At 40.6% G+C, this 144,179-nt stretch overlaps 1 protein-coding gene across 4 annotated transcripts; it reads left to right on the top strand.

The window, feature by feature from the left end:
- Positions 1-34,970: 34,970 nt before the first annotated feature.
- Positions 34,971-120,731, top strand: runx1t1 (RUNX1 partner transcriptional co-repressor 1). 4 transcript variants are annotated; one of them, XM_042506299.1, is made up of 12 exons: positions 34,971-35,068; positions 39,173-39,816; positions 86,847-86,984; positions 89,765-90,006; positions 94,543-94,632; positions 100,834-101,015; positions 106,503-106,765; positions 107,646-107,734; positions 109,076-109,271; positions 110,553-110,621; positions 114,362-114,552; positions 116,394-120,731. In XM_042506299.1, the coding sequence occupies exons 2-12, from the start codon at positions 39,789-39,791 to the stop codon at positions 116,718-116,720; spliced, it is 1,815 nt and encodes a 604-aa protein (XP_042362233.1). In that variant the 5' UTR covers positions 34,971-35,068; positions 39,173-39,788; the 3' UTR covers positions 116,721-120,731. The 4 variants fall into 4 exon arrangements, with proteins under 4 accessions (XP_042362233.1, XP_042362231.1, XP_042362232.1 ...); XM_042506297.1 differs by having other exon boundaries at positions 114,320-114,552; XM_042506298.1 differs by having other exon boundaries at positions 107,646-107,743.
- The last annotated feature ends 23,448 nt before the right edge of the window (positions 120,732-144,179 follow it).

Genomic DNA, 144,179 nt, shown 5'->3' with positions numbered 1-144,179 from the left:
TCCAGCACAGACATTATGTGATATTAGAGAAATATTGTGTTTTTTAACCATCAAAGCATGTAAACTTTTTCTAGTATAAACCTAAAACACAATTATGAACCTGAAAATTAGCGTGGAATTTTTCAGCATTGTCTGTTATGTTTCTGCAAAGGAATGGCAGAAAGTTGCCCTCGTGCTCTGTAACACAGAAAAAGCAAAATACAGCAGAAATTGTTGAGCGTGTGGCTTGTGTGTTCACTGTGCCTGTATGTTTGTAAGATTATGCCAAAAATATAAAACAATATACAGAACCATATTGAAAAAGGATGAACATTTCACTCTTTCCTTTCAGGCTAATACGAACCATACACTCCTCCGCGACAGCTTGCCAAGAACAAAATGGTAATGGTGGAACGTTGAGGGGGTGCGCTTGATTATTTATTTGTGTTTCAACGGGGGAAACCGGAGCTCCGTCACCACTGTGAGGCTATGAGTCATAAAAGCCTGTTTATTTAGAAACCAGAACTTGCTGCTCGACAGGCCGTTACATCTGGTGGCAATTATATCATTCAGCTCTCCATCCCACATGCTGAATTCAACTCATATGTGGGAGTTGCATCACATCAGAGTGTGTGTGTTTGTGTTGTACTGTATGTGTGTGGGGTTGTGTGTGTTCTACATGCCTCACTACATGGTTTTGCTTGTGATCCGCAAAACAAAACACATTGTCAGTTCAAAGGAGTCACATTTTTGGACTTTATGAGAGATTTCAAATCCAAAACATCATATTTTACGTGCGTCTGCCCCTGAAAGATGAGTCCTTGACCGCTGACATTCATTTGACTGACTTTGTGTTCTCGTCTGGGTCAGTTCTTTTTACATCAGCGTTTATCAGGATGGCGATGGTTTCTGTTGTGGCTTCTTTTCTTGTGGGGCTCCGGTTCAACAGCTGCTTCCCACCTTCGCTAAAACAGAGCTCGGCCGTCGAGGGAAAACATCTTGTTTCATTTTAGCCGCTCTGTTGTTAAAAGACTTAGAACACTCGCTCTCTCATCTTCTCGCTGCTCGCTCTTGCCTCCTCCCCTCCTGCCTCCTCCCCTCTCTCCCCTTCTCCTCACCTCAGGTCCTGTCAAACCTCTCACCAGGGGAGAAATGGAAGGTGCTTTTATGTGCATTTCTGAGTTTGTGCATGTGCATGTGCATGTGCACATGCACCTAAGTGCACTCCTCTCTATTCAGCTGTGTGTGCGCGTGTGTGTCTCCATGTGACTCAGTGTGTGCTCTGTTTAAACCCACTGTCTCCGAAGCCTTACAAGACTCCCCGCGTATAATTGGTGACCTATTACTTTCTGCCCATTGCATTTGACAGATATGAATTGGAGACTGCTAGGCGGACATGCTGATTAATGACAACCACAATTGGTACCTTTTAATTGCCAAGGATGAGAAGTCAGGCACTGCAGAGTGAAAGAGAGTCAGAATGATGAACACGCACACACTTTCGCACAAAGTGATTATAGGGTTGGTTTGTGTTTCTACATCTATGAGCTGTTTCTGACACTTTATCAACCAATGGTAGAGCGTGATGGAGCCAGCTGTTTGCCAATGATGCTACACTCTCTCACTATGAATCTGTATGTGTTTTCATGTATGTGCACCCATGGGGGGCTCGGTCTGCTGGGGGATGGCATTAGTAATGTGTGTAATTTAGCACACATCTGGTCATATACACTCCGCAAGGGAGAGGAGAGTTATATCAGCACACAGCGCACAAACTACAGATCTACACACCGCTAATTAACCTGGTGCTTCTCACAGCTGCTGGCCTCGACTTTCCTCCTGCCAAGGCGGCCGTGGGTGGCTCCTCAACCTAAATCAATCTGCGCTAATTGCTGGTCTACGCTCCCCTGCGTCTTTACCTTGCTGCCTGTCAGCATCCTATCTACCTGTCTGATTTGACAAGCAACTCCTACATCTGGAGCCACTGAGATCAGCCAGGAAACTCAAAGGTCTGTGTTTTCATGTTGTGATGATGTCGAGACATTCGCCTTGTCCACACGGGCTTTTTGACATGTTCAGATTGTGTCCAGATTTATTTCAGGAAGTCTGGAGAGCTAAAACACATGAAATGCATTTTTTGAAAATGTGTCTAAATCACATTTGGAGGTGCATAAGAATAAGAAAGCAATGACTGTCTGTAGGAGAAGACTTTTAAAGTCCAAACCTGTTAGTTGTCCGTGTACTATGCCTTTTAAACCTGAGGTTGGCTGGATTTCTTTGAAAAACATGGAAAGGAGGCAATAAGCAACTTAAGAAGAAATTACCCCAACTTTTGTGAGAAATTAGGAAAAAGTACAAGAAAGAAATTTCTTTATAATTAGCAAGCACACACTTAAAAAAAACAAACAAACAAACAAGAAAATGACCTGGAAAAAGTGCTTTAAAATAATTATAATTCTGTACCATAACTTTCAATATATAATTATGATCATTGTAAAAATAGTGTACTTGATATTTTCCCTTGCTTTTTTAAAATGATTTTCGAATAGACTAATTTCTTTCAATTTGTGGGACATTTCTTGTCAAGTTGTGGACTGCCTTTTCCGTCCTTCCATCCCTGTTACATGACAGTTGATTTCTTCCTCTGCGCGGAGTGTAAGGAGCTCCCAGACCTCCTTGTTTTCCCAATTTCTAGACATTTGTTAGATACTGTTCATTTTCTTTGAGTTAGTTTCTAACTGCTGCTAGCTGCTTTTTCAAATCTCCCGGCAGTGCGATGCACACATAACACATCATCGCAATGTCTCACTCGTCCCATCCATGATCCCTTCTTGCTGGTTGTCACTTTTATGCAAACCATTGATATGGCGCAACGAAACAACAGCGTGACATTATGGCCTTTAACAGTCAGTGTAGAAGGCTACTGATGACTGTTTCGTTACCACAGAAACCCATGCAGAAAGGTTTGTGATGTCTGGACACAGAAATCACACAAATCTGATCAGATTACTTTAAAGTTACTTTTTGCAGTTTACTTGAAATAACAGTGCGTACAATCTGTCTTTAAGATCTGATTTGAGAAACACATCTGATTTGCCTGCAGTATAAAAGCGGCTGCTGTTTTGCAGAATGACAGCACATTTATCTTTGATCTTTGCAGTTGCAAAGTGTTCGAATGAGGTAATGTGTGGTTAAATACATGCATCCTCTGTGAATTTTCATTTTGAAGACGATGAACTTTTTATTGTTTTACTGTATGGCCTTACTGTGCTGTCGTTTCCACCAGGAGTTCAGGTTAAGGCTGCTAAAACTATTCATCACATTAGGACTGACAAAAACGCCTCCCTTTTAAATTGTGCATTGATTCAGTGGTGAAGCCGTCCACGTAGATTTAGAGCTGAAGTTTGGAGACGAATGAGGACTAAGATTCATGCTTAGGTGAGTCTCCACTTGCAGTTTTCTGCCTCTTTTACATTTTCTCTGGCATGCTAGCCCTCTCTTGTCGCAGATGCCTATGATCAATTGCACGGACTCCATCCGCAGCTTGCAAGCCAACCAGGAATGGTCTTGTCATCAATAAGCATGTTGCCAGAAACCCCCCGGTTGAGAATGGGACCAAGAGCGGAGGTGGAGCCCCTTGAATTTATATGTAGCTGAGCTGCTCACAGCCAGCAGAGCCTTAAAAGGTAGGAGGTATGAGGAGAAAGTAGCTGTTCTGTGTCATTTCCACAAAAGCAGACGTCTGTCTTCTTTTGGCGTTTCTCCCCATGCTGACAGAGGTCATGAGTTTGTGTTGTGTAAGCATGAGGGTAACAGCGATTCTGTCTGACTCAGTGGAACGATATGAATGTGACAGGAAAGGCAAAGAGCACAGAGAAATAACAGAAACATGAAAGAAGAGCCTGCAGAGGTAATTGAATTTTGAGGCAGGTTGTCCATAGATGGCCGTTCATTTCACCTCAGACAGCTCATATGACTCCTTATAAAAAAGATTCAGAGAGGAAATGTTGAGGTTGTTTTTAAAAATAATGGTAGAATTAACCCATCATTTTACAATTTGGGCTTGTTTCACCATTGTTGCTTCCGGGTCTGAGCCCTTCATTGGCTATTAGCATATTAGCCGAGGCTTCAGGTGAAGACATTTGGCAATTTGGGGAGGGATTATGTGAATGTGTGTGACAGGGGAATTGGAAAAGAGTCTCCATGCCTCCCTCCCCCACCCCCTCCCCTCAGACGGAGCTGTACTTTAAACAGCTGGAGGAGGGTCGCAGAGGGGCTACAGAGACAAAAAAAAGCACCAAAGAAAAGAGGGGGCGTTTCTGGTCCTTTCACCAAAGCAGTTGTGTGAACCTGTAAATCCATCAGCTATATTTCAGCAGGGCTGGCAGCGCTAATAGATGCATCTAGTTAATATTTCATTGATTCTATGATGTGTGTGTGAGCTCAGAGGGAGAAGACGAGTGGTATTGTTATGGTGTCACACCAGACAGTGAAATGTGGTTGGCAGTTATGAGAGAAAGTGTCAGTGAGTGCATGAAGGAAGACGTACTGTGACTCCATCCCATAATTCCTATATAGTACGTGCTGCTGTAAAACCATACACTGTTTAACATATTGGACGTAGCTACAAGTCACTCATTGGATTGTGTCCTTATGTCTTAAAGCCGTAGGTTTGGCCTTTTCAGGGCCCAGGAAACACACCAGGCTTTAAAGCCAATTTTCGTTGTGGCCAAACAGTACAATTACAGTTTTTGAGTCCATCGTGTGATGCTGTGGGGCCACAAAGATTTTTTTCCTTAGACTTACATAATAAAGGAGACTATAGATCAGTGCATACATTTTTTTGACCACTGCAAACCCCCAGAATTAGATGAATTTCATCTGATAACATTTGGTCAGTCTAGAAGCGTCACACAATTAAATCATTTTATTCACATTTATGTTAGCGGAAGGCTAAACTGGAAGTGGCCAGCTGGGCCGGAGGAAGTCACTGGTGCACTATGGGTCATTTTAAATGCAGCAACATTTTTGGCTAAATGCACCAATGAGAAGCTTTCATAAGAATGAACGGGGTCTTGCCTCCAAAGCTGTACGTGTTACTCTATACATCTCTGTCACCCCCTCAATACAGTTGTCGTGAAGAGGGAAAATTATCTAGAGAGACCGTTTTTTTTTTGGTATCAGGCTGTAAAATGTCTTTCTGCTGTAAAGTTGGGCACTTTCACATGGGGGTCATTGGATATTTACTCTGTTTTGGAGCCAGCCTCAAATAGCCAGTTGAGGAACTACAGTTTTCTGCACTTGAACATGGCTTCATTTTTCTGCCTCGAGGGTTGCTGTAAAAGAGGTCATGCAGGGATTGCAAGGAACAATTTCATAATATCTAGTGAAAGTCTGGTTTGTGTGATTAGGGAAACTTACAGAGACAACAATTAAAACATCATTGTCATAGTTGTCTTTCTATCTCTACCTGACTACAGGGTGTGGTCTTGACAATTCTCACAGTAATTTTTGTGATTTTCTAAACTTGACTTGACTGGTTTTGCGGAGGATGACAGCGATGAATGCAGTCTAGAGGCTGTGAGATATGTGTGTAAAGTGAGCCCTCTGTGTGTGTGTGTGTGTGTGTGTGTGTGTGTGTGTGTGTGTGTGTACCCTCCAGAGTCTCTGCTTCCCACGTGAAACACATTGCCACTCTGGACTTTTTCTGCCTCATAGACTCACAGCTGCTTTCTCCCATTTGAGGAGATTTGTCAAAACTGATATGCCATTTTAATGTTAACTCACGGTCCACAAAGCCAAATGAATATGAGAGCGCGTGACATTACAAACATGCACATAAGCCCAAATGCTTGAATTTGAAAACAATCAGGCTCACCTGTATATGTTAGCTGCCTCTACATATGTGGATTATGTATAAGTACACAAAGTTTATAGATTATTACAGCTCACTGGTGGAAAAGTATTGAGGTATATACATAAACACATCATACGAAGCAGTTTCCTTTTTCATATCACTGCCTAGTTTTTTGCCATTAGCAGCCTCATAATGAAGTTTTGACCAGCATGGAGTCAGGTCATGCTCTATCTAACCACCCACCTCGAGGCTGTCATAGTCCCAGAAACCCTCCTAAAAGTCAAGGGGACTGGGAGCAGCGGGCGCTGTGGCGGTCATGGACGGCTGTACACGGACTCCAGAGGATGACTGGGAGGCAGAGAAAGACAGACTTCAAACCCAGATGGGCTTTGATACGGACTCTGAACTGGTCCCTTGTCATCTAATAGATGGTGGCAAGAGAGAAATGGAGGACAGGGAGGAGGGGGTGAAGGAGAGGGAGAAAGGAGAGAAAAGGCCTGGGGAGATTTTGAAGTGAACGCACTTGTGTCATGATCAAAGAAGAGAAGAGAGAAAGAGAGGAAGGAAAAAGACGGAGAAACGTAATGCCCTTCAGATGTTTTTCAGCCAGAGTCAAAGTTAAGTTCAACTTTACTAAACACTTATAACTGACTTCTAAAAGTCATAATAGTGTTTTTACAGTTACATTACAGAATAATAAAGAAAATGTAGTGAAAATATGAAAATATGAATGACTCTTCTAATATGATTTAAAGTGCTTAAACAGTCATTATATTAACACTTTAAAACCTTGACTGATGTTAGTTTTTTTTGTGCAGCGTTCAGACGCCTTTTACAAGCTGTTTAACTCCTTGAAACCTGAGCAAGTTTCTTTGATTTCTTTCAAAAACATAGGAGAAAAGGCAGTGAGCAACTTGACAAGAAATGTCCAATAAATTGCGAGAAATCAGTCAAAGGTGACAAGAAAAAGACCTGAATTTTTTATGGGGGACATTTTTCCAAAGTAGGAAAACTTATTAAAACTATACATGTAATTTTGAGCACTCTGTGGGTCACGTCTTTTTCTTTCTTTCTTTATTACTTTCTTACTTTCTGTCTTTCTTTCTGTCTTTCTTCCTGTCTTTCTTTCTGTCTTTCTTCCTGTCTTTTAGGTAATTTTCTTGTAAGTTTTCTACTGATTTAATGCTTGTAATGGCTGACGTCTTTTTAAGTCTCATTGCCTTCTCCTTGTTTTTCCAAGAAATCAAACCAATTTGCTCGCAGTTCAGAGGGTTAAAGTAACTAGACTACAGTAATCTAAGTTTCTTTAAAATATATGAAACGTATAAACTTTGTGGTATTATAGTGTTTTTCTGTATGTCAAATATCCCTCAGATATTTCATGTAGCTCTGGGGTCACACTGTGTGCGTTGGTGTGTGTGCTCTGAGTTTCTGTGGCCTGTGTTCTGACATCTGTTTTGGGTGAGAGGGCTAAATGGGTCTTGGACGGGCTCTGTGACCAACTGTCTGTCCCAGAGCGCAGAGAGCTTGACTCTGTGACCGCTAAATCAGCCCAGCTGAAAAGCTGCCATCCAAGCTGGAAACCAAGCTGTGTGTGTGTGTGTGTGTGTGTGTGTGTGTGTGTGTGTGTGTGTGTGTGTGTGTGTGTGTGTGTGTGTGTGTGTGTGTATTCTATGTATTTATCATGTTCTGGAGATAAAAATCTGTTCACATCATTATTGGTGACTGACTTACCTCCCATTTGGGGAAACGGAATCCCGTCCCCAAAGGAATAAGCAGTTTTTGCGTTTGTATTATAATCCCACCATGTTCTTTTGTTGACATCTCGGCATCTGTAGTGACATCCCAGAACATCAACAGCAAGAGGAGCAGAAGGATACGTAGAACGTAACATATACAGACACAGAAATCCACCGACAAAGCAGTAATATGTGACGAGTTGGGATGAGAATGTATTGGACACATCAACTGCCGGCTGGCTTAAGCCGCCTCAGGGTTCATATCGGTGTAGCGAATGCACGAAAAGAGAAAAAGTTGTCAAAGGTATATAGATCTCATGGGAGATCCCCAGTGAGCAGATCCTTTAAGTGGTCTGAAAACGCCGTCCACAATTTTGTGGGATAATTAATTTGGTGGTGTTGCATGGTAACAATCTGAAGTTGGCTACACAGCACGTAGCCCCCATTTGCTCATCCAAATTTTAAGGTTATTGTAAATAAAATGTGTATGTACTGGTTAGATGACACCAAAAAGAATTGAATATGAACAACTAAGTTTGTAGAAAAACAAGTAAAATAAGAAAGAAAAAACAGGTGAAAAGATGGGTTTAAAGGTAGAAAGTGGTTTTAAGAGGAATACTTGTTATCTCTCTGCTCGAGCAGCACTTCCTTCTCTCGCGCTCACTCTCTTATTTCCTCTCTTGTGCGCTCATTTTCTGTGGGAGAATTGGTGGTGGGAGAAAATGTGAGATCCAGATGTCGAGCCCTCGCTGCAGATGTGCTCACTTAGAGGCCAAGAAACGCTAATCTGCCTTGCTGTGTGTGCACACACACAAACACAGAAGCACAAACGTGAGCACACACATTTACATGAGCCCATATTTTCATCAAGCAAATCAAATACACAGTCACAGAAACACAACTGTTCAAGAATTTAAAACCAAGGAAACACAAAGAAAAACCATGCATCACCAACTTAGATCTCCAGAGCAGAGTAACATACAGACAGAGACAAAAACAAAAAACAAACACTGCCCACCTCATGCATGAAGGATGTTTTTTGTACAAAACCTCTTTGCTGCATTTTATTTACTTAACAGTCACTAACCTCTTACTATTTAAAACACACATGCACACACACACACACACAGACACACACACACACACACACACACACACACACACACATAATGGCTTTTAAAATGGTTTCAATATTAATGTTTCCTCTGTTCGCTACTGACATGCTTCGTAACCTATTATTGTAGAAACAAGCTGCGTTTAAGAGACCTTGGCTAGCCTTGTCCAAGGACTTGATGCTAATGAAATGAGTGGGGCACGGCCGCATTGAACCACTTGCATTAAGGCCATTACAGAGAAATAAAACATGGGAACAACCAGGCTCAGGAATCCAATTCCTACTTATGTTTTGTGAACCGTTGTCACTGTAACAAACACTGAAGATGATGGTTTGAATAGAGGTGGAAATAAATGTTGAAGTGGAAAAAGCTTTAAACAGACTTTATTCAACTAAAGCACAACCACATATTTTAAATCTCATAATGACTTTTAATATGATAAAAACCTTTTCCTGTACTTTATGTTGCTTTTAAGAGAGATTAAAATTGTAGAAAATAATAGAATTAGGGCTCTGTGTGTTCGTGTGTGTGTCCTGGGCCTGCTGCTTATTATTCGTCCTTGTGTCCTCCTGGCCAACGATTATTGATCAACCCATGTTAAGTATGGAGAGGACACCTTATGGTGACAGCTTGACGGGTGCTGCAGCGCCTTGATCTTCTCTGAGGGGAGGCAGAGGGATGAAGGAAAGAAGATGTTTGGGCGGGAGATGTTAAACTGCATATGTTAGAGGGTCTCATATCTAGACTTGTGCTACCATGGGCATGTGCGTGCAGCACGTTTTCATCCAGAGTCATCACATATTGGCAGTGGACTTCCGCATCTTCATAAAAAGCTCCAGGTATCCACCTGTGTCTGCTGGTGATGTTCCGGAATACCTCAACCAACCAAGTACATGGTTAGGATTAGGCAACAGAGGCACGTGATTAGGTTTAGGGAAAAAAAAAATGTTTTGCTCTTCACTGATACAGGAAGGGAACGCTGGGCTTCCGGGTAAAAGTCCGGGGTTCGTTGGACATATCCTTAGCCTGTCCTGCCTGCCCCATAAGCACCCTTACGCTCCTTACATCATGTTTTTACTGGCAGCGTTGCAAATTGATGCCATCCAGAAGTGTTTCATATGGCCACGACAGGTTCCATCTAGCTGGGATATTAACTTAACACCGCCTATCGGCATATTATACCGCCATGGAAGGTGCCTTCTGCCTTCTGCAGCATATTAGAATACTGCAAAAGGTTGTGTCCAGCTGCGTTAGAAACTGGTGCGAGAAAGGTGGCTTTCGACACTGGTACCTAATGCCGAAATCACTGACAAAGTGGCGGTATTTGATGATTTCAGAATGAGAGCAGGCATGATGTGGGTTTTTGCTTGCGTTTCTCATACTTTTGGGGCCAGGAAAACTTATTCAGGACTTCCCTAGTGGATACGCAAAATGCATGTCACAAGAAGTGTCATTGCCAAGTGTAGTGGTGAAAAACTAAAATAGGCGAGACCAGGTTCATAGAGGGAGAAACATTCAAGCAACAGCATGAAGTAGTGAGCACGTCTAATGTTGTAAAGACTGCCTAAATATTTCTATCAAATGTGATTGATGACGTGTGGCCGATTGTGATCAGCTGATGGTGGGCCATGACTTCAGTGCCATGTTTCATTTGTTGGTGCAATAACTCGACCCTCATAGTCAGAGATGTACAATGAAAGTTGTTTGGTTGCAATGTGTTTATGGAGAACTTAGCTTCAAAAAGTTATATATATATATAAAAAGATCCGTCACGAGAAACAAAACAAAACAAAAACAGATTATTTAGAATGGTTATGTCTCAGGTTCTTGCTCACAGAGTTTACTTTTACATATGTTTACCTCATTATTTAAAACTCTGGCCAGACTTACTGTGAATATCCATCATTCTAATACTATATATGACAGAAAGTAAGGAAAAGCATGTGGGTCCCCTAAATTATAAACCATTTAAGTACCATATCATAAGCCTACGCCTTGAGCCTGCAACCTGTGTTTGGCTTGTTCATTCAAATGTGCTGATCAGTGGCTCAATCATTGGCTGCTCTTCCTTTAAAACATACTTTGTTGTACATTCTCAATAACTTTTAATAACTGCTCAGTTTTCATCTTTTTCACCCTGGTTTCAAACTAGGGCTGCACGATATGGCCTATAACCAATATCTCGATATGTTTAGGCTATATCACGATACACGATATATATCTTGATTTTTTTTATTTCTCCTGTAAATCACTATATAAATGTTAAATTCAACCCTTTGATGCATAAAATAACATCAGTATGATGATTCAAGTAGACCCTTCTATTGGAGTTTTTTAAATTTGCATGCAAAAAGGGGAAAATCACAATCAAATTAAGTTTAGCAAACCTTTTATTTCAAACCAGGGTGCTGCGCTCACAAGCTTTTAACAAAAATCCTTTGGCTTTTTATGTGGTGTAGGGGGAGATGTGGACATGCGGAGCTTGAGGCATTCTTCGTTTTGTAGTGGATGGCATTTCAGGTGGTGAAACAAATTCGTGGTACTGCTACCTTTGGTGGCAACGGTTTTGCGGCATATTTTGCAGATAACCGTACTTTGTTCAACGTCTTCCGTGCGAAACCCGAACCACTGCCAGATGATGGAGCCAGTGCTGTTTTTCCTCGGAACCAAGTCGTCCGTCTCCATCTTCAATTAACGTCCCTTGTAACTCGTAAACTCACTTGGGCTCTTCACTTTTTTTCGCTCTCTCCATGCTTTCTTCCTTCCTCACTTGATACACAAATACGCATGCGCGCAGGGGAGTTTTCTGGATGGGCGGGGGAGTCGGCTGCTTGCTGTGAGAAGAGCACTAGGGAGAGAGTGAACGGAGCAAAACTCCGAAGACAATTGCATGCCGACGGCTTAAAACATTTACGTGACAATTTGTACTCGATGGTCGCGATATAGTAATTTCATACATCTCACGTTGAACAAGCCGCGATATATCGAGTATATTCGATATATCGCCCATCCCTATTTCAAACCCTGTTTGCTGATTCATAGGTAGAACATAGACACTCACCGATTCATACTACATATCTAATCTTGTACTTCAGTTGTAGTTTTATATGTTGAAGCACTGTTGTTGTTGTTGTTGTTGTTGTTGTTGTTGTTGTTGTATGAGCAGCAGTCACCAGTGTTCTTCTGTTTCCTTTTTTGATGTCCTGAGCTTGGGCCCTTTAATCCCTTTAACACTGCCTGCTCAAGGCGTAAATGTCAGAATAGGACAGGTGTAATGTTTTGAAGGTGTGTTGTGTGTGTGACCCACTGACAGGAGATTTAAAAAGCAGCCACCAGCAGTTAGCATCTAACTCAAAGAAGAAGAACAGAAGCCAAAAATGTTCACAAGTTGAGACAAAAAGGTCAGAAAACTAAAAACTACTTTGAACAGAGGATGAAATCAGCTGCTGTATAATAGAGATGGTACATGATTGTTATTGCCATTGCTATTGTTTAGAAAGCACTGCTGAAGTGTTTGTTATATGTCACACTAGAGACAGGCACTGTTGTGTTAAACGTTATGTCCTTCACGCCTCTTTTGCTTCTGGGATGCCGGCATGCTATGTTAAATCATACACAGGATGAGGCTATTTTTTTTTCTCCCAGGAAAAAATGCAAAGGTGACGTAAAGAAGGGATTTCATAGCAGCTCTAAAGTGCTTATGAAATCACCCAACCACTGGAGGCCAATAACACGTTTTGATTTAAGTCAGGGTCAAGCAACTACTTATGGCTAATAGCTAAAATGCTGCAGAAGCGGGCTTGTGTTGCGTTACTGAATGGGCCGTAAAGCTCCGTATTCATCTTGGCTGATTGTGCATGGAGTGAGTGGTTCACACAGGTATGAATACTGCATACTGTAAAAGGGTTAGTACAAGATTTCATGGCATTGCAATGTATCACACATAAACGATGGTAGAACCACTTTATTCAATGCAACTATTGCTATACCTTGAATCATAACCTATCCTGCAACAAGAAGCACTGTAGCAATTTCTTTCTTTCCTGCGGAGAATGACTTTTTAACGTAACTGTTGCTGCTCACAATCCTTTGAGTCAGATCTCAGCTGAATTGTTTATTTCTGAGAAAAAGCTGAATCTGTTTATAACTAGGGCAGGGGTGACGTGTTGACGTGATCGAAATAATCAATTACATAAATACGTTGATTCACGTAACGTGCGTCGACGCATCGCACCGTTTCACACAGTGCATGTAATGAGAGCGTGAGCAGTGCCGGGTGTGTTGTTTTTTGTTTCAGTGTCAAGTTAGCGTGTACACACTGCCCGCCCGAGCAGCGCTTGTGAGGCGCGTCTGAGCTGCGTGTCAGCTGCAGCACATCTAGAGAAACGGTACCTCACCCTTTTTTTTTACGCATGAGGCTCGCATTTGTTGACTTTTTATGACTTTATACTGCAGTTTAAAGTCTCTCTCTGTCACAGAGATGAGGAAATACAAAGATGTTTGTTTTACCTCAACTTCCTTGCATCCCTTTCGAAACAAAAGCTATCTGACTGTGTCTCTGTGGACTGAATGCCATCAGTTGCTGATACGATGCATTTTATTTTGAAACATTTACAGGACGGGGTTGTCAGCTGTGCAGGACCTTGCATAACTTCATAAATGCGAGGAATATGTGCTTATAAATATGAAAATACATCACTCATATCAGTAGGCAGCGATATGCCTTAAGGTTCAGTTAAGGCTGGTCTATTTTGATGCAGAAAGAATGGACTAGTTATAATTATTTCTGTTACACAAAACTTATAGTGTTATTCAAATTGCACTAATTTTACTGTAAGATGTTTTGTTGGACTGCTAGATTTGAGGTTTGTTACTGTAACAAAGAGTAACTGATTTGTTAAGTGACTTGAATTTTACATTGTTTTATTTATTTTGCTGTTGGATTGCTAAATGTAGATCGCGCTACATTCCTTTTACTTGAATGGAACAAGCTCTTGCATTAATTTTATTTTGGAGAGACTTTATATCAGACTGTAAAACACAGATTACCAGTTAAGACTGCGCTATTCTTTGTTGGGGAATAATGCCCTGCAGTGTATGACAAGTTTTAAAATGTTATTTTCAGTAAATTTGTTGTTATAATTATTGAGTAATAAAAAATAACAGATCAATTAAAAACTTTGATAGATTAATTGATCAATCGAAAAAATAATCGATAAAAAAATAATTGTTAGGTGCAGCCCTATTTATAGCATGTATTGAATCCATTTATTTCTCTCATTGTGGTTGGATTGCTGCAGATAACAGGTCGCTATTCATTCTGGTTCAGGATTTGCAGTGCCGTCTGTTGGCTTGCATCAGTGCCCTCCTGTTTGTTTTCTCCACAAGAGTAGATGAGTCAACTGATTGGCAGTCAGACGGCACGCTAGATGATAGCACTAAACCTTGGCCCAGCTAGCTGTTCAATTATTCACAGAAAGAGAAAGAAAGAGATGGGGAGTGTGTGTGTGTCTGTGTGTGTGTGTGTGTGTGTGTGTCTGTGTGTGGTAGGGACAGAGGAAGAGAGAAAGAGAAACAGACATAAAGAAAGATGAAAAAGGGTAATTCAAATGCTGAATGTCACCCAATATTACCAATTGAAAAAGATCCACTTCCTATTATCACCCACCTTCATTGGTGCAAGCGCTGCCTAATGCCTTAATCTTGCTGCTAGCCACTGCCACCCACCAAAGTGTGAGACGCAATAAAGTAGCACTACCTCTGCGTATACACACACATGCGCCAACACACACTCCAAGCACTCCAGCATATGGGTCAGATCTAATCGCAATAATTTCATTTCCCCCCTCATCAGCTCCAAGCCAGATAGACTAAGTCCCATTTGTAACCACTGCAGCGCTACTGGAAGGAAATATGACAGATAAGAGGACTCTTGTAATAAGCCGGCTGTGTGGATCTGATAAATGAAGAGAGCTTTTGCCAGTTAGCTGGAGAAATATATTGTGGAACGGCGGAAAGCCGAGTGTGGTAGCTTGAGGATTCATAAAAATAAACGGGGGAAACAAATTAACTTTGTTGATTAGTGGCAAGATGGAGGAAGCCGCTTGGAAATGACTCGACGCCGCTTGGGAAATCTTGGGAGCACGAGGCGGCGTTCTGATATCAAGGAGAAAGGGAGAAAAAAAACATAGATGTGTAAGATACAGTAAATCCTCGTAGGCATCTTTTCATCGACAGAGTCACTCCTCTCTCATTCAATAACGAATCTCTTTATCTTGCTCTCTCTCACACACACACACACGCACAAACGCACTTTCTGCAAAAAAAAAAAAAATCCACCCTTTTCAGCTGTTCCTAGTTAAAAGACAGATGTGCAGCGCTGCTTGTGACGGAAAGTGTAATATCTGTTTAGAGCCTGGGCCTGCATCATGCCCATATGGTTTTCAGTGGGAGAGGTGGAGTTGCTCAAGCGGAATTTGAAACGTAAATAGAACAAAGGATTGTGGGAGGTGGTTAATTTCAGCTGTTTCCATGGCAGGTAAGCTCCGTCGGCAAGGCTGTGATGTTTATTTGTGTGCCGTTATTTCTCTGCACAGCATGTAAAATCATGTTTGACATGCATTGCACAGTTCAAAAATATGCATAAAAGGGCTTTTAAAAAATCGGCAATAAAAGGCAAAGTTGCACTGTGAGAAAATTACATATCTCAGCTAGATTTTTATAGTGGGGCTGTTTAAACAGGAGAAGAATTGAGTTGAAACGTAGAACTGTTTGAACGTGTTTTCTTAACATTTCTGAAGAGGCTGTTTGTCTTTCATGACTGAGAGTTTCTAGATGTTTTCTGCGTAGCGTATTCCAATGAAAACAGGTCAAAAGGAAAGTCAAGGAAGTTTTCCTCGTGCCGTGCCGTCTCTCTCTAGAGGAAACGCCTGAGTGCATCTCAGAGAATCATCCATGCGAGACCCAACACATAAACAGTCACCTTGTCAGTCACCTTGTCAATCAGTCAGTAAGCCAGTAGGACTGTCCGGCATCTAGCCTACAACTCAGTCCTCCACTCTTCCAGCGAACCAATGGCTGATCGTTCTCTTTCCTCCTCACCCATTAACCCTCTATTCTCCAAACTCTCCAACACCAACTGATCCAGTGTCTCCTTCACTTAGTAATGCTTGGGGGAGTTGCAGGCCAGGACCTCGTCCCTCCCGCTACACATCCAGACATGCTGCCCGGTATGTTTGGTCAGAAGTACTTTTTATTATTTATTATTATTTACTATTATTTTGCTTCATAAAATCATACTTTTTCTTTATACTTCACAGCTGGATTTCCATCACGACGTTATAGGTCAGACTAAATGAAAATTGAGATATCTGCTTATCCGTTTAATGAAACAACATGATCTCATCCTTGCTCATCATATTTTGATACTTGAGCAGAACCATCTGTTGCGTTACATATTGGCATGGAAGTGATCACCGGTGAGTTATGTAAATCGACTCTTGTGACTAAGAAGGGATCTGTAGTTTGGCTGGTAGGGTTAGGAAAAGACTGACTAACAAATGACTAACTATTCACATACGTACTGTTCCTTACATACTGTTCACATCTGAACTGATACTGGTTCCAGTACCTGAAATTAAGCACCTTCTCTCTACTTTTTTCTAATCAGAGCTAATCTTCTGTCTTTGTCTGTCTGCTTTTGTGTGTGTGTGTATGTGTGTCTGCTCTGCAAAGTTGAATCTGATAGCTTCACAGAGCTCTGTTGCTGGCCTTGGAGCTCTATGGCTTGCTTTTAGTAGGCTTTGGGCCCTTTACAGCACCTTATCCTCTTGTGTAAACGTAGCGTTCTTAACCAGCTGCGATCTCCTACAAACATCTGGCACTGATTTTACATGGATCTGGACTCTGTAGTACCGATGTTATTCAGTTGGTACCCAACCCTAAACATGACTAATGACAAAGTATTGCAACGTTGACTTTTAGTTTTACACGGGACATGAATACAAGTCTCCTGCTCAAAGTCCTGTGCTTGTTGGATTCTCTGCCTCACCTCCTACCTGCCCTAAGCGGACTTTTGCTTTACACTATCCCCACTGCTATGAATGTCTAATAATGACAGATGGGTTTACATCTGAGTTGGTTAAAAGTCTACAGTGTCTCATATAGATGCCAAAGGTTGTTTCTGGAATCATTATAGTAATGCCAGGAATACTGCCCAAGACAGCCCGTTCTCACACCCTATGGATCAACAACCCATTGTAGGGCGGCACCCTTTAGTAGCCTCAGTCATTAAAGTGGAAGCAGAGAAGTAAGTAAGGTGACTCAGTATAAAAAGCAACAAAGTCTGCTTAGTGTTGCACAAAGATCAGAGGCTCTATAGGGTGGGCAAGAGGGGTGCTCATTAGGTCAAACAAGCAAAGGACTTTTCCCCAGGAGACCGGTGTTTGTGCCCCGAAGTCTACACTGATGTCTTTACTATGCCAGTGACATATGAGACGTGATGCACTGTATGTCACCTGACATACGTCACGTTATTATATCACGTTATTATTACTAAAGGCAAACCATGATACTTTTTCTAAACCTAACTGCCAGTTTTGTTGCCTAAACTTAACCATGAAGCTTTATAGTATAAGTGCAATCATTTCATAACATTAGTTAGGTGTTAAAAACTGCAACTGTGAAGACCGTAATCTTTGTTGATTTGGAAAAAGTCAAATATGGGGCACCCAGTAGCTCACCTAATATAGTGTGTGTCCCATGTACAAAGGCTATGTCCATGCTCCTTGCTGCAGCAGCTGCATAAGTTTTTCACTTTAAAACTTACGTCGTATCAAATGAAGGCAAAATCCCCAAAAAGCCACAAAAAAACCTCTTACAACTAAAGAAAAATAGAAAATAAAAAAGTCATATATGTCACTGTGAAAGTCAGTGGAAACTGACCTATTTTGTCAAGCCAAGCTGCATATTTTGACGCTCGTATGTGAGACCAGGCTGAATGAAATATTGCAATAAGAAACTGATAATGTTGATAAAAATATAAATTAATAATGACTAGGAAGAATATCTGTGTTTAATATTTGAAGCACTGATTTAGCATGGTGTGAGCACTTAAATTGGAAATGATGAAATTGCTTATAAAATAAATGATGTTTGTCAAAATGACTCAAAAGCTCTTCTCTTTGGGGACATTATTTTTTCCTTGGCTGACACTGACATTAACCGACGTCAGTGTTTGGATGCATAATTCTTATTACTTAAGCATCAATGCAGCTATTCAATATAAAAGCTTAATACACCTACCCATCAGCATCAGTATTTTAGCAGAGGTGTTCATGCTTTTTATACAATAAAATACACATGGTATTTGAATTATTTAAAATACTTCCTCTCACTGTCTATTGATTCAGAATCAAATAAAGAAAAAAAAGAGTTTCTCTTTTCTGCTCTTTTGAAAAAATGAGTGTGCTTGTGAGGCCACTGAATTGGCATAATTACATGGGTTTAAATGCAAATTTACAATGTGCTTATTAATTCTATTCTGCTCATTTCAAATGACTGACTGCACTTAATTAAATCAGATTGATTAGACCTTTTCTAGACTTTCCCTTTACAACCACATAATTATGACAAATAGAGCCACTTGACACCAAATCTACAGCGGAGGACGGAGCTTTCTTTTCTCTGCCATTCAGGGTCTTTCAAGTCCTGCGTGGAGATCTGCAGGCGGGTCACAATAACGTCCAATCGGGCCGCTACATTATCCTGAAGGAATACTGTTTATTTCTCGAGGGATTTAAGGCCTGCTGACCTGTTGTTCACATTTTTGCTAACCATACATGAAAATATTACATCAGTCTCCACCCACACACAGCGTTTTCACTCAAACACCCCCATTCCCGTCTCAATCCTCTGGACAGATTGTGTTTGTTTCATTTCATGATGTTCCTCATCAGCGCACCCACATGTTCAGGAGAAATGGGTGACCACACTGGTTAATGGATGTTGGTTATATGATGTTGAGTCTTGCTGAGCTCCTAAATTGGAGCCAGTATGTGTAAAATAATATAGATGATGGCTCAAAAAGTAAGCTGTTTCTTTAATTGCATATGATTTCTCGCTGTTGTGGTGACTCCTTTAAGGTGTGTCCTTAATGACGCTGGCTTTCTGTGCTGTTTGTATTCAGTCCCCTTCTATTTCCTACAGTCTAATGAACATGCATCATTTGTTGCTGTTCACAGTGTGAGACAGTAACCAGAAGAAAAGAACCAAACTAGCAGCCCTCCTGTGAATATGGTCCTTTGTCTGGTACAGTGTAGCAAGGTCATGTAAGTATACAGCACAAAGGGATTGGAGGGGAGAGAAGAAGTGATAAGTGCGTAAACTTTTTAATATTCTTTTGTCAATGCAGTTACTCAGCTTGAATATTAAAAAATCCCAAACAGTGCTAATGGTGAGCCGAAGACAAAGAGAAATAGGAATAATAATTAAGTAGAGGAAGAAAACAATATGCAGAAAACACATTCAAAGAAATGTAATATTTAAAAAGCAGCACCCCAGGACCTGGCGAGTTAATGGCTGAAAGGGCCCCTGCTCCTGAAGTGTTTTTCTGAGCTTTGATTGCAATTTGGAGAAGGAATTATCTCATCGGGGTGCGTGGGTGGAGGGAGGTCGGATCTGACTGTGAAGTGCTTGTCATTACCAAGATCTCTCCCCTTCTATTTTCCTGTGTTCCCTTTGTCTAACTCTTTTCCCCTTTCCCCCTTTGTCTGACTCCTCTAGTTGTGGTTGTTCTGCAACTGCAGGTCGACAGTGTCAAAATAGTAATGTGCCATAACCCCACACGTTACAGTTTACTGCACTTTGTGTTCATTTATTTAAGGAGCGGTGTGTAGGATTTAGTGGCATCTAGCAGTGAGAATTGTGGTTTGCAACTTGCTGAAGCTTTTCAGTGATTAGTCAGTGATTTTAGCTTAAGATAGTGATGCCAAAAGACACTTTCTGTGGCGGTATGATATGTCATCAATTGGTGTCCATTGATAACATGGCCGGACAGAACCTGTCACAGCCATGTGATACACAGTCGGAAAGTGTCAGATTGAAATGTTGCTGGAAACGACATTATATGAGTTGCGTTTTAGGGCATGCAGGAGGGATGGTGGATGGGTCTATCAAACCCCAAACTTTCACCTGGGAGGTCAGTGTTCACTTCCCTTCAGAGCCAAACCATGATCTTTTTTCCTAAACCTAACCACCTGTGCATTTGTTGCCTAAACATAACCACGTGCTTTTGTTTGCATTGGGGCGTTGATATGTCAACAGTAGATGCAAAAAGGATACCTAGAGCGTAATATGGAGACGCGGAAGTTCACTGACAATGTAGCAATATATATAATATACGACTTGTGTTGAGAATGTGTTGGTTGAACTCTGTGTTAGAACTCCATCAGTGTTTATTGTTCAGGAGGTTTTTATAAGGAGCTGAATTATCCACCAAGGTCTCTACCAAAACAAACAGACCAAGTGAATAAAAGTGGTAGAAACACTGTAAAAAGCATTTTCAGGTTACAAATCCATATTTCTCTGATGCTGTTTGACTCATTGCAAACTAGCCACTAGCCCAGCATCTGCTAATGTCTGCCGACCTTTTTTCTCTGATCAATCCAGGCACCCGGGGGGTTTTTACCGGGAGCCGAATTATCCTCAGAGGTCTCTTCCTATTCAAAACAAATGGACCCAGCAATTAAATCTGGTAGAAACACTGGATAAAGCGGATTCATGTTAAAAATCTGTGTTCTTCCGATGCTGTTTGGCTCATTGCTGAGGGGCTGCTAACTATGGTGGTAGGCACAAAAACAAGCATGGCAGTGCAACATGGCAGACTCTGTGGATAAGGACCTGCTGTCTATGTAGTTATAAACAGCTTTTTCTAAGGCAGTCAAAACATGACAAGTCTTATTTTCAGGTGACTATATTCTTAAAAAAACATACTTACTATTATACTATTATATTATACTATTATATTCTCTCTTGTGGAGTCAGCCTCAAGTGGCCAGTCAACAAACTACACATTTTGGCATTTATGCATTGGCTTCAATTTTTTTCGCTTGTTGGGCTAAAATACATAGGATTGCAAGCCTTAAGAATATTTAATACCATCTAACATGTCTTCTTCTGGGAAAAAAAAGATTCTGGTTTATAATTATTGGACTGATTAATAACTAGTACTAAAACTACATGCAAAAACTTAACTCAATGTATCTACTGACACACACACATGCATATGTGCAGTCCATTTCCTGTCACGTTTGCACACATGCAAGCATGTACATGCATACTGAATCTGTCTCTTTCATCACAGATGCACCCCATCAAGACAGGTTCATTTTCCACATTCCCCCTCCCTCTCCTCCACTGATTTGACAATCACTGTGTAATCTCGGGCTTAAATGGCTCTTTTTAAAAATGCCGTGGGCACTAGGGTCATGATATTTCCCCTTAATTACTGTGCCACATTATCACCATAAAGCACTTTCCACCTCTCTCGCACTTCTAATTACATTGTTCCGATTGCCGTGACACATCCTTTCATTCGCTGATGCACTTTGCAAGCAAATGTGTGCGTGAGCAAGAAAGGCGAGAAAGAGCAAAATAGAGAAAGAGGATGAAATGGCTCCGCTGAATGCCTCGCCATAATGCAAGCAACATGTCTTCATTAAAGAAACACTGTTAGTCATGTCCAAACTCACTGAACGCTTGTGATTTGTAGCCCTGACAGATGCAAAAAAAAAAAAAAAAAAAAGGAACTTTTATCTGAACCATCAGAGGAAGAAGTCCTGTGCTCAGGATGAGACATCAAGACGCTATTGTGATGAGGAGATAGCCTATATTTTTGGATACTGCAGTTGAAAGTTGCAAACAAAACAACACATATGACATGCACAGAAAGGGTTAAATTACTAAACCAATGAAAATAGGTTATTACAAATGTAGTGTTTACTTGTTGCACTATTTTGTAAACAGGGCATTGTGCATCTCTGTAAAATATAGTGGTGACTAGAGTACTACAACTCTAAAGTTTATTAAAAGTATCATTTCTCACATAAAAATGACTCAAGTAAAAGGAAAAAAAAGTACCTGGTTAATAAATGACTCAAAGTAGTTCATCTTCAGTCTTCAGTGGAGTACTGTAGAAACCGACAGGAGACGCATGAGAGATGGGGTTAAAGGTAGTGTCGCAAAATTGTTTTTTTGAAATATACTACATTCAAAATAAATTGATGTAAAGAAGGGATGGATTTGATGGCTGGTGTCCTTGGAGGCAAGAAGAAGGCAAAGTGAAACTAATGTGGTACCTGCATTGTTTCTAAATGGCCTGCAGGGGGCGACTCCACTTGTTACAAAAAAACGAACTGTTGTTTTAAAGTCAATGAGAAAATGACCTTACTTCTCACTCAATTTATGACCCAGGTAACTTTTTCCTGATTAGTTTATGGTATCAACTGCTAGTTTCAAGTCTTCTTCAATACATCATGATATTCATTTTGTAAATGATGGTCTCTGTTAAAGTAGAATGGATGATAAAGCAGGGTATCCTTTAGGGTGTGGCTGTTTTTGGCTAGTCACTCCCACAGCGGTTTCCTCAGGTTCTCAGATCCACCCCTCATTCCTCAACAGCTCCAAAAAAAGCAAGATCCTGACAGCCAAAATGCCAAACTCAAGACTTCAGAACGGTAGTCCACAAACCAATGGGTGACATCACATTGGCTATGTCCACTTACTTATGCAGACTCCACTTGGAGGTCTGGGTGGGCAGTTAGGTGTGTTTTTGTTATTTAGCCTACCCTCATTGATATAAATGGGTCAGACAAAATAACAAAAACTTCTGTTAGTGCAGAAAAGTACTTTTAAACACAAACTTCAGCCTCCAAAATGACATACAGTTGAATCAGCATCTCTCACAACAATTTCAATGAAACTGCACATTATAATCTTCATAAAAGTCGAAATTTTTGCAGGACTGTTGTACTAGACAGCATTAGTTTTAGCTAGGTGTACATTTTAAACTGGTTATTGAGTGTTTTGAACTTATACATAGTTAAGTAAGTTTGACCAAGTTTGCATTTGTTCCACTACAACTTAACAAATACTGGATGTTTTAGCCATTAATACGGTATTTTCCGCTCTCCATTTCGGCTTCTCTGTTCACTCTGTTCACTAGTTTTCTCTCAGCCTCAATCACAGCATGTGGCAATTCAGGTGTTACAGCTGACTCATTTTGGTTGGGGAGTTCTGTGCAGTCTGTGCTAAACACACAAATAAATTATTATTAAATCACAGATTTAGTAATCAATAAATAATTACTAAATCACCAATCATTTACTTGTGTTTATTTTCCCTCTAAATACACTTTGTTTTGTTTTTCTTTTTTTCAATTTAGCAGAGCCACTTCACAATCTTCCCATGCACCTCCTGGAAACTGCATACCCCTGGGTTACATGTACCCCTGGGGGAAATCACTGATTCACACTGTCTTTGTCATATGAAAGGCATGTCTCTGAATATACCAAGAACAAATATTGAGGCAAAAAAATCCTCTGAAAAAACAGACGCAAATCAACTAAAATTAGTTGTACATAAAAATGTAATGTTTGTTTATTGTCTGGAGAAGCTTTAGAGTTTTCCTCTTCATGATACAACTACACTCGGCCTACTGTTTAAGTTTAAAGGTGCAATGTGTAACACCTGACCACATGCTCCAAAGAAATGGGAAATCACTCCTCCACAGTGCTAGCTCTCACCCAAATATTGTTACTTCTGGCTCCAAAAAACATAAAAGTGACAGCTGAAGTACCACGCTCAAAATGAGAGTCCCCAAACCAATGGATGACGTTGCGGTAGCTGTGTCCATTATGCTTCACATCCTCTCATGTTGGACTAAGGGCAGGCTAATTGCTCGAGTGATTAACTGTTGCCTCTAGGTACAAAGTGGCATTGTAATATAGGAAAGGCCAGGGCTAGCTGGTTAGTAGGCTCATTTCAGTTGATATCTTGGCAACACAATATTATTTCTTCACATTCTGTCGATGTGTTTTTTTTTGTTCTTTTTAAATTAATGTTTTTAAAAACCTTACGTATTGTACCTTTAAGGCGAGATGTTCAAATTTGGAAAGTAAATGTGTTCATTACAGCACAGTAGAAAGACAGGTTGGGCTTTTCCCCTTTAAACACCCAAACTCCCACCACCACCCCACTTTACTTGTCACAGTGTTCACAAACCATTATGAGGTCTTTCCTCTGGTTTCAGTGTGGGATGAGGGGAAGGGCTCGGGGGCCGCGGTTCCACCAGGTGGGCTCTTACACTAAATGGCCATCGCTCACTTAATGTGCCCATTAAGGGCAGTGAAGTGTTGGACGCCCCCTTCCTGTGTGAACACTGTATGGAGCCCGGCGTTTTCACTGGGGGTCTCCATTTCTTTTACTCTGTCTGTCTGTCCATCTGTCTGTCTGTCTCCCTCCTCAAACCAAAGCTATTACACGCTGACAGCGAGAGTCATGTTATGTGGTACATAACTCTTCAACACTCTGCATTTCCCCTGTGTGTCTGAAGTGCCATTACAGGGCAAGAGGACGGGAGGGAAAAAAAACTTAAATGGAGGTTTGAGTGTTTTGTATTGAGCGAGGAATCAGCAGAAGCAGAAAACCAGCAGATCGAAATAACGGTCTTTTCATGTTTTGTGTGTGCAGAGTTGAAGGTCAGTGCCTCGGAGCAATTAGAGTCTCCATTTAATATGTAAGCTAACTGCTAAATAATGCACCCCTTGTAAAATTATGACATGATTGCATGAAATAAAGCCTGTCTATCTTTAGTCTGCAACTTAATGGTAAAAAAATAGCCTTTTATGCTTTATAACTCCTCAATGAAAGGTAGTAAAGGCTGTGTTAATAGCTTTGCAATCCTTGGTGTGTGCATTTTATGATTTTAATAAGAACATGTAATGCTATGGTATTTAAATCTTTAAATCTTGTATATAAAAAGGAAATCCTCCCTTGAACATTAGGGTTAACTTTTCAATTCGCAAATTTTGAAAGTTATTTCGCATTTGCTTGTGTCTCTGGGTTTGGGTTTGGTGAGTAGGTGAGTTTTTAATAAGAGACATATGGGCCCATAGACTTGTAAAGTAGAACATCTATTCATATTTTATCCGTAGCTATGAGCCCTATGTGGAACCAGAGGTTTCATTAGACTTTCTCATTGTCTGTCACCTCTGATGACAGGGTCATAAAACTATGTCATGATACACTATTTCCCTTCATTTTCATTTTTTAATGTTAATGGGGCATATTTAACAGCATTAATTTCCATGTATTTATTGCCATTTTTAATAATTAAAACACAGGGCAAACTTATAGAATATGCATTTATAAGAGTGTAGTGATATGTGTTTAGTTACGGCAGAGCACCGATGACATGCACGCATGAGCACAGTTAAACTGTGACTTGTTTCGAAGGTTATGTGAAAAGTGACAAAGTTTAGATGCATTTGTAAACTAAAACTATAAAATGAATGGATGTCTTCTGCTTTTTCATCTTAGGTAGTTAACATTTGGCAGCTATAGACTGAGAAAAATTAAGAATTTAATTCATTGTGTCACTGAAGGGCTACCTATGACAGTGACCAGCAAATTTTTTATTTATTTTTTTTAAAGACATTTTTTGGGTGTTTTTGCCTTTAATTGACAGGACAGCACAAGTGTGAAATGGGGAAAGAGAGAGGGAATGACATGCAGCAAAGGGCCGAGGCTGGAGTCGAAACCCGCGGCCGCTTCAGCGAGGACACAGCCTCTGTACATGGGGCGCCTGCTCTATCCACTGAGCCACCAGGGGCCCCGACCAGCAAATTTTAAGGTGGAATGTGTTCATGAATTACTCAACTTGTACCATTCATTTTTGTGTTTATTGACTTTCTTGCATGACAAAGGCCATGGCGATGATTAAATTTTCAAGTGTGTAAAAACAGTAGATTAATTTGCACTAGATTATGTGAACTGAAAAATCTATTTCCTCACTTTAACAAAAAAATGTGCATGAGCGTCATCCCACTGCACTCCAGCAGCACTGGCCATGCAAAGACATTTCAGAAACTCAGCTATTGTTATATTTTGCTGTAGTTTTTAGCAATATTGTCTACCAACGTGTTGCCTGAAGCCAGCTAGACATTGAGGTCCTGTACATGAGATCAAAACAAAACTAGACAATAGCTAATTAATATGCACATGCAACTAACTGGAAAGGGGTTTGAATTGCTTAAAGTTACAGTAGATGGCTTTCATGGTTCTGTCAAAATGATGGATAGCCTTCAGATTTTTCACTAATTGTTAAAAAAATATTCAGCCAATAATGGAGAATATTTGGCTAACACAACTTCTATAGGAGACAATGCAGCAGCAGGGCTGGTATTTGCTTGTTGCATATGTCCATGCCACATTTAAAAAAAATGAGACTGTCATATGTCTGTTTTGGTTAATGTGCCTCAGGTCAAGTACAATTAACCCAAATATGGAGTCAGTCCTGTGGAAGTTGGTCAGTCATTATTGACCTCAGGATAAAGTCATAAGTCTCAACATCTTCCAATATAAAAAAAATATAAAATATTAAAAAAAATCCAACTACCTGTTTTGTTTATCCCGCTTCTACCATAGTGTGCGTGAAGCATTCAGATGAGTGACAGATCGAGATCGGAGTGCACGTAGTCAGCAGTTGGATAATGGATAATGGACATTCGTGCATTCCCATTACCGACATGCTTTTGCAATTTCCTATTATTCTCCTTTGAAAGGTAAAATAAAGGTATATGGCTTTTTCATGTGTTACTATAGCTACCATATTGAAGCTAATGATCTGCACTAACATGGTGTATGCATTACATATATCAGTATGCCATAGGCACCGTCCAAGGTCACATATTTGCACAATACCCTACTGTTATAATACAGGACTTCACTTATCATGATGACTTTTCAATGCCTGCAATGATGTGGAGGGATGGATTGCTTGAAAGGGATGAGAAATGAGAAGTGTGGGGTGAGGTGTCATGGTGTGTCCATTTGTCAGTGTGTGATTGCATCAGTGTTTGGGCATGCAGCACATTGGAAGTAGCAAAAAATGGTAAAAATGAGTGTGTATGTGTGTGTTTCTGCACCTACGTACGATTGTCACTTGGCTGTGCGTCGCTCTCAGCCTTTGATGACCTTTGCGTGTTGCTGCTGTGAGCAGAGTGACCCGGCTGTACTCATTAAAACCAATGGAACGGATCATTCCCCGCTAATTGTTTTCCACTGACAAATGGCTCCTCTGACTCCTGAAGACTGCTGCAGGGGCCCTGCCTGCCTGGAGCACACTGACTTCACTAATGAGAACCGCTATTGTCTGTGAGTGTGTGTGCGTCTGTACGTGCGAGGCAGTGCAAATGTAGGTCCCGGAAAGTGCGAGATTGTGTATGTGCACGTTTGTGTATACTGTTTTTGTACTGCCAGCCTCCCTTGCTGTGCAGTGGCATGTGTGAAGTTGGAAAGACTGCTACATTAGGCTCAACATAAGCCATTAAGGCATTTTTAGATTGTCAATCACCCTAACACCGAGATATTGTTAACACGTAAACTATTGTATGTAACTGCTTAAAAAGTCATTATTTACAGCCGAACACATTTCATGCGATGTGGGGACGGCAGTCATTTCAGTGCGCTGAAGGTAATTTTGCCCTCATTTACAGTGTAGGTAAAATATTTCTATTGTGTCAGCTTTAGTGTGGTTGTCATCATTAAAAATCTGGTAAAAGAAAAAACTGATACCTGCTTCTCCTAAACCAGCCCTCCTCTCTATCTTCCCATTATGGCTGCTTTCACATTGAATCGTTTTGTTTTAGCCAGGGTAATTTTTTGTCCAGGATATCCTCCACAAATGATACATAAAAGCATCTTCTGATCCAATGTGCCAATCAGCAGAAAACATCATTTGTGCCTTCCAAAACTGCTACAAATCACTGTTGCAACCACAGAAATTTACACCAATGAAGCACGATGGCTAGAGCAGCTGCAATTTTATGGGTTTCCATTGCAACAATTGTAGGAGATTAACATCCATATAAACTTCCATATCGACAAACTGACCAGTGGCAAGTCATGAATTCACTGATGTGAGGTTTTCAGATCATCGGTGGATGAGAGGAGAGGCAGGGTGCAGAATAAGTAAATGCAATCATTTAGACTGAGCACAATAAATGGTTAAGTTTCACTTTCACTGCTGCTCTATCCGTGACAACAGTGCGCTCTGTGCTCCAAGAGTGTGGTCCAACGAATAACCGCATAGTGTGTATGTATTGCAATAGTGCTAGAAAATTAGAGGCGGCAGATGTTTTAATCGTGGCAGTCTGCCCTTAATAACTGAATTTGTGGGAAACCCTGGTAGCTGCTTCAGAAGAAGGAATGTATCTAATAGTATTTTTCTGTCTAATAGGGAAAATAGAGACACACTTTATGGCCCCACTCACGTGTGTTGTGACCATAACAACTAACAGCAATCATCGTTTTCATTTAAAATAGTCACATGACCACAGAAATCAGTTAAATGCACATTCTATTTATTCTACTTCTACGAGTGCAACATTAAAGGCATTTTCTGCCCTGACACCATTATGGTTGAGGTTGGTTTAAGGTTAAAATCAGTGGGAAACTGGAAACCAAAAGTAGTCTTCTGTGTCAAAGTGATGTAATAATGGTGTGGTTAGGGTTTAAATGAATTTAGGTGAAAAACTAACCAAAAAAATAACTTGAACTTAAATTGTTTTTTGTCAAGTCAGGACATTCTCTTTTTGTTTTGTTGTCTTATTTCTGTAGCTCTGGTGCATTTCAATCTTTCTTCCGCCATTTTGTCCTCTTTGCATTGCTGCTGCCTCTCTGATTTATGCTTCATCTTTTCGCACTGCATCCTACCACACACACCTCGCTTTCTCCCCATTGTCCCTCTCTTTCCTTCCACCTGTTCCATGGTCCACTGGATGACTGTGAATCCTATTAGGGGACACCACTCAGCACCGCCACCCCTCCCCTCCCCAGCCACACTACCTGGCACTAATCCATCAGAGGGGCAGTCAGGCTGTGCACCACCCCGCCACCACCCAATCCACGATACCCGCCAGTGCCCAGTGCTGCAGCAGAGGCCCCAGCTGGGGGACCGCCAAAGCTCGGTCGTTATCAGATGACGGATAGCTTCATATCAGGTGTATAAAGCGGGCGAGCGTTGGCGAGGGCCATCTGGCCGATGATTTGGGGGAAGTTGGGAAGTCGGGTCCGCAAGCGAGGTATAGCAAGGTGGGTGATGATGATGGATGGGGCCAGGAGCATCGCTGCCAATCACAGCAACCTTCGGCAGCTATTATACATACATGTGTGGAGGAACTGTTTCACAACCGCACACGAGTCTGCCGGCACAGTTAGACACTAGCTGCAAACTAAATCTCTGTGAGTCCCCCTTTCTCCGAATCAGTCTTCTCTCTCTTTTGACCTCTCAATAATCTTTTTCCTCTTTCTACCCTTTGTCTTTCAGATTGCATTATCTTTCTTCTCCTGTCCTTAGAGTACATTTGCCGTTCTCAAAACATGCAGAAAAAACAAACATCTCATTCTTACATGCAGTAATGTCATTGTAAATTCAATACCTGAGGCGTCTGTAATCCCTTGGTACCTTTACATGAAGTTTTGTGGATGTGACAGACTACCTCTGAAGAAGTGAGGATAGCAACTATCAGGACACAGTAACTACGTTTACATGCATAAAATATTCTGGTTTTTGCCCTTATTCCAAAAACACCCCAATATTCTACCTAAGCTGTTTACGTGGCTGATGAAATTAAATATTCCATTAATAATTCAATTTACATGCAGCTGTGCATACTCCAATTAACGTGCCCCTAATTTGTCCTTAATCACGTCACAGTATGGAAAAGTGGAAATGTTGGAGCTGGTGCCAGGATTTCCTTAAAGTTCTCCACTGGTGGCAGACTTCGGCCATGCGAACATAACCTCCCGCTATTATTCTGTCAACTATTTTCTTGAAAAAGTCAGTGTTGCGATATTTGTGCATATCCAAAAACCTGTTGATATCTAAGTCTTTCATAATGTTTGAAAGTTGGTGTATTACTTGTTCCAACCAGAAATATGGACTATTTTTGAGGATGGGGGCATGCATCTCCACCCCAAAAGACCTGCGAACTGGGGGGTATACTACGAAGCCAGTTCAACAGAGCCAGGCTCTCTGACTGAGCTGGCTCAACAAACCTTGCAGCCTCGGTCAGAGCTAACAGGGTACCACAAAGGTGGTTATCAACTGTCCCTGTTAACTCGGGTTTCTGCTTCAGTCTCTGAGCGTGTTCACAGAAAACCAGTCAAATGCGTTGCTTCATTTGACACTTAGAAATAATCAATTGCTGGTCGCCTACTTCCACTTTTGTAGAATTTTAAAAATTATTACAGCACAGGCAGCACTGTTGCTTCAATTCAGGCAAGAGCTGACAGAAAACGGCGTATAATGAATGCACAAGTTAATACAGGCTGTTTGTTTAGACTGTTAAACCACTCTGCTATTTCTAATGTGACAGCTTCTCAGTTTGCAGCCCTTAAACTTTAAACATGATGCAGTGGATTTAAACATTGTAATCGAGAACTATATTTAGGTCTGACACTGTCCCGTAATAAAGGAGACGTAGAAATCACTTTAGTTTTTGGACAAAAAAAATCACTTTCGTTTTTGGACAAATTAAAGTAAAATGAATTTTATGGATCGAATGTGTGAATTTTACAGATTGAATCTGTGATAATTACCAACGGACTAATCTATCAGCTGTGATATAACAGCAGTGTAAAAACAGACTTTGGCAAATCACAACTAAGCATATGAACATAATAATGGTATAGTATGACTTGAAGGAATTAAATCGCACTTAATGTGAAGTTAACGTCATCCTTATTTTAAATAGAAAGTGACCTGTCTAATGCAACCTGTGGTTTTAAAGAAGCTTCTTTTAAAGCCACTGTGGGCAAACTGACCAGAAACCATAGACACATTCAGTAGTTAAGTGAGAGTCACAACCAGATAAATAAACTAAACAGTATTCTCTCAGATTTTCTGCACCACTGATAAACTGTAGGCTCCTGTGGGGCAAAAATGCACAACTTTGTTAGGAGGCAATTATGTCACATTACAGCCCAACAAGTTGTACAAAGTGTATTTATAACGTTTTTGGCTCATATGCTGACACTGATTACAGAGTGACGCTCCTCAGAGAAGCTGTGAAAGGTACATAACCTGCTACCGAACTGATTAAGCTTGCAACACAAGTTACCATGGAGATCTAGCCAGGTTAAAAGAGAGCCACCTTCGCAGTACTGGAAACCCTGACTTTAGACGCAGCATACCTCGCTACGGCACTAATCTCACATGGTAGTACCCCCCCCCCCAACCTAATCTCTAACCTAACCTTAAACCTTAAAATGATTCAAACTTCACCCAGTTCAAACATTGTTCTCCTTAGTAAATACTTTTTATTTGCAACCCTTCCACAACCCCAAACTGGCTCCTTAAGAGACCACTTACTTAACTGCCTTCAGCACATTAGTCATGTGATCACTGTCTTCCCAAATACGTGCACAAATAACTGGCTCATGATTTTGTGGGATATGTGCGAATTTTGATGCTGTATTTCAAAGGAAAACATATGCATTGTACATGGAAACAGCCTGCGTTATCAAATGCTATATTCAGTATAAGGCATGATTCTGAATATCCAAGCAGAATATGCTGTTTACATGACCCTTAATTAAAGTCAGAATATTGATGGAGAAGACACTAATTCTACAACAAAGCGAGCCAGTGTCATTTTAAGTTGACCATAGTACTGTTAAATTAAGTTTGTTTACACTTTTGGACCTGTGGTAGTATCTCAGTCTATGAATAAAAAATGAACCCACCATAAAAGAAAACATAATTTTGTCAACATTGTTATGACCATCTTGTGAAATGTTAATGAATGCAACGTTTCCCATTATAGTGCGCATACATCTAAAGGCATTAAATGTGTCCTTGTGTGAGGAGAATAAACAGTGAAAGTGTGTTCTTGAGTCAGTGAAAACAGTGAGTCAAGAACACACTTCTGTTTCCCTTTTATTACTTTTAATTACTTTCTGCGCTGACGAGTAGTTTCATCAATTGAATTCCACTGTACATTTGTTTCACCAACATCAAGGGGCTCAGAAGATGATTCATCAACCGAGTGACATTATAACAAAGGGATTAGCACAGCTGTCGGGGGGAAGCTACGAGGGTAGGAATTACAAAGGGCAAAACCTTCACAGTAAAGGAAATGCCTATATTGCATTTTCATAATGAGATACTTCTTATTGGATGAAAATATCACAGTGTGGTGAGAGCTCCTGTACAATTTATGTCTGTGAGCCGTTATTATTACATGCCCTTGTGTTTTTGAGTTGTAGCGTGTATAAAATCCCAAGGATACGTAAAATATACCTGGCTTCTCACTTTTCCTGAGATGTGTTTTAAAGGTCTTATTGACTGAGTACACTAACAGTTGTTAAAACACGGTCCCGTCTTGGCAAATTAATTCACTCCATTATCCCTGGTGTAAAATCAGGACTCAACTTTCAGAGGTTCAGCTCACTTCTAGAAAAAAAAATAACAAAAAAAACAGACTTTCCGCCAGACTGACTGAAGAGGAAAGCAACTGAACATTTCTCGCATCTTGTCTTTCTTCCTCTTGTCTGTCAACTTTTTTCTTTCCACAACCAGAGGGAGTACAGGAGTGACGAAAAAGGGAGGGGGGGGGCGAGGTAGCAAACAAGCGGGGAGTTTCTCACGTGTTCACATCAAATGCACATGGAAAGCTACAGCACTTCAAAGAATTGTGGGATACCCTTCAGGCCCCAAGAGAGAAGCAATGACAGATGTATATATATCTGCCATTTTGGGATTTGATTTACGCAAAGACGATTCATTGGGGATACCCAAGTTTTTTTGTCTTTTTTCTCCACTCTCAAAGGAAACATCTCCTATATCATATTTAAATGCAATAAATTCATTAAGATGACAACCCGTGTGTTTGCTCATTAAACATGGACGTTGTCGTGTAATATACTATGACATAATAAGACATCGTTATCAGCAATGTGATATGAAAGTTATTGTCTTCGATGTTTGCATGCTGTCAGGCTATTTAGCCAGTCTTCTCTAGAAGTTGGAAAGACTCATTTAAATTCTCACGGAAGACGGCGAGGTTGTCAGTTTTCGCCCACTTAGTTCTTCTCCTTTGCTACGAGCCAGACGGTGGGTTGAATTCCATAATACCCCAGTGTGTGAGTAAGATCCCTCTCCAGACACTACCTGCATAAGATGCTGCACTGCAGCTGCTATCCGGTCATGCAGCTCTGTCTCTATTCCTCCTTCCTATAATCCCTTCCCATCTCTATCAGAGGGTTAGAGATTTTTTAAAAATTTAATTTATTGCTTTTCTTACTTTCCCCATAAGTTGTAGAATAATTAATGTGGACTGTCATATTTAAATATTGTATTGTCGGATCAAGGAGTCATCAACCGATCAAGCTCAACCAAATATCCCAAAAATATTCCCTCGAATATCAGATTTGAGCCAGTTAACACAACCCCTGACTCTTGGTTTATTCTAATCAATTAACCTTGAAAAGAGCATTCAATGAAAGTCACATTTTCCCTTGACAAAAGTCTCCATTAATGCTACATTCATTTTTCCACAGCAGATTCATTAGGTATTCAATCTTTGCTGAATCACATAAGAACAATTCCAAAAAGTGCTGTTACCTTGAACACGACTCTCAAAAAAATAATGCTCTTGCTGGTGTGCCCCCTGCTGAGGACGTTTGCACAATCAGAACCGAATGTCCTATATTCCAAAAACATGACGTTTACGCAATGCACAGTAATTGCTGTGTTGTTTAATATTTTTCTAAACCAGTCTCATAGGGAATAGGACGTTCATTATTTATTCCAAAATGTGTGGCTTTTCTGCAACCCAATCGCCAAGCAAGAATGGCTGTACCGGAGAATACAAATATGTACCTAAAGTAATAAAAGTAAAAACACTCAGTTCGGAAATATTGCCCCTGTGAGTGTTTTACTTTTCCAGATTCTATCATTTTGACAGCAGGTCCTTCAACCCATATGACCACAAAGGTTGTAAGTTTTTTTTTAACTTTACAATGCTGACTAAGGAGATTCCAAGAATATGGAAATCTGCCTTTGTTCTCCCCTTATTGAAAGGGGGCGACCCAAGTGTTTTAAATAACTATCGGCCAATATCCAATTTGTCAGTACTAGTTAAAGTGGGTGTGCAGGTGGATGGGGCAGCTCGGGTGATGTGAAATGGCGTGAACACAGGGGTTACTGCAGAGCAGACAGTGTATGTCAAGGAAAAAGAACAAATAGAAAATGTGGAACTAGAGTCAGGTCAGCGTCGCAAATGTAGGACCTGGGAAGGACAGAAGCATCATCATTTTCATGCAAACCTTTCGCGCTTGAGCTCTGCTGTTGTCTGTATGTTAATGAAAATGCAGCACCAAGTCAGCGACTTGACTTCAGTCGTCTCTCTGCTCATCCTGTTGGCTCCTTGGCCTCGAGCGATGTTGATCCAATGCCAGATAATTACGGGGGTTTGAATGGTACTTGTTTACTGTCAACTCCCAACTTATATTTGTCTCATTCTGGCTTTGTCTCTATGAATGTAATATGAGTGTGTGAGTGTGTGTGTGTGTGTGTGTGTGTTTGTGTGTTTGTGTTTGTGTGTGTGTGTGTGTGTGTGTGTGTGTGAGACTGTCACAGGTGGCCGCCCAGTAGGTGGGAAAATGCAGGAAGTCTGCTTGTCTGTGTCCACATGTATCAGACGCAGCATGTTTTTCCCTTTCAGAGGCGAGGTATCCTGTGTGTGTGTGTGTGTGTGTGTGTGTGTGTGTGTGTGAGTGAGTGAGTGTGTGCACGCGCATTCTCACGTTTGTGTGTATGTGTGTGTGTATGCATGTCGCCGATCACACTGGGCGGCTGACTTCCAGGAACCCCTGCAGCAAAAACAGGCACTGTGTGTTTCCTGCTCTCACACACCGTTATCACAGGACACACTCCCTCACACACACACACACACACACACAGATCATTGCCCTATTCTCTTTTCCCTTGCAGGTTTCCTCAACGCCTATCCTTGTGCCTCCGGCCGTCAAGATGTTTCGCTGTGATTGCCATGAGAGAGCTTGCTCTCCGGGAACAAACTAGAGGACACAAATAGGTGAGGAGTGACGGCATCCTTGCGGCCCTGCTGGATTTTTCTGACTACGTTAGTGTGGCTCACACTTTGAGCGGGCACATTACCTTTGCACCTTCTGATTCAGTAGCCACTTCTTTCTCAGTCATGTATTCATCCTTTGTTTCATTATGCACCTCGGCTCATTCTCTTGCCTTCTCTTCTTATCGTTCAATGTTCCCTTCCTCCCTTTCCATCCCTTACCCCCCCCCCCCCCCCCATATCTATTCACATATCCTGTGTAGCCCACTGCCTTTGTCAGAGATTGACAAAAGGACCCAAACTGGAAAATGGAAGTAGAGCACAGAGTCCTTGCTCTGTGCTTGTGAGAGTGCCAGAGACTGTATCTATCCTTATTCCCTTTGAGAGCACAATGCAACCCACCGCTGAAGCACTCCAGATAGGGAGAGACAGGGCAGAGATGAGAGGAGGAGAGAGAGAAAGATGAAGTGAAAGAGAGAAATGCACAATGGCACAGTTGCAAACAATTGCCATTAATGGCATCATCTTTTCCCCACAGAGATGGCAGTGAGGGAACAATGAGCTCCGCGTTGATGGTGTGCTAACAATCCGCTGAATGTTTTACATACAGTACGCGACAGACAAAAGTAGAAGATGTTACTTTGGTTGTGATGATGCTGCATAAGGTGCAGGGAAATTCTGTAAAAAAATAAAGAAGAAAGAAAGATTTTGTTGGTAGAATTTAGTTATTTTTTGGGTGCATTCTTTGTATTGCCTTGAAATTAGAGACTGTGTAACTAGCAGTCGTAATCTGAAATCAGACAACAAATAACCCTTTCAAACCTGGATCGATATTTGTTTTCCTGTGCAGCATTCAGATTCCTTTCAGAATCAGAATCCGGTTTTATTGCCAAGTACCTTTACATGTACAAGGAATTTGACTTGGTGTTTTGGTGCAAGCAATTAAAATAAAGGAAGAATAAAAATAGTGAATGTAAATAGAATAAGACATAAGATAAAAATATAGAAGCAATTAAAAAATATATAAATTGAAAAAATAGAATATAAAGAACACAAAATGTATGTGCAAAAAGTGCAATGGAGGGATTGTACAGTTGTGATTGTACAGTTTCACAAGCATTTGGGCTTTTGAAACTTGAGAAAATTGGTTTCTTTTGAAAACATGGGAAAAAACATAATGAGCAACTTGGCAAGAAATGAACCATAAATCGCAAAAAAACTAAAAGGTAATTAGAAAATGACCTGACAATTAGCTACAATTAAATAAAAAATTAATTTAAAAAAAAGAGGTAAAAATGTCCAGAAAACAACTTGTATGTTCCTTATAGTTATATATTAAAAACTATGTTACAGAAAAATAGATATATTTTTAGCACTTTCTTTTCTTTCTTTTTTTGCTTATTTGCTGGGCCATTTCTTGTTTAGCTGCTTCGCCTTCTTTCCATTTTTTTTGAAAGAAATCAAGCCAATTTGCTCTGGTTTCAAAGGGTTAACTGAGTATCCATAAAGGGCATGTCTTGCAATTTGTAGGTGAAGGTTCATCATTGCTGCTAACACCACCAAACTGTTTTAACCATTTGTTTTAACCAAAATGCCCACAAGTATATGAGCACCGCAGAATACAATGGAATCGTTTCATTTATGAGATGTTATGAACGGGCTTTGGTGCGTGGCTTGTTCAACCATGCAGTTCAAGTGGACCGGTTGTTATCACTGAGTTGTAAACGTAGCTTCTGCTCTGTGCTTTCACTGGCTCTGCGGGCGAGATGACTTCCAGATGGTCCGGGGAAAGTGTTTGCCTTAGGTTACTGCAGGCCAGCCTGCCTGTGCCTTTTTCAGCTGAGGGAAAGATAGAGATACAGTGTGTGTGTGTGTGTGTGTGTGAGAGAGAGAGAGAGAGAGAGCGAGAGAGAGAGAGTGCAGACATGCTTCACGCAGTGCTACTTTTTTTGTACACACACCCACACACACACACACACACACACACACACACACACACCAGCCAACCACCTCCTCAAGCACTAGGCTGGCTGGTTCTTGTCCATGACACTCCACTGCTGTCTATGCAGTGGTGCTCAAACAGGGTCCAAGGATCACTTGGGGTCCCTAAGCACTCTTCAGTAGGTCCTAAACAAAAACTAAACAAATAAACTGGTTTATTCTATGTAGCTGAATGGGCAAGCCTGAATATTTTGATCTAATAACTGTTAACTTTCTACATAAAGCAATCTGTTTTTTTTTTCATGTCTGTCTTAATGTCTAAAACAGTCTTTCATTTTGGGACAAAATTCTCACTTCAGACAGTGAGTTCTTATCCACATTTTGCACAAATTTTCACCAAAATTTTCTGAAAATCAGCTAAAGAAAATACAAATTATTGCACATTTCCATCCATCAGTCTTATGCAAATATGAGTGGAGATAAGAGATACAAGCTGGTGGAGCTAACTGTGCAGCCCAGTCTCATTAAACCATTGCAGAGGATGTAGCAAAAAAACAGCAATTAAAAGACCGCCTGTCAACTATTGATAACAATAGAAAATGTGATGGAAATATGCTATTTGTTTGTTTGTTTGTTTGTTTGTTTGTTTATTATGATTTGAGGAGGGTTACACCCCCCAGTGGTCAGATAAGTCCAGCCTGGTCACACAGAAATGCACAAAATGACTACAACTTCTTTATACCCCATTATGCGGTGATGGCAAGTAACATGTTAAAATTTCGTGCTGGCACCACGGAAACAATGCTAAAGGAAAGTCAATCAGGGTCCTGTTGTGGATGCACGACTTTCCTTGAACAACATCACGCAATGGTTGGTAGTGAAACAAATAGGGAGTATAAAGAGCAAGGAGGGGGTGGTGGAATGATCAAAGCAACACAGAACTTTTACCCAGGAGACCGCTGTTTGTGTCCCATGTGAAAGCAAAAAGTTGGCAGTGGCTTATTCTAACTTTTACATTCGTACTTCTTTTCAGTGAAAGCCTAATCTTTTTCTTAAACTAACCAAGTACCCCCCCCCAACCTAACCAAGTAGCTTTGGTGCCTGAACTGAAACAAAACTGCGACCATTTAATAATGTTAAGTTTTAAACTCCGATCGTTACACGTTTCGTTCGTTTTAACATATTATGTACCAATCACATTTTCTGTGACATCAGGTTAAGTCCCATGCTTAATGTATGTTGTGATTTATATTCTTAGTCTATTTCCATTGCATTGCATTGTTTATTTTTCAGTCAAGTGTAAAAACTTTTTTTGCGTATTTCATCTTTTTTTCAAATGCACTTTTGGACAGAATTAAGAATGTGGAATTTGTCCCTCATCACTTAATTGGGATTGCATTAGGAGCGGATTTTGTCACAACCAGTATATACAAAGGAAACAGTTGCAATCAATGATGCTTTTAACCCTTTGAAACCTGGGTAAATTTACTTGATTTCATAAGGCGATGACCAACTTAGGAAGAAATGGGCCAGAAATTGGCAAGAAATTTGTGAATGTACAAGATAATCACCTGAAAATTAGCAAAAGAAACCATGAAACAACCAAACAAAAAGCATGGGGAAGTAAAAACAAAACAGAGGCAAACAAGGAAACATCCTGAAAAAAGGGCTTAACATGTTTAATAGTTCTGTAAAAATACTATAATATCATAATTAAATATTTAAAAGACATTTTTTCCCCAAGCTTTTAAAAAAATTCCTAAATCTATTAATTTCTTGAAATTTGCAGGAAATTTCTTGCCAAGTTGCTCATTCCCTTTTCCCCCATGTTTTTGAAAGAAATCAAAGCAATTTGCTCTGGGCTCAAATGATTAAATCATTGAGAAAATGCGTCTGAATGACAAGAAAAGTGATGTATATCCAGGTCTCAAAGGCTTAATGTACGTATGGACATGTTAATCTTGTTTCAAGAACGAAAAACTGTGAACTTATCCTTTAATTCTGGACTAACGTGTAGCCCTAATGTCACATTTCCTGCGTCCTTGGGTAAAAAACCTTCGGGCTGATCTCCCTGGGAGCCCTAGACGTGAAAAAGCTTCGGGAGCCGCTAGTACAGTAGAAAACACCTCGACTTGACCTGACCCCACTTTTTCCAACCTGTTTTAGGACACACAGATGCTGGCTGCTGCCCAGTCGCCGCCTCCTTCTCCTCAGCGCAGCTTCAGTCCCGCCCACCGCCACCTGGCTCTGCTGCGCACCGCCGACTGGAGGCAGAGTGTCGCTACTCCTCTTCCCCACGCCAACGGAGAAGCAGAAAACAAGGATCCCCTTGACCGAGGGTATGTGTGCATGATATTTTCCTCGCATCCTAAATTTTACAATCAAGACCGACTCGACGTTTAAAGGATTTTGGCGGAAAGTGCGAAAGGAAGGTGGAAAATCAGACGGGTGCCCTGCGCACTACTGCATCCTCCCTCTCCATCTCTGTCTCATCTCTCCTCCTGCTCTGCCTCTGCGCTTTTTACAAGACTCCCGGCTTCTGCTATCCTGAATATCCCCAGTGACTGATCACTTATTGCAGAGCCGTGAGCCGCCCCTTCTTCTTTTGTCGGAGTTTGAACCACATTTCTGAGCTGCTGGAAGTACACCGCCAGAGCGCCTGAGAGCTGGCCGGACTCTGTAGGTTTCGTCTTCCCGACACAAGCGGATCATCGAGGAGGGGACCTTGCGCGGAGTCAAAAAGGACTGGAAATTATTTAGCCCTCTCACATCAACGTACCGCATGGTGGGAATTTCTGCCTCTTTTCAGTGTAAGTGGCCTCTTGCTATATATGTTCCCAATTACTCCTCGGTTTAGGGTTTTGTGCCCTTATATAGACATGTGTGCGCCAAATTAAGGAGAGGAAAAAAAACCAAATTGCTGCTGACCCGTTATAGAATTTGATATGTTGGATTTGTGCTTTAAAAAAAAACACATCATAATGTAAAGTAAGCAGAATATTGCTCCAGAAGATTAAGCAGTAAAAAAAACACAGGCCTTTATAAACCGCAATTATATTATTTCTATTTATTTTTCATTGAATGTTTCATTGTCGGGGATGAACAAGTCTATTGCAGGAGCGAACAATGCGTGTCTGTGCTGTGCGTAATAGTCTTTCATTCTAATGGGAGAAATAGGCTGAGCTGTGAAAACTGATTTTGATGAATTAAAGTTGAAGATGGGCTCAATGTCCTAACATTAAACAACTGACATGCCATTTAGATATATTCTACTAGACCCATTTTTATGTGTATGGAGGACTGCACTCATTTCATTTAGCTTTCCATGAAATACTAGTTCAGTTTGTTGCAGCTGTCTCCATAAAAAAAAGCAGTTCATGGGCTTGAACTCAGGATATGGAGAGCTGCAACAGGCAACCAAAGTTCACGAATCCAGTTTGGTGACTCCCTTTGGATCTGCCATGACCCCTTTCTAGACTGAAGTAGCCTAAACATCAGTTGATGATCCATTGAAAGCACGGACACTCAGATTTATTAGTTTTCTAGCGAGGCGCCACTCCTCAGCACGGGATGGACAACAATGTGTCAGTGCTGAGAGCGTGCAGGGTTTTAAATGGGAAAAATGTTACAAGACAAGATGAATTAACTGATTACAAGCCCCATTCTAATTGGACAAATAGACATTCATTAATTTTATGACAAATATTTGAAGAAATTGTGGTTGTTGATGGTCGTTGGAAAGATTTTTAGATGCAGACTTTGCCATTCTTCCGTGAAGAGCCACTCCAGCCTCTCCTCCTCCTCCTCCTCCTCCTCCTCCTCTCCCTCTGCTCCCTGTTTGCATCTCAGACTTTGCATTTGAAAACATCCTCCGGAGCTCTGTCACAACTGTCAAACGGATCTTCCCAAACCCATGTGAAGTTTCCATCTCCACCCGCTGCGACTTTGTCATCATCACATAACCCCCTTCAAAAAAAAAGGAAAAAAAGCACAAAAAGATATTTTTTAATGGAGTGGCGCATGGTTAAAATTAAAGGGTTTGGGCTATATTTTACTCCAGTGGGAATCCGTCTCCCCCGACTGGGAAAAGAGCAGACATGTGGGTTAGGGAGGGAGGCTGCTGGGGCTCAACCTGCTGTCGATGGCCGAGTGTTCTCACGGCTCGGATTAGAGAGGGAGGAAAATATCTCCTGGAAACCCACAGGGCTTTGGACATTTTTTACGCATGCCGAATAGTCCCATGCAAAGCTTTGTAGGCATCCAAGAGGGTGATTGTTAACTCCTCTTAAAAGCTTGACCCAACTGCAGATGCAGAGTTAAATTTAGATAAAGGGAATTATTTATGAGCATTTTTCTTTGATATAAGCTATGTATCTCTACAAGGAAACATGTTTTAAGTAGGGATAACCCGATCGTTTTTTTCTTTTTTTTTTTTCCCCCCATCCTAGTCATCTCATTTTGAGTATCTGCCGATACCGAGTCCCGAGCCGATACCTGTATTTACTTGGATAATACCACAATGCACACTTCCAGTACTTTAGTGTCATTAAAATCAGTCCAGTGTGTATGTTAGACAGTTTAATAGCTTTTGCAATACAAAAAAATGTCTACATCTAAACACGTCCTTTTATTTTATTTATTTTTTTTCTGCAGAATAACAAAGTAAACAAACTAAAAATATTTTTATATGCCTCTTATCACAATCCACTTAGTGCAGCATTTAGTATATATTCTTTTAAATTAAATGACCAAGTCAACAAACTAAAATATGTTTTAAGAAACTGCCCTCAATTCCACTTATTGTTGCACTGTAATGAGTACAGAACACTATAAATGAGTAATATAATCACAATTCCACTTTAAAGTAGTGTTATAGCTGAACTTTTACATTCCAGTTACAAAGAAGAGGGTCACAAGTCTGCTTATCACAGCATTATAGTAAAACTAGTTCATCGAAAATGAACAACAAAAATGTCGATTCCACTAAAAGTAATTGAGCAGCTTAAATTGAACATGGAAAAAAAAATCATATTCTTATTGGAGTAGCAGCATTACAATAAAACCTGAATATCTGCTGCAGATTGTGTTCTCCATTTACAACACCTGTGTGACAGCGGATGTAAACAAGGGACATGTTCTCAAATGAACCAAACCCGATCAATTAAAAACAGTGATCAGTGATCCAAATGGCCAATCAGTAAAAAAATGTTGTGATCAGTATGACTGTATTTAGCCGGGTTGCTGCAGTGGTTATACTGCTCGAATATGTTACCCTGGCCTTCATTTATTGTGTCATCTGTTGTTTTTCGCCCCATTCTTTCACCACTGGGACTGCCATTAAAGTAGTGACTTGACTGAAAAGACCATTACCTGGAGTGTGTGTGTTTGCAGAGATAAAGAGACAGACAGGGGGACAGAAGGAGTAAATGAAAGGTAAACAAAGCTGGCGATGAGGGGAGAGTGAATGATAAGTGCTGTTTTCAGGTTATCATGCGCTCGCACACGCGTGTGTCCGTGCAGGCTGTATAAACAGGCTTGTATTAGCTGCTAACTCTCTGTGGTCCAGGCTCTGCAGCATCAGCTAGCACTTCCAGGGGCCATCTGCCCAGCCACCAGCCTGCCTCACACCTGTTCTCCCTCCCTCCTCCTCCTCCCAACTCTCAGGCTATAGGGTCAAATGCATCAGACCGCTGCTCACACACACAGACGTGGCCTTGCAAAAATGATGGCAGCCATTTTCTTCTCGCCTTTACACACACACAAAAAACAAACACACAATCACAGATATTTTACACCCCTGGTTGGCATGTTGTTAAATTGTGTCCTCTGCACAATGACACGCATCACTTTGGCTTCATTTTTTGCCTTTCAGTGCTTCTTCAAGCTAACCACAGCTAATAGCTTTCTACTGGTGAATGTGAACACAGCTTTCAGATTGCAGCCTCAAACAATAAATTACTATTATTTCGCAGGGAATTAAAAAACTGATTTCCCCTTTAGCACAGAGTCATATTGAGGCTCTGTCGCTGTGATGTAATTACAAAGCACTTCTTTTAAGTATGACACACAGACGTTTGGATGCGTTCCAGGTTTGCTGCATGGCGAATAAGTGATGATGACTCAACAGAGTTAATATGCCGGCTACATCATGAAGCCCCCTCGTGTATTTCTGTATCAGCTGTAAGGCTCTTTTTTCCCACAGCTACACGCTGATGCAGATATTCTCCCACTAAAATGGCAAAAGGCTTGGTACTGGATGATGCCCAGAAAGATTGCATCACCTGTATGGTTTTCATTTTGGTTTAAATGTGCCGATTGTAGAGTGCTTGTGGCACAAAATGATCCGATGGACACAGCTTTTCTTTGGCAACTAGGTTTTGTCTTGTCTTTTATGGGGTTGGCAGTTTAATTTGATAGAATTAGTGAGCTTTCCAGGTTGTTCAGTTGGTTAGGAATTTGACATAACTTCATTTCCCAGAGTTCAATCTAGATGTTTGTTGCTATCTCACTTGGGCAAAAATGTACAGTATTCATCTGTCATTCCTTCTGCAAAACCATAAATGTGTATAAAAAGAGTGTGTAGGATTTAGTGACATCTTGCAGTAAGGATTGCACATTGCAAGCAGCTCAGACTTGTGCCAAGTGTGAACTCCCGGTTAGGATTCCTTCAGTGTCCATTGCTGAGTAAGTTTTTACCAGGAGCTGAATTACCCGCAGAGGTCTCTTCCTCTCCTAAACAATCAGGCCAGGTGATTAAAACCAGTAAAATACTGAATAAAGCAGTTTCATGTTAAAAGAAGTGTTTTTCCAGTGCTGTTTGGCTTGTTGCAGACAGCCTGCTAGCCGAGCTCCTCCTAATGTGTGCTCACCTTTTTTCTTTGATAACTTAAAATCCAAATGTTCAGAAGATTTTTACCAGGAGCTGAATTATCTACAGAGGTCTCTAGCTCTCCAAAACAATCAGACCCGGTGATTTAGACAGTGAGCAGAGGGAGAGGAGGAGGAGGAGGAGGAGGAGGAGAGGCTGGAGTGGCTCTTCATGGAAGAATGGCAAAGTCTGCATCTAAAAATCTTTCCAACGACCATCAACAACCACAATTTCTTCAAATATTTGTCATAGAATTAAGGAATATCTATTCGTCCAATTAGAATGGGGCTTGTAATCAGTTAATTCATCTTGTCTTGTTACATTTTTCCCATTTAAAAACTTGCACGCTCTCAGAACTAACACATTATTGTCCATACCAGTAGAGACACTGAATAGCAGTTTAACATTAAAAATCAGTTTCTTCAATGTTTGGCTTGTCACAAATAGTCCTGCTAATGTGCGCTCTCTTTTTTTTTTCTCTGATAACTTAAAATTCAGATGTTAAAGAGATTTTAACCAGGAAGTGAATTATTTTCTCCTCTCTGAAACAAACAGACCCAGTGATTTAAACTGGTCGAAACACTGAATATGGCAGTTTCATGTTAAAATCAGTTCTTTTCTCAGCTCATTGCTGAAGAGCTACGAACTATGGTGGCTGAGTGATTATACACTAATCGAAACATACTTATTATACTATAATCCATTACTGCCAGTGTAACCCCCTAAATCCTACACATTAGACTTCATAAAGATAGAGATGGTGGAGTGTTTTTGAAGAAGGCACAGGTTGCTTTTAAAGCCATGCGGTCAAGGGGCAAATGTCAGCAGCAGAATTAGACACTAAAACCACTGCTCCGTGCACTCCTTCAAGATGTATAGATCTGTTCTGATTATTCAGCGCCATCTCTTACCAAGTCTCAGAGCGAATTATAGATGGAGTCAGTGTGTGCAACCTCACACACACACTCACACACACACACACACACACACACACACACACACACACACACACACACACACATGCCCTTGTAGATCGATAGGCCCATTGATGGTTATCAGCGAGAGGGCAGTTCTCTTCACTGCTTATTGAATTTCATCACCCATGAAAGAGCAGCAGCGGTATAAAAGGAATGGCATGTGTGTGTGTGTGTGTGTGTGTGTGTGTGTCTGTGAATGCATTTGTGTGCAAGTGTGTTGTATACGTGTCCAGGCTCTCCAGCATTCACAAAAACCAAGAGGTCTTTGTTTTATTGTAGCTGTGAGTTGGCCTTTACAGGGGGCTTATTTAATGTCAAAGTCAGCAGTGAGCACTACAAACTGATTTTATTGGCCTTGTTCGTGTTTTTACTCCAGATAACATGAGACTTATAGAGCAAGTGAAGAAGAGGCCAACAGGGCCGAGTCTGACGATTCATCAAATTTCATGAGCGCAGTTAATTTTTCATAGGTTTTTCACACGTCAAGACATTTAGGAAACAAATGGGAAATCATATTTGTAAGAGATCTGTTCCTGAAAACGACAGAATCCAACTTCTTCTTGTGTTGTAAAAACTGCAATATAGAGACAGCTGCAGTATTGTTAAAGACAGACAGCCGGGAAATGTAGTTTTTCACTGGCTAACTGTATCGACATTACAGTTCAGGGCTCTCAGACTAAAACACACTGATAGACATTCACAGGACAATGCAAACACACACATACTCTTTCACACTCACGCTGCTCTCTCAGTCCTCTCTATATAGACTGGGATTGAGTTGCTAATTAACTTCACTTTCTCAAACTGTATCGCACACAGGCAGACTGCCACACACACACGCACAGACACACACAGACACACACACACACACACACATACAAAATCTCTCTCTTAGGCTCCTTCTCATGATGTCTTTCCCCTCACGGTCTCTCTCTCTCTCCCACTGTTTATTTTCCTGCCTCCATCTGGAGTCGGCTGATATTGTAATCGCCCTAATGCACATTGCCTTCCCTTCACACTCACACACACACACATACACACAATGTGCCATCCTGACAAGCCCCTTTTCTTATTCCAAAAGATAAGCCACGGGATGTGATTCTGTGACTGTGTGTGTGAGCGTATGTGCACATGCAGGTGTCTATACAGCGTGTCTAATGGATACAAAGGGACGTGCACAAAAGTGTGTTTCTCCCCGCACTCCGCCGAAGGTACCGATATTGAATAGGCACTTCTTAGTGATGTGGAGCGGCGATAATGTGGCTGAGTGAAGATGTTACCCCTTATCACTCACCTCCTCAATATTCATCTGTCACCCAATTTACATTTAAACATTTAGACAGTGGAAGGGAATTCAGGTACGGCTGTTGAAATGCGTTTGTGTGTGTGTGTGTGTGTGTGTGTGTGTGTGTGTGTGTGTGTGTGTCCATTGTGAAGGTTTGTATGAAAGGGAAAAGTGTGTGTGGGCACATGTGGAAAGAGATTACGGCGCTGCCATCTCTAATAGCTTTTGTTTTGTGATTCGAGAGAGGTTTGGGATGCTGGAAGGTGCACCACACACACGCGCGCTCAAACAAATGCCGAGGACACACAGACAGGTTTGATTGATGGCAAGTATGAGCTGTGAAACCGTGCGATTAGGAGCCTTTTTTTCCACGTAGTTCACAAGAGGACAATTGTTGAAGAATGGACCAGCTTGCTTTGCTGCTAGTCCATAAAACCGGACCATAAAAGTCTGTCCGTGTGTGTGTGTGTGTGTGTGTGTGTGCGTGCGTGCGTGCGTGCGTGCGTGCGTGCGTGCGTGCGTGCGTGCGTGCGTGCGTGCGTGCGCGCCCACATGTGCGAGAGTTAGAGAGAGGCTGAGGGGTGGGCGCAGACAGACAGCTCTTAAAACAAACAAACAGGCAGGCAGAAAATCTGACAAATTGACAAAGAAAGACACAAAGAAAGGGGAAAAGGATGAGAGAGAGAGGGAGAGCGAGGTTGGGGAGGAACCTCACCTCAGCCCCGTCACGCTTAAACGCTTTTAATCACCTGAACCGAGCTTGCCTCCTCCATAAAAATTCAACATTGTTAACATTGACCTGCATGTGAAAATAATTCTCCTCCAACCCTTCTGTTACCGGTTTGTTTTTTAAAAGAGGGACATAATTTGTGATCACCATCCCCGCTTATCAGCTCGGATACCCCCACAATATTTGATTTACAGCTCGGTTCTCTCTCATTAATTTTGATGTATGGATTTGGACGGTACACTTTATGAAAAGGGCAGCGGCTGGAGCGGAGGCCCGGCTAGCCTGGTAAAAAGAAGTGTAATTAAGATCAGCAGACAGGGAGAGAGAGAGAGAGAGAGAGAGAGAAGAGCCGATCAATAGCTGCAGACAGTGGACCCTCTGTTTTTTTCCCCTCCGAGTATTGACATGTTCAGTCAATTACAGCAAGAGGGAGAAGGAGAGATGAGGTTGTGTGTGAGATGTGCACGTGCATGTCTGCACCATAGACTGTAAAAATAATGGCTGTAGCTACCATGACGTCACCCATTGGTTTGTGGACTCACATTTTGAGACTTTTAGTTTAGCATTTTGACTGTTGTGGCTTTTTTGGGGCCAGAATTGACCATATTTGGGTGAGAGGGTGGTGATGTGGAGGAGCGTCCTCAATTATGCATTACTTTAAGCCTTAATAAAATGTAAACAGGCGAGTTGTTAAAAGATTTCACCACCGTACAGTTGTCCTAAATGTTGAAATTCGTTAAAGAGCCCAAAACCACTTTTGTGCTAAACTGGAAGTTTGTTTATTTTTGCTGTAAAGTTTGGCATTTTAACATGTGGGAATTGACTCACTTTTGGGGCCAGCTTCAAGTGGCCATTAGAGGAACTGCAGTTTTTGCCGTGTCTGTGTTCGGTTCATTTTTGAGCTCTGGAGATTGTCGCTCGGTCTGCATGAGGGGTGGCAATCACCAGAGGCCCAGTATTAGGTACAATATCATCGCAGCAATTTAGCAACGATATAATATTATTGCAGTTTTAAATGATCTGCAATATGCTGAGTGTTGCAAAAAGATATATTGCAGTTTACTGCCCTTTTTAGCTGTAAATTATGTCAGTAAAAATTGGTCAACATTTGTTTTATTTAACAAGTTTAATAGTTAGTTTAGTTTTAATACAGTTTAATTTGTTTTAATACAGGGTTCCTATGGTCATGGAAAACATAGAAAAGTCATAAAATTTTACAGTTACTTTTTCCAGGCCTGGAAAAGTCATGGAATTAGTAAAAAAATGGAACTTTTGTTGTTATTAATTTAATTATTACAGTTATCTTCTGTAGATAGCCCTTCAAGTGAAGAGACATAATGAAACATTTACTATCTGGAGCTGCTGATGTAACGTAGCTCAAATATGTGTGACGGTGTTTTGTTTTACTGTCACATATTTTTCTTCATTTTCCCGCCCTGTCTCTCATTTCATCTGGCATTATTTTTTGGTTAGACTTTGAATCTGATATGCTTGAAAATTGCTGGGCAAGTGGAGCAAAAAAGTCAAGACTTGAAAAGTCATGTTACGGTTATTTTTAAAATTTTGTCTATGCAATGTGTGGGAACCTTGGTTAAAAATAGTGTTTTTCTCTAAGAATGTTTTTCTTGCAGCCAGATGTATGTAGTGGACTGAAAAGAGATTGATTTTATTGTTTTAGCACCAGAAGTTTAATTTACTTGCATGATAGCTTGCATCCATGTAACAATACAATATTTTCACACAAAATATAGTGATGATATTATGCTGTATTGGTTTTCACTCCTGGTCTGCACCCATATGTGTGTCAGTACACGAGTTTATGAGTAGGTGCAAACAGCCAATACACATCTGCGTCTAAGATGTGTTTCTTTAATATTTATAATAAAATACAGTCGATGACTTGCAGAGCAGACACATGCACTGTTGTTTTAGGACTTCTAGTCGCTCCAAGCCTTTTATCTACCATCAGCAGACACAACTAAATCATTGTTTCCTTCCTTTGCTGGTTAAAATCACACCACTGCACTCCAAATAATGAGGCCCTTTTTCTTTTGTGGCTGAATTTGACTTGCATGATGGGTATTGTAGGAAGAGAGTGGCTTCCAGCTGTTGTCAGTTAGTGTCACAGACAAACAGGGAGATGGGACAATGGGACGACGGGCCGCTGGCTCCGTCCGATTGTCTTGTTGTCAAACCGACAGCAGGTGCCGCGGATGATAAACGCAGAGTGTCAATTATTTCGAGGAAGGGCCATTTTCAGAAATTGGTTCAAAGAGAAAGAGGGAGAGTGGCAGAGGAGACAGTGGGGGTTACATAAAGAAATGGAAGGAGCTGGTCCATTTTCCCCCAAATGGGGCCAAGTAAAAGCCCTATTTTGTTTAACTTCCAGCGCATCCTGTCCCCAGCATTTCCCTGCCCACATGCCCCCCACATCCACAGCCAACCTTCAATAGCCTGAATTGTCGCCGGCCACCCCGCTAAGTGTTTGTATGCTCACAGTCGATATAGTCTTCGCCGGGAACAAAATTACAGTCCATTTTATCTCAACAAAAATGATATTTGATGGCATTTTCACCTCAGAAAAAAAGATTATGTTCAGGATAATCACACTCACTGTTTTTTTTCCTCCAAGGGGATAAAAAAGTGTCTGAAAATGGTGGTTAAGTAAAGAAAAGGGGGAGTTGTGAGGATTAGGTGTGTATCGATGAATAGATAGAGATCTCAAGAGCTGCCTCTCCTCTGATGTGTATGTGATACAGATAGAAAACCTTTGGAGGGCTGCAGTATAAAAAGAGACTCCAAACTAACAAAACACATCTATATGTCCGTCTGTATCCGTAGTGTTATCTGATATACATTCATGACCCCAGCTGCTCCTATGGATTTGCGATTGACAGCCCTTTCATCAAAGCATCTGTTCTTCCCCTCTGTCGCACTCTCACCATATGGACGTGTCATCCTCAGCTGCGCGTTTCATAGTAGCGTAGATGATGTGTCTCCATGGTAACCAAACTCCACTTTTAGAAGTATGATATGAAATATGTTTTTGGCCCCACATGTTCAGGATGTCACACACACAAACATATCGTTGTCTGTATTGCAGTGTACCTTGACATTTATAGTGTTTCATATCGAGTCAGTCGGCGTGATATTGGACAGATTTGTGCAGATGCTGCGGCACTCTCTGAAGTTTTATGGCTCCTGCGCTGTATGGACATGTTTGTCTTCTCTACATGATAAAGCCATTTGTGGAAGAATCTGAGATTTTTTTTTCCTCTGTTTTTTTCGCCGGGATTTAAACAGCTCCAGATTGCGGCGAAACTCTTTAGTCCTAACAGTGAGAGAAGGCGCGGGGCAGAGGAGGGAGAAGGGCTCTCACGGAGCAATAAAAATCCAGGAGAGAGCATAAATCCATCTCCCCTTGTAAGGTCCGAAATTTTTTTGCAGATGTTTCAAGATGTTTGGCCCAAGTGACGGTAATTTCTTGCCCATCTGTCTTCTCTCTTCCCCCCCATGTCTCTTTATCAACATCTGGTTTTCGGTGCGGCAGGGAAACAAGTATCCTTTATAAGCCAAGGGTTCCCAGTTCCCCCTCTGCTTGTGCTATTAACTTAGCCTCAACTACTGCGCTCGCTCTGTGCACACATACTCACATATGCTAACCATTAGAAAGTCATACCATTCAGAAAATGTAATAACTTTCAGTTAGAGGGGAAGATAAAGTATTTTGGCTTTTTTTCTATGTTCTCGCTTCACTTTTTCCATAACTGCAAAGAATTTGGGGTTCTGGTTTTTATGCGTCCCCTGTGAGAGGACAAATTATTGCTTAGTTGTTAGTTTGAGGATGCTTTAGTGAGAGGAAAGCCCCTTCCCCTTTAGCATTTGAGTAGGACCCTTGGGTGTCTGTCTGCACCTCTGCTACCCATTTAGCAGTAAAGAGCTTCTACTCAGGACGGAATCAGAGACGCATCAATTCACAACCAGGAAGGAGACATGTTTATTTGAGAATGGATGCACACAAACATTTTGCCGCACACTTTAGCAGTACAGCACAATCTTAATTTGCGATTTCCTCTTTGGCAATATTAAATTGTCCACATAATAATTCACAGCTGCGCAGGGAACGGCACATTGTGGCGCAGCTGCAACTTTGTGTTTGCGAATTAAACCATCTCACACGCGGAGCTGAACTGCACATCGTATGCGTGCACACATCTACAAACAGACAAACAGGTGTGCACTCAGCGCATCCTCACATGCTCACAGAGAGTAAGAAGTTGCAGACAAAGACACGCGGCTCAGCACCATATGGCAGGGTTGTCAATCTAAAATGAAGGCATGCAAAGCGTGCTGTGAGCGTGCCATGTAAGGTGCTGCACAGTGTTCCTGATGTGTGTTTGATAGGGTGAACAGTGTCATATTAAAAGACCTGTATACACATACACACTCACAAATATGCTTCTTTTTCTTGTATTCATGAACATACACTCTCTCATTTCGACACATACTTTTGTCCTACTTTTTGTCATTTAGCGGCTTAACAAAAGCATGCTGAGCTTATTCTTACTGCCAATTATGTTCTATTAAATCAGTGTTGCTGTAACACAACACAGTCTCACAGTTTTATGGAAAGAACATTAAGACTAAAATGCAGCATCAAATACATTTTGAGACCACAGCATGTACCACTTTTTACTAGTTCATCAGAGTGGCAGGTTTCTTTAAATATTAAGCTTTTGTTGAAGGAATAATTTCGATTTTTTAAAGTGGGGTTGTCTGAGGTAGTTTTTCCAAAGTAAGTCCCTACAAAAGATGTCAGTCAGCACGCCCCCAGTTTGGAGAAGCAGGCAAAAGTCTGACAGGGAAGCTAAGCAAATGAACTGCTGTGGACGGGGTCAGCAATAAAACATTTTTTAGCCACCTAAAAAAAAATCTCACCTTAACAGTAGCAGTTTAAGTGCACACTGTGTTTAAAGTAATATCACTGCTTTACCTACCTGTCAGACAGTGATTTCTGACAGGGAACTGAAGCCATTATATCGCTTTCTTTAAAGCCAGACTTCATTTAGAAAACTAGTGATTTAACATCGCAGAACACAGAAGCTGCTGGTCCAACACTGCCTCTATCAGTTTGTGTGTGTGTGTGTGTGTGTTATTGTGTAACTTGGATTGTGAAAGTAGTTACTTTGGATTCACCAAAGTTACAAATTAGCATAAACCAACTGATCAATGCAGCTGGAGCCCAGCAGTTCCTCTGTTTAGAGAGCAAAAAATACTGTTTCTGTTCATGTGGCTTTGAAGAGAACATCTATGTGGAATTAAAGCCATTTAATGCCTTCCCAGTTAGAACAGGCTGTGACAGAAAGGTAATGCAGTGAAAATACTCTCAATATAGCATAGACTTTAACTGTTATAGATTTTTTTAGGTGGGGCTTGTATTTAGGTGGCTAAAAATACCTTTTATTGCTGCTCCCCATCCATAGACATGGCTTAGCTTCCGTGTCAGACTCCAGCCTGCGGTTTCAAACTCGGGGCATGCTGACTGACATCTACTGTAGATAATACATTGATTATAGACAGTGTTTGGGAGTAACTAATCACGTGTAAGTAGTTATATTAATAAATAACATATAGTAATCAAAATGTTGGAGATGGTGGTAAAGGGGTTAAATATGACAAAAATCCTTTCGGTTGAATAAAATGTTTATTGTGTTGCTTTACATATTTCTGCCGTGCAGGAATGCCTATTTACACAGGGCAGCAAAGCAGCTGTGACAAATTTATTCACTTATGTTTTTAGGTCTCTTCAGCTTTGTTGCCCTGTTAGTTATAAATGTTATATAAATGATGATATAAGTGTTAGACAAGTTATTAAATGTAAGTTACATTGCACTGGTAAAGTAATTAAAATAATTACATAACTGGAATTACATAACAATTACTAATTATAGTAGTAATCTGTAATCTATTACATTTCTATTACATTTAAGAAACCTTCAAAACACTGACTATGGATAAGTACCTCATTCAACCCACTCTTGAACTGTCCCTTTAAGGTCAGATATATGCAACAAAATTGGAGTGAGACTAAATTGAAACTGCAAACACTGTGCAACATCGTTGGAGACAAACCTGCAGCCACTCTTAAGTGATACCACATGCTCAGGCTCTTTATTTAGATATAACAAGTCTTTGGCTTTTGCCACTTTGCCCAAGGCTACAAGACACAATCACACAAAAACATGCACCCACACACGACAGATGCCCCCAACTGCCTCTGACGCTAATGCATTAGTCGTGCACTGCCCCGGGCTTTTGCCTGATAGGACAATAACAAGACCAAGCCACCAGCTGATCAAGGATGGAGGGGACACACACACACACACACACACACACACACACACGCACGCACACACACACACACGCACACGTGCGCGCACTGGTTCAAGCATAGGTGTGTGTTTATCCCAATCCCGTGTTTGTTTACCATTACCATATGAAAGGGATTACACTTGTAGCTAAATGTATGCAATTGGTTTTAATAATTCATTTAATTCATTGCAATGCCATACATTCACCTGTTGTCTGTTTGCACAGAACTTCTTCATATTTCAACTTGAAATGCTTGAATGTAATTTCAGTGGTTTTAGTTCAAGCACTAATGCAATCACAATGTTACCAGAAATAATCTCTTCACAGGCGATAGTGTTGAGATGAGTGCCTGGTGTTGGCTGCTTTTGTGTCTCAATGAACTCTGTTTGCTCACTGAGCTGACTGTGTGTGTGTTTCTGAGCGTATGTGTTTGTGAAAGCTTGTGTGTATGTTGGGGGCGGGTGGTATCTTCACAGGGAATTGATTGCAAAGGATTAGATTGTTATTACAAAAGAGGGTGGGCAGCAGAAAGTAGAGATCAGGGAGGGAAAGATGAGCGGTGACAAGGTGAGAGGGGCAGCAAGGTGAGACGGTGAAGAAGGAAGGGCAAGAGACAAGATCTGTTTCAAAATAAGATATCAAAGTGCAAAGTCACTGCTGGAACTAAAAATGAACTCAACAATGTTGCTTTATCAACTTTTTTTTATATAAACATCCACATGTTGGAAATATTGAATAAAGATTTTTAAGTAATAATCAAGAAATGGAGGGGGGCTATTTGAAGAACAATGAATCTTCTTACAAATGTATGTTCAGATTACAGATGGGCATTTTATGTAACTTCAATATTCGAGTACTTGCATCATATTATTATAAAGCGCTCATGTACTGGCAAAAAAAATCTGATAAGATTTGGGATGCAAATTGGATGACAACTGAAAACCAATGCCAATTTAAAATTCATATATCTAACAAATAGATTTTCATTAGCTTAAACCAGGAATTCAGAGTTAACATAAGAAAAATTAGTAAACTTTCTGTTGCTGCCATTACATTATATGCAGCGCTGAAGGACTGTCTCCGAACTGCTGTCCTCCTGGTCAGTTAAACGTCTGCACGGTTAACACAAGTTAGCACAGCAGCTGCGGCTAACATGACACAGAATCATTTCATGACCCCAACAAACTCACATCGACACCAAAATGTCTCGACTCTGTCCAGTTAAAAAATGTGTGATGCTAACAGTTAGCCCTATCACTGTGTGTATGGGTGTGTCTCACCACCTGTTCCCTGGTGCAGAACTCACACTCCTGCAGCAATATTATTGCAATAAACAGAGAGAGAGAGCAATAGCAAGGGGGAAGGAGGCAAATCCAATACATTGCACCAAGCTCCAAAATGGAATAAGATTTTATCAATTTTAAATAGTAAAAGAAAATTCTAAAAGTCACGTACACATGTAGGAAGTTGGACGGTGATTGCCTAATGAGTCCTTGCCCGTCGCTAAAGTAAGCCACTTAACATATAAAAAAGGATTGTTTTGGAACTCAGAATTTTAACTGTGATGGTATACATCTCCTTCGTAAAATTAGTCAAATTATATGTGAATTAAAAAAACAAATCATATGCGTATGTGATTCCTTAACCCTCATATTGACGTTGTTTTCAGCTGAAAGAGCACGATAGAATTCCTGAAATTCAGTGATGGCTTTTGGTTTTGGTGTGCCGCCCCAGAATTTCAGAGGCCCGATGTGGCCACCCCTATAAACATTTTCTGGGGGCGCCACTTTTTAGGTACCAGTGCTCAATTAGACTAGTGGGAACAATCCAAAATGGGATTCTTGCGTTCTGGCATAAAATCCAGCTTATTAAGCAGGGTGAGTGAGGTCTGTGTGTTTGTGGCTCTGATGTAAGCCGGTTTGCCTGTGCCAGTTGGAGAACAAGACCCTGAAAATAGAGAAAGTGGGAAACAGGGAGAAAAGCAAGTGGGACACATTTGTGAGTGACTCTAAACCGCTGGAGACCGATGCCAGAAGCCACAGAGCCGAGCCGTCAGAGGGAGAGACAGGCAGTGACAGAGAGAGAGAGAAATACCCCATACAAGATGTTCAACAACATTTACGAGTTTCCAAATTGCTGAGCTCGGATACAAGCTTCAGCTTTCAGACCTCTAATGTGTTTTTGAGATTCTCTGTCTCTCTTTGAGACAGCCACTAATGCTAAACTGCCTCTGCGCTGGAAGCATTTCAGCATTTCAGCATTTGAGGAAAAATCACATTTGAAATCAGTCAACCTATATTTAACTAGTTCATGTCAAGGAGTTCACACAGACAGCCTTAACCACAGCTATATATGAGCCACAGTGTACACTATATATAGCTGCTCTATTGTAATAGAAAATTATAGGGACTAGAGATTAAGAGGTTGGGGAAAAAATTTGTATTCATGGTATGTGGAAGTAAGCTTGTAAAATGTGACACAGCCTGCAGCTAAAGAAACGTCTTGCTTTTTTAGATGATTGCCAGTGTGAGGCTGCTTTATTTCATGAAAATGGATAGAGAAGCTTACAGTTGTTTTGATTTTTTTTTTTTAATAAGTAAGGAAAGACAAAACAGCTCCTGCATGTGCATCGCAAGGGGAGTAATTTTAAATGTATTACGTCTTTTCGTTTGAAACATGCCAGTGTCTTCATTCATACCGTGGAAATTGAATCAGGATCCGGAATATTAATGTTATGGAAATTTTAATTCACAGATTCAAAGATCCTAAGAGTTTATTTACAGGAAGAGAAATTTGTTATTTTTCTGAATTTCCCTAAGAAATAGCAGCAACAGCAGTGATAATACTTAAAGGGTACATCCACACTACTTCATTTTATTTTAAAATGCACAACTTTTTGCTACATTTAAGTCTAGCGTCCACACTATTACAGACCCCTAAAACTGAGATTTAAAAACACTGTTGACCCCATTTTCATTTGAAAAGGAACTTGAATGCATTTTAGTCTGGACAGGTTGAAACATAGACACCCACGTACCAGTCATGTAGTGTCTTTCCCTCTGTCCTAAGTTCTACTAGTCTCCTAGTTCTTCTTTTTATAATACCACTACTGCCTATGTGCAGGAGGCAATCTATTATTCAATTAATTTGCCACAGTTCCCTTGTCCAGCTGCATTATCAGCTCTACATGGATCAGACAGAAGTTGGCATAGTGTTCTATATATTCCATAGGCTTTTTGGCTTAAAGCTGGGTATATTGTAAATGGACAGAGAAAGAGGTGGTATGTAGAACCACAAACACACATTCACACACACTCTCTGACGTCCCTCCATCCCCTTAAAACTATCTACTGCGATATTGCTGAGTGGTTTTGATTTAGGAAAGGTCGCGCAGTCTCTGCTTTGTCTCTCTCTGCAGTGTCTGAGAGCAGGAGTCATGGTGCACTTTTGTCAGAGAAAGAAGCAAGGACACTTTGTATTATTTTACCAGCCAGACGCATGGTCGTCTGGTACAAGGCAAGAGAGGAGAAGAACAGAAGATTACTGTGAGGTGCAGTACTTTGGTTCAGATTTGTATAAGATGATTGTAGTCACGTATTGATATTGATCACTTAAATCCTTACAGGCTTTAAGGCAGTCCCTTCCTAGCACAGCTATATTGTAATAATAGGGTAGATCATTGTTTTGTGCAAAAAATAACTGACATTAAAGGTCCAACTTTCATTCCAGTAAACATTGTTCCTATTTACTTATGACGGGAGCAAAGGAGAAAGTTAAGTGCCGTTTCATAAAGAACATTAAACTTTGTGTAGGTGGTCATGGTTGTGGATTAGTCAAACAAACAAAGGACTTTGTCCTGTGTGAAATTAATGCTGAGTTATTTTAGATGATGTTGTCATGCTACATACGTTACACCCAACCATTATTTTCTAACCTTACTGGTAGGAGCGCTTATTCTTGAGATATCATACAAACCTTTTTCAGAAGTTTTTGGAAGATATCATATGGACCATTGTATGAGGATACATTGTCCAGTACATCAGCTAGACAATGCAAAAAGACATACCATTTTATCACTTTGCATGTATGCACATTCGTGTGTCCTTTGACAGCTGGGAGAGCACATCTGCTCCGCTAGTTGCCAGGCTTTTGGCTCGCTTTGTTTTTTCATGGGAACAAGACATTTATCTGAACAGAGCAATACTGTCTGTCACACAGACTCACACACACACACAAACACTGTCCCCCTCACACACATCCTGACCTCGACCAGCCAACCATCCACACCCTTCTCCTCTCCTTTGCTCCGTGGGTTCCCATCCTCTGGGCTCCCATCCTCTCCCCCCCTCCCAGATTCCTTCTGGTTCCCCTTCTGGTTCCTGACTAGCGGGGCTATCTCTGGATGGCCGGCGGTTCCTCTCATTCTGCTGGCCCATTGTGTGGTGAGCTGGGCTGGGCCCTGGGCCCCGGGGGCAGGGAGGGGAGCCAGGAATGGCCTGGTTCCTGTTGCTGTACGAGTTAAAGGAACTGTGGCACTGTTTCCATTAGTCGGTCATAACTGCTGTGAAACTGATTTTAGGGCTATTTTTGTGGAAACAGTTACATCCATGTGAGTTGTTTCCTTGTTTAGAGAGAACTGTGGCTTTGATGTGGAGAATCAGGTGGTTGAATTGGATGCCTCAGGTGTTGAAGAAACTTGATAACACCATTTGTTCCACGGCTGGACATGGCAAATATATATTTTACATGTAGAAAGCGAAGTTCGAACATGAAAGACTTTTCTCTGGGTCAGGATGTAGTAGAGAGACAGGAAATAATGACAGACTTACACACGTGTATTTACGTATAAATCTATCAAACACAGACATTGTATTGCCCTGACCCTAACCCTTAGGACCCTAACCAGGGTTAGGGGAATATAAACTGACAAAATGACGAGAAAGTTAAAATTCCTACACACATTTTGCTTATTAGGCAGAGAAATACAAACATACACCTTCTGAATTCAAGTTTCTTTCTTTCACGTTACAAATTAAAACTCAACAAAACCATTTTAGTAAGTCAGTAGTCATCCAGTTAGTCCAGTGTTACAAAAATCACCAACTCTGGTTTGTTTAAGATAGTCCTTTAATTCCCCAAGTTAGATCTATGTGAAAATATGTTTTTCCCCACAGTGTCTCTTTGCTGTCGCTGGTCGGCTGTTTACAGTCCTGTTACATTATCCCCATCCCCCAACACCAACCCTAAAGGTAGCCCCTAACCATTGACCAAATCAATTTGTTTTCCAAAAACGAAGTCTCTGGTGTATAGGGAGTGATCATCACGCTTTTTATCAACATTAAAAGTCTTTGAAAATGACCCTTTTCATTTAAGTCTAACAAATATAGACAGCAGTACATTTTTAGGATCATTTGGTACCTTACAGCCCAACACTGACTCTATCAGCAGCCAAGCATTAACACCCATCCTCAGTGAAGATGGTGATACTCAAATGAGTGGGCTCTAAAAGTCCTTTTATTTTCCCCACCCCTGAGAATAACTCAAGTAAGGCATGCTTACCCCTCATTATCTTTGTCACTGAGTTGGCAATATGATGAAAACACAATTTACTGCATGCATGTGTGCTTTAAACATCTGCAAAGAGCATCCTCTGGTTTGAAAGAACGCAGACATGATGCGTCACATTCTCACAGCCAGGACCATTGTACCTTGTGGCAGCTCTAACTATGAGCTTGGTCCACTCTGTGCCTTGCGAGTTTCTCCCTTTGAGACTTCTCGCTCTCCGTGGTGTGACGCTACACTAGCTTGTGCGCTCGGTTAATTATGACTGCCAAGCCAGGCTGTCACAGTGATTCACTATGGAGAGAGAGAGAGGAAGAGCGGAGAGAGTTGGCAGGTGTACAGATGTATCGTTAGCGCCACCCAGTGATGCAGACAGAAGAGTATAGCAACTCTTGCTCAAAGAAGACTTGAAGGGGAGTTGATTTTGACAAACTGTACGTCATTCTGTCTGTATTGCCTCACATTTTTCTTTCCCCTCGTTTTTTGTGCTCAATTACCTCAATCTATTCTTCTCAAATGTCTCCCCTCAGCTCTCCTCTTGCACCTCAGTCTTTCAACACTCTGGCACTCCCTTTTCCTCCCCCACTTGTTTCTTATTTTTTCTTGCCACTTCTCTTGTCGATGTCACTCCCGCTGTCTCGCGTACTGTTTGGACAAATCAAGAGCTCAATTCATCTGGTGTCATCCACGCTATGGAGAACTGGAAAATGTGCGCTCTCCCCTCTCCTCTGTCTCTACTGACAGCTACCTCTCCACTTTATCATCGACGAGCAGATCAGATCGGAAGTGGGCCAAGTAACTCAGTGCTGGATGAATGGAAGAGGGGCCCATGAGTGAGGATTTATAGGTCTGGTTGAGGCTGCCCAAGCTGAAATGAAAATGGGGTAGCTCCCTATCGTGATCATATGGTTTATTTGCTATACATCCTTGAGGCACAGCGGGAAGTGCGTTCAAATTACAGTTCCCTAGACTGTGTGTAAAAAGGGTTATTGGATATATTGGAGAGTTTACGGCTTCCAGTGCTCTGGATATCAAACATCTGGGTGCAAAAGACATCAGATTATGTGTCAGTAATCTGCAGCTATTTTGTGCCTCCAGGTGAGGAAACAAAAATGGTTTCTGCATAACCATTAACAACTCCTGCGGCAGTTAAGTGAAAGCTTTGGTAGCGAGCAGCTGAGATTGGAAGAAATTCAGCAACCCATCCACCCACCCACACATACACACACACACACACACACACAAGCAGGCCCGCACACATGCATGCACCCAAAGCAAAAAAGTCATTTGTTCTACCTCATTAGCATGTATTGTGGCGAGCGAGCGTAACACACTGAAAGGTGAAATGGGTCCGCCATGAATAGCACACCAGTCGGCCAAACACACAAACACACACACAAGCAGGCCCGAACTGGAAGTGTGTGAGTCTATGCATGTGTGTGTATGTGTGTGTAGAAAATGCACTTGTTACACAGAGCTGTATTGACAAGCAGGACTGCGCTGATTGCACCGTTTCGACTACATTCGCTTTCGCTTGCTCTCTTTCTGCAGCTCCCCCCTTTTTTCTCACTTCTATCAACACGCGTGCACACACACGCGCACCAACCCCATATGTAACCTCTCTAACTCCAGAGATGTTCACATGCAGCCGTGCTCATGCTTGTGCTCGTGCACGTGCACACATACACTATATATATATATATATATATATATATATATATATATATATATAGTCTCACGGGCAGTGTGTGACCAGGAGGCAGTTGAGTGCAGCCCAGTGGAGCGCCTGTTGTGGCCCATTGCACCTCCACACACTCTTTCCTCCTCTCCTCCTCCATGTCTCTTTCATCCACCTTCCCCACCTGTTTCCTCATCCATCCATCCTTCTGCCCACCACCTTGCTGTTTGACCTTCATTTTCTCTGTCTCTCCTTTAAGTGTCTCTCTCTTCTCTAAATTATTCATTTACTGTGTGTTGTTAATATACCCCTTTATTAAAGACTTACATGGACTGGAGTTTGTTAGCAGCCCACCTTCCAGTCTGACACATTTTGGACAGATTTCACATAGACTCCCTCTTCGGTTTGATGACTGGGGTATGACTACGTTTGATATGCAGTATTGAGACTCTGTTTCTGGCGAGTTACATCAGATTGCACTAAAGCTGAGGCCATCTTTGGTCGATCCCTTTGACTGTGAAAGAGGAGACGGGGAGAGACAGTCGCAGAGAGGAAGAGTACTGACGTTTGCCCTGATGTTCCCTTTTCCTTTTCTCTCAGCATTGTGTAGCGCTGCCAGAATATCTGTTCATTTATCTTCCCATCTGTGTGTCTGTATATCAGTCTGCCAGTCTGTCACTGACTCTCTCTTTCTCTCATCCTTCTTCTCTTGATTCTGTCTCCCCTCCCCTCTTTCTCTCTCCCCCTGCTACACACTTTTGCCTCTTTTCCTGTGTCTCTCTCAGACTTTCCTGTGTGTCTGGTCGAGAATCACTAATGGTCTCCACTGGGGTGTAAACTGTGTGTGGTGTATTCTGTAGGCTGCACACAGACACACAGACACACACACACACACACACACAGATACCCACACATCAATTTTAGACAGCACAGAAGCAGGGGTTAGTGGGCAAGGAAGACAGGAAAGGGAATAGAAGGAAGACGGCAGACATGTCTGGGTGTGTGGTGATGTGCTGTCTGTCCAAACACAACCCTGTATTTACATCCTTTTGCATCCCTGCTTTTATTGCATATCGCTACCTCTCTCGCTTCCCTTCCTCTTTTCTCTCACATCACTCTGTGCCATTAAACCTGCCGATCGGCCAGAGGCTGTCTGGTGGGACTTCAGTGTGTGTGTGTGTGTGTGATTGTGTTCATGTGTGTGTGTGAGAGAAACCGAGTATTTTGTGTGTCTCACTCCATCACCCCCACTATTCAAGTCCACCTCATTGACTCATCATTGAGTGGGCCCTCCAAAGCTCCATTGAGTTTATCAAGTCTTCCACAAAAAAGTCCCTCCCATTCTTTCTCACTGAAGCCCCCCTTTATATACACACACACACACACATTGGCTAATACACACAGGATGGCTCCGTCCCACACAAAACAGCCTCAGCGCTCCATTGAAATCCCCTTAGCAAAACGTTTTCTCCTCTTCAGCATTGTGTGACTATTCAGTTTGTTAATGCGCCTGTATGAAGAAAGCCTTTTATTTGCCTGTTTTGAATTTAAGCACATATATTAACCCACATATTGAGAATGACTCTTTAATAGCCTGAAAAAGAGGTGCAAGGAGCGCTGTTAGGAGGCAGGAGAGGAGACGAGAAGACGGAGATCTTTATTTTGGATGTAGCGAGCTTTACTCAAAGCCACAGCTTCTTGACAAGTTGACTTGTTTAATACTTGAATAAAGCAAGCCCTTGATGCTCATTCACAGACACGCTCACACACAGAGAGAGTAATTTGACGCAGCACGGCTTATATCCCATACAATTGTAAAAGTGGTATTTGCAATGCGAAATGTATCTGTCCCTTTTTAACAAAAGTGTTCAGAAGGGGGGGTGCCATTATAACAAACAGGTGAAATTACAGGCATTACAGAACATAGACCAATGCAAACAATTGCCACTGTTTGGCCGCCGAGTTTTGCTAAGCTTTTGTCGCTGTCAGTTGGATTATCTGTTTTGGCAAGCCTCTCACTAAAGTATTTGTTTGGTTTGCCGACGTCTGTTGCTGTTATTAAATGTTTTTGTTGCGGATGAGATGGTGAAAGTGGGATTGATTCCAGACAATCTGGGACAGAGGAGTGGGAACAAATGACTTGAAAAGAGGCTTCAGCATCCTGTAACACCACGCTTCCACACAGATGGAATGATTTTGTCAGTGTTGTGAGCAGTGGCGCCTGCCAGGGGGTGCCATGGCTGATGCACATGACTGTGGCACGTTCAACCTAAGGTTTGCCTAGCTTGTCTGGAAGAGAGCTAAATAAAGCTCCAAAAATAGGCAAAATTTTGGTGAGAGAACAACTGGCATGGCCATTTTCAAACTATCAGAATGACAATGGGCTCTATGTTTAGAGTCCCCCCCTAAACTTGAGAAGGCATGTTCCCAGTAAATGTTTTTTCTTTACAATCAGAGTAGCCTACTTCCGCTTTCTGAAGCTATAGCTTTGTCTTTTTTTTTTTTTTTTTTTTTTAAAAAAGGACAACTGGCCTATTTGTAGAACAATAAATTGCCTAAAATACATAACACAGTAAACAAGATTGTTGAGGAATTCAAAATGTTAACTTTATCAACACAGTTTGCAACGTCTACAATGGCATAATAGAATTATTGAAATTCAGTTAAGGCTTTTGGTTTTAGTGTGCCAGCCCAAGATTTCCAGTGGCCCCAATCTGGGATCACCATTTGCTGTGAGCTAAGTTTGGGTGGTATGACGGTTTTACAGCATGCCAAGATATTTAGAAATGTAGGATTACCATCAAAAATACTGACCCTCTCTATTAAACTCATTGTCTATAGTGTAAGCTGGTGGGGGGTGGGGATAACGTAACAGGACTGTAAACGCCTGCAGAGCAACAGCAGAGAGGCACTACGGTGAAAAACAAAATGTTCACATTTATCTCAGTGAATTAAGGGTTTATCTTCAGCAAACTATCGCTAGTGATTGTTGGGACAGTGGACTAACTGACTACCGTGGCTAATTAAGTTGGTTTTGTTGAGATTTAATTTGTTTTTGTCAGGTGTGCATGAGGTGATTTTGACAATAAACTAAACTAGCTTAAGTTAAGCTAATGTGAAACAAAGAAGCTTGAATTCAGAAGGTGTACGTTTGTATTTTTCTGTCCAATAAGCAAAATCTGTCTAAGAATATTAACTTTCTCATCATGTTGTGAATTAATATTGTTCTTTTATTTGAGTGAAAAAGCTAAGAAAGCTAGCAGTATGTATCAAACTTGTATTTTTCCCTCATACCTATTGATGACGTTGACTGGCATCGGCTGGTGCATGGCAGGTCTTCCTGGCACCACTGTTGAGAATAATCAATATCAGATCTCTGATTACAATAAGTGGAAGGTGGGATATGAAGTTAAGCTCCCAACTGCTGTTTATTGAATAAACTAAATCCATTGTATCAATGTCTGCTTGTGAAAGGAAATATGAGCTTAAAAAGAGAGAGTACGTGTATGTGAATATGAGTAATTTTCAGGGGCCGCAAGTCTCAAGGGAGCTGGTGCAGCTACTGCTGTTGTCTGTCGGCGCGCGCGCACACACACACACACACACACACACACACACACACACACACACATTTCCACTCTCATCTGTCTCTATCTTGTCGCTCTGCGTGTCTTATTATGTTTCTTTATCCCTTTCTCTCTCTCCTCCATTACTGGCATTTTAAGCAGCTCACTGGGGAACATGAGGCTTGTTGGCTTGCAATAATGTTAAGATGCTTTGTCTCTCATCCTCACTGTTGTGGCACACACACCCACAACCACACACAAAGAGAGGTAAATGCAGCTTAAAGGGATTTTTTGTCTTCTACCTTCCACAACCTGAGACGTGGTGCATGAGATTGTGAGACTGTGTGTGCTTGTGTGGGTGTACATGTGTGCAGATGCCTGCAAGCTGACAGGGAGTGAAAGCCCAGACATATGTTAATCAGATGTTGTGATGATGGCATAGCAGAAGGAGAGAGCAAGAGAGGGAGAGAGAGAGAGAGCACTGGAGGGAGGAATGAAGGGTAAAAAGAAACGGGGAGCTTTTAAAAGACAGAGCGAGAGAGGGAAGACAAAAAAGGAGCCACGGTGGAAGACGAGGAGAATAGAGAAAATGACAGGAAGTGGTGCAGTGATTCATTTTCTGACTGCAAAACCCACTACTGAGAATCGATCCCATCCATTAGTTTAACTGAATGGACCTACACTATAAGTTTGAGGTCACTGAACAAAAGTGATAAATGCTTCCTGTAGATACTAGATACATTATCCATACACAGTGGGGTTTTGTTCCAATTTTAGTATGACATTGCTACTCTGTTATAGCAACATCTGATATCCGTATCATAGAAATGAAATCTAATATTGAAGCTACAATGCTCATTATTTTTATTTTAACAATGTATGAAATGACTACATGTAATGTGAGAGGGGTCACCTCTAGTCATGCACCCGCAGAGAATCATCACCAACTGTGCCATTTCCCTTCAGCATTACTGAGCTTTTTTAGCATCTTTCAGCACATTGTTTTGGTTTTACGGCTCACCACTTTACTGTTTTGGTTCACTCTCACTGCTCTAGTCAATGTTGTTTCCAGCTGCAGGAGGCAGCTGTTTTCAGTGAAAAAGCTTCAATACACTGTATCAGCACAGCACCACATGTCAGACAGACAAGGTTAGCAGTTAGTTGGTAAATAGCCAGATAATTCCCTTAGGAGTCAGTGGAGAGCAAGGACGTAAGTTCTGTTTCAACATTGGGGACGGGGACAAATATGGAACGGTGTGGAGAAAATCACCAGAAAATGTAGAGAATCAAACACTTAATTTCTTGCATTCTGGTGAATTTTTATGCACAGATTTGTGCATTTACTGCACCAGATTAGGCCACGGATGTCTTTAATTGTGAATGTTTTTATTGGTTTATTTATTGTTCTAAAATGTTGAGGGGCACACATCTCTTGAATCCCCCAAAAATTACATAATGTGGTTTAATAGTCATTGACCTTCAGTGTAACTGTGTTATTGTCAATATTGTGTTCCATTTTTTCTTTGTCCAAATTCATGATTCTCTTAGTACTGAGAAAAATCCTAAGAAAATGAGATTTTAAACTTTAGGTTATCTGTGTGAAGAGTTCTGCTTATTTAAAAAAAAAAAAAAAGAAAAAGAAATTAGGGTTAAATAATTTGAGACATTGTTATGCATATACTTTTCATATAAATATATGAATTAATCATTTAAATATTTCAGTACTGTTGTGATATTGAGATCCAACCTGATGTGTATCAGTGTATCAGTACAGACTGGTCTAACTTCAATACAATACCTTGAAAAATATTGATATTCAATACCATTTTTGATGAAAAGAAAATTGACATTTAAGGCATAAAATTTAAATTTGTTATTAAAATTAAAAGATATACAACTGTTATATGACATCAGGCGGACATATAACATCAGCTTTTCTTTTCTCAGTTACTGTAGCAGCAGAAAACAGCAGACCACCTGTAGTCAACATTAACAAGAGGGAGTGAGAAAGCGCAGCTGGTATCAGTGTATCGTTACTGTGAAAAATGAGTATTGAAGAAGTATTGATATGTACTGATAAATCAATACTTTTGCCGACAGTAGTACAGAGAGCTATTCTGAAGATAGTACAAAGGCGAGGCAGAGTGTGGCTCAAGAAACAAATAAGACAGAGAAAAAGAGAAATGGAGAGTAATAATTAGAAAGAAGGGAAATCCAAGAGGGAGAGAACAGAAGAAGAGCGCCAGAAAGAGGAGAGATGTGGGGCATTTCTTCTCAGGAGAGTTCAGAGGGGGCCAGAGAAGCAGCAGACGGCTGCTCCAAATGGATTTTCCTTGTTTGTAATGAGGCTACTTCTTCTGCCGCTGCCAGAGCATGTGGTGCTTTTGGGGGGGCTGGATGGAGAGAGGCATACAGAGATGGCAGAGGATGAGGGGTGAAAATGGGTGTAAGTGGTAGAGAGAAAGCGTGAAGAGAGTGGTGAGGGGATGTGGGCAACTGAATGAGAAAGGAGGGTGAGAAATAGTAATAGGAATGTGTTCAATGGTAGATGTTTTTGATGGTGTTATGCAGTTTCCAGAGGGAGAATTGGGAGGAGGAAAGGATAGATGATGGGAGAAACAATCAGTTATTGTAGGCAGTGGTGGCCAGTGAGAGGGAAAGAAATAAATGGAGCGGGGAATAGGAGGAGAGGGGAGATTTGTGATTGAAAATATTACAGCTGTTGTGTTGTAGAGGAGTAAAGTGATAGGCTTGGTGCTGTTCCAAAAGTCAAGCTGTTAAACTGTGATGTCGGGATAAAAATGTTAAGATAAATTGGACAGTGTCTGGACAAAGCAACATTTTTTTCAGTCCAGCAAATGAGCTAAATCACACGTGAACATGCTCCAGCTGAAGAAAGAAAAAGGACACAGGCTTAATGTGTGTGTGTGTGTGTGTGTGTGTCTTTTCCTTGGCCTTCAAACAGTGGTTCAGAGGGTTCAAATGAGAAACATATGAGAGAGAGAGAGAGCTTAAGGCATAACTCTGGTAAAGACAGTGACCTGTTTTAGCTTTTCTTTGATGTGAATTCCACGCTTCTGAACTCATGTTACCTTTCTCCTCCTCCTCTTTATTTTCTCCTCTCCCACTTTCTGTTGTCACTTTACTTCTCTCCCTACATTGTTTTTTTGCTGTTTTGTTCACATATTCACTCACTCTCTTCTCTGAAGAGGAACGCTGTGTAATATGACAGATGGATGGAGAGATGTTCTTCGTTACATTTACACCTTCCTTGCACCTTTTGTTGCATGTTTTTTTATCTTTCCCTCAGGCCTTGTCTGATGTATTCAGTGTTTTGTATGTGTGCATGTTCAAGCCAATATAACACACATACACTCATGTTTTCTAGCTTTTTTAATAAGAAGAAATGGTGTGCCACAAGGGTTCATGTTGGGTCCTATTTTATTTACTATTTATATAAATAATTTGTGCTGCAGTGTTGTCAATACAAATTTCATTTTTATGCAGATGGCTCTACCTCATCTTTAGCTAGTATGGTTAAGGAGCTGCAATCTGTTTTTAATGTTGTTCAGAGGAATCTTTGTGAATTGACATTCATACTATATCCTAACAAAACCAAAATGATGCGCTTGGCAAGGTCGAAGCAGACAGCCGATGTAAATCAGATTGTTACTTTAAGTAAAAGTAGAAGTAGAATGGAACACGGGTACACTTTTCTTTTTAAGGCCATTTATGTTCTCTACTGACTCCAAAAACTGTCAGTAGCTGTATATACTTATGTATGTCATTCCTGGAATCTGCAAGGTCTTTGGTGAAAGTGCTTTTAAAGTTTTTGCTCCGTCATTTTAGTGTCAGCTGCAGAGTCACCTTAAAGTAGACTCTATTATAAGCCTGGGAGATTAAAAAAAAAAAACGGATTAAGGGTCTTTTTAACGCTGAATGCACATTTCCAGTTTCTGAATGCTTCTGATTAGCTGTTTGTTTAGAGTTTGCTGCTTGTTGCTTGTATATGATTTTTTTTTTGCTGTTTGTCTTAACGTTTGCTGTTGTGTTTTTAGTCTGTTTGTCCTTTTATGTGAAATTCTTCATGCTGCTGACAGGGACTCCCTTGAAAAAGAGATTTTGAATCTCAGTGGGACTATTCCTGGTTAAATAAAGGTTAAAAAAATAAAAATGTTTCAGTGAACCATTTAAGGACACCTCTTATGGTCTCATCTGTACATCTGATAGACAAGAATAGGTTTAGAGGAGAACCTGTGTGGTCTCTGCCTGTCTCATTCACTTCCAGTTAACCTGACAAAGACCTGTCAAGTAACAGCACATCTTAATCTTGTACAATATAATATTTAAAAATACATGTGAAGTGTCAATACACATGTGCTCATGAGGTAATGCAGGAATATGTGGCTCAGAAATCCATCCGCTAAGATGAGACATGAGGAGAGAATGCGAGGAGGGGAGGAAAGGGACCGAGAGTTTATGAAAGCAAAAACAAGGGCAGAGAACGAGGCAGAGGGAGAAGTCAGAGGCAGCGCACAGATGGTGAGCTGTCAGCGGCCGGCTGTGCATGTATGTGAGTGTGCCTTTCTGTGTGTGTGTGTGTGTGTGTGTGTGTGTGTGTGTGTGTGTGTGTGTTCATGCCATGCATATGTGTGCATGCTGCATGTATGGGGAGTGCATTTTCTGCCCTTGCTTTCTTGTGTGCATCCATGCATGTGTGTGTGTGTGTGTGTGTGTGTGTGTGTGTGTGTGTGTGTGTGTGTGTGTGTGTGTGCACGCCCTCTGAGCTGAGGAGAGGTACTGTATGTGCGCAGAGCTGTTCCTCCCCAGATGGCACTGGCAAACAGACACTGCAAGGCTGGCAGAGTTGGCACGGCTACCCAGTGCACAGTTGGCACTGCCAGCCACCATGCTCTCCCCTATGTACCGGGGCGAGGGTACCTGCTGCCAGCCGCCTGAGCTCATTGACTGACTGGCAGGCTGTCTACCAAGTGACTTATTCAGTTAAAGTTTCTCTGTCTTTGTTTGATCCTAAGAGAGCATCCTTTCCCCCTGAATGAATATGAAATTGACCAATCTCGTCTATGTCACATGGAATTATACAAGTAACAAATGCAGTGAAATGTGATCTCATTCACTCTTTTAACTTGTGCACTGTAATTTAGTCCCTCTTGCGTCTTACATTGATGGCTGCAGCTTTACAATGGTATATGATTCCAGATGGTTCTGGTAATCCATGGTTTCTAATTGTGGAATGATTGAACTGCCCACACATCCCGACCTTAACAAGACAGCCATATGGTCGCTTCTCCCGAACAAGGCAGTGCCGCACTGTAAACATCTCTGAACGGTGAATAGCAGTGATCCACTGCAGGAGCAGGACAGCACCTCACATTCCCATCGACACACCAGTCCTTATTCAATGTAAAACACAGGCCTTCTTTCCTTCTCTCGCCTCTGCTCTGTCAGATCGGCATATAGAAAAAGAGTCCCCTGGTTGAATGGCACTGTCCAGAATTTAGTCAAGTTTCGGTGAATCAAAAGATATTACAGTTCCCGTTGGAAACTGATGTGGCACAAAAGTCATCCCGTTTATTTTCCAACACCTGTACAATGGCTAGCAGGAAGCTAGTTCAGCTGGTCCCCGCTCTTCTCCTTTTTTTCTTGGTGTAATAATGTTTATATTGGAAAACCTTGGCCTGACAGCTAGTCAGCTAAAAGTCCACAGAACAAGACTGGCGAGCTGATGTTAGCATCCTGATGAGTTACTCTCAGCCACATGCCACCACTGTCTAAAACCAACCACAAAAAGCACCACCAAGACTTGCAGAATAGACCTCTGGGCCTAAATTTAGTACAAACGTAGTGAAGTTGAAAGAGCCAGCTCCTACATCATATGAAACCCTCTGTTTTCAAGAATTTGTGCTTCAGAAGCAGCATCTTGTGAATCGGTTACCGTACAACTGCGACTAATGAAAAAACAGTCAAAGCATGAAGCAGCATCAGATTGCCTGTCACAAGGATTCACATCACACCTTGAGCTTTAAAAACGGCTTCAGCTGTACACAGCTGCATCGTAATTACATTCTGTTGATTCTATTGTTCCAGCAAGAGCTTTCATGTCTTAATTTCATTGTCAAATCATTAAACAGCGATGTGTCTTAACACACTCCTATGATCATGCTGATCTATAGGCCTCTGCTGGCAGGTTGCCAGCACTGGAGGCTTTCCAGCTGAACGCCTTGATGTTTTCTCTCTGTGTGTGGAGCAAAACAAGCAGATACATACAAGGTTGAATAGCTACCGAGGATAAAGCAATGTATTAGTGTTTGTGTGTGTGCCGTGTAGCAGATGCAAAAGCAGGCTATCTGTGTGTGGGCTATGGTGTTATGTGAATGGTGGTGCAGAGTGTGTGTGTGTGTGTGTGTGTGTGTGTGTGTGTGTGTGTGTGTGTGTAGGGAGAGAGAGTGGACTTTATCCTTCCCATGCCTTAAACAGGAAGTGTAAACTAAGCACAGATGTATGTGTGTGTTTGTGTGGCTGCAAACCTCTGCTGTGTGTTCACTGGATGTGTGTGTGTGTGTGTGTGTGTGTGTGTGTGTGAGTGTGACTAGAAGTGTGTGTGCCTCTGAGGAAGCAGCTGTGCAAGCGGCAGCGTGTGCCAGGTCGGGAACACTTAAGCAGAATCGAGACACTGTGTGTGTGTGTTTGTGTGTCTCTATTCTGGAGCATATGTGTGTGCATGTGTGTGCATGTGTCCGTGTTTTTGTGTGTTTGTGTGTATGCAGGGAGGGTTGGGGGGTATTTTGGCCACCCATCTGTGCTAGGCTATTTTGCTACTGTTTCTGCAGGCACACACACACACACACACACACACACACACACGCAGTCACACACATACACACACGCAGAGCAGTGTGCCAGGCAAGCTGTTCACTAGCTGGCGCTGGCAATGCTCCAGAGAGAGTGGTGGCATCCATCTGTAGCACTGGAGAGCGGTTAGGCTGTGTGTCTGAGTGTGTGTGTTTGTGTGTGTTTGTGTGTGTGTGTGTGTGTGTGTGTGTGTGTGTGTGTGTGTGTGTGTGTTTATGCAGCAGAAAAACAAAACAATGGGATTGTCGTGATGATGCTATTAGTAGTGCTGGTGGTGGGTGTGTGGGGACAGAGTTCAGAGTTGCGCTGCTTAAAAGCTGCTGTTGTTTGATGGACAGTGGGAGGTGGATGTGGGAAGGATAGCGATCTGAGGCGCCTCCTGCAGAACAAAGGCTGCAACATGTGTCCCACAGTGCTGAGAGAACTTTCATGAAGTCTGAGCAAAGTTTTACTTTTTTTTGTACTGAGGGTTCTGGCTGCTTAAAGCTGAAAGAACACAAGAAAAGCACAAATCTCACATTGATTACGATGTTGTCATTGATATGGAGAATCTTTGTTTATTATACAACTGTGGGTGAAAATAATGTTAGAGTTGATCATGCGTATTCATGAAATATTACATTTGGATAAAGCTAGCGCTGCAGTGAACACTTATTTTCATTACTGATGACTAATCTGCAGACTATGTTCAAAATTAATCAGTTAATTTTTTAGTCTACAAAATGTCAAAACAATAAAAAAATGCTCGTAATAATTTCCCAGAGCCCAAAGTGACATCTTCAGTTTGCAACCTTTGTCTCACCAATAACCAGAACCCAAAGACTCCTCATTTATGATCATAAAGTGAAAAAGAAAATTATTACGTATAGGAAGCTGAAATCGGCAAATGTTTTTGCATGAAAGTTGACTGAAATGATACAGCAGTATGTATCATACAACGAATATAAGGCTACTCAGTTTCTTTTTTCAAATTCCTTTAGAAAATACCTTTTTTTTTTTAAGTATCTGACTTATTTAGTGACAGTTTAAGCAAATATGACAAAAGTTGTCTTTTTATATAAAAGTTACCCACGATACTAAAACCCTGTAAAACCTGTGCAAACTGGTTGGATTTCATTAAAAAAATAAGGGAAGAAGGCAAGGAGCAACTTAGGAGGAAATGACCCAATATTATGAAAGTAAAACAAATAAAGTAAAGAAAAATAAAAAAAAACAAGGAAATGACCTGAAAAAAGTGCTTAAAATTTGCAGTTATTCTGTAATATAATTTTAAATATGTAATTATGATACTTAGTATAGAGTATAGATTATCCACAACTTTTTTCTTTTTTTCCCTTTACATTTTGACTTAACTTTAAAAGAATAATAATTTTCCAAATATTCAAATTTCTTGCAATTTGTGTGACATTTCTTGCCAAGTTTCTCATTGTTTTTTTCCCATGTTTTTGAAAGTAATCACACTAATTTGGTTTAAAAACTTGTTCAATGCGTCTGAAAGCAGCACAAGAAAAGTGGTGTCGATCCAGGCTTCAAAGGGTTAAACAAGCAAGTGTTCTTTCCAAAACCTGATCTTCATCCTCTTTTGCATTATTTTAGTTTCCATTTGATGTTCACGAGATTATAAATATTTAAATCAAATACAGCTACTTTTTGGGATTTGTTTTAAAACCTAAAAATCCAAAATAATGAAAAATATGCTCTATATAACACACAAAACATTTTGAATCTAGCCTGAAACTCTGTGGTCGACTGATGTTCCAGAGGTCGGTGTATGTCAAAGTTCTGCTGTGAACTGGTATTTTTGCCCATTCTGAGATCCTCTCGTCTTGTTTGTCGGTGGACTTAGATGGCTGTGGTCTGACAGGGAGGTGAGACAGTGAGAGGTGAAACGATGTGGAGGGAGGAAGAGGAAGAGAAAGTGTGTAATGGTTAGATGAAAGGGAAAAAGACACATGGCTGACCTGGAATGGTCGTGGTATGGCACGTGTGTGTGTGTGTGTGTGTGTGTGTGTGTGTGTGTGTGTGTGTGTGTGTGTGTGTGTGTGTGTGTGTGTGTGTGTGTGTGTGTGGAGGCCATCCCTCCGCTGCCTCCCCCTCCAGACATACTCTTCTCTCAGCCACTCAGAGCCATTAGCAAACCATGGTCACCATATCACACACAAACACACACAGGTACAAACACACGCACCATGTAAGCCTGGAAATGCCCTGATGCGAGGTCACACCAACCACCACTCTCTGGCTCCCTGCTCACCAGATGTGACTCAAACCCTGTTTTTAAACATCTTCTCCTGCAAGGGGAAAGGAGGGAGGGGTGGAGGAGAGCAAGAGGGAGCGTAAAAAAGAAAAGAGAGTAGCGGTTTTCAGCAAAGGGGGCGGTGAGGTTTTTTTTTTCTGTTTTGCAAATCTGGTTCTACTTAGTGGAGCCCTGGAACACATTTCATAAATTGCAGACATATTTTTTCGGAGCGGTTTTGGGGAAGATAGTTAACCGGCAGTAATTTCCAACACATGGCAGCCGTCATGTGATATTTTGAAAACACCAGGCAGACAGACTGGTTCCCTCCCCCACCGCCCCCCCCAGGAACCCTCCCTTACTGTTAGCCTCTGCCCTCTTTTTTTTCTGTGCTCGTCCTCTGCCTCTCGCCTTTGATTTCCCCATCTGTCTCTCACAGGCGCTTAACGTTATCTCCCGTTTTCAGTCCTTGTCTTCGGCATCCTCACCTCCCGTTTCCTTCCCTTTTCCTCCTTTTTACATCTCAGTTTTCCACATCTGTTTAACCCTTCCATCCATGTCTGCTTTCCTCCGCATCACACATATTAACTGCACTCTCACTGAGCCAGCGCAGTATATCACTCCATCCATCCACACCTTCATCCATCCTTCCTCTCCCTCTGTGCCTATGTGTGTCTCCACATAGTAAAAGATAACTGTCATGTAAAACACGAGGGCCTTTACTGTCTGTTGAAAATTGATTTCGCTCCTGAAGACAAGGATATGATTCCTTTTAGCATCCACACACACACACACACACACACACACACACACACACACACACATTCAAATCGGCTGCAGAGCGAGGGTTCCATGCAGCATAAGGAGATACAACAGGGGAAAAGAAGACACAAATTGCCCCTTGGACAAGTGTTTGTGTGTATCAGTGTGTATCAGTGTGTTTGTGGATGCATCAGTGATTTTAAAGGTCCAGTGTGATGGATTTAGGGGCATGTATTGGCAGAGCCGAAATATAGTACAGTTAGTGTGTTTTCTGTATCATATAATATGAAAAATGAGACTTGTGTTTTCGTTATCTTGGAATGAGCTGTTTATACCTACATATAGAGCGATTCCTAGTGTACAAAGTCCGCCATGTTGCACCACCATGTTTCTACAGTCGCACAGAGCAGACAAACCAAACGCTGGCTCTGTATAGGGCCGTTTTATTTTTGTGTTGGCCTCTGTAGTTTGCAGGTCCTCTGTGACAAGCCAAACAGCATCGGAAAAATGCAGTTTTTTAACATGAAGCTGCTTTATTCAGTGTTTTTACCGGTTCAGATCTTGTGGTCTGTTTGTTTCAAAGAGGAAGAGACCTTTGAAGATAATTCTGCTCCTCCTAAAAACCTCCTGAACGTCCCGATCTTAAGTTATCAGAGAGGAAAGGTGAGCACACATTAACAGGTGCTGGGCCTGTCTTCAACGTGCCGAAACAGGATCAAACCAGCACCGATTTGTAAAGTGAAACTGTTTTGTTCAGTGTTTTTACGGTTTTAAATTTCCCGGTCTGTTTATTTTGGAGTAAAAAATACCTCTGCAGATAATCCGGCTGATGGTAAAAACCTCCTGAACAGCGAACACTGAAGGAATTTTAACTGGGAGAAGTTTCAACTGGTTGCAGTCTGCATTGGTCACCGCTATACGTCACGAAATTGCTTTTCCTTTAAAATGTGTTTGTGACACAAGGATCAAGCAGTTCGGAGAGGGTCTGTGAATGTGTGTTCTTTGTGTGCTTCATGTACTTCGTGTTTATAGACCCACAAATGCAAAATTACACAACCTACAATTAGCATAATGAGGTTGTTGTTGCAGACTTTACACAGTGCTGCAAGATTGCTGCAACATCATTAATCCTCAGATCAACAACAGATTTATTTTACTGTATCACAAAGCTAAGAAACGTAACTGTCTCTCTACTGTCTGTATGTGAAGCTTAGGAGAAAAAAGCCATGTGTCGTCAGCGTTAGGACGTGTGTTGAGCCTTTTGTGCGAGTCCTTCTCTGCTGGCGTAGAGTCTTGCCTGGGAAAACACCCAGATCCATTTGGGTTCACTTGGCCGTGTGTCAGCATGGCATCAGAATTGAACCAAACTGTACACAGAAAGCAATTTCCAACGGGCTGGCTTCCATCAAATGGCAAAACAGAGCTCCCCGAGGCTTACATCTGATTTATATGGCCTTTTTTTTCCTCCAAAAAGCAACATTTATATCATTATGTTGACATTGTGTTGTTAATGGCAATGACAGGCCAGCTTTTATATAAATAAACATTGCTTTTGATAGAGTTTTCTAAATATGTTGAGCCCTGTGCTGGCTGTGCTGTGGAAAAATGTCTAATGGCAGTATGTTTCTAGTTCAGCTATAATAATGGTAAGCTCTCGCTCCCTGTCACACTGTGCATATCCCCATGTTTTCTTTACCTTTACCTCTCCCTGACCCACTTCTCTCCCTCCTCCACCCTCTCTCTGTATTTTTTCCGCCATCCTTTCCCACTGCCCGTCTTTATTTTACAAGGCCCTGTAGTTCAATTTTGCCTGGCAACAAGATGTGGCAGGAATCGGTTCGATTTGAGAGGACGCGTAACGTGCACTGTGAATCATTTTTATTGTTCCTTAACACTTGCTTCCCTTCTCTGTTTCTCTCTCAGCAAGAGAGACTTTATTTCAACAGATGGGTAAAACAGACATTACTATAAATCTATTTTTTGTAAAAGAGCGAAGGACTCCTAATGTTATACACCACATATGTTTTATTGTCCAGCAGGCGTGTGTAGTCGGAGGTGTTTTTGCAGGATTTGTGTGTTTGGTTAATGTATTTTTGTGTTTGTGTGCACGAGTGTGCGTGTTAATGTTTGTGTGATGGAACAGATGGCGTTCAGACCTTTGTGTGCGATTGAGAAATCTCCTTATGTCTTTGCTGGCTTGACAAAGTGTAAACACACGATGTTACAGTGAGAAAAATACAGATATGGTGGCAGATGCAAAGGACTGTCTACACTGATCTGTTTGCAGTGCGTTAGTGCTGTGCAATCACTGTCTCACATTATATTGTACATGCAGTCTCCTATATATGGTATAGTGCCATAACGATTAGCTCAACTAAAGACAAATTAAACAAAAGAAAAAGAAAAAAACTCATTATGGATACTGCAACTTCTCAAAATGCATTCTTTTATTAGTGTTATTCTGATAGTGTTAAAGGGAAAGTTTGTCCCAAAAATCTAAAATACATATTTTTCCTCTTATCTGTGGTGCTATTTATCAATCTAAACTGTTTTGCAGTGAGTTGCAGAGTGTTGGAGATATTGTCCATAGAGACGAATACCTTCTCTCCAAAATAATAGAACTAGATGGCACTTGTGGCAGCTTGTGATACTTGAAGTGCCAAAAAAACTGCAACATTTCCTTTCAGAAATCATGACCTGGTTGCTCAAGATAATACACAGACTTTGTTGTGAGCAGTTTCATGTAGGAACTATTTTCTCTCAACCAAACTACACCCAATATATCACTGCACAGAAAGAAGTATGCATCTCCTGCTAGCTCACCCGGCATCACTGAGCTAGCAAATGACAGAGCTGAAGAGAACGCCATTAATGTTTACATCCTGCGCTGTCTCGAGCATGAAACTCTCCTCCGTTACTTCCTTTCGCTGTGATACGGTTGGTGGGTGTGTTTCAGTTCTTGTTGCAAGTATTTCCAGCCATAAGCACTAACTGAGTATAAAAGGAAAGACTGCGCCGTTGTTTGAGGTGTGTTAGAGATTAAATTTAGTAGTTATGCAAAGTGTTCATCCTAAGGAGTGAGGTGTAAAGTAATGATATTAACATTGAATACAGAATGAGTAACAGCTAATGTTCTGATTTCCTGAATAACAAAGGCTCTTACTGGCAACGGTGAACTGTATCACACTGTGCCCAAAGTCCCTGCATCATTCAATGTTGCTGGGAGAGGAGATGAAGTGGCAGTCAACGGGAAGCTTCAGGAGGAATGTGTGTTCACCAGCGAGTGTTCACAGTGGGAACGAGTGAAGTCGGGATCGACATGGTGGGAATGAGAGAGAGAGAGAAAGAGAGAGAAGGTAGGAAAAGAGAGAAAGGAAGAGAAGTCCAAAGGGATACACTGATGGTGGTACTGCTCTCCTCTGCATACTGCATCTGCTGGTGAGGGAAGTAAATAAAATGATGAAAATCTGATCTGTGTATATGTGTGTGTGTGTGTGTGTGTGTGTGTGTGTGTGTGAGAGAGAGAGCATGTGTGTGTGAGAGTTAGAGAGAGCTGTGTTGTTTTGCTTGCAATTTGTGCATGCACCCCTGCAGCTGTGTGTCTGTGTATGTATTTGTGTGTTTGTGGGCTTGTGGTAGGGCGTTGCATCCATACATCTTCTTGACAAGCGGGTGGAGTTTGATGGGACATGCTCTGCATACTGCTCCATCTGGCTGACGATGACTCCGTGTGTGTGTGTGTGTGTGTGTGTGTGTGTGTGTGTGTGTGTGTGTGTGTGTGTGTGTGTGTGTGTGTGTGTGTGTGTGTGTGTCTATGGTCTAGAGGAGAAGGATGATGGAAAGAGAGGAGGGGTGACTACACTTGCATGCCGATAGATTTCTCCTGTTTCTCTGCATACTCCGTCTGAATCTCAATCACTCCCCCGTCCCTCAACTCCGTTCTTTAACACCTCTGTCCTCTCATTCTCCCCACCTTTATCTCTCTCCTGTGTCTGTCCCCTACTCCTTCTCTTCACATCTGTACCCAGCACACAGAGCAATCACCACAAGCCACTATCACACCATCGCTGTATCGCTTCATCTATTCCATTACCTATCTGTCCCGCTCCCTCTCTTCACACATTATTGTGTGTGTGTGTGTGTGTGTGTGTGTGTGTGTGTGTGTGTGGTGGTCGCCCGGAGGCACCATTTTGCACAGACATTGGCACATTGTGGACATTAGTGCTCAATTCACGGGCTTCCTGTGGCTTCAGCTCCACACGGTTTTCACTCCAACACCTACATATCACCATGTGCGCTGAAGGTATTATGCATGTCTAGATTATATGCTTGCCTTTGTGTGTGTGTGTGTGTGTGTGTGTGTGTGTGTGTGTAGAGCATAAGCAGGTCAGTCTCTATGAGTTTTCCCATTTAAGTCCATAATGATGATATCTTATGTCTGACTAATACAATCTTGCGCTCACACAGGCGCCGGCGCACCGTAAATTGTTTATGTCACAGCCGCCAACTCTCGGAAAATTCACCCAGCATGATTGAAATCCATTGTCGTTTTGAAGAATGGGATTTGCCTGCGTGAAGTACTCTCGAGTGGCATATTACTGCCACTGTTATCACATCATTTTCTGGGTCTCCAACTGTACGATCACACATGCACTCGTGCAAACACACATAGGCACAGTGGCATTCTAGCTCATGAAGTGTGTAATGGAGATTGTTTGACTCTGTCTCCTGATGATAGACTTTGAAGTCGTTGCGGCCTCTATGAATAATCTAAAATATCAAGGTTAGGCCATATTGTCCCCATTCCGCAAGGTGATTTGAATACGAAATGACCTCCCAGCTCTGTGTGCGATGATGAAATGTATATGGTTTTGATATAACATTGTATTTTTTTCTTGCCTTGAGTTGTGGGTTAGCAAAGTCCTCTCTGTAACATATTGAACTGTTTCTCAGGGACCGCGTTCCTTCTAGATATCGTTCATTGCAACAACCTTGTTTTAGGCGAGTGATGTAACTTGCATGTAACCTTAGAAAAGGCGTGTATCACAAGTCAGCGGGGGGATAAAATCTCCTTTCTTTGAGGCTTGGCTGAAAGAGGGTGCGAGCGCGAGTGGGGAAAAGCGAAGAAAGAAAGAAAGAGAGATTTTGCAAACACTGAGGATCACGTAATCACGGACGATGCAAACGGGTGATGTAAGTGTGAAGACATCCTTGTGAGTGGCAGGTAGTTGTCCAGGGTTCTGCCTTATTTCTAGGATCAGTCTGTGAATCAGTGTGAAGAGATTAAAGAAGTTACAAACAAGAGCAATTCAACTTTTGCTTTGTTGTTTCTGCAGGGAGCCTTTGAAAGGGTGTTCAGGAGAGATGTGAGGGCGTTTAGTGTATTCAAATTTTTATATTTTATTTTCAAATGGTAACAGAGTGCACAGTAAAGCCTTAAATATGATGGTTTATTCAAGTGGGTGGATAATGAGACAATGGCCCCCTAGGCACAGACATGCAATAGGCCCCACCACCTCTCCTACACAGAAGCTGAACACAGAGTTTGTGGCGGCTTTTTTTTTGTTTTGTGTGTCTTTGTAGTTGTGCATCTTTTTTGTGGTTTTGTGTCTCTGTGTGGTAATGTTAGTGTTTTTGGTCACTTTGTGTCTCTGATGCAATTTTGTGTCTCTTTGTAGTCATTTGGTGTCTCTGATGCAATTTTAGTTTCTATTTGTAGTTGTTTGCCCCATTTATAGTTATTTTGTGTCTCTTTGAAGTACTTTTGTCTGTTTTTTTTTGGTCTTGTCTGTCTGTGTGTGGTGACTTCCCCCCTTTTTGTAGCCATTTTGTCTTTTTGAAGTAATTTTGTGGCTTTTTTGTCATTTTGTGTCTCTTTGATGAAATCTTGTGTCCCTTTTCTAGTTATTTATCCACGATGATTCCCTTAGGCATCACAAGATGAAAAACAAAAGAAAAAAAAAGACTAGATGATGAACTTAAAAAAAATCAGTTGCAAAAAAAAAGTTTTCTAAAAACCTTTGCTTTTTCCTTGTGAAATATGGAGAAGTTTTGTTCCTTTAGACAACAAAAAGGTTAAGCTGAAACAATCTGAGAAAGAGACATCAGTCTTTCATTGAACTGCTCACAGCTCAAACACATTTGTGACAATGCAAGTAGGCGTTGTTTGGCTCTGAAGAGTCACAAGCCCAAAAACAGTTGTTTACACCAAAAGATTTCTCACTACATAGCATTGTACCAATATTTCTGCTGTTACTGTAATCCTGAATTTATGTAGACAAAGCAAATACAACCTCATCCCTCTTGGGAGCTCATAATTCAGTCAGATATCAGCGTAATTATCTCTGACACATACAATATGATAGCCTGGTAACAATATACCAAATACATTTAATGAGGCATCACAGCAGCCGTGATATTCTCCTGGGTTTGAGTCTTTCAGGCCACCCATACTGCAAATATTTGTGCTAAGAGGCCCTTTATGATGCTCTAGATAAAACCACGCACCAAGTGGCTGTTGTGAGACATTAATCACTGTCATCCATAAGCATGATCATCAATAGGTTTGGCACCTCGGTCTGCGCAGAGTGCACAAGTGAATCAACACACATTTGAGAGGCTCTCCTGTTCTTTTATAGCTAATTGCTGCCTCTTCAACAACCGTCCTCTTCCTCTTCAATCCATTAATTCCTGGACAACAGCACTTCTGAGAAGTCGTAAAGCGAGTTAGGCAAAGTCAAAGCACTCATCGCCCCTTTCCATTAAAGCTCCGCACATCAATACCTGTCCAGTCCTGGAATACCATCCATCGGCCGGCCGCAGATCTGCCGCTTTGCCTTCAATGTGCAGCAGTAACAGGGCTAATAAATGGACAATAGATGTGCATTAAGTTCAGCCATTAACTTTTAACAGATGTATTAGGCTGAAGGAGACGCCCAACTTTGTTTTCAAGGTTGTTTAAGGTTCCGTGTTCAGGTGGTGCTTTTTGAATTGAATTATGCATGAGTTAGCGAGCACTTGCTATTGTTCAGCCTCACTCTAATAAAATGAGGGCTTGTCTGACTGTCAACTGCACATGTATTTTTTATTTTGAAATATATTGCACATGCCATATTTGCTCATGAAAATGGATTGCACACATTCATATGCTGTGAGTTGTTTTCAATAATAAGCTTCAGTTGTAAGATGTATTTTTATTTTTCTTTCCAAAGACTGGGTAAATTACCTTGTGGTGGGAGTATTGCTATTGATTCAAGTGGCATAGTAAGTCTCGCATGAATGGCTGGGTGCAGCCCTTGTTGGTTAGTATGAAGCCATTGATTTTATTCTGCTTATATGTTTTGTAGTGCTCTCAATCAAATCAGGAACAGAGTAAATGCTGTTTGTAAGAACTGGAGGGGGTATGAGAGAGTGAGAGTGTGGTATTGCCCAAATACATGCATGTATTTGCTGTGTACATGGATTTCACACTAATTCATCCCTTATCTTTCATCTTCTTCTCCTGAGGGACGGCAGAGTTTCAAATGCTTTCAGGGTTTATGTTTCTCTCATCTCCACCCAACGCCTGCCATCCAATCATAACACTGACCCAGGTGTTAATCCCCAATTACAAGCCTGTAACCAAACTCATCTTTTCATACTGCCGCAGGGCCCGCGGTGCCATGCAGGAGTTCAGGTGGATCTCAAGTCCACACTTTTTTTCCCCCTCTTTGTGTATTTTACATAGTGCTTTCTATTGACTTTACAAGTTTTTATTGTGAAAATCATTGTACTTTTCTCTTTTAAATGAGTATTACCCCAATGATTATTGCTCCAGCTCTTTCTTAAAACACCCCACGTTCCCCTGAATTAAAAAAAAATTAGATTGTATGCTTTGCACTCAGGGGACTGCTGGAGGTCAGTATCTGCTCTTGAATTTCATTGTGCTGATGTGACTTATTACATTATCCACCCCCCCCCCATCTAGTCATAAAGATTAAGGTAATTATAAGATGATTTGGATCCTAATTTGACGTCCTACTATCTAACAATAGATCAAGCTAACTGTGCCAAAAGTGACCACACAATTAGAAAAGCCAATATACAGAGCTTTGGAAAGCATGAGCGCAAAGACCCACTGAAACGGGATAAGTGCAACCATGTGTGATACGGTAACTTCTCTCTATTTCAATCGAGCTCATTATGTTAAGTCTTTGTGTTTGACTGGAAAATGATGAATTACCTTGGGTCCTGTCACACGGCCGTCTTTTTTAATGACCTTGTATTTTCGTAGATCATATTTTCGGCAGGCACACAGGATATGATAGCTGGCAGCTAGAGGTAAGACTATATGTTTCCACTAGCTATTCGGCTATATCCTGAGTTTATAAAATAAATAGTCAGGTCCAGACTTTTTTACTGTGGTGAAATTAGAGTAGTAAACCTTTCTTAGTCTGGCCAGGATGGGAGGATGGAGAGAAAGGTTGTGTGTATGAGAGGGAGAGAGAGAGAGAGAGTTTGCAGAAATACAGCTCAGTGAATAGACAGTTAAAGCTTTGGACAGTCTCTCTGTTCTCTCTCTCTTCTCCTCACATTGACTCTTCGTTCACCTTCAGTCATCTATTCTCTGCTTTCTTAATCACTCAGCTTTTCCACTAATCTCTGCTCTGCATTCATTCATTCAGCTCTCTGTTATTTATCCCCTTTTCTCTGTGTTACATTCCAATCCTTCTTTAATGAGATAAAACTTATGTATGAGTCAGTGATTAACTTACATTAATCATTTCATTTTAAAAGACTGATTGAATAACATTTTGAGTCAAAGCTTTAAAATTTGAGAGATTCAGCACAAATTGGACCTATCCCAGTTGCCATAAAAAGTTTTTTGGCTTTAGGCTTGAGATCTGGTTCTCAGTCTTGGTCTGCATGTCCCAGCTTACCCAAAAAGTCACTCAGTCCTTGTGCCAGTGCCCTAGGAGATTGTTACGTCCACCCTTACATTGACTTTATCACCCCCTCATCAGATGGCATTAGAGTGGTTACTGTGAATCATTTTTTTAGGAGAGAGATGTGTCAGCTCTGTCTGGGGATGTGATTATTCTTCCTTTCCTGTTCTCTTACAGTGCCTCCAATATATTGTCATACAACACTAAGTATGATGTCTTATGAATTAGCTTAAGTTTTGGGGGGTTAGGTTGTGTTTAGTCTTGTAAAGTTTTGCGGGTTTGTTTTAGAAAAAGAAACATGGAACATGAAAGAGAGAGATGTTAGGGTGTTAACGTATTCAAATTTTTGTATTTTACTCTCAAATAATAACAGAGAGCACAGTAAAGCCTTAAATATGATGGTTTATACAAGTGGGCACAGACATGCAATAGGCCCCACCACCTCTCCTATATAGAAGCAGAACACACAGAGTTTGTGGCGGCTTTTTGTTGTTTTGTGGTTTTGTGTCTCTGTGTGGTAATTTTAGTGTTTTTGGCTTTGCAATTTTGTGTCTCTTTGTAGTCATTTGGTGTCTCTGATACAATTTTAGTTTCTATTTGTAGTTGTTTGTCCCCTTTGTAGTTATGTTGTGTCTCTTTGAAGTAAATTTATGGGTTTTTTTTGGTCTTTTCTATCTGTTTGTGGTTTCAGTTGGTTTCACATTGGACACAAAAACCAGTCTCCTGGGGAAAAGTCCTGTGTTTGCTTGACCCATCCACCACACCCCACTCACCCCTTTACACTAACTTTTTCTCTTTACACTACTTTCTTCTTCTTTACTGCCAGCGTATTTTTAATGTGATCCCGTCTTCCCGATTACACACATAACTGTGGTGCAAAACAATTGTGTACTTTTTGTAGGTAGGAACAGTGCATGAGAACAGCCTGGTGTGTGGCCACTGTATATGGGTTGGGATTAGAGCTGCAGTGACTAATCGATTATGTCAACTGCTTAATTAATTGGCAACTGATTTGATAACATTCTATCAGTTTGAGTAATCTTTTAAGAGGAAAAAAAGGCAACATTTTCTGTTTTCAGCACCTTAAAGGTTAATATTTTCTGATGTCTTCACTCCTCAATAGCAGTAAACTGAATATATTTGGACTGTGGATGAAAAAATATGTTTGTGGACACCATATTGGACTTGAGGAAATACTCATCAACATTTTTTTTTATCATTTTCTGACATTTTATAGTCCAAACATCTAATCAAAAGGATCTAGAAAATAATGGACCTATTATTTGGCAATGAAAATAGTTTTTACTTGTAGACCTAAATGAGAGGACCTTTGGAAGCAGCTGGACACCATTTATTGACAAGAGAATATCTTGATAACAGCATATTTCTGCCTACAATTCACAATGAGCTCAAAGAATGGCAGTTTCATATAATAAGTTGGTTGAAATCATTTCAGTGCGATTGGACATATGGAGTGTGCAGCTTTTAGACTCTGGTTTGATTCTTGGGAAAAAGTTTAAAGAAGTGAATCCTCACTTTCTTGCATGCCGCAGTTCTTCTCTGTAAACCTTTAAAGCCTAGAGAGACTAATCATGACTGCTCCTCCTGCTGGTCATGAAGCTCTCAGTACATATTTATATCCTGTTTATTTTTTGTGATTGTTTCTTTCATTTACATCACATTCCCTCTGCTTATACGAAATGGAGCCTTCTCTATTTAGAAATGCAGTGACATCTCCATCTCTCTTGCCTGCCTGCTAAAGCCGAGCTAGTGTGACTAAAATACTTAGTCACAGTGCACCTCGGCAGCAGTGAGCCAGAGTGCCACTGAGGCTCGGGCCTAGCTAACAGGCTTAGGCTATCCTGTCTCTCTCACATCAGTATTTCTCTTTCACTTCTACCAAACTCAACACTATGGATCCAAACAGTCTGCACAGAGGAATGTTTATATAGTCTGTAGTGTATATACTTTACACACAAACACTGAGGAAAAAACATGCAAATAAATACAGTTACATGTAAAACGTGATTAAGTAATAGCGTGCGTCATTCAAAATCACATAAACACTCAAGGGTCTTGAGAAAAATGTGTGACAGGGACCACCCTGTTTCCCTTTCCACCCTGATTAGAGTGTGTGTGCTTTTACTGTGCATGTGTGTGTTTGACTGAAAGCACATGCATCCACTCTGTGATTACAGCTATATGTTCCCAGTGTCACAGATAGTACTTTTGTTTCTCTGGCAGCTCCTCCCTTACCTCCTCTCTGTCTTTCTACTTCCCCTTCCTCTCTCTCCTTTCTTTTTTACAATCTTCCCTCCACAATGTGCCACAGAGACGGTTGATAACAGTCTGTTGACTCTGTGTTACTGCTCTTGCTAAGGGAAGTTGTGTATCTCATCCTGCACACTATGGGCTCAGCCCTCACTGCCGCTGCAAGACTCTGATAGTGTCTTGTTGCTCTCATACATTTGATATGGTCAGTTATCTGCTGAGCACAAAGCAACTGAATTAGGTGAAAATAGGCATGTCATCAAAGAAAATGTTTAGTTTTTGGTTTATGTCTTGTCTTTGAGTAGTGCAATGTGATCTGGCTGGTTTTTCCCATATTTGTTATTCTTTAATTTCCACGTGTAGAGTCATTGTGTATCATAGACTGCCATCTGAGGGACAGTTCACCCCAAAATTTAAAAATGCATATTTTTCTACATACAGTGCAATTTAGCAGTTGTTTTGGTATTAATCTACATAGCTTGTTGTGAGCATTTTATAGGAACTATTTTCTTTCTACTGAACTACAACCACAAACTGTATCACTGTGCAGAAGGAGGCATGCATCGACTCATGGGCAACTGTTAACATTAGCTAGCTTAGTGATGCTAAGCGAGCTAGTAGTAGATGCATGCTTCCATCTGTGCAGTGATACAGTTGGCGGGGGTAGTTCGAGAAAAAAAAGTTTCACCCAGCAGAAGGAAGCATCTACTCATGAGAGGCTTGTGCTCGTAATTGCTGAAAATATAAACATTAATGGCGTTCATGTAACATAAGCTAGCTCAGTGGTGCTAGGTGAGTTAGCAGTAGATGCACGCCTCCCTCGGCACAGCAATATGGTAGATGAAGTTCGGTAGAAAGAAAATAGTTCCTGAATGAAACTGCTCACAACAAGGTCTGTGGGTTGACTTGGATAACGAGGTTATGATTTCTGGAAAAAGACATTTGTGTTGAGTTTTTAAAATTTTTTTTTTTTTTTTTTGGTGCTTTGAGCACCACATGCAAAGTGCCATCTAGTTCCACTGTAATCGAGAGAAGGCAGATATCTCTACGGCTGATATCTCCAGCACTCGGCAATTCACACCAAAACATTCCAGATTGATAAATAGCACTACAAGTAAGAGAAAAAAAATATGTAAATTGGATTTTTGGATGAACTGTCCCTTTAAATCAGTGCATTGACTAGTTGGTTTTCTGCTGTGTTTCGGTCCTGAACAGATGTGAATATAGCATCTAGAGATGCAAGCATTAGGATACTGTGTGCGTGTGTGTGTGTGTGTGTATAATGAGCAGCGCAGTCGTGAGCTGATGGCATGGCGAGAGGTGAGGTGTGTCGCCGTTCTGTACAGCGGGCATGCAGGATGGCACAGATGGTGGTGGAATGAGACCCGTACTCGCTGCAGATTTACGCTTTTCTCTCCGGTGTCGGTCTGTGTCTGTGAGTCTCTCTTCTCCCTTCCACCTCATTCCTCATCTGAGAGTCTGAGCATCCGCATCAGTGTCATTGTGGCCAGACATATGATGTGGTGAGCCATCTATTTTCAGAATTAGTCTAGTCTGGTGCACCTCACAGGCACTTCGTTATCAAATTAAATCCTGCTGCTGTTTTTGTGCAGTTTATGATATAGCTCCACACAGATGTGGAATGTGTTGCCCTGAGCTGTTGTTTATTTGCTGTGTTAATCTATCAGCATGTTATGTTTACTGTTATTATAATATTTTTCTTTCTGTTCCTTCAGATCGCACTGGGAAGCGCTCCACCATGCCCGACTCACCTGCGGACGTCAAGACACAGTCCAGGTTGACCCCCCCTACCATGCCACCCCCACCCAGCACACAAGGAGCACCCCGTAACAGCTCCTACACCCCCACCACATGTGAGTAAAGCCAGGTTTATAGTTCTGTGTAATGGGTTATGGTACAGTAGATTTAGTTTAAACACAACAAACAGCAGAAGCTGGGCTGCTGGTGATAGGATAGGTTAGTTAGGATATAGGTGCCCTTCTTCCGTAGATTCTTGCTGGAGGACTGCTCAAGCAACTCATGAGGCAAATAGTGTGCTCAGCTTTGTATGTGTTGGCTGCCTCACCTTTATCTTTGGGACCATACCCAAATACTCCCAAATAGGTAGAGACAATATTCATTATTTTTACGAGTCCTTTATTGTTATCCCCACCAGTCGCAGCCACCATCTTTCAAAGCTCAGCTGCCTGTTCCATCAGTAGAGACTGAACTATGGTGGTGCGTGCTGTGCACTATAATATGTAAGCTTAATACAGCATCTCCATATTTGTTTAATAAAAGAGGAGCCTATGGATTAATGCCAGATATTAAAATTCATACTGTGTGTGTTTCCACCATGGTATACCCCCATATCTTGATACTACACAAACCTTTGGTGTGGCAACGGTGTTACACATCAGCAACAATTATGTTGTAGTATGCAAGTATGTCTCCTACAAAATACATTTTCTCATCATCATGAAGTTCATTCAAGACTGCTGACTAAGTTCTCAGTAGAGTTGTGGGACTAGAGGAGTCACATGACTAGACTCGAGTCAGGTGCAAACTTAAGGACTTGAGACTTGCTTGACAAACACTGATGTAAGACTCAACTTGACTTTGAATTGGTGTTCATGACTTGAGACTTGAAACTTGATTAGCTTTATTAGACCAGAGACAGATTATCCAAAAAAGGATTTGACTTTTTTTAATGACATTTTTGCATTTTTCTAGACATTCAGGCATTACGTTTTGTTTTTGAAACATGATTGGGTGATTTCTAGTGCAATCTGTGGCAAACCTGAGGCTGACAGGGATTGTCCAAAAAAAAAAAAAAAAGAGATTGAAGGATTGTGTTGTCGATGACTGTGGTAAGAACCTAACCACCACAACATCCAACTTCATCTGTCACTAAAAAAAAAAACAACAAAGAAGGTACATGCGTAAATGTGTCTTCTCAGCTAACTTATTAGCTCACTGGCTGACGAGATCATCAGAGTTATATGACTTGTGACTTGCTTGACTTGAGCAATTACTTGAGTTGTCTTGTTTGACTTAAAGCAGGGGCTTGACCTGACTTGCTTGATTCATACCTCAGTAACTTCTTACTTGCTTAAAACTTGAAGGTTAAGACCTGCGACTTGCTTGTTATTTGCATGTGTGACTTACTCCCACCTCTGGCAGTGCCACAGGCACGGCCTCTTGTTCACGCTTCCATGTAGTGTGGTCTACACATTTTAAATTTGGAAAAAGGGAGCACTAGCATTAAATTTGTACTCTGTATCAGCAGATACTGAGTTGCGGTATTGCAGTCGTTACCTAGAGAGAAAAAGTCTGCTTGGTGATGACGGTATGGCTGTACACTAGACCACAGATGTATGAATCCACTCACAGTCACTCATGGAAAATAAACACAGCAACCCCCTGAAATAGAGCAAATATACATACTCTCACACACGGAGACACAGTCAAATTATGCATTCAGGTAAAACCCAAAAATAAACCATCTCAAATGCCATCGGCATCCCGATACCTTCTTAACAAGTTGCATTGAGCCTCTCCAAATTGCAGTCGTTCCAAACACCTCCCCCAACAAGTTCATTAACACCCACGCTTACAAACCGTTGGAGCCTTGCCATGACGTGACGAGCAAATTGCACCCTAGTATTCACTTAGAAGTGCATATTTAACCACTTGCATGAAGAGCACTAGAATCAAAGAATCAAAGGCCTTGTGGTTCAAAATGTTCAGAGCACTCAAGTCTGCGTTAGTAGTGCTGGTTCCCCGCAACAGAGGCATTATTTTGTTTTCTTTCAATCACTTACTCTCTCTTTCTTCATTTTGGTATTTACTTTCTCTGTCTCTCTTTGTATCTGTCTCTCTGTTGCAAATGCTCACACTCCACAATTAACATTGGGGCTTCCGTGCGATGAGGGAGGAAAGGCCCAGCTCTCTCATTACACATGCCGAAGGTTTTAACAAAGCAGTATGCTTTGATTTCCACCCGACGTAATTGTTACCAGATGCAGTTTGAGTATCTCGTCTCTCTCCTCTCTTTACAGTGGCGGCTTTGGACGGCAGCCAGAGGGGGAGTGAGCGGATCGCTAGTTAAAACCTAATCTCATTAGAGAGAAAGCTTTATGCCGCCTTGTATCTCTTTGTACACCAACTCCCCCATCACACACACACGCGCGCGGTCTGCTCCCGTGCTCCGGCGTGACAGGGGGTCACACTGTCCGTGCTTGTTTAGACTGCAGAGAAGGAGGGAGAGGGAGAAGGAGGTGCAGGGAGGCAGCATGTCTCCAAATGCAGAAATATGTTTTTATGAGAGGATGCCGCAAAGGATCAAACAAGCCACGGTGATTGGAAACAAATGTTGAGGATTGTGAATGTTTTCAGGGGAATGTAAATCATTTCAAATCAGCGGTTTGGTCGCAGTGAAGCTAACATACATTGTTTCCTTTATTGGTGTTTGTTAACGGCACAGTGGAGGGCTTTGGGTATTTTTGTGATTTGAATGTAGCAAGAGCAAAGGCAGTGTTATTTTTGCACAATAAAAATAATAATTCCCAAAAAATGCTTGACTAGGTTAAAAAAAGACAAATTTTGCTCTCCTGCCTTTTAACACTATTTGCTATGTCCTTGTCTCACGCAGTAACCAATGGCAGCAGCCACTCTCCAACAGCGCTTAACGGCGCTCCATCTCCCCCAAACGGCTACAGCAACGGTCCCAGCTCCTCCTCCTCCTCCTCGCTGGCCAACCAGCAGCTGCCCCCGGCCTGCGGCGCCCGACAGCTCAGCAAGCTCAAGCGCTTCCTCACAACTCTACAGCAGTTTGGCAACGACATCTCACCTGAAATCGGCGAGCGGGTCCGCACATTAGTGCTCGGACTAGTGGTGAGTGGCTACTGTGCATGTGAGCTTTAGTTCAAAGGGTGAAAGTTGACACCGGGGCCTTGAGTTAGCAGCAGTAAGGGATTCCATTAGTAGGTTATTTGAGAATAATTTTTTCTTCGGCATGTCTGAAGTACCAGATGGAAAGAGTTTACAGAATCAAACCGTTTAAATGGTGCAGGTTAGTTGTCAGTCACAGAGATGAATACTTAAAACACTTTGAAATACTTATCGCTGATTATAAAACCCCCCCAGGGATATTTCTTTAAGGCCTTTTTTTATTTTCTTATGTCAGAAACCTCACCCATCTGGTCGTTCAGGCATAAGTGTAAAATAAACAGAGAGATTTGCAAACCTCTGCCTCCAGGATTGACATCCATCAGTGCTTTGGAGCCCATTATTCAGTGTAACACAAAGCCTGACAAAACAATGGCAGCATGTTGTCCTCTGGGACAAAGAATAACATCAAACCAGGAGACCGTCTGTGTGCACCTGATCCACTTTGGATTTTATTGCGTTTCACTTATTTAAATTCAAATACAATACGAAACAACCAGAGGCTAAGGGTGATAAAGATTAGACTTGTTATTTTAACATCAGGTTGTGCAGGTTTCTGAAAACCTAACATTTTGCAACATTAAATCTGTTTTTTATTGATTTAGCTAAATAAATAAATAGCACTGCCCATAAATTATGATTGCAGCTTTAAAAGGATGCACAAATTAAAGCTGCAGTGCATAACTTTTGTCTCCCCCCTCTGGAAATGAGAGTAATTACACAAAAACTGTTTGCATGTACGTAGGTTTCATTTCAACATTAGAGGGCACCTATAAAACAGGAAGTTTGGAAGTCCTTCACCAGAAAATTTTAAGATTTTTTAGGGGCTTTTGACTTTATTCTGGCAGGAAAGTCATAGATTGAAAGGGGTAGAGACAGGAGATGACATGCAGCAAAGGGTTGAGGTTGGAATCGAACCTGCAGCTGCTGCAGCTAGGACATAGCCGTCTACAGATGTCTACATTTTTGTCAAAATTAAAGTCCACTGCTACTTTCATGTTTTAATTGGGGGTGACAAATGCACATTCTAAATATTCACGGGGGCGTTGAAACTTGGAATGCTTCTTACGATTTTCTGCTATATTTTTTTGACACACTAGCTGCTGCTCCATCCCCCTTCTTTTCTTTTCTTTATAAATTAATATTTCAAACCGTAAACCGGGCTTCTGTGGTTCAGAGGTAGAGCCGATCGTCCACTAATCGTAAGGTTGGTGCAGGTTGCATCCCCGGCTTCTCTTGTCAGCATGTCAAAGTATCCTTGGGCAAGATACTGAGCACCGAAATGCTCTTAATGACTTTTCCGTCAGTGTGTGAGTGCAGGTGAATGTATAAAAACTGAGTAACAGATGGTACTTGGTACAGTAGCCTCAGCCACCAGTGTATGAATGTGTGAATGGGTAAATGTGATTTGTAGTGTGAAAGCGCTTTGAGTGGTCAAAATGACTAGAAAAGCACTATACAAGTGAGGGTCTATCAGTTTACCATAATTTGTGTGTGAATGTTTCTATGTAGTGGGAAAAGCACTTTAAGTGGTCGGGCGACTAGAAAGGCACCGTTTACTCTTTATATTTCAACATACATAGTAACTGAAGAAAACTTCAGAATCAACAGACAGAAACAGAAAACAGAAAAAAACAAAACAAAACAAATCTCACATAAATGAATTTCAACCCCTTTCACCCTTGCTGGCTGACAGAATACAGAAATACAGAAAACTGTCCCTGGTGGCCTTGGCTTACCCAGCATTGTGTGAACTTATGTAGTGAAGGCTTAAATGGAGAGGACATGCATTTATATGTAAAGATCCTGCATTATACTTCTGAGGCATTACTAATACTAAACCAAAAGTAATATCCAGCCTCTAAAGTGGATAAAAACACTGTGTTAGAGTCTGTCTGAATAAACAAATAATGTATAAACAGCATGTATGCGGAGACTTACAAAAAATGAAACAGTGTTTTCTTCACCAGAGACTTGCCTTCTGCAAAATACAAATCAAGCCTGCAAACATCAGACTACATTAATCCAACAGAGATTTGATAAGACAGATGTGTTTTAGCTCACATGGTTATATGAAGGCAATATAAAATACATGTGCAAATCTAAAGATTTACCGCGCGTCTGTGTGATCTGAGAAGATTTGACTTAACGAGCAGGGGAATACAGGAATAGTGATTGAATGCTGTGCGGAAAGGAGGAGGCGGAGGAGATTTTTTTAATTAGCCTCACAGAGCATAGCCTCCTTTTGGCTTCACTATGTTTATTATTCTCACCGTCTGCATATGCACATGCCTCTCCTGTGTCATTTTGGCTTGCATAGCGTCTCTCTCTCTCTCTCTCTCTCTCTCTCTCTCTCTTTCCCGCTCTTCCTCTCTCGCTCACTGTCTCTCTGTCCCTCCCCTTGCCTTATTGAAAAGAGTGACACCGTTAATTAGCTAGTTGTGTGCTGGGGAGAGGGAGAGAGGGAGACTCAGGAGGTTTCACTAGCTGTCAAGAACAGCCCCTACGCAATCTGGGTGAACAGATGTAAGGCTGAATGTAACAAAATTCAGGTCTGGGAAATAACACCGAGAGTGTGGGGAGGAAAAATAATATCTGCTGGGTTTTTTTTTTTTTTTTATATTCTCTGTCTCGCTTGATTTTTTTTTTGTCTTGTTTGTATTTTTGCTTGTTATAGAGCAGATTCCTCTCCCATGTGCACCTCTTTCTCTTTTTCACTCGTTCTCTCCGCTTGGCATCGTGGGAATGGTTCATGTTGAAAATTAAAAATAGTGCCACCGCTGTCTTGTCAGCCGTTAATGTGAGTTACAGGCAACCAAAGAACTTTGTTTGGGGTTGACATACTGAAATGTATAACCCACTTTAGAGCTCCTGCTGCCTAACACACACACACACACACACACACACACACACACACACACACACACAGACACACTCCTCCTGTTTTCAACCATCCAGACAACACACAAATACCCTCTCACACTAAATATACCCTCCCAGTCCTGCACATTTTCCTGGTCTGTAATGTATTTTGGTCACTTCGGGCTTATCTGGTCTGTGAAAAGAGCCAGACAGTTATTCGGTTGGCACTGATGGAGAGAGGTAGCACAGGCGTGGAGCATTATGGCACAAGTGTGTCAGGCTCATGTACTGTGTTGATAAGGCTGGGGGTGCCATGCAGGTATACAGCAGAGAGCATGTGTGCAAACATCCAAATGAATGTCCAAGTGATGGAAACAAAGAAAAGTCAATACACGTCCCCTGTGATGATACTCTGAGGCTGTACTTCCAACCCTGTCTCCTGGAAATTCTGTTTGTATGTTACCAAACTGCTTTCTTTATTATTATGTTGTGGCAATGAAACGCTGCCTGACACAGACTTGGGGATTTTGTCTCTGTGTAGTCATTATGCATCTTTTGTGTTTTGAGTGTCTTCAAGTTAATTTTGTGTCTTTTTTTGCTTGTTTTGTGTCTCTTTTTAGTTGTTTTGAGTCTATGTGTTGTCATGTGGGTCTCTCTGAGGTCGTTAAGTGAATTTTTTTGGTACTTTTGTGTCTCCTTGTAGTTGTTTTGTGTCTATTTGTAGTCATCTCTGTAATTTTGTATCATTTTCAATGGCTTTGTGCTTTCTTGTATTTGTTTTGTGTTGATATGTAGTCATCTCTTTCAGGTACTTCAGTGTTGTGTTTGGTCGTGTCTCTTTGTAGTTGTTTTGTGTCTATTTAGAGTGGATTTGTATGGATTTTCGTAGTCATTTGGGTCTCTTTGAGATAATTCTGTCTTTTTCAGTCATTTTGTGTCTCTTTGTAGTTTTTTGTGTCCATTTGAAGTCATCCAGGTCTTTTTGAGGTTATTTTGTGAGTCTTTAGTCATATAGGTCTCTGAAGTGATTTTGTCTTTTTTTTTTTTGGTAGTGTTTTTTTTTTTTCTTTTTTTTGTGTCTATTTTTATTATTTTCTCTGAAATAATTTGTGTCTTCTTTTGGTCATTTTGTGTCCTGAGATGTGTTTTTTTCAAACTATTTTTTGTCACTCTTTATTCTCATAATAAACAAGAAGACCCAGTGTAAAAATAGACTGTATTTAAAGAACAGCAAGTTTTCAAACAATGAATCTGCACTTCAGTGTTTAGATAAGTAAGGAAATGATTGGTTATTAAATGAGCAAATAACTCACACTGAAGCCCACGTTAAAAACAGCATGTTTGGTTTTAAAGAATAAATTTTGCACGTTTCTTCCTCATGCAGCATAGCTGTTGATGACGTGACTTCTGCATGTGTATTTGTTTTGTTAATTTCCAGAGATGTGCATCTTTGTTTTCTGTGGCTCTCTTCGCCGCGGCCTGCCCATATGCTTCCTATTACAAAACCCGAAACATTCACTCCAGGCCAGGATATAGCTTAGCTTCCAATAAGTAATATTATCACTTAATGCCTTCCACATGGATTCATGTGTTTTCTCCCTGTCTCTTTCTCTCCTCCAGAATTCCACGTTAACCATCGAAGAATTTCACTCCAAGCTCCAAGAAGCCACCAACTTCCCTCTGCGACCTTTCGTCATACCCTTTCTGAAGGTAGATATTTAAATATGCAGTTACTACAGAGGCTTTGCCTGCCTGCCTGATCGACCAAATCTGGAAAACATTTAGCCAACCCAGATCCAGATGTGCATACTTATGTTCATGATATTTAACCCTATTTTCTCCCTATTTTGGGAGTCCCTCTTGTATCTCCCCCTAACCTCTTTCTCTAACTTCCTTCTCACTCAGTTTCTTTGCAATTTCACAAAATACTGTCACTCTCATTTCGTCCCTCACATCGTCTGTTTCTCTCTTTTGCTCAGTCTGTCTGTTTCTCTCGTCTAATAAATAAAAAAATTTGATAAGCCCTTTCAACACTGAGGATAATCTCACTCTTTTCGATTCGATCTGTTTAATCAAAAGCTTGCAACTTTGCCTCAGACACTGCCTACAATGCTGGATCAGGTATCGACAAATGTGCAGTCTATGCTCCAATCTGACACCAAGTAATTTATTAAGTGCTTTTAAAGTAGAATAAAACAGCAATTTTCCTGGACATCAATTAGTTTGCCGCTTTAAAACAGTAGATCTTTCTCTCGCTTAATCGGTTTCTCTCTTCTCCAAACTGAGCAGTTTATACGTTGTTTCACACCTGACCTCACTCTTTTAGGTTCATTCTGTTTCACCATAAGTTAGCAACTGTGGCCCAGAGTGCATTAGTGCATGTGAGCCATGCCATAAACAATGATAGCAATATTTCACATCTATACAGGGTTAGCAGTGTACAGCTGTTTTTCTTGTTTGTTTTAAACACAATGTATTGGACTGCTACTTGGTATCGGCCAATTATAGTGGAGGGGGGAAAAACCTGATACAGCATAGCATTGTGATCTTTTTTTTGTGCAAAAATATAGTAAATCTTTGGTAGCCCACTTGGATAATAAAATCAGTTGTTTTTTTTTACTCCACTAGATACATTTTGCTGCAGTAAAAATAGTTTTAATGAGATGAACAGACTTAAAAACTTCATCTTATTATGTTTAACAGATATTGACAGAGTTTTCTTTTGGAGACATCATTTGCAGTTTAAAAAAAAAAGTAATAAATTGCATAATAATGCTTTGTGACATAAGTATTGTAATAAAATTGACTATGACTTAAATATATGAAATATATATAAATATATAGTGATAATATCGTAGGTAATGTGATAATATTGTATCATGACTAATCGTGATAATATTGTGACTAAGTATCGTGATAAAAAGGTGACTTAAGTATCTTGATAATATCATGACTTAAGCATTGTGATAATATTGTATTGCGACTTATCGTGATGACATTGTGACTTAAGTATTAGTACAATATCGTATTGTGGAGCTTCTGGCGATTCTCACCCCTTGCTGAAAAGCAAGTTCAGGTATCAGTATGGCAAAAAATGATATTGGAATGTGTCTAATAATTTTTCTGTACAGTATGTGAACTGAAAGAAGTAGGTTGTTTTGCTTAACATGTGGCGGAGCAGAGCACAGAGAGTGTGGTTGTGGCCCAATGTTCTTGTGCTTCTTTCCAGCCTCTTCCACCTCTTTCTCTGAAGCATGTTTTACCATTGATTCTTCATCCCACTAAGCCACATCTTCTGCCAGCATTTCCCATTTTCAGCCATTAGCATGGTATACTACCAGCACTCTTTTAAGCATCCAGCCGTGCTCTCACTATGGCCCATTTGTCACCGGTTGCCAACGGCATTGCTTTACTCCAGTCTAGGATATAAACCTGGAGAGGGATGGCCAATTTTCTGTTTGTATCTACAGGTGAAATAGTGGCCATTTATGTGCATTTGTGCTGTTTGTGTCAGATAGGTGCATATTTTGAATGTCTGCCAGGATTTGAGGCACTAAAGCAGTCTGGAGGTGAGACTGGAGGCGGTGTGATTTGTTTTGGTATTCAAACATGACAAATGGGACTGGGGGGGGTTATATTGAGGGATGTAGTGTGCAGCAGCAGTTCAGATCATGTTATGGGGTCTAGGTGAGGCTGAGATCAATATCAGTGTGGTACTGAGAGATGGAGAGCAGGGATGGTCGTGACATTTAGCACAGAGCTCATTTGTTTCTATTACAGGCTCGGTTTTGTTTTCTCTCTTTTCTAGAGGAGATAGGGCTCGCGGAATCAGTGACTTCTTTCAAATCACGTCTTAAAATCCATTTTTATAGACTGACTTTTATGTAATGTTGTCTTTTTATTTATTTCCATTTGTTTTACCAATTTTATTAATGTTTTATTTATTTTATTTCCTTTTATTTGTGGCTTTATTGCTCTTGTTATTTTTGGTCTATTTATTTTTATTGTTTTATACTGACATTTTGCGTCCTGCATCTTGCATTATTTGTCCTTTTTTTTAATTTTGGTTTTGGCTTTCTGTTGTATTGCCTTTTATGTATATTATGTATATGTATATTATTGTATATATTGTTATGGTATATAAAAGCATTTCTGCATTAGCTTTGTTTGTCAAAACACTTAGTAAACTCTATTATATTGGGGGTTTTTAGTTTTTTTTACTCATTTTTTTCTGTATCACCAATTCCTCTGTACACATCTTTCTCTTTATGTATTCTCCATCATGTATCTATTCGACCCTCCTCTCCATCGCTGTGTATCTGCGTGACAGGCATGAGGTAAATTTGGTAAATTTTTATTTGTGGAAATGAGACAGTCTCTGAACACAATATCATCTCACTTTGTACGCGTGTGGATTTGCAGATGTGTGCATGTGCAAACTGACATTCACAAGCCTTTATTATCCACTGAGGTCCTGCGTGGATGTGCTGTTGGTCCCAGTAGAGTCTCCATTGCTGTCTATTAACGACACAAACAGGGACTTTGTGTCCTCCCTGTCTCCTTCATCACATCACTCCCTTATTCTTAAGTTTTCTTTATCTTCTTCACCTTCTCATTTGTTCTCCCTCCTTCTGTCTTTATCCCTTTCCTGTCTCTGTTTACTGTTCCCCGTCTATCCATCCTCCAGTCCCTCCTTCCCTTCTCCTCACCTCGCCAGATGGTTAGTGTATCACTGGGATGGCTGCGGAATCAAAGATGCAACTCTTTTTTTTTTTTTTTTTCACCGCTCCTTCTCTGCCTCTCTCTCCCCAGTCTAATTTTAGTGTCTTCCCACTGCGGAGCCTTTAATGCCAGCTACCATATGGTAGCAGAGAGCAGTTGGAGGTGTAGGGGAGCTTTTATAGGTGCGTCAAAGCACAGCTGCAACAATGCGCGTCAGGGTTGAGAGTTTTTCATTACGCTAATGTTAGACCAAGCCGACCCCCCCAACTCCACCCAAACCCACTCAACTCCTTTCCCCTTCTCTTAATACTAAACCACAAATTGGTTGGGACTCTTTACTGGAAGGAGGCAATCATAAACCACAGAGCGCCAGTGACGTGATGTGTTGGCGGGCTGCCTGCCACACGAGACAACAGGCTCGCAGAGTAACAATGTTTTTCTGTTTTCAAGTTTTTTAAGTCATAGCTGTCAAGTGTTTTGTTTTTCTTGTGTGGTTCTGAAGTGAGAGGAGCGCTGTGAGACAGAGGAATAAACAGCTAAAGAGAGAGAGAGAGAGGAAATAACTAAAATAGGACAATATAGATGTGCAGAAAGACTCCCAGATTCTCCTCCAACTGCAAATTACGCAGAAGTTGATGAAGTGCAGTGTACCCTGAACGTGGCATATTCTGAATAGTTTTTTGGCACCGTTTGACAAAATGACAGATCCAGTATTTTCACAATAAATCATCCAGGGCGCATTTTTAGCTGTGGCTGCTGAACACTACTTGAATTTTTTCCTTTTATGCAAGTGCAGATGTTGGTTACCATAACTACACAGAAGCAAATGGCCCATACTTTGTCATATGAAAAATGATCCAGTCTCTTCACCGGTCTGCATTTCTTGACTCAGTATTTTTTTGTTAATGCATCCCACATCTCTGGCAATTAGAATGACCTCTAATTAATGAAAGATGAGTTCACCGGGGTCAAAGCAATCTATTTTATGCTCTTTTTTTTCAGAGGGTAATTACGATCATAAACTATTAACGGACCATTAACTCAGGCAGGTAAAGCGTAGGCCAGGGCTTGGCATTTCTTTTACTACAGTCAATTACTGGAGAGGGATTTTCGTATGATTATAAAACCGACTGAACAAATCAATGCTGTGTTTTGGAAGTCTTATTTCTGCACCTGGCAAAGACAAGATGCACTTTAAAAAAAAACATTCACTTTAATTATATTTATTTTAAATACAGATTCCACAAAATTGAAGTAGGTTAGTTAAAATAAAAAATGTTAATGTCGTTTAAATGGATTAACTGGTAATACAGTAACAGTTATTGTGTATTGATTAAAAAATGCTTCTGATCATTGAAGCCTATCCAGATTGAGTAATTTATGTTTAATGGATTTAAAGAGTACATTCAATGACTACGTACTTTACATTTATCCTTTTAACATATAAAGTATTTGAAGAAATTAACCCTTTGAAACCTGGATTGACGTCACCTTTCTTGTGCTGCATTCATAGAAATGCAAATTTCAACAAATGAATACATTTAGAAAACTATTTCGGTAGAACGCCAGGGAAAACTGTCCAGAAAATACTATTTCTATTACTATTACTGTTTCTAATAATCATAATTAGGTACTTAAAATTAAAATTTGGAAGCAAATTTGTGAGCTAATGTAGATCAGGACAAAAGAAATGTGCCTATAGATTATAAAACTGGAAAAATAAGGAAAGGAAAACAATAAAGCAAGGGGACTTAGAGGGAGATTATTTTATTGAGGACTAAACAAAGATTAACAGACTGAAAAAACTTCCAAAGATGGCTTCTCCAAAGGCTCTTGTGATGCACCTCGCCAAAATTGCCCCCCTCTCTTTCTGAACCTGCCTGATGCAACACTTTCATCTTCTTGCTTCAAAATGCGCCCCATCAGATGTCTTTGAAGTCGGTGCGCACATACCTGCATGACCCTGTAACTCCACACAAGAAAGCAGACCCCCCTTGTTATGTCAAAGAGATCGAAAATAGCTGCTGTGTCTTTATGTAGATGCCACAGAGAAAACTCTCAGGGTGTTAATGCACTCTGGGTCACAGGAAGTGGCGGTGGGTCAGCAGTAATGAGCAAATACGGGTCAGATGATGTGGAAGAAATGGATCTCTTCTTAACTCAAATTGGTGTTATTGGAATGAAAAGACTCATAACATTTTTATACTTGTTTTCTATACTTTCTATAGAAAACACATTTCCAGGTTTATGTGTCTTGAAAACCAACAGTGAAATTTTAGAGCGGTACACTTTAATTTTTAATTTAAAGCAATCCTAACTTTGTCTTTGTTGTAATATAAATCATCAACATATTATATTTTGCACTGACAAAAAGTTAAATATACCAACTGTATGTCCTTTTTGAAGAGCTTAAGTTGACTTTGATTACCCCTAAAACGATGCACACACAATTTAATGTGTCTTTTATGTTTTATGCATTTCTGAATCTTTATTTTATCTTTTCCCTACAAGATCTGTTTAAAATGTTGTAGTAAAAGCAGCTCAGCTTAGAATCTGATAGATTATTGTCTCTGTTTCCCAAATTAGCCCAAAAGGAAACATCTTAGAAAGAGAGTGAGCAACTGAGCGAGTCATTTTTTGCATTTGTTGAGAGGGAAAAAAGGCAGATGTGATATTTATATCCTTGCTTCTCTGCAAGACACAGTTGCAGCGTTACTTTAAACACTGGTACCCAACATGAGGGTTCCGACCCCCATTAGGAGTCGCCAAAGCTTCAAGTGGGGTCGAGAGGCCTTCTTTATGTAAAGGGTTTTAGGAAAACTTTTCAAAAATACGTACAGTAGGAATATACCGTATCATTTTATTCATTTCCTTGAAAAAAATGAAATTGTTATTCTTTTTAAAGTTTAGATTTTATTTTTCAAGGTATGAAAAAAATCTTACAGTATAAGGGCTTGGTGAAGACGAGTTACATCCTGCAAAACATCATCATAGTATCTGTATCACTGTACCAATTTTTCAGTAATTTATTGTGAAATACTACAGTTACATCCTGTAAAATCCTAAAAATAATCACAGTTTCTCTATATCTATATCACTGCATCATCTTGACAGTAGTTTATTGCACAATATTACAGTTACATTCTGTAAAGTCCTGGAAATAATTAACAGTGCTGTTTCCTTCTGTAGGCCAACCTGCCACTGCTTCAGAGGGAGCTGCTGCACTGTGCCAGGCTGGCCAAGCAGAACCCGGCTCAGTACCTGGCCCAGCACGAGCAGCTGCTCCTGGACACCAGCACCACCTCCCCAGTGGACTCGTCCGAACTCCTGCTGGACGTCAACGAGAACGGCAAGAGAAGGACGCCAGACAGGTGAGTGAATCCAAACATTAAAGCAGCTGAGACTTTTTTTCTCTATTATTTGATCTCATGCATGAGTCTCTTTGAGTCTGCCTGCATCCCCCATGAAGCCATACATGGCTCCACAGACACAAGCTGAGCCAATACAAGGCAATAGTGTGATGTGTTAATGTATGTATGGGAAGTGTCTGTCAGTGTGCCACCGGGCCTCATGACGTGCTCTGTTGGACATCGCAGCTCCCAGCTCCTGCTCTTAATGGGCCAGAACTGAGGAGAGGAAGAGATGGGGAAAGTACACATACACACACACACACACACACACACACACATCCCAAGGATAGAAAAAAACGAAGGAAGACAGCTTTGCCTTAGTGAAAAGTGTGAATGTGTCGATGAATGAGTATGAATTTGTAGTCTGTGTAAGTTATCATTTACTTCCATGCTTGATCGGGTGTGTGAGTTCAGTGTGTGCCTGTGTGTCTCTCCCTGCTTCAGTTCAACTCCCTAACCCCAGCCAGATCATTACATCCGTTTGTTGTCATGGACTGTGGTAATGACTCAATGTTCTCTGCTCTAATGGACAAGCACTGAGACGTGCCGTCCAGGAACACACAGCACTGTAAAAACCTATAGTCCTCCCTCCAACAGTCTTCCCCCGAAGCAGCAGATACGGAAACAAGCACAAAACCCAACCAGCCCGACAGCGAGATGTGCGCATGTTTAACATTTTGGGTCATTCCCAACTCAAAAATTACATTTTTAACTGCAAAACAACTAAAAAGGTAACACCAGAATCATTGCATAGATTTGTATGCATTTCATCAGAAAAAGGCTTTTCAAAACGATTTTACTTATCAGATATATCTGCGACTACGAGCCTTTAAAACCGGGATTGACAACAGTTTTCTTGATTTGCATTTAGACACCTCTCACACTCATTTAAACGCTTGAAACATGAGCTAATGGTTAGATTCTTTCAAAAACATGGGAGAAAAAGGCTTACCATGGAATGTCCTTCAAATTGCAAAAAAATTGTAAGAAATGACTTTAAATTAGATAGAAAAGAGAGAATCATGAGCAAATGATCAAATATCTAGGGGAAATTATTAAGAAAGTTGCATATATATAATAAATCTAATAATATATTTCAAATTAGATTACAGGAAAAAAAATATATAATTATTGTTAATTTTTTTAAATTTCCCATTTTTGCTCTTTTGATTTTTTGTAATAATTTCAGGTACTTTTCTAGTAAATGTTAACCAGTTTCTTGCTAAATTTTGGTTCATTTCTGGTTAAGTTGCTCATTGCCCTCTTTCTGTGTTTTTAAAACACTTGCTGAGGTTTCAGGGGGCAAATAAATGCAATTAGATATGCATATGTGCAAAAATTCTTTCATTCAACATTAATAAGCGTTTTTAACTTCTGCAAGAAGTATGTGTTTGTTGTGAGTTTGAGAACAATGTATGCATCAGGGTCTTTTGAAATAGAGAGTAATCCTCTGGGGGGCTGAAATTTTTAATACAGGCAGGGGAGAGGAAAATGTACTTTTTATATTTGCTGAGGGACAAAAATGCCAAAAGCGATATTAATAATTCTCGCCTCTCTTTTCCCCCAACAGTTGGATAGGCAGACTTTTTCTGTAATACCTGCATATTTGCAGGCTGTCTGGTGCATAGGGGAGTGAGCTTAGGGGAAAAGGTGTACGTGTAAATGTGTGTGAGGGAGAGAATATATGGAGAGGGAGAAAAAGTAAGAAGGCATCTGTATTCAGTGGAAAAAAATGTTTGTGTGAATGTGCATGTATGATTCTCGATCCAGTGTGACGGTGTGAGGATTGTTCATGTATGTGCACCTCTGTTCATGTTTGGGTGCGAGTGTGTGTGTGTGTGTGTGTGTGTGTGTGTGTGTGTGTGTGAGTCTGAGTCTGAGTGTGTGTGCCTAGGGAGATGGGCTGATAACACTTACAGATGAGGCTCCAGCACCAATACGGCTGGCTAAGCACCTCTGGTTTCTGCTTACCTCTGCTCTACGTTCCCGCTTATTGGAGCCCTGTGTCGGAATATTGGAATTTGAATGGGAATCCTTAATTACACACAACAATGCACTATCAATGCATCCTGAGTAATACCATAGACTGCAGGAGTCTGACCAGGAATATCCATATGAGGGGAAAAAATATATATGTGTATACCATAATTATCTAACAAAGCCCACATTTAAATAATAGCCAGAGTGAGAAATTGCTGGTATATGGACTGTAATAGCTTGCAAAGTGGATTCACTGTAATTCAGCATATTTTCACAGCATTAATTCCATCAGTGACACACAATATAATTATACTCAACACTCTATAGCGTTGAATTTCTCCTTTAAAGAGAAATACTCTTCTCATAGATTAATCTGTTGCTTTTGTCAATAGAACACCTATGTGATGTTTCACAATAAAAGTCTTCCAGGCAAGTGAAGGAATTTTACTCCCTGAGAGCTAAACTCGTATCAATATCAGTTTCTTGTGTAATGTTCTGACACCTTTCACAAGCGTTTAAACTTTTGAAACCTTAACAAATTGGTTTGATTTCTTTTAAAAACATAGCAAAAAAGGCAACAAGCGTGCTTTCAAGGGTTAAATAGCTTATGAAAGGCAACTCAGCACAGCACAAGGAAACTGTCGATCCAGTTTTCAAGGGGTTCATATTTATATATATTGCTGTGAGATACAAAGACGCTTAAAACTAACATTAGCTAAAGGGGGGTTGTTCAATTAAAAAATAAAAGAATCTCCTACTGTTTGTATATGAAGGTTGCTCATAATAAATGCTTTTAATCACATTATCATAGAGACAAAGGGAACCCAAATTCTGAAATGTTTACACCTGCAGACAGAGGTTTTGATACCGTAAATAAAAGTATTAAGATGTCAGGGCATTGGCATGTAAATTGGGATTATATGTATCTACAGTCAGTAAAACATGTGCACACATCAGTGAATTGTATAGGTGACTGTAAACGTGTGTGCATGTGTGTGCTCCAGTGCCTGTAGATGCAAACCTTGTTGCAGCAGGAAGGCTAGGGAGATAAGAGTGTGGTCGGGAGGGTGGGGGTGGAAGAATGGATGGATGAGTCGAGGGAGGCAGCGAGAGACGGACGGATGGAGGGAAAGAGCATATGGAGAGCTGTGGATGAGCATTAGGAGCCCATAAAAACAGCTCATTAAGAAGTTCAATCTGTTCATCGGAGAGAGAGATGGGGAGGAAGAGGAGAGAGAGAAAGAGAGGGAGGAAAGTGGAGGATTGCAGATAGTGGGGGGAGGCTTGCAAGATTTAACTGTGAACTGACAAAGCTGAGAGCGCACACACAGACACACATGTGCCAGAATGCGCACACACAAACACACCTGGCCACATTAATCTTCAGAAGCAGGCTAACAAAAATCCACCTGATCCCCTGGAAGCTGCTTTAGTGTGTATGTATGTTAAGTGTGTGTCTATAATTTTTGTCAGCACACACTTTAGGTATGTGTGCGTGTGTGTGTGTGTGTGTGTAGGAATGAACATATTTTCAATGCAACAATTCCTGGACGATGAGGAAAACAGCCGTTCACTGCGGTTCTTTTGTCTGTCGGCAGGGCAACTCAAGCCTTTACTACAGCACAAAGGGCAGGAGAGTTGTAATAATATGATTCAAGTTTAGCTTTTGTGTGTAATAACTGTAACAAAAAAACTCTGCATCAGACATTTTCACAAAATCCGAGTGATATGCTTGTGGAATTGTACGTCTAATTTGTGTGTGAACTTCATGAGCAGAGATGTCTGAGGATGCAGAATGAATTTTAGTGCAAACTGACGAATAAAGTTGTATCGTATCTTATCTAGGGATGCACAATATTGGATATTATGCTGATATTTGATATGCTCATCTTTAAAAATTCACTTGGCCAATAACAGATACCAGTTTCAATATATCCACTTTTTTCCCACCTAATTTTAGTGATCTTCAAGTCTCTTATGTAGTGGAATTAACATCATATTATGCAAACTCGTATGGTGATGGCCCACAGGCAGATGGTGACATATGATACAATGCTTTTCAGTGTATATAATGTTCATTCATTGTAAAAGAATAAGAAAAACACTTCAATTTAGGGTTGATGTTTTGTACATTTCACTTTGTCAATTAAAAAAAAATGTCAGTTTGTGATAATTGGCAGAAATCAACATGTAGGTCGGTGCTTTATATTTCATTGTAAAGCCAATATCAGCCAATATGGATGATGTTCCGATATTATCATGCATCCCTAATAGTTTCCTATCCTATCATATCCTGTTGTATCATATTGTATATTACCATCACACTCTTCTTATTTTATTTCTCTCTTCTGTTTGTACTGATCGACTGTGCCTCTGGAGTTCTTTTGTTATTTGCCAGGCGTTCACTGCAACAAGAATGTGTTCAAGTCTGGTAACAACAGCAGACGTCTCAGTCACATATGGTCTCATATCCAGTCTTATTTTACTTGGAAACAGTGAAAAGTTTTGACAGTTAGTTGGAATAATTCTGTATATTCCTAAAGCAGTGTCTCTTGTTTCATGATTCTTCCAAAAGAGTCTAATAGAAACATTCACTAGAAGAAAAACTTATCAACATAAGCCGTGCAGCTGCAGTGTTGGAGGGGTGCAGCAGACAGTGATAAAAATAAACAGATGATGTCCCCTCAGATGCTCCTTGGGTGCGCTCTTTTTGGCATCCTTAGGTGTGCTTAGCTTGACAAAACTTTTGGTATGCACAAATTGATGGTGACCAATACACAATAGAGCCGTTGTATCATGACAGCTTTGTTTATGGTCTTCTTTTGCAGACTTTTTTTGGTTCTATGAGAGTGCATATGCTGTTTAGCCTTTGGGGAACTGTAAACCGTGCATGTGTTGCACCTTGATATGGCATGATTTCAGTCTCCTTGGCACACAGCAGGAGCTTGTCTGTGTCAGAAGCATTCTCACCTGCTGGCTCTGTGTGGTTTAGGTGGAGGAGGAGGCAGGACATGACACAGATTACACTTCAGTCATGTAGCCGGTTTGTAATTTGGTAATCTTTGGCTCCTGTGACTTAACATTCCTTGAATTTGTCTGATGATTGCAATTTCGACCTAGTTAAACATTTTTCGTTGCTGCCTTTGTCTAAATGACCCTTCTTCCCCATCCTTGGATGTTTGTTTTCTTCCGATTTTGTGTGATCCTTGTAATAGAATCACATGTCCACTTGCTCAGTCATCTGATCTATTCACACATGGGCTCAGTTGTACATTACACAGATTTTGTACTGGGGAGCTAGCAGGATGAAGTCAGTTAAACACCCGGTCCAGCTGATTCAGACATTTGCGTTTTTTGCATACAGCTCCTCCAGGTAATGTCCAGGTAATTTCAGGTTTGTGATGTATGTGTGAGAGGGGCGACAGTGAAATGCTCAAAACGTATCTCTTGATTTTTCTTTCCACCCAGAACCAAAGAGAACGGCTTCGATCGAGATGGCACCCTGCACCCAGATGTTCACCCTAGCAAGCGGCCCTGCACCATAAGCCCCGCCCAGCGCTTCAGCCCATCCAATGGGCTCTCCTACCAACCCAACGGCCTGCCACACCCGGGCCCACTCCCTCCACAGCACTACAGGCTCGACGACATGGCCATCGCTCATCACTACCGAGACACCTACAGACACCCAGCCTCCAATCATCGGGAGATCCGGGAGAGAGCCAGGCCCATTGGTGAGCTATAGGGGGAGTACGGTCTGTGTGTGTGTGTGTGTGTGTGTGTGTGTGTGTGTGTGTGTGTGTCTGTGTCTGTGTGTCTGTGTGTCTGTGTGTGTGTGTGTGTGTGTGTGCGTATGTGAATGTCTTCAGGATTTTGAGACACAAACCATTCCCACTACATGGCACACTCTCAAAGCTTTTATTCTGTAATAGTACCAAGAGAAACATAAAGAGGATTTTCTATACAAAAGTAAACAGTTACAACAGTTACATCATTTTTACATCATTTCTCAGGCTTCTCAGTTCTTTGTATACCACTGAGATCCGTATCCACTTTAATATTACTGATAATCAGTCAGCGTCCATTCAGCCTGGTGGATGCTTGTTGGTGCAGCAGATTGATAAACAGTCTTTCTGACCACAAGGCCGTCCTGCTGCCTCAGAAACACAGAGGCCGCTGCAACCTGACGGCTGACCAAAGTAATGCCCTGTGAGATGTATGAGCGCACAACAGAAGCACATTTAGGCGCAGTGTCGTCATATTAGAGACATTTTTCTGCGCAGGCCGAGCCTTGATGAAGCTGTAATGACGACGTTGGCTCAGTTCTAAAAATAGGAGAGACATTTACCATGTCTCGCCATGTGATGGATGTTTATTGGACAAGAAGCTCAGTCATTTGAGTCTTGCCCTCAGGGTGGGAGAGAGATATGGAGACAGCAAAGAAAAAGGAGGGAGTGAGGGAGGAGGACAAAGAAATGGATAGAGAGTTTCAACCAGGGACTGAATAAAGAACAGATGAAAGGGAGTGATGAAGTAATATTACATTGATCCTCTGTGTCAAACTGACTTGCCCTTTGTTTGTCTTTCTATCTATCTTTTCTTTCTCTCTTGTAGGTATGCATACAGGGACCAGACAGGAGGAAGTGATTGATCACAGGCTGACCGACAGAGAGTGGGCTGAGGAATGGAAGCACCTTGACCATGTAAGAAAAGTAATAACATTTTTTATTACTATACACTTAGCAACAGAGTTTATCTAACTTGTCATTTCAGTCATATTTAATTGTTATATATCACATAGAACTGTACATGTCTATTGTACAACTAAGAAATATATTGTGTAATAATCTAAAAAAAGAGGTTTAACATTACATGCATATCAAGACTGAAAGTTAGTTTTTTTAAATAAATAAAAATTGAAATGTAACTGTATGCATGCATGGGAATATGTTTCCCTGCAGTGCTACAAATATGCAGAGGTGGAAGAAGTATTAAGTTCCTTTACTCAAGAAGTAGTACTAATACCATACTGTGAAAATACTCTGTTACAAGTAAAAGTCCTGCATTGAAAATGTTACTTAAGTAAGAGTAAGTAAATAAAGTCATGAAAAAGTACTTGAAGTATTAAAAGTAAAAGTACCCAATGGAGAGAAATTAAAAAAAAGCACCCCAAGCTCAAAATTAAAAAACAAAACAAAAAACCTTCAAAATTATAAAAACAAAACATTATTAGAGAAAATAGAAAAGGATACCCAAAAAGCTCAGTACAGTAGAAAAAAATTGGAAAAACACCCCAAAAACTCAAAATTATAAAAATAGGGGAAAACACTGAAAAAAATCAAAATTATTTAACAAATATAGAAATAATGACTTATGTGTTAATTCAGAAATCTTAATTTGTAAAGTAGCTAAAGCTGTCAGATAAATGTTGTGAAGTAAAAAATACAATATTTCCCTGTGAGATATAACGGGGTAATAGTATAAAGTGGCATGGAAAGAAAATACTCAAGTAAAATACAATTACCTCCAATTTGTACCTAGGTACAGTTACATTCCACCACTGCAAATATGCATTGTCAATATAGCTAAATTGATGCTTACACATACACCTCCTTCAGGGTTCTAAATCTAGTCCATGTTCACGAGATGTGACGTAACATCTAATGTCACATTTGTGATGCTGTTTCACCTTACAGTTATTGATATGCAGTGAAAACTGAATCACTCAATCACATAATGTAATAACAGAAATATATTATTGACTAAAGTGATGTATGAGTGAGTAAGATGTCAAGCGGAGACCTGACAAACCTGATCAACATTTTAAGGCTGAGTGTGCGTCCAAAATATATGCGTGATGTTTCATTACCAAACTCCAGGATACAGATGAATATAATAATGAGACACTAACTGAAATGACATGACAGATGTCGGCTTTCATTTAGATCCCAGCCCACCGCCTATACACCCTTGCTGAATTGAAATCAAACCCTCCATCTCTATGTGTAAACTCAGCGCCTTGTCCGCTTCCTGTCACCCACCAGCTGCTGAACTGTATCATGGACATGGTGGAGAAAACGAGGCGCTCGCTGACAGTACTGCGGCGGTGCCAGGAGGCTGACCGCGAGGAGCTCAACTACTGGATCCGACGATACAGTGACGCTGAGGAGCTGAAGAAGGGCGGCGCTAGTGGGCAGTCAAGGCAGCAGAGCCCCGCAGCACAGGAAAATGCAACACCAGGTAAGGGTAATACACATACTGTACATGTATTCGAGTTATTAAAGGGCATAGTAGCAAAGAAATTAGTATGTGTACGTTAACAGGACTGCTGAAAGCCATGTAAGTTAAAACAGTTATTGTTTACTTTTCTTTGTAAGACAACATGTCTCAGTAACCTCTGTCTTTCTTTATGTGTCTTTTTATAACTGATGCAGAACATTTTAGTCACACCTGCTCTCTTTAGCTCTCTAAAAGGTTCACTTTTTAGGATTCAGGGAATCTATTGGTGATATATATAGTATGATGATATATATGGTATCTAATATTCATAACTATGTATTCATTAGTTTGTTCTCAGACAAAAATAAGAATAGTTGTGTTTTCTGTATGTTTACCATGTTGTTTTACGGTAACACTGACTGGACAAATCAGTCACTGGCTCTAGACAGGGCCATAGTGATCATACCTGTTTTTTTTTTTTTCCAGCAGTTTTATGTCTAGAGAGGATGACAGTAAATGTGGAGTTCCCCAGGGTTCAATTCTAGGTCCTCTGCTGTTAAGTTTGTATGTGTTGCTACCAGACATCTATGTTCTCATGATTGTACGGATGGTTTTCAGTTGTACATATTCCTGTTCCCGTAACCTTGAAAAGCCTGAAAGGACATTTTATTTTTCACCAGTTCATTGCATCAGTAGTTGAGTTTCCTAACAAATGCAGCAAAAATGTAATATAATTTTCAGAAAATTGCCTAAAAATTGCCAAAAACAATTGTGCTTTTCCATCCACTGCCGTGATGGAATATTGGGAATAGGTTGATTGAGATAAGCAGTAGGAAAACAATGGATGTATAATGACTGAGAGCATACTGGACATTTGAAATAGAGTTTTGATCAATTAATATTACAGCTGTGTGCTCTTGAAAGAGTTTTGGTAACAGCTCTGTGTGCATGCTCTGTGTTAAAATACACCCACAGGCAACAAAGAGAGCTTACAGCAGCTTATGCATTGCACTTACTGACATTAAACTTTTACAGATACACCAACTTTTCCATCTCCCCTGGTGTTAAAACTGTTTTGAGATTTTTTTCTTTGATTTTTGGCATTTGTAAACAGGTTTCTTAATGCACAAATTGACAGAAAAAGTGGATGTTTTTCTTTATTCCTTAAACCTTTTGACAGAAACATCAGGGTAACCAACAGGTTCTACAACATGATGATTTGTTCCACAATCTTTTGTGCTATGTGATGCAAAACATTGTTTGATCTCTGATTACAATGGCTGTGTGTTTGTTTCTCCCCAGAAATTCACAGGGAGCTTCTGCACCGGCCTGTGTCTGGCTACGTCCCTGAAGAGATCTGGAAGAAAGCTGGTGAGAAGTACTTCTATGCCTGCCATCACCACACACACTTTCTGTCTTTTCTCTTTATCTCTCCACACTTTTTAAGACATTTTGCTTTGTAGAAACCACCAGATGACTCAGGGCTGGAAGTGGATGAGAAGCACTTCTTTAAACCCCATTCTCCCCTCTCATCCCACTGTAGTCGGCTGTCTGCAGCTTCCTCTCCTGGTAGTCTTGAATTAATGTGTCAGGCTGCTCTTAGAGAATCATTTATATTTGATACAGTTGGAAGTAAAAAAAATAAGAGTTTTACCACCACACTCCACACACTCCAAAAATGATGGCAAGTCATAAAACAATTTTATTGCACTCGTCACATAACGGTCAAGCAGCTTTAACAGCTGGTCCGGTGGTTCTGCTGTTTAAAGTACAGTAGCAAGACGTGGTATCGTCTTTGCTTTTGGCACTTTGGTAATCCCCTTAGCAACAGACATTGCAGCTATTCTATTCAACAAGAGTGTTGTAAAATTGCAGAAGGAAATTCGTAGAGCCAGTAAAGATCAGGTATTGCAGCTAATTTGTTGCATTAACCCTTTAAGACCTGAATTGACATCAAGCTTTCTTCTGCTGAATTCAGACATCTTTAGCATTCATTTGGTTTGATTTTCTTCATAAACACAGGAAAAACATAATAAACAGCTTAGCTAGCAATGTCCCACAAACTGCAAAAGAAATTGTAAAAGATAGCAGGGAAATTATCTGAAAATTAAGTGGGGTGGATTATTAACTATTATTTATAAAATTAAAATAAGGAGGATTCTATAGAATTCTACAATTTTATTTTTCTTTTTATTTAATTTAATTTTTTATTTTACTTTACTTTTTTTGCGTATTTTCTTGTAACTTTTTCCCAATTTCTTGTGACATTTTGGACGATTTCTTTATAAGTTACTCATGGCTCAGGTTTCAAATGGTTGACATTTGCTGCCATAAAATGTTTTGCGTACACAAACAGCATCCTTTAAATTTGTGAGTGCAGCTGCAATCACCATTAACGCTGTCCTGAAACACTAAAAGAATTTTTCTGCTGAGGGTTCAATGTTCAAGGAATCCACTTTGTATTCACAGTCAGTGATACAGTATATCTGCTTTTTAAACCCCTTGGAGAAAAGAAATTGTCCCCTTGCTTGACCAAGCATGATGTGTGAGATACTCAGAACAAGCAATATGCATTTAAATTGAATTGAGTATCACCATCGAGACTCTGCCTGCTCTCCAGTACTCTCCTCCCTTCGCCAGCTTTGATCGATCTTCCATCTGAGGCATTTGGTGTGTAATCACAATTCCATGCACAAGGCATATATCACACGGCACCAGGGCAATTTCCATGACTTCAGGCAGCACAGTAGGTTAAAGACAAAACCACTCTGGTTTGAAAATTTAGCTCAATCACAACGGAGAGAAAAACGTCTCTGTCTATAGAAAAGCACACATTCTGTCTGATACTGAGAACAGATCTTACAGTTGTAATATTAGTGTAATGTGTACAAAGGAAATGAAGGAAAGAGAGGCGTATTTGTCAGACATAAAGCTGTATTTATCTTTTGTCTGTAGGATAAATGGCGCTCGCTATTTTTCATTCTCTCTGCATTCTTCTCAGTATTTCCTTTTCACTTCAGTCGCATATATTCTGGCTGAGGAGAGACAGATTTAAATGTGACCCGGGGAGGATTGCAAAATAGGATTTTTAACACAATGGAGTGCGGCGGTGAATACATCTGTTTGAAATGGGCAAAATGTTTACAGTTGGTGATAAATATTCAAGCACCTTGCACGGTGTCCTACCGGTTTCCCACTTCCCCTCACCGCATGGGCCTCTGGGATCACAATGGAAATGCATAATTTAAATATAAATTGCCTGATTTGCATACACAATTAGTCAAGTTACAGGCTTGATGGGAGCAAACAAAAAGCCCTCCTTTTGCTTTGACGTTTGGTTGGAATTCCACCGCTTAACACCCGCGCGGCAAGGTTATTCATTACACAAAACAAGTATGAAATAACACATTACTCCGTCTCAAAAGCACGTTTTCTGACTGATTACCTGAGATTAATTGGCTTACGCTGCTTTCTCGAGGATATTTTTCAAATCAGAGGAAGAAATATGGATTAAGTTTGCTCAGCCTCAGATAACATCCTTTTAACTTTTTAAATTAAAACATCACACATTGACCCATTAGAGAATCTCCTGTTAACTGATTAAACATGCCACAGTCACCGCTTCTACCTAAATGCCTTAATGATCGAAATAAACACAATAATGTGCCCCATGTTAAAGGTACATTTTGCATATTTTTCCTAAGAAACAATGTGAAGACTCATACATAATTCATCTTTGTCAATCATCACTTTTGACCCACTAGAAGTGCGTGGCACTGTATTTTTCTGCGGAGACTCTGCCCTCTGCCTGTATTTTCTTATTAGGGCCCGAGCACCAAACACTAGGAGGACCCTATTTAAATCCATGGAATTTTTCTTTTAATCTTTGTGATTTTCATTTTTCAAACTCAGTCACATTTTTGAGGGTATAGGTGTTCAAAAACTCATAGTACTTTGCACACATATCAAAAGTGGTAAGAATTTATATCCATATTACGTGTTATTACAAATAGGTTCCATGACGCCCCCTAAAGGTTCTCAGAGTAAAAGCCCTCACCTTTAAATTCGGTATAGATGTACAAAAATTGGGAGGCACATTTAACATCCCAAGACATACAAAAAGGCCTCTGGTGCCATACCCTAAATTTGCAGACATTTACGGCCTCTGTTCTTCTTCTTTGAGATAACAGCTTAAATGCTAAGTGCTTTTTAAATCTTCCACTGTGGGTTGTGCGCATAACACGCCGTCAAAATGTCGCACCCATCCCGCCCATGGTCACATCCTTCTGGCTGTCCCTTTTACTCGGATGCCATATTCGCATTTTAACTGCCTAAACTTCTGGCTCAAAAAGAAGACATCTCTCTCCCCCAATTTGTGCCTTTTTTAAGAACATAGAGGCAGAGTAACGTTATTTTTCCACCTTGAACAGGCAGTGTAAAGTGGGCTTAAGAGACACAGCGCAGAAAAACGCAAATATAGCAAGATGGTACATCAAACAAAAGTGAATGCAATGTTGGCTTTTACTTTCACTTTTGCTGGCGGCATGTTTACAAACAATAACCAAAAATTCTGCATCGTATACCTTAAATTGCCCACTATCATATATTATGCACATTTAAAAAACTGATGTTTCCCAGAGGGTACTATATGCAGCTGATCTTGAAATAACAAAAGCCAATAATGACAAAAGCTAAATAAGTTTCCCTGCCATGTGAATTAATTCTCATCATCTCCAAAACTACAAAGCATGTCTTTTCTTAGTTTTTTTCCTCACATAAAAATGAGTGAAAGTGTCAGTTTTACGATTATGGTTGCTGTCTTCCAGATGTGATACAGATTTAGCACATAAAACAGCTTTTACCATTTATCTTTTCGAAGGCACAATCTTCGATACCACTGCTGTTCAATGAAACTTTTTCAGTTATTTCAGAAAAAAAATGTATTGTTAAGTTTATATTCAGAACTGTTGTATACTAGAATAAAACATATGAATTCTTAAACATAACAGTGTACTCATTGAAAATAACCTACCAGACGACAGGATGATACAATGCACACTACATTGCAGGTACGGGAGGCTTGACTTCCTCTGTGTCCACACTCTTTCCAGAAGAGGCCGTGAATGAGGTGAAGCGACAGGCTATGTCGGAGCTGCAGAAGGCCGTGTCAGAGGCCGAGCGTAAGGCTCACGAGATGATCAGCAGCGAGCGGGCCAAAATGGAGCGCACGGTAGCCGAGGCTAAGCGGCAGGCAGCCGAGGACGCGCTCTCCATCATCAATCAACAGGAGGACTCCAGCGAGGTAGGAAAATCCACTTCAAAATCCTTGTGGTTTCTCTCTGTTGTTAGTTCGACTACACTTTATTTGGCAGCTGTTCCAGTGACTCCCACATGACACAGATGAAGGATTTTCTCTTACAAAGAAGTGTTTCTTGTATTTTGTCATCGTATTATTAAAGGCAAATTATTGTAGCATCAAAGCTGATTATTTGCTTTAAAAGTGTTCCTGCAAATCGAAGTTATTTAGTAGTCGAGAGGGAGAGCAAAGTAAAGCAAAACAAGGTCAATCAAGCATCCATTTCCCACGCTTTCCTCTTTCTCTTTACCACAGACTAGCTAGCATGTATAGAAAGGTGTTACCAATGCAGCTAAGAGGAAACAAGGAAAGGGGCTTTTATATGCTAATCACCATTAGAGACCTTGACGTTTAATCAGTTAAGTGAGAGGGAAATATGGCTCACATCTGTCATTAATTGCAGGAGTGATGTTTATGAGAGAGAAGTGCCCCAGAGGAAAACTTTTAGAAGCTGTTTGTAACCTTGTTCTCTCGTTTCCTGTGGATATGCAGCCGTCCTGACATGCTCTCTCTGCGGTTTCCAAGATGTATAAGAGGCCCTACGTGTAATCAGAGATGGGTTTTTGATCTGCCTGTGGTTTGTTTTAAGCTTAAGTGTTGTAAAAAGAGAGGCTAGTTCTGTTAATGTGCAGCATGGGGCGCTGATATCTGTTGCTTATCTTCACATGATGTTCACTAGATCTTTGTTTGGAGCAATTATCCATCCGAGAGTGTGATGCAATCAATAGCAGAATGGTATATATAGTCCACAAGCACTCCTAATGAACGGTCCAGCTTGAAAAAATCATGGTTCCCACGCATTTTCATGGACCAAATTTCCAAACTTTTAAATGACTTTTCAAGAACCCATAATAATGCTTTTCCTTTTCTTTTTTGCTTTACTTGCCTGGCATTTTTCAAATATACCAGATTCAAACGTATGTGATGTAAACAAAATGTAAACAAATTGACGTTTGTTTTTTTTTTTAAAATCATTTTGAAAATTATATGCCAGAAAAGAAAAAACAAGAAGGTAAAAAAATTCAGAAAGCTTAAATAAAACATAATATGAAAATAAATACAGAATAATAACTAGTACATATATGTTATTTCATTATGAAAAACTCTTAACTGGTTACATGACTTTAAATCCATAAGATATCATTTACCAATAACTAATTAATTTTAGTCAGAGGATATATTTTGCCAGCATGGGACACAACAGCTGGTACCCTAAACACACACATACACACATACAGGCACACATCAACAGGTGTGACTGTGTGTTCATGTGCATACACAAAGACAACAGTACATTTATGTTAATCGTCATATCTGACAAAGAGTCAGTGGAAATATTGTGTGTTGTATACGTCATCTGTTTCCTCCATATTTCAAAGATGTGGACCTGATTTCTAACATCGATGCATGTTACGTTACTTCAGCGGCTACAGAAGATAGATTTGCCGTAATGTTCCATTATGTGTAAGGTTGTCCAACAATTTCATAACGCAGATAAAAAAAATTAGATAGAAAAAATTCCATGACACTTGCAAAAGTTTCAATGATTTTCACTAATTCCATGACTTTTCCAGGCCTGGAAAACATGACTGTGAATACCATGACTTTTTCAAGGTTTTCCATTATTGTAGGAACCCTGAAAAATATAAAATTGATTTGTGGCGCCAGATTTTTTGATTGTGTTGGGCCGCCACCAATAACTGGTTGTGTGGAAAGCTCTCTAGATTGTAAATCCTTCTGCTGTATGATTTTTGTGTTAGTTAAATTTGTCTCTATCTGTCTGTCAGAGCTGCTGGAACTGTGGCCGCAAAGCCAGTGAGACGTGCAGCGGCTGCAACACGGCGCGCTACTGCGGCTCCTTCTGCCAGCATAAGGACTGGGAGAAGCACCACCATGTCTGTGGTCAGACCCTGCAGGCCCAGCAGCAGCAGCAGCAGGCTAGCCAGCAGCAGGGCGGCGTCCCGGGGTCAGAGACCCCTGCTCCCATCAGCTCCTCTGCCTGCACCCCGAGCAGCGGGACTGGGAGTCCGGCTGCTACCCCACCTGCTGCTACCCCTCGCTCCTCCACCCCGAGCACCCCTTCCTCCTCTGCCCTGGACGGCACACCGCGTTAAGAGACTCACACACGGAGGATGGAGGCAAAGGCCCCCGGGGGCTAAACAGTCAGCCCTCAACCCCACAAACAGCATGACTGTGTGCATTGCCTTGCAAAGATACTAAGCTTACATGGCTAACAGGAAGAGATGGCAATGCTTCTGTCTATCTTGCAGCGTAGTCATAGAAAGAGGAGGAGGAGGAGGTCCATAATCAGGTCATATTGACTTGCCATGACTTTAAAGAAACACAAAGATATTCTTTGTTTTGAATGAATGAATTTAAATATTGACATCCTTTTATCGTTACACTTGCTATTCTTGTTGTCCGTTTGTCGTCGTGCCCGTTGTTGTTAATGTTGTTGTCATTGTAGCTTATTTTTTTTCCCTGTAAATATTAAGAGACTGAGCAGAGATAGCCGTGAACTCGAGACAAGTATATCTGACCACCCCACCCCCTCTTTTTTTTCCAGTGTTTTTATTTCCCATCCTTGAATTATTTCCTTCCTGTACCTGGAACATGAGACTAGTCAACCTCATTTTACCAAACAGCATACCAAGGGAACACAGCGAGCTAGCAGAACGGGTGAAGTCATCAATACTTTTTGTAAAGAACGATATCAGATTTAAACACCCCTGAAAGACAAACCGACGGATGGATGGATAAACAAGTTTGCTGCCTGGAGAGAGGAGAGGGATGGACTGAATCTCTGGCCCACAGACAGCCATGAAATGGGCAGATGTGCAGCAGATTGCGAGCAGAGCCAGCTGTTCAACCAATGTTATTTCCCTCTCACTTGTAATAATATCCAGGTCAGTGGGCTGGGAAATACAAATCCGTCTCCCTGAAGGATGTAAAAGGAAGAATTCTTGGACAAGATACAAAACTTTGCCCACTGCACATGTGGAGGATGTACTGACTACAATTCGCACGTGCATGCTCGGTGAGTCGCAGAAGCTCTCAAACAGGAAGTGAAGTCATCGACCCGCCGGCAATAATGTCAAATTAAAGCAGCCGTCGGGCTCGGAGCTGGAAACCTACATGTGGAGAACTCATTCTGCGCCTCAGAAGCTCCCCTCCTGTCTGAAAAACATTTTCATCTTTCTTCATGTTCTTATTCTTTTTCCGTAGATGTCATGGTGTTAAAGACTTCTGTCCTGTGGTGTCACCGATGGTTATTTATTGTATATGTGTTGGACAATTGTGACAATGCATAGTACTTCAACCAGTCACAACTCCCTCATAACTCTCTCTAGAAAAACGAGATAAAAAAAGAAGTGTTATCTTTTTTCCAAGCTGCTTTTCTATTCTGTGTGTAAGTGGTAGATCCCTCGTAGTTCTATAAGTTTTACTTCCCTTCGTCCTCAAGAAAAGACACAAGCTATATCTCAGAGCTGCTACTTGAGTCCGACCCAGATCTTTTCTGAGAACTAGCATGTTGCGCGGAATGCTAACCTAAATGTTTTGTACAAGGGACATACATAAATGTATTTGCACTGTCACAGAGGTTATTTCGGCATGCTTCTTTTCAGCATACTTGTGTTGTCGGTATAGAGCCATAACTCATCAACCATTTTGTATGTAGTGATAGCATTATATGTTCTCACATTTTGGGGGATTTGGGGGGAAAACTGTAAAATCACCAGTTTTTTTTTCTTGTCAACATGATAAGAAAAGCGGCCATATTTTTTTTTTTTTTTTTTGAATAGTTACAGACAGTGCATGCACATTACTGAACGTTTGTTAAATATTTGTTATTTTTTAGAAAAAAGAAAAAAACGACCAAAAAAATGACAAAAAAATACAAAAAAAATATTCTAACAAACTAACTTTCCAAATGCAGAGGTGTAGACTCCGATTGACAGCTTTAACACTGCAAAAGCACCAGGTAACACACAGTATTAACACAAGAGATAAACAAAAAAAACACCAAAAACAGCCAAAGACTGACACCAAGGACCAAAATCCTGATTTAAACGATTTTTCAAAAGAGGTTTGTTCACATGTATATTTGGTTATTTATTTCTGCAGGTTTCGTTTACACACATTCACGGAACAACGTCAGTGTCAGAACAGTTAATTATTTTCATCCTCTTCTGGAAACCGACGGCACTCATCTTACATTGTGAAATGAGAAGGTGTGACTTAAACATAAAGAACGTTTTCACAGCAGTGTTACATTTTACTTGGAGCAATAATAACTAATGAACACTGATGATTTCTGTGACCATTTTTGAAGAAAAAAAAAAAGTGATATATTTTGATCTTGTACATTTTCTCATTGCACAAGTGTCAGATTAAGTGTCCATTTCAGCTTTAAGCAGTTTAGTTCTTTTTTTCTCAAAGAGGTGAATGTGAGACTGGGCTTTCACACCAATGCCATTTGCAGTTGTTTTTGTGTTTATTTATATCAAAGTACATTCTTGTTTTTTTTTTGCTGTTGGGATAGCTAATCAATCGCAGCTTTGTTGTAAACCTTCAATGTAAATCAAACAAACCTCTCCTTCGCAGTAAGAGAGCACTTATCCTGACGCACACAAAGGCTCTTCACCCCAAACACCTTGGTGCTACACAGAAGCGCGTTACAAATTCTGACCTCAAGGAACAAGTGGAGGCCCATAAAGGTTCTGGGCTGTTTGCTCCCTCTGTACTTCCTCATCTCTCCCTTACTTGTCTAACTAAAATACACACCTGCGTTCTTGACTCTAAAGGGTTAAACAATCCAAAAAGGTGTCTGACACCCTACTAGCGACTCCTCAGAAGCTGTGAAGAAACAGCCAAGCTGTTTTAACACTAGTGTATTTGAAAGTATACAACAAATAATGTGTGTGTTCATCACTATCAGGGCAAAACCTGGGTTTAAAAAAAAAAAAAAAAAAAAAGACAAACATTATCGATGATTCTTTGAGAAGCTCTATTTTTTTCTTTCTTCCCTCCTCTATGTGTGTTTTGCTACAAATTCCTCGGTGGCAAACAAGTCTCACTCTACCTCTTACAGCACGATAAGAGCATCAGTCACGGCGCTGATACTGGTCTAGTCTAAACCAAATGGGCACAAGAGAACAGGAAAATAAAAAACCCAAAGTTGAAGCTCATACAGCTGCAAAACCATATCACTACTTGGTAACAATGCAGACCTCATAAATAAATGAAACATAAATGAATAGAAATGAGAAAAAAAAACCTGAAAAAAAAACAACTTTTGTTATGTTCCTTTATGCCTGTGGCGTTTTTAGAGTACATCAAGAGTTTGAATTCTTTGAACAGATTTAAAAAAGAAAAAATTGTGCTAATTTTAAAGAAAAGTGTTGTCGAATCTTGTTTCAATGACACAAGCTAGGGTCACAGATAAGAAATGTTGTTTCTCTCTCGCTCTTTTTTCTCTCCTGTCCCCCCCCCCCACCTTTTTCTCCTCTTCTCTTCTTTGTTGTGAAGACACGCTAAAGCGTTTGTCGACTTGTCATTGCGATGAATTCAAAAGAGGGGATACACAAAAGGCAAGAGCTTGTAAAAAACTAAAATGAAAAAAAAGGCTGAATTTAGGCATGCCTGTTTTCACAATAGGGGGAAATGTTATTTGAATTTCCTACTTATCCTGAAACATTGGGGAAATGTGTGGGGCCGACAGTGAACAGCAAAGGCCGTAGCATTAATCTGGGGGAGTGAGTTGAACTTCAGGGGTGGGAGTTATTTTTTTATTTTTTATTTTTTGCGTTCTCTTGAGAAAATTTATTGTGAAAAAAAAGAGCTCAAATGATTTGAAGTTGTTGTGCAATACTTAATTGAGACATGAAAACCACAGGTTAGTGGTAGGCTGACACTGGGCGGTCTCTCCATCGCCTAGAGTCAGTGTCCTCTAGAGAGCTTTCCAGTCTACTATGTCAGAACTGTGGTTTCTTGTTGATTTTTTTTCTTTTTGTTTCTTTTTTTTATTCTTTTTTGGGCTGTAAACTATGGTCTGTCAGTCTGTGAAACTTTGCAGTATAATTCTGGTATTGTTGTTCTCTTAACGGTGTAATAAATATGTTAATACCTGCCTTGGAGACTTAGACCCATGTTCTGTCATTACAGCAGCAGTAACTGAGATCAGCACAACTCCTCTGTTTACATGTTATTAGAGCTTAAAGTTATGCATAATTAGGGGCGGACCACAGGCTGCCTGCCGATGGTGTCCTCGTCTTCTAAGTCAGATCCACCCATCGCTCCTCCACAGCTCCACCCTCTCACGCCATTATGGTTGATTCTGAGTCCAAAAAAACAAGGTCGCGACAGTCGAGATGCCGGATTCGACACTTCAGCAAAGGGAGCCTACAAATCGATGGGTGATATTAAAGTAGTTACTCCAATAATTTTATCAGTCTGTGGTTGAAATGCTTAAGGCTAATTAATAAAATGAAGCAACCAAAAGAAACAATTTGAACCTTTAATTTAGAAAAGAACCAGAAAACAGGAAGATTTAATTGAATTTCTGCCAGTTTTTAAAACCAAGCAACACTTAAAATCAGTACTAATTACTTTTGCCATTGAAATTAATAATTAAAAAAAAAACAATAGGCCTACACATTTTAAATGTCTCAAAATACATTAAAAGATAAAAATGAAATTTTTATATTTGTTAGCACATGTGCCAACCAACCCCGGTCTCCCCTACTAGCTTTTCGAGCAGGCTAGGCCTATATTTACAAATCTGTAGCCTAATTTAACTTTTCGAACTCATCTGAACCTAAATTATTGTACTTTGCTACATTTAAAGTCGTTATGTTTAGCCTACAGGGTAAGAACAAAAAGCCCATGAAAAAGCCATGATAACTGAGAACTGAACAAATAAAGGACATAAATCAGGAAATAGGTGTCAGCCCACACTCCGGAAGTGGTTCACGCGACATTCAGTGCCAAACAGCGCCCGCGCACCTGGACTCAGGCTAGCATTTAGTAAACAGTACAAAAAACACTCAAAAAATTGGATATGGTTACTATTAGTGCGCCTTGGCACAGTTAGCAAAACGTTGCATCTACCTTTATAAAGCAGTGAACACACCTACAATGCGTCATGAACAGGCGCACTCTGGATCTGGCTAATATGCTAAATGCTAAACTGCCCACGAGTGTATACGTCGGCGGTGTTTTCAGCGTTTACGGAGGAGCCTAAAATGTTTGAGGACTTCTTGCTGTTCGGAACAATAATCCCCGAGGTGACAATGGAGCATTATTCAGCTCAAAGTGTTTGAAAACCGCGAGGAGTGGGACAGAGACACTGTTTGGCTAATATTAGCCTTCGTTTTGTGAATGAGGGAGCAGAGCAGCTGAACCTACAGCAGCTTGAGGGGAACTCTACGGTTCTCAAGACTTTCAGAAAATCGTGCAGAAAGGTGAGTACAAAAACACACTGATCTGTCTCTGCTGAGGAGAGTGTCAATAACCACAGTGTTGCTTAGCTACATGGCATCGTGTGCGCGCTACATGGTGTGATGGTTGTCTCTGCTTTTGCTTTAATAACTGGTTTCGTGCTGTGTTTACAATGGGCTACACCTCTGTTTTGGTACCTGCTTTTGTGATTTTTATCCTACTGTTGATTCTATATGAACTGTCAGGTTATTTGATTTATATAACTTTATATTACTTCTTATTTACTAGCCTGCTTTTCATTTTTGTCTGAGTTTTGTCTCGTTTCTGGTTAATTCTTGTGAGGCTACACTGAGGAAGGTGGCTGTATGGTTAGAACAGATCATCAGTTGCATGTGTATCAGTTGCAATATGCAATTCCAAATATTGGTTATCTTACTAATCATCAGTATAGGTATTGGCCTTGAAAAACAGACCTTGATCAACCCATACAATATACATAGGCTATTTACTCTTAAAAGCAATTACAAGTGTGACTGCAAGTACATGAGTAAAAACTAAAATCCTCAAATGAAGAAAGAGAATATAAAATATTTTTTGGAGCTCATTCCATTTCTATGCAGCGTAGTATGTGAAACTATTGTTTCGAATGTTGACAATAACTGTTTTCCAAGTTCGGTGTGAACAAGTAGTAGCCCACTGCTAATGTTAGGATGACCTGAGACCTGACATTGTCGGTACTATGTTTAAATGCAACCAGAGAGCAGAGGTAACAAGGCAGCTTTTGCAGTAGAACCTTTTAGATCAACAACATACAATGCTGCTGCTTTCTGTTGTGATACACTCAGTCAAGAGGCTTTAGAGTGGAGGGAGACGTATGCTTAGGCTCAGGACTAGTGTTGCTGATGTTTTTCCATTTGTGTGTACATTTGCACTTAATGCAGTTTATTGTTTGGCCTTAAGATGTTCATTGATGCAAGTTACGTTTAGGTACATTTTGACACAGGTACTTTTACTTAAGTAGAATTTCTTTAAAGGGGAACATCACCTACATTAAGGATTTGAGTGTGTTTTTTCCATGGCATCAGAAAGTTTAATCAATATTTCTGAACATGAGCTACTCTCTTTCAAAGCCAGAGAATTAAGTCTCAATCTTGTGATGTCATCAAGTACAAAGTTTGGAGTTGCTCCCTAAACAATGAGTGATTTTTTTTGTATTTGTGGACCCACAGAAAGTGTTTCTTTTTTTTTATACCCAAACAAGCTGTTTTTTCAGCTCTTAAAAATTAAATGTACCCATATATCCAGATTGCATCCACATTCCCCTGGATGCTCTTCGTGTCATCTATTAGAACTTTCCTACTTCATTGTCTGTGCAGCAGCAGAGAGTTTAAGTACTCTATTTGAACAAAGGAATTACATGTACTTATTTTGAGAATGAGGGTAGTTTCCTGTTAAAGTACTACTACTTATTTTATTGAGATTACTGAGATTGTCCTGTAGAATGGACATCAGGACAGTAAAAAGTGGAAAATCTGTTGACAGTCATGAAGGCTGCAAAGCTGAAACCCAGAAGTATAATGCCTAAGTGCAAACACAGCTTCTTCATTTTTCCACATTGCTGACTATTTTTCCTCATTCTTGACCTTGGACCTTGCTTTCTTTATTCAGGAGCTCAGTTTCTTTGTAATTTTCTGATAGCTTGTTCATCCTTCAACTAGAAACACAGTTCAAGTTTGGAATCTGCACATCTGATCTTTTAATTTAAAAGGTTTAAAACAATGATCATATACCACGCAAACCTAAAGAAGATATATATATATATTCTGAAGTTTTTACAAAATAATTGTGGTTTTGAAATGTACTCTTTCCCAAGACTCTTTAACTTCCTGTGACTGACTGACTGTTTCTCTCATCCTCTCACATTGCCCACAGTGTGTGTGATTCAGTCTGAACTGAAACCCACAAAGACATTATGTCATACTGTATCTATAAGATAAGGTCTAGCTTGGAAAATGTTAATAATATTGACAAACACATGAGAAAAGAGGGAAAGAAGAGGGAAGAACTTGCAATTATATTTTTCTCTATCTCCCATTTAAAATATCAGCCAGTTGTAATGGCATGTTGACGTCATGTGAAATGGAAGATGGAAAAAGATTTCCACATTTTCAACATTTTAGAGTTCAAGTCATCAGACAACTTGATACTGTTACATGATTGTAGAGAGTTGGTCGAGTGAGAGTAAAAATACTGTGCACTGACAACACAGTACCATATCCATGAAATGTGGGTTTATTTACTTTAAATGATGGACTTTAACTGGAGGCTGCATATTTTTTTTTTGCATTTTCAGCAAATACGGAATATGAAAATGCTTTCTCAGCATTTCTGTATTATTAAGCGACAAGTTGGATTTATTGGGGCTGTCAAAAAAAATCGGATTTTCCCAGTTGTCTTGGATGTTGATGTTCACTGGCCGGCGCGTACAGTAATTGAATACGCAATAAGACAGTCACATATGTCAGGATGTCCTAAAATTTCACAATCCTGTCTTGAGTGGCTGTAAACTTTTTATTGCCTATTTAAAGTTATATGTTAAAGTTTTAAAATATCATCAGCATGTGGGCTCTTGAGAGAAGAAAGATCAGCAGAAAGTGCACGACAGGGTTCTCAGTGTTGGGGCTTGTTGAGTTTATGTTATGTGGAAGTTGAAACACAGTATCAACCAGCTAGAGCCCATGTGACTTTTTAGGTAGATCTTTTCATTGTATGCTTTCTGGATACGTGTAACTAATTGCTTACCAATAGGAGCCAAATCAGCATACTGACTCTGTGAGAGACATTTCAGGTTGCATCTTAGACACTTAAAGGCATACTTTACTGATTTTCCAGCTTTGTACTTTAACAGTGTGGGTAGTATGTGTAAATAAACTGTGTTAAACGTCCCTCCATCTTACCCACACCCAGATATTTCTGCTCATCTCCCAGCTAAAATGTGCTGCATGATGCGTTTTCGTTGGCTCTAGGGCTGCTCGAAACTACAGATTTTACTTCCACATTTATATATGCCATGTGTCGCTTGTATAAATCTCTGTCCCCTCTACATTCTGACATTTTTTCAGGAATTATGAATGTAGCTAGATGTTTTTTTCCTCAGTAGCACTTTGTGGAGTTTGAGTCTTCTGGTGGATAATTGATCAGTTGATTTGATCACAGCTAATCAGATCAGATCAATTGATGAGAGGAGCAGCTGCTGCAGAGGTGAGAGAATGCAAACTATTAGACTCTGCACAATCAACAGTTAAGTTTCACTTTCACTGTGCCTGGTGTCCTACTGCTTTGTCTGTACCCAGAATACTCTTTGCGCTCCAGGAATGTGGTGCAGTGAATAACTGAACAGCATATATATTCGAATATATAGCCCATGGTTCTGCTCCAAAAATATAAAATCAATATGTGGTGGCAAAGTCATGGCGAGCTGCCATAAATGAATGAATGTGTGGAAAACTCTGGTATAGACGTGACTCAAGAGATAGAACAGCCTCTCTCTCTCTTTCTCTCTCAAACGCAGACCAAACTCTGATCAAACCGTAAACCACAGAAACATATTCTAGTGCAGTGTTTGGCTGTAATACCAGAATATGTGAACAGGGAGGCTGAAAAAAACTGAGATTAAGTGGTAAAACTAAGCAGTACTGATTAATTAAAAGCCAAGATTTGATTATTATGTTGGCTGTTTCTTACAAAAATGTTTTCAAAACATATTTTAGTGCACTTCTTAACTGAAACTGAAAAAAAATTGTTTGCATTACGTCACTCACCAGCAGAAGCGTTTATTGGTCCAGTGCAGCGCTGTGCATTCTGGTAGTTGTAGGTTTTCTACCTCTTTACCCAAAGCAAATGCTACAGCCCTTTAAAAAAAATCTCTGGTCATGTAGCACCAATTTCAAAAGTATTTGCCTCTTTGTAATGCATAGACAGCCCAGTTTTATGAAAAGACCATCTATCCAGCATTGAACTACTTATTTTATACCTTTCTCAGTCAATGCAACAATCATATCCTATGCTACAAAATGTCACCAAGCATTTAGTGATGGGGCTAAAGAAACTGTAAAAATTAGCAGAGTGATATACATAACAACAAAGCTGTTAAGATAGGAAACGTCGATGGAGCTATTCCTACGCTGCTCTGTCACCAGTACAATTAACCTCCTAACGAAGAATTTTGCCTGACAAGATTGTGTCAGACCTCAAAGAGCTGGGATCAGCTGCTCTCTTCCAGAACGAATGACAGTGAAGTCATAAAGCAGCTTGTGAGCTCTGGAAGCTCTGCCTCTGTATGACCCCGGTCCCCTCCATCTTTATCTCTGTGTTGAACCACTTTGGAGTTGATAAAGCTCAGGGATGAGTTGGACTGCTGTGATATTCCTGCCACATTCTTCTACATAAAGTTCATTGTGACCAGGGCTCTTTTCTGCTTCCCCTCATCTCCCCTTCTTTCTCTCCCCCTCCTGTCTTCTCTCACTCTCTCTTATCAAGCCAGGCAGAAGCAGACAGCGACTTGAATTAAGCGCTGGTCGGGGGGGAGCTGCTTGGAGCCGATAACAATACAAAATGGATTTTCTCAAACAGAGAAAAACAGCTGTCTCCATTATTTGAATGCTTCACCTTTCCCCGCTCCATTAATTGGCTCTTTGATCACAGGCAGAGGTGCACGGTGACTGATAAGGAATAGGTTATTAGTAAAGTAGCCTGGAGGACCGAGAGGCGGCCGGCCGTGCCGGGCTGCAGGAGATGAGATAAAGGCGTGGTAATGCCGGCGTGAGAGAGTGCCGGTGAATGATAGGGCCACGCCGGCTGGCCCCTCGCGCTCCTGCTTTGGCTCACGGGCGACGGGAAAAAGAGCGGCAGCAGGACGAAGTGTGATATAGCAGCTAATGCAGGATTGTGATTCAGCTTGTGGGGGGATAGAGCGTGGGATTTGATTCCAGAACGGCTTGTTCCTTTAAGTGGGAGATCTCTCTCTCCCTTCCAGTCTGCCCCAGCCTCTCTCTCACACTCTTAAAAAATCAAACTGTGTGACAGGAAATTTCCTCTGCGCTTTTCATATTGGCCTGATATGTGGTAAATGTTAGGCCGATGATAGCCCGTGAGGAGAAGAAGTAGAAGGAGGAGGGAGGGGGGGAATGACATTACCCCATCTAGGGCCTTTAAAAAGATGGGCGGCTCCTTTGATGTTGCGCTGAGCTAAATTCACTGCTTTAAATCTGATGGAATTTTCACTATAAGCCTGTTTATGTATTTTCTCACATCCGTGGACAAGGGGCGATTTGCCACACTTCTCAGCGGAGGAAAGGCATCTTCAAGAAGTCACTATCTTGTAACTCTCTCTCTCTCTCTCTCTCTCTCTCTCTCTCTCTCTCTCTCTCTCTCTCTCGCTCCCTCTCTCTCTCTCTCTTCAAGAAATAGGACCGGAGGGGACAAGCAGGGTATTTGTGTGTTGTAAAGCGTGGTAAGAAAAGAGGGGAAGTGTTGATATTAAATTACCGAACACAAGGTTATCTAGTTCCTGCACATGGCTAGGCTGCCCTGGGCCAAGGGTAATCTGCTAATAGCGTTCACACCGAATGACATTATTAAGGAACTGGGCCCATGTGTCAGGCCTCTCTCTGTCTCTCTCTCTATCCGTCTCTCTCTCTCTCAGACACACACACGGAACAGTAGAGGAAAAGAAAAATAGCAAAAGAGACAGACGAGGGGGGCAGAGATGGATGAGGAGAGCTGGAGGAAGAGATAGGAGCGGAGGAGCCAGACTGTGAGAGAGACGGAGAGAATGAGGGGAAGCGCGAGGAAGTCGGGGGGTAAAGGATACAAGGCTGAAATGCTTTCTTTTTTATCAGTGGCATTTGTTTGAAAACGCCCTGCAAATATCAAAAGTTCAAAATGATTTATGACTCAGTGAAAGCGTGTGACAAAACACATATATGTAGGGAATTGTGACCCACTAAACCACTTTGAGGAAGGTCATGCATCCGACTTGCATTTGGAGTGGAATGGGATAAAGGGGTGACCATGCAGTAACAAACAAAAGTCAGACACAAACTTGCAATGCGGGCTGGGTGATGTGAAAAAAAATGTTATCATAATAAAAATGTATGTATCAGTTGATATTGCTAATTATTGTGCTAAAAAAGCCAGTCATTATTTTGCTAAAAAAAATATTGTACTAAAAGAGTCAGTCATTATGTTTTAAAGGCTTTTAAAGTTTAAGGCTAAGTTTTGCTCCTGAGTGAAAGTTTAAAAAAAATAGAAGGTTCATTGTGGTTTCAAACTATTATTTATTGTCAGAATATGACAATCATTCGTCAGTTCGTTCAAAACTGTTATAATCCAAATAATATCAATAAATAAAACAAATAGACAGAGAAATCATAATGCCGGTCAGCAGCATATCAAGCTCTTTGTGCAGACTGTTTAAAACACTTTGTGAGTGTTTCAGCTGACAATGTTAACATTGTATGTATACAAAACATCAATCTCAACTGTGGTGAGTATTTCTGTATTACACCCACAGTATTCATTTATGCCATTTCTCAATAAAAAACAATAACAAAAGACAGACATTGATGATGATGTGAATGTGATGTGTTGGATCATTTTAGGGCTGGGTGATATGGATTAAATCAAATATGATATTCTTGACCAAATAACTCAATATCGATATTGTAACAATATTGTAGGGTTGACTTTCACAAAATATTTACACAGTGAGATTTTAGATAAATAACCATCAGTAATATGGATATAATGACCAAGTGGGTAAAGGCAATTAATAGAACAGCCAGAACATTAAAAACTATGAAAAGAAAACACTATATTATGATACTGTAAATCTAAGACAGTATCTAGTCTCATATCACGATATTGATATCAACATCTAGCCCAGCGCTACTTGCAATTACACTTCAAATACTGTGTAGCTTGCAGCACGAGGAACGCCCTAACCTTACATCTCCTCACAGTGCAGTGCATTCAGCTGTGGCATATACAGGCCAAGGACAAAAGTCCATGCAGCTATCAATGTCAAGTAATGGCCTTCATATACTGCCCAGCAGGTGAGTGGAGAGAAAAATACACTATGCTTCCTAATGCCCCTGGGGGACAGTGAAAACTCACCGAGAGGATTCAACAGGAGAAAAAAAAATCTTTCTCCTTCTCTTTACACTCCCTCCCTCCCTCCTTCCCTCCCACCTCCTTCAATCTCACCCTTAGCCACGGCAGCATCCTGTAATCCACCGTGCAGTTGTTCTAGTCGAAACAGCCACAGTTGTTTCACACAAATGGAAATGCACATTCAAGTAAACACAGTCACAGACACACATACTTGTTCAATGTGGAGAAGGGAAAAAAGCCTGTAAATTAAGTTCAAAGCAGTGCCACGTGTATGTGTGGATGGTAAACATGCTGTTAAATGAAACCACTTTGAACCACTGTGATACAGTATCAGAGAATCTCACATACAAAGCAAACAGTAAGTAAGATGGCAGTCCATAGATTTTGTCATTAATGAAAATAGCTTGCAAACCATTTTAAAATGGAAAGTGCTGCCCTTTTAAGGTGCTGATTGAGCCCCTAAGGATTCCCTTTGACATTCTCATCAAACTGTTCAGGACAAACAAGCTATTTCACCTCAAGAACTGGCAGAGCATCAAATCACAAATAACCAGTGCTTCATTCTCACAGCGACTAATCTCAGTATTTGACATTGGCTACACGGGCTGAGGAAGTATATGTTTTCACTCCTCTATGTGTGTGTGTATGTGTGTGTGTGTTTGCATGTGTGTGTGCATGTGTATGTGTGGGTGTTTAAGTGCCAAAGTGAACATCTTGCTAGGACGTGAAGTCAGGAGGTCTCTTCCCATGCAGGCAGCCAATAGAGAGGAGGTGATTGATGGCTAATGAGGGCTGAGTGAGGAGCCGAGGCCAAACACACTGTATACTGCCTACTGTGGCTTTACTGCATGATGGATGGCATGCTGAGATACAGGGCCCACACATACGCATGATACTGTTCAAGGTGTATGTGGTCTGTATGAAAGTGTGGATGTAAGATGTGCACATTGATATGGAAGTGCTATTTTTTTAAAAATATTTTGGGTATTTCTGTGATAGATTTATAATGTATGCATGCAAGTACTTCATGTACCAGGTAGGGCTGTACATTATGAGGAAAATATGTGATAACGTGTATGTTGCTAAAAAGATATTTTTTTCGCGATAAACAGATATCAGACAAGTTTCACAAGCTATTTGACCCTTTGACACTTGAGCAAATGGATTTCATTTCTTTCAATAACAGGCAATGACCAACTTGGCAAGACATGTCCCACAGATTCTCTCTCTTTCACTCTTTAATCCCTGGCAAAAGTATGTTGGCATGGCTACGGCAGATGTTTGTCTCAAGTGATTGGTTAGAGGAAATCATGGACTCTTCCACCATGTAGATCAGATATTCTGGACACAGTGTCAGAGTGGGGGGTTCTCTTCTGTGCATGAATCCCTCTTTAAATTGGGGACATTTTTTCAGGTCCCTGAACGCAGCACAGGGAAAACTCATCATGAGTTATTTTTATCCCTCAGCAGTAGTTTGAGTTGTGCCGTGATCAGTTGATCCAGTCCGAGCTAATAATATCGAGAGCAAAGACAGAGGGCAGAGTGAGTGAATGTAAACTTTTAGACTCGAAACTTTTAGAAATGGTTAAGTTTCCTTTTCACTGCACCTGACATTCTCCTGCTCTGTCTGTGACAACAGTACGCTCTGTGCTCCGAGAGTGTGCTGCAGTGAACTGCATAGTATATACAGTGCTGGGCAAATATCTTATGCCACCATTTTTGTTTTAGAAAAGTTGTGACGAGGACATAATATATAAAGACTCAAAGAATCGAGAACATGTACAGTGTTTTAAAACAGCAAAAGAGTCTAAGCAAAATGGCTTCTTCTGACTGAAGTCAGTATTTAGTGTGAAACATGGAATCATACAACCACAACAAAAGGTAGCTCAAACAATCAATATTGAGCTTTGGACATGTCTTGAATGCTACTGGGTGTAAATACACCAGAAGATTAGTATTGTAAATCTCATATTGCTTGCCTAAGAGAGATCAAGACATGCTAAGTGGAAGGGAGGTCACAGTAAATATTTGCAACTCAAGCCTGATGATGGTGTTTTATCCTGAAATATCTGCATTTTTTTAATACTGTATACTGGTTGTATTTTAGTAAAGAGACTACTGAGAAATAAATATGTATAGTCATTATAACCTTGCTAAAATAAAGTACAGAGTGGCCTAAGACTTTTGCACAGTACTGTATATTTCAACAGCACTCCTTATGAACGGCCCAGCTCCAAAAATAGATCATATTTTTATGGCAGCAGATGATTTTATTGTGGATGCCCACAAATACATAAATATGTGGAAAATCCTGTGATACAACGATATATTGTGCAGCTCTGGTACCAGATAACTCACTGTACTCTGACTGTGCAAACCACTAACATTAGCTGATTGCCATTTATCACTGCTCTCCTAACAGTTACTTTGGAGGCAGTTATCTCATGTTGTATTTTCTCTCACAAGCCATTCTGTTCCACTCTAAACCCACTGAGCCAAATCACATCCAAAAACAGTTTACCATGACACACAGTGGGACATCACACTCCATCAGTCATCTTAAGCCCCACTGTTTCCTGCTCGGTGGATCTATCCCATACCATTGAAATACCACGCAGACTTCTCCTATAGACGCTGCGTGAGGCCTCGTATAAACCCCGCAACATATGGATAGTTAGGAAACTGTATTTTATCATCCAGGTTGGTTTGATTGCTGATAAATTGGTCCGCACATTGGAGCCTAACCTTGACTGCGATGTTTGTGCATGCAGAAAAACAGACAGAGATTTAAAACATACAAGTGATTAGGGCTGCAACTAAAGATTATTTTCATCATTGTATTTTGATTAATCAGATAATAATGTAATCTATCAAAGGTCAGAAAATAATAAACTATGGCTGTCTCAGTTCCCCAGAATCCAAAGTGACGTCTGTAAATCTCTTATTTTATCTAGAAAAAAAAAAAAAACTCCAATGGAGTAGACGCTTGATTGAAGACGTGATTTTAAAAAGAAAGGACACATCCAACCATCAGTCTAAAACACAAATATATTAAATTTAAGATAATATAAAGTGGAGAAAACATTTATTTAAATAATAAATTTATTATCAAAATTGTGGCTGGTAAACTTTCTGACGATGGATTAATCGGTTATTTGACTGAATGTTTCAGACTTAAACTTACAAAAAAATATGTGTTTAGTTCATCTCACCTGAATAAGACTCAATGTGATGACAGAATAAAATAGGACAAAGTACATACACAACATTGCATAAAAAGGTCATTAATTGTGCAGTGTGGAATTCAAATTATTAAATTAATTATGAATTTAATTTGTTTTGGAATTTGTGAAAATGTTAATAATGCGCAAATATGAGTGAAAAACATCAATAAGGGCAGTAAATATCAATAAATGTCTTAACTGTTTAATAAATATACCTGTCCATTAATGTGGCTGTGTGTTTCCCTGAAATAACTCATTTTGCAGACACATAGAGTTCATTATTAAACATTAGCTGCATACTTTGGAGTAAATCGTACACTTGAGCCATATATCAGAAAGCAAAATGACTGACTGTTGGATACATTAAACATTTAGAGAATATGGGACAGCCTGTGATGTATCTTCAGTAATCCTGAATGAAGCACCAAAGCAGGGTTGTAAATACAGAGGTCTCTCATCACTCCTCACTCCATCTCTGTCTTATTTTTTTATCCTTTGCTCTGTTTAAAACACTGCTATCTGTTTATACACTCAGATTGAACCACACTGTTTATCAAGGGACGCTAGAGAGCACAGATTAAAGTTTATGCTTAAAAAAAAAAATTTAAAAAGTAACTGAAACTGGGCTTGCCACCGCAGCAACACCATAGATTAGCACTGCTGTCCGGACAGACAAGGAGACGCCATAAGCACCCGCAGCGCTCCAGAGGAAATTTATAGCTTATTCCTGAGCATCCTTTACACCCCCTGGCCCCACTTCCATCCTCCCATCCCTGGTCCTCTGTCTCCCCCATCCCTCCCTCCCTTACCCAGCACCCTCCCCCTGGCTTCCCCAGCTGTTGTGCACCTGGATGCTGGCCTAGGAGAGGGATGGGAATGCATGCCATCCATCTCTCTGAGGAGGCATGTGAGATGTGTGTGTGTGTGTGTGTGTGTGTGTGTGCGTGCGTGCAATGGGGGGTTGCTGGAGTTTTCAAATGTGGGAGGAGGGTTGGGTTGTGGATAAAACTGAATGATATATCTTTGGGTTGGTGCTGCTACATCAGCCCTGTTTTTAAAGGTGGTCTTTAATCCTAAATGAATGTCATGAGCTTGAGATGTCATGACTATCAAGGGTGCGTTAAATTAGAATACGCTAATACATGTAAAGAAGTCAGTATTGGGGCGCCCTGTAGCTCACCTGGTAGAGCAGCCGCCCCATGTACAAAGGCTATGTCTTTGCTGCAGCAGCTGTGGGTTTAGTTATCCTCCATGGCCCTTTGCTGCATGTCATCCCCACTCTTTCCCTTTCACACTATACCTTTCCCATCAAATAAAGGCCAAAAAGCCCCAAAAATAATCATTTAAGAAGTTAGTATTCACCTCCAGTCTGCGTAAGGACTTCAACGATTAATCAGTTAGTTGCCAACTAATTCGATTAATCAGTTTTAGTACATTTTTAAGGCTTATATTCTGATCTGCCTTCTTAAATGTGAATATTTTGTGGTTTCTTTACTCATCTGTGACAGTAAACTGAATATATTTGTTTTTTGTCAAAAAAGACCTTTGAAGAGGTCATCCTGGGTTTAAGGAAACACTGATTAACATTTTTCACCAGTTTTTGACAATTTATAGACCAAAGAGCTAATCAATTAATCAAGACAAAAATAGAAAGATTAATCAGCAATGAAAATAATTGTTGGTTGCGGCCCTGGTTTGGGAGTGAGGGAGGGATGACCAAACTAAAATCCATGATCGTCAAGTGAGGTTTGGTAGAAATAATTGACAGAGTCACCATGGTGTCACCCATGTGTTTTTGGACTCATATTTGAAGCCTTTAGTCTGGCATTTTGGCCATCACTATCTTGATTTGTTCAAGCCAGAAGTGTCCTTATTTGGATGAGAGACGGGAGCTGTGGATGAGCGATAGACTGTAGCTATGCCTCGCAAATAGCCTGTCATTAAAGGCAACCCCTCCTTAATTATGCTTAACTTCAAGTCTTAATAAAATGTAAATGGGAGTGAGTTATAAATAAATTCACTCCCTGTGCAGTTGCCATGAATCTGGAAATTAGCCGTAGAGATCAAAACCATTTTTGTTGCGGGCTGTTAACATTTTAATTTCTGCTGTAAAGTTGGGGATTTTAACACAGGGGTCTAAGGAGACTGACTTTGTTCTGGAGCCAGCCTTACGTGGCCATTAGAGGAACTGCAGTTTTTCATACTTTGGCTTTGGCTTTATTTTTCAGCCGCGGAAATTGCTGCTTGAACTTGACCAATAAACTTGATAAAGTTCATCAACAGGAAACATGATTGAAATTAGTAGCGATTAAAACACAATGTTCATGTTGTGTTTGTTGAGTTGACACATACAGATATTATTCTACATTATTTAAACACTTTTTTATCATAATTTAACAGATTTAGTCCAAAATAATTGCCAGATTTTCAATAGCTTTATTGCTTATCGATATACACATATAAACACTTTTAAAACCCACCTAACTTTATTTTTAATCATATATAAAAATAGACATTTTTTCAAAGTACGCCTTATTAATTTCCCACTGTCCTTAAGAGAAATGCATTAACAGCACCTATATTACTGAGTTCTCAATATTTCTCCAGTGTGCTATTTTACGTATTGTGTTTGTCCTGTTTGTCGGAAATAAAGTTTTCATATTAATGAGTTTAGGAAAGTTGAAGAAAGCATGACAGGACCAATGGAATATTTATCACATCACGAGGTCGTCCCTGTGGACAATATAAAATTTATTCCAATGCTATGTATAAATAAAAACATTAATATTCGATAGAAGCACCGCAGGCACATCAAGCCATCATCTTGATTAAAAGCTATTTTACTGGTGAATAGTTTGTTTGTGAAATCAATTTTTCATTCTAAATGTCACATTTCTGTGAGTTTTGCAATGCAGATTGGATGAGATATTTTGCTGAAATATACATGGGACTTCTTTGCTGTCCCATGGCACACAAATTTGATTGGTGTGAGAGGGAAGGAAGATGGATGAAGATTGTCCGGGGCTGGTTGTCTGGAGACTAGGGGGAGGTTGCAACGTTGTTCTATATCTGCGTGAAATGTCTCAGATCGGAAATGGCAGCTCCCATATGGATTCAAATCCAGACACAATCGGCATACTAATAAGGAAACTGCACACAGACAGAGACGAGAGGATGTGTGAATAGCAGCAGAAGATATTTGTACTCACAGAAACAGGGTTAAACCTAAAGTAGACCTAAACTTAAATACTCAGTAATGTAATGTCAGTCATGATTGAAACTTAGTGTAGTAGGTGCTTAAGTGTTTTTTACAGAGCACTGCATCTTAATGAGGAATCCGGTCATGGCGAGCTATAGTTAATGTACATTAGATGATTTCTGTAGGGGATATGAACTGTTTGTGTCATGCTGTGGAATGAAATGACAGCACTCTCGAAGGTCCAAGACAAATTTGTCTGTAGAGACTAATAAATTAAATGGATCAATTAATGTCTACATCAAACTAATACATCAAGGCTTGTTGCTGAGTTTGGTTTTTAGAGTATGTGTTGTGCCCTGCATTGATCAAAACTCACTGGCAGCACTTGGTATATTAAAGTTGCTGTGTGGACAATCACAGGTTCTTAAATACCCTCACTTTGGGTTGATAGTTTGACCAAACCACCAACTCAGAGCATCAGTATTTGACGACCAAGGAGTGAGACTCAACAATCAACTATCTTTCTCCAGAGTTACATATTGAACTTTTAAGTAGTGTGTCTGACTACAGAGTTTTTAACCGAACAGATAGTATTAGCAGGTCAAATTAGCCTTCATAGTTTATCTTTTATTGAAAAAAAAAAACAGTGAGACCTGCAAGTAATCTTTACACATGATGAGTGACCTCATTAACCTTTTGATGTGTCCTGTTGTAAGACTGTTACGGTGTGTGTATTTGTACCGACATGTTCATAACAGGTGTGAGCTGAATTTAGCGTGTTCACCTGGGTGTTGCGTGCCAGAGCCGATAAAAACCTGTGTCTACTGTAGAGTCATTTGACCCGGGTGTAAATGCCAATCTTATGCATTCCCATTGCATTAAAAAGCCAGATATTAGCTGGTGTTAGTGGGTTTTTTGAGCAATGGGTATAAGGCTTGAGCCTAGCTTACACAGATGGCTCACTCTGACATCATAACAAGACCAAAGGAAAAGTTTTAATTTTTTCATTTGAAGGAGTTCCGTACTGCAAGGGAGTCTGTCTATTTTCAACCAAAGACGTAGATCAGTATCAGCCCAATTAGTCAGTCTATCTCTACTTTGAACTCCACAGCTTCTCCAGACACTCAGTTACTCTTTGTATGACTAGGCCAGCTAAGAATTGCTAAACTTTTTTTGCCTGAAAGTTCCTTTTAATCACACTCACAATATATCTCGACCAAGTCAGAGAACTTTTCCACTTCTGCCTCCCACGCACACCCACACAATGTACTGCTGTCATGGTTTTATCATCACTTAAGAAAACTTCAGTGTACAACTTTAACTTTTCCCCCTATTGGTAATATCCAGAGAATGAGGTAGATTAGATCCCAGTGAATCCTCCAGCTCATCCCCTTTAGGTTGATGTGGGACAGGGCTATTTTAGGTCAAATAGCTACTGAGAGACCATCATGAAACAATTTCCTCCATCCATCCCACTGTCTCTCTCTCGCTCTGTTTCTTTCCTCGTACATCTTGGATTCATCTTTCCTTTCTGCTCATCCTTCTCACTCCTTCTTCTCTCTCCTGCATCATCTTGTATTTATCATTCCATCTTTTGATTTCTTCTCTCCTATCACTCTTTGTCAAGTGACATCTTGCATTTAGAAGTCCATCTTTTACTATTCTAACATGCCAGATTAATCTATCCTTCGTCAGTTCATTTCTCCCTCTCTCTCTGTGGCTGTCTCTCTCTCTCAGATCTACAACAAATGTTTGACCAAGCTGTTCCACACTGTATTATTCAGCGCTGTGTGTGAGCCGCCGTCATCAGACATGTATGCCTGACATGATGCATTGGCTCTGTTTAATTATAGAGATGCTGAATAAATATTTACAGAGGGCCGATCCGTCTTCTCCCGGCCAGGCCCACAAGTGTGATTTATGAACCGTCAGTTAATGTGGAAGAAATGGCTGTCATTGTTTCTGTATGGGGGTTGGATATTATACACTGCATATATGTATTACAACTAGCTATACGATGTTTCGGGCCCCAGACACTGCTGCGTTAATGCAGGCAATTGGCTGCTACTGTGAGCCTAGATGGGATTTGTTCAGAGTTTAAGCAGGTTCTTGAGACTGTATTAGCCTGTAAAAGTATAGCCGTGGTATTAGCTTCAAAAGCTGCCAGGTCTTGTCAGATAGAATACCAGCAAGGGTAGAAGAATAAATGGAATATATTAAAATGTTAAAGGTGTGCACTGAAATAACCCTACTTGACCTGGTGTGGATTCTATTTTATCTTCCCTGAACTGAATTTCTAATATTACTTTATCCTTGTTTCCCTTTTTTGTCATTATAAAGGAAAATTTTAAAAATAACCTTGTTAGGTAAGAGCCATTTTTTAAATTCCCATGTATTTATTATTTTTGTTTTGTGTGTGTGTGTGTGTGTGTCTCCCTTTTTTTTAATTCTATGCCCCATCTTTAAATTTGGACATTTTTCCAAATCAGTGAATGCATTGCAGGCAAAACTCATCACGAGTCACTTTCATCCCCTCAGCAGCAGTTTGAGTCGGGGTGTTAACAATTGATCAGTTGATCCGGTTAGAGCTGATCAGATCAATGGGCTGCGCGCTGTCACGAGCACAAGTGCTCTGTTGGTGTTTTTGCCATTTAGTTGACGAGTGCCATTTAGTTCCTTTATATTGGAGAGAAAGCAGACATATTTACGGCTCATATCTCCAACACTTGGGAATTCAAACCAAAAACAATCTACACTGATAAATAGAAAACAGGAGAAAGAAAAAATGTATGTATTTTTGATTTTGGGAAGAACTGTAGATTTTCCTCAATGTTCTGATTACAGGAAAGAGTTGGGTAACATCAGATGAAGAATTCCACAGATTAATTCAAAGTACCATTTGATTAATTTTAAATTAATGCAATCAAATAAATAGTGTTCCAATTTTTGGGAGGGAAATGATGAATAAAATTAAACCTGACCTAATTTAAGCAAGAGGGAATTAGATCCTGAATCAAGCCAAACCCAGAGAGTCAGGCTAATCGGGTTTGGGCTGAGATTCAAAGCTCTAGATTAGCAACCCCTGGATCCAAAGCACTAACCGTGTGGGCGACTGTGTGGAAACAGAGGAGCTGCAAGGCTAGTTATGATGAACTACTAGTATGCAAATACTGTGCTCTGAGAACTTTTATATGATGAAAAAATGTGACTTGTAGCTAGACTCACTTCTCAGTAACTTTGTAGCAGCAGGTAAAAAAAAAATGCTCAGGCAGCTTGGAAACACTCAGTTTGCTTAGAAATCTTCAGGAACAGCAAATAAAAAATGAAGCAAACCTCAATGTGTATTAGGTCATGTTTCATACACTTACAGCTCAATTGTTAATAGACCCATATTTTTGGAAAAGCGCAATTTCTTTGTTTGTGATATCTCCTCAAACTTTGGGCCAAAGTTTCCATTAGTAGCTCAACTCACATGCCAAAGTATTTGTTTAAGCAGCAAAAATAGAGTCCTATAAACTCGTGAAAATTCATCCTGATCTACTCAAGCTTTAGACTTTGAGTGACATTTATGTGAGCTCTGAGGTGGAGCGAGTTGTATATCGCTGTGTTGTGCATGACTTCTGCCTCCGCCGCTGGGAGAGAAGTATAGTAAAAACACATTAAGCATTTCCATGCGAAACTCACTGGAGGGCTGCTATGTTTCCTAATGCTCTCCTTTTTATGGCACACAGCAGAGTGTCTGCATGTGCGTATATAAAGTATGTGCGAGACAGTCGACTTGCATGAGTAACTGTGTGCTCTCGTGTGTGTGTTGGTGTACTCGCCTGCCTGCTGGTGCTCCACTGCCATCTGGTATCTGGTCAGTCTAGTGAGCCTCTGGAGGGCACCTGGCCAGCAGCTTGCTCACCTGGCTCTGCTAGCCCCTGCCAACCACCACACCTGGCCTGGCCAACACACAGGGAAAGGGAACAGATTGCAGTGCAGCCAAAAGCACTCCCTTATTGCAGCATGAAATAACGCAGTGATACAGGATATATGCTGCTTGCAGTGTTATGGACGCTGCAAAGAAATGTGATATTTTTACAGCACTACATTGGAAATGGCATTATTGCACAAAGATGTTCAGATCTCAGTGCTTTTGGGAACAACTCTACACTGTTTGTTTGTTAGGAAACAAGACTCTCGACATACTCACATAAGATTCCATGATGAGTAATGTTGACTTCGACTGCATCTGTCCCAACAGTTTGTGCCGGTTGGTGCCAGCCCATCCATTTAGCATATGATGGCACTTCCCTCCTGCAGGTTGTCCTCTGCTATCAATTACACTCTCCTCTCCCTGCAAGAACGATGCTCTTTGTCCCCAGTCGCACACACAAACGCGCGCACACACCGCGGACGCAGAGGGACAGACACCTGCAGAGTGTTTGTCACCTCTTCTGTTGGCATCTGCGACCGCATGGCATTGTGGGAGAGACGGCCATCTGGTGTCGGCAAGGCTGGACTGGAAGGGGGGCAAGCGTGCACGATGTATCATGCTGCTCTTTTCTGTAGGTCTAAGCTGTGTGAAGTGTTGTTATTTTTTTGTTGTTTTCACTCCTATTGGCGTTAGTCAGCTAAAAAAATATGGGAACAAGGAAAAAAGTAAGCTTAATTTTGCATTTATTAAGCTACAAATGCAACTGTGCTACAATGTTAAAAGCAATTGTGGCTTCTCTCGAGGGCACTAACAATTTTTTTTCTGAAATTCAACATGTGCTAATTACACAAAAGCAACGTCCCATACAGAATGTTTTGGATTCATTAAAACCGCATGCAAACGGTTGCCTTTTGTCAAATTGAACTCTCTCCTAATTATCTTGGAAATGTTTACCCCTCTTCACAGGGAGACAGCGCATGAATGCTTGATTGACATGACAGTGGCTGCAAAGTTTCTCCAATTATCCTGGCAAGGTTACGATTGCTGCCTCTTGATTCACAGCAGGTCCTTGTCATTCTGAACACAGAAATAATAAACTCTTTTCTCTACCTACGCTGCTGTAACCTATGAATTTTAAGTCTGTTGAGAGTGTATATAAAAGATGGACAGGGAGGTAGAACCATTAAAAAATGATTGTGGTATTTAAAACATGTGGAGTGAGCTGAGGGCGGCTTTAACTTTGTTTTTGTTGTTCTATTGGTTAGTTCACCACAGACTGAAATAACTCCGCAGCTATCAGACAAGATGCCATGAAATTTTGTACAGTCATTCTGGTCCCCTGGGGAGGAATCCCGCTGACTTCAGTAAGCCCTGACCTGTCCTATAGTGCCGCCACTAGGTTGAGATTTTTGTTAATGAGTTACATGTAGCTACAACTATTGGATGGATTGCCTTGAAATGTGGCATTCACATCCCTCTTGGGATTAATTTTAACGACTTTGTTGTTCTCTTAACTTTTATTACGATGTGATCTTTATTTGTTCAATTCTTTGTTTTATGAGAACAGGATTTCCCACACTTTTGAATATTTGAGGCAATCCGCCACGATTACAACATCTGCCACCACAAATAGATTTTTTATTTTTGGAGCTGGACAGTTCATTAGGAGCACTATTGGAGTGTATATACTAGTATATTAACAGCATCACACTGTCGAACCACAGAGTGCACTGGGGGCAGAGATGGCACAGTAGAGACTTAACTGTTCATTCTGCTGGGTCTAAAAGTTTACATTCACTTACAGCAGCTGCTTCTCTCATTCATCGATCTGATCTGGTCAGCTGTGAACGGATTGGTGGCTCAATTATCCACCCAGCGAGTCACAAACTGCTGCTGAGGGGGAAAAAAAAGAACTCATGCAGAGTTCATGGACCAGCAAAACACATAATGATACAAAAAGACAAACAAAAGGTTTTTACAAGAAAGAAAAAAAGACAAAAGTTTAGTAGCTCTCTTTACATTTCATCCGTATCATATCATTTCTAAAGTGACGTAGTACAGATTATATGTACATGAACTAATATTCTCATCCGAAGAACTAGAAGATGGTGGATGGTGTGACACCATGCAAGACGATTGCGAGGTAAGCTTTAACAAGATGTGGAAACATTTCCAGCCTTGTTTATTTTTATTGAACAAAATCAGGTATCTTAAGCCAACATGCAATGTATTCCCAACGTTTACCAAGTGGTTTCTGTACTTAATCAAACCACATTAACCATAGCGTTGTCACGTCAAATAAAAAAATTAGAACATAAAGAATTAGAGTTGAGAGAACATATCCACTGCAAAAGAAACATACAAAGTTAACATATAAAATGTACTAATGTAACACATCCGTACAATAAACGCACAATGCCAACATTTATTCTAGCTTGGATTTTTAAATATCTGTAAAACATCCTATCAGCCTTAGCATTACTTTGTATTAAGTGTTATTTAGCTTGCTTACACATAAAAAAATAGATGCTTAACATGGTAAAAAAAATACCTGCTAAACATAAGCATGTTGTCATTTGGAGCTTGTTACTTTACTGATGTTGGCATTTAGTTTAACTCACCACTGTGCCAAAGTGAAGCCTTGCAGAGCTGCTAGCATAGTTGTAGACTCCTGTTCAATTACACGTCCAAAGAACGTGTTAGAATATGCATTCTCAAGTATGTATGCATGCATAGTGTCTGTGTCCTCATTCACTGTGCCGGGGAAATTCATTCCTGTCATGTCTCTGTTTACCAAAGCAAGTGTGCTTGAAATGGCAAACATATTGGCCAGAGGGTTAGAAAATACAGCTGAGCAACAAATTACCTTTTTTCATTTTCAGCATTGACTGTCACAACTTAAGAACATACACGGCATCCTACTGTAACAACAAAGACAAATATGCCGTTGAAATATGCACAACATATCATTGTAGTTTCAGTTTTGTCACTGGAGGGAACAGCTACTTTGTGCATTGTGTGATGTTGAAGAAAAACATTTGCCTCACAAGAAATGAAGCATTAATAAACATGGAACTTTAGATGTTGTGGTTTTTATGTGAAGGAATTGATACAGAATGAGGAACAAACAGCGGCTGCAGCCGAGTGGAATGAGTAGAGTCAGATCGAGATAACAGAGATATTAACCCACATATTCCTGAAGGACGTTCACTTGTGCAGGACGTTCATTTGGCTGCTTGGCTGGGTTGTGGGTCTGCTCATCCAGCCGGCCTGCACATCGCAGACAGATGTTCGGCCAGCCAAGCCTGCAGCGCCACAGGCAGTGTGTGTTCTAGAAAAACCCGGAGACCAGATGCTGCTACCTGGTGTCCCACCCGCCTGCTGCTCTGCTATACTGGGCATGCTCCAATGGCCATCACTTGACCTCAAACTGGGTTTTGAGATTGTGCGCCGTCAATCATTTTGGTGATAGAGTAGAGCGGGCCTGGAACTGAAAGACTTCGTAGGGTCGACTCAGCAGGTTCGCCCCTGCGTATCTGACAGGCTGAATTCATGTGCCAGGTTGTTTTGAATAATGAATCAAATAAGGTATAAAAAAGTGTGAAATACTCTTGCATGCATGTGAGTCAGATGATTTGCATTTTCTAATTAAGAAGTCAACTACAGTGTTATAAAACCGTAGCGTAATAGAAATGAATACCACGCAATAAAGAATTATTTGTGGAGAATGAAAGCATCAGAACGCACACATCATAGAATACCACATTGCATCCTACTGAGTGAACTATCAGAAGCAACATCAAAAGATATAATGCAGCATCTATCTCTTTCAGCCCGATTTTCCCTCCAGTTCTGTTCCCCTAATAAATAAACAGTCGCTTTTTCTCGAACAAACAGAAACACAGATTCTTCATCCCTCTCCACGGTCCTTGTCATTACCAAACCCAAGGAAACTTTCGAAGAGATTCAAAGGCATTCAAGATTAAAGATTTATTTGTTCTTTTGAAGTTCCAGCACTGTTTTTTGTCTTATTTCTTCGCCAAATGCAGCGTGGTAATGGTGTTTTCGCAGCATGGTTGGTGCTGACCCAGAACTGCCAGAGAGAGGTTGCTGGCCTGACGGCCAGGCTCTTGTCTCAAAACTCCCCCTAATGAGGGATGGCTCAGTAATGGCATTGCTTCTTTGTAACCTCAAAGGACACAGTTTACTTGCTCGTATTCCAACTGTTATTTATATATTATGTCGTGGTGTGAAAAAGAAGAAAGGAGACTCGCAGGAAGCTGGGTTATTAGACTGGTACATCTGGGTTGCTTTGTTTTGCAGCATCAAGCATGCATCAAATCTAGATTATTTTTCCCACCTTTTAATCTATGTCAAGGATGCTCTTTTGTTCAATTGTGTTGATTTCGATAAAGAGACAGTGCAGTTATTGTCTTGTACATCTGGTGTCTTTGTCATGTCTTTTTCCATTGATATGCGTCAATGAGTGCAAGCAAACTTTCCACTTTTCTCACATTTGGTTGCACTTTTTAGATTCAGTAGTCACACATGAGTTACAATGCTCTGATCTGATGCTTGGATTTCAATTAAGCTTTGAATTCCAATAACAGCTCATTGT

This window comes from Plectropomus leopardus, chromosome 18, assembly GCF_008729295.1.
Source record: "Plectropomus leopardus isolate mb chromosome 18, YSFRI_Pleo_2.0, whole genome shotgun sequence".
Classification (NCBI taxonomy): Eukaryota; Metazoa; Chordata; class Actinopteri; order Perciformes; family Serranidae; genus Plectropomus; species Plectropomus leopardus.
This window is presented reverse-complemented; position numbering and strand designations above follow the sequence as displayed.

What these genes read in the sequence shown, in the direction of transcription:
- runx1t1 (XM_042506296.1), top strand. Translation starts at nt 39,789, where the DNA reads ATGGTGGGAATTTCTGCCTCTTTTCAGT. An exon ending in TCGTCATACCCTTTCTGAAG is followed by an intron (nt 94,633 to 100,833) that starts GTAGATATTTAA and finishes TTCCTTCTGTAG; the next exon opens with GCCAACCTGCCACTGCTTCA. An exon ending in AAGAGAAGGACGCCAGACAG is followed by an intron (nt 101,016 to 106,502) that starts GTGAGTGAATCC and finishes CTTTCCACCCAG; the next exon opens with AACCAAAGAGAACGGCTTCG.